Source organism: Dromiciops gliroides, chromosome 1 (genome assembly GCF_019393635.1).
Source record: "Dromiciops gliroides isolate mDroGli1 chromosome 1, mDroGli1.pri, whole genome shotgun sequence".
Classification (NCBI taxonomy): domain Eukaryota; kingdom Metazoa; phylum Chordata; class Mammalia; order Microbiotheria; family Microbiotheriidae; genus Dromiciops; species Dromiciops gliroides.
In genome coordinates, this window is record NC_057861.1 from 7,714,279 (window position 1) to 7,836,174 (window position 121,896).

At 45.6% G+C, this 121,896-nt stretch overlaps 2 protein-coding genes across 9 annotated transcripts; one reads left to right on the forward strand and one right to left on the reverse strand.

The window, feature by feature from the left end:
- Positions 1–45,019: 45,019 nt before the first annotated feature.
- On the forward strand, positions 45,020–107,619 carry PATZ1 (POZ/BTB and AT hook containing zinc finger 1). 6 transcript variants are annotated; one of them, XM_043977519.1, is made up of 5 exons: positions 45,020–46,846; positions 49,108–49,171; positions 61,112–61,283; positions 105,515–105,682; positions 105,890–107,619. In XM_043977519.1, exons 1-4 carry the CDS (start codon positions 45,504–45,506, stop codon positions 105,652–105,654), a joined length of 1,719 nt encoding a protein of 572 aa, XP_043833454.1. In that variant the 5' UTR covers positions 45,020–45,503; the 3' UTR covers positions 105,655–105,682; positions 105,890–107,619. The 6 variants fall into 6 exon arrangements, with proteins under 6 accessions (XP_043833454.1, XP_043833455.1, XP_043833452.1 ...); XM_043977520.1 differs by having other exon boundaries at positions 105,893–107,619; XM_043977517.1 differs by lacking the exons at positions 105,515–105,682; positions 105,890–107,619 and adding exons at positions 68,417–68,554; positions 70,134–71,590.
- A 6,983-nt stretch (positions 107,620–114,602) lies between these two features.
- Positions 114,603–116,596, reverse strand: LOC122734772 (RNA-binding protein EWS-like). Of its 3 annotated transcripts, none has more exons than XM_043975852.1 (2): positions 116,220–116,596; positions 114,603–116,051 (listed from the first exon to the last, which is right to left on the reverse strand). In XM_043975852.1, exons 1-2 carry the CDS (start codon positions 116,594–116,596, stop codon positions 114,704–114,706), a joined length of 1,725 nt encoding a protein of 574 aa, XP_043831787.1. In that variant the 3' UTR covers positions 114,603–114,703. The 3 variants fall into 3 exon arrangements, with proteins under 3 accessions (XP_043831787.1, XP_043831788.1, XP_043831786.1); XM_043975853.1 differs by having other exon boundaries at positions 114,603–114,939; positions 115,291–116,596; XM_043975851.1 differs by having other exon boundaries at positions 114,603–116,596.
- Positions 116,597–121,896: the final 5,300 nt, after the last annotated feature.

Here is a 121,896-nt window from a genome sequence, read left to right on the forward strand (position 1 = left end):
TTCATCTCAAACCTGACACCTGGCCCCTTCCTTCCTCCCTGGCCATCTTTTTCAATACTGGCCACTGGTCTTCTGTGGGGGTGGAGTTAGAATGACTCTTTGTTATGGACACTTCTCAACAGTTGCCCTCCCATCCTCACGGAGCATCTCTCCTCCAAATGTATCACCCCATTGAGATCTTGGTGGATGTTATTTAGAGGACCGCCCCCCTCCCAGGATGCTCTCCTTTCTTCCTTAATGAGTGCAGTTCCTGGTTTGTAGTCTTTCTCTCCATCCCAACAGCTGCCCTCATACCAGGGGGCTTCAACATATATCTTTTTTTTTTTTTTTAGTGAGGCAATTGGGGTTAAATGACTTGCCCAGGGTCACACAGCTAATAAGTGTTAAGTGTCTGAGGCCAGATTTGAACTCAGGTACTCCTGAATCCAGGGCCGGTGCTCTATCCACCAAACCACCTAGCTGCCCCCTCAACATATATCTTGATGTTCCTTCAACTGCCCTCTTCAATCTACTCATTTCCCATGCCCCTCTCCTCCATCCCCCACAGCTTCACACTGAGATGGTCATAGTCTTCCTCTTGCCAACACCCACAAATCCACCACTTCCGTGTTTATGAATTCTGAAATTCCTTTAGCGATCACAATCTATTGTCTGTTTTTGTTTTTTGGGTTTTTTTTTTTTTGGTTGGGCAATGAGGGTTCAGTGACTTGCCCAGGGTCACACAGCTAGTAAGTGTTAAGTGTCTGAGGCCAGATTTGAACTCAGGTCCTCCTGACTCCAGGGCCGGTGCTCTATCCACTGCGCCACCTAGCCGCCCCAATCACAATCTATTGTCATCCCAACTCTACCTCTGCCTCTTAACCCCAAACCCTGTTCTTGTCCTGACTATGAACTATATGAGGGGTCCCTTGACCCCTCAATTCTTCCCCCATCATCACCCCTGCTCTAACTTCTGTCTCCTCCCTTGCCCATCGTCACTCCTTGGTCCAGTTCGACTCAACACTGATGTCTTCTCTCAAGCCCCTTTCCCCCTCAGCCTCTTGAAGATCTTGCCCTACGAAGCTTCACCTTGGATTGCTCCCCTATCTAATTCCTTCCCTCCTATTCATGTGCTGCCGAATGAAGCTGCAGAAAATCACAGTTGTGATGCCTCAGTCCCCTACAAAGTTATATCACACAATCTCATCTGGACCCTTCTTGCAACAAGACATATACCTCCTTATTCAATTCCCTCATCACAGCAACTTTTCCACGTCTTTTTTAACCCTCCTCATGCCTCCTGGCATGCCCTCCCCACTTCCCTCTCAATTGAGAACTTCACTGATAAATTTTATTTATAAATATATATATATATATATATATATATGTGTATGTATTTGTACATATATTTGCATATATACACACATATACTTATATATGTATACATCATGGGGGTCCGGTACATGTGCAAACCCCATCAGCTTGCTCAGATGGAGTGTTTCCATGTGATGGATGCTGGGTAGATGGCTTCTGGGAGAATCATGATAATCCTAAGGGAAGCCATGGAGAGATTATGGAATATGTGTAGACACTCTAACTGGTTCTGGTTGGCTAACTCTGTGGTTACAAGGACCTTTTTTTTTTTTTTTTTACCTGGCTGTGTAAGATAGAATGGTTAGTCTTCAAAAAAGGCTCAAGTCAGCTTTGGCTGTCTTGTTAATCCAGACAAAGGTTCACATGTAATAAGTTTGCCTCTTTCAGGGCCAGGCTTGCTATATCACCCCTCAGAATCCCAGGGGGACACCCTGGGTGGTTCAGGGATCTCTTCTCTACTGACATCAATCATGCCCCCACTCCTGGCTGTGTTCCCTCTACTCTTTTTTTTTTTTTTTAGTGAGGCAATTGGGGTTAAGTGACTTGCCCAGGGTCACACAGCTAGTAAGTGTTAAGTGTCTGAGGCCGGATTTGAACTCAGGTACTCCTGACTCCAGGGCTGGTGCTCTATCCACTACGACACCTAGCTGCCCCTCCCTCTACTCTTAAGGGTCAGTAACTAGCACCTCAGTTTCATTCAAACATTACAAAGTGGGCAGCTGGGTGGTACAATGGATAGCATGCTGGGCCTGGAGTCAAAAAGTCCTGAGTTCTGGGGCAGCTAGGTGGTATAGTGGATAGAGCACCGGCCCTGGATTCAGGAGGACCTCAGTTCAAATCCTTGATAAAGACAAATCATACTAATTATTTATTTTATTAGTTTTAAAAAAAACAGGTCCTAGTTTTATTTATCAGTTCTTTTTTTTCTTTCAGTTTTGTGAATTTCTTTCTTTGATTTTGAGTATTTCTACTTTGGTGTTTAGTTGAGTTTTTGATTTGTTGCTTTTCTAGTTTTTTATTGGCACACCCAATTCAATGATTTATTCTTTCTTTTGTTGAAGAAAGCATTTAGTGATATAAATCTTCCCCTAAAGACAGCTTTGGCTACATCCCATAAGTTTTGGTTATTGTCTCAGCATGGTCATTTTCTTGGATAAAATTATCTATTGTTTCCATAATGTATTCTTTGACCAACCAATTGTTTTAAGTCTCTAATTAATTTAAAATTATTTTTTCAAAGGTCTTTTATTGAATAGAATTTTTATTGCATTGTGGTTAGTAAAGAATATGTTTAGTATATTCCCAGAGACATCTCGAATTCAACATGTCCAAAACTTCAACTTCAGTCCATTATAATGTTACTGCCAAAAAAAAAAATACTGACCATGTCATTCCTCCACTTAATAAATTCCAGAAGCTCCTTATTGCTCCCAGGATGAAATATAAACTCCTCTGTTTCATTTCTAAAGCCCTTCATAACCTGGCCCCAAACTCTGTGCCTTTGCTGGTCATGCTCCATGACTGGAATACACTCACTCCTCATGGAAACCTCACAGATTCCTTCTCTTCTCTCAAGACTTCTTTACTCTCAAGATGCCATTCAAGCACTATCCCTCAACATGACACCTTTCCTGATCCCCCTCTCAACTGCTGGAGCCCTCCCTCCCCGAATACCTTGTCTTTAACTACTGTGTACTTTGTATTTATTCTCTTCTTATGTATTTTCAATATACTAACATGTGATTGTTGTCTTTCCCACTAGAATATAAACTTTGAGGGGCAGCTAGGTGTCACAGTAGATAATGCACTGGCCCTGGATTCAGAAGGTCCTAAGTTCAAATCCAACCTCAGATACTTGCACTTACTAGCTGTGTGTGACCCTGGGCAAGTCACTTAACCCTCATTGATCTGCAACCAGAGAGAGAGAGAGAGAGAGAGAGAGAGAGAGAGAGAGAGAGAGAGAGAGAGAGAGAGAGAGAGAGAGAGAGAGAGAGAGAAAGGGAATAGAATGTAAGCTTTGTGAGAGGAGAGATTGTTTCACTAATTATTTTCATGTCCCCAGCACCTTCTACTGTGTGCCTGGCCCATAGGAGATGCTTAATGAATGATTGTTGATTGACCAGTTGATTAATATAGAAGCCACCTGATTTCTAGATCAAGGCTTAAATTGAAGGCATGATGGAATTGTGGATCAAGGATAGAGTACATTTTACACAGGTTGTTAAAAATGAAATAAACCGAACTCTTACAAATTTAATTAAAAGGACTTTTAATTCCAATGGAAGGGGGAAGCATATACCGATCCACATTCACCAAGCTAGAAGACATATCCCCTGAACTTGGCATCAGAAGAGAATTCCATTCTGCTTTTGAAACCAACTCATTCCTGGAGTTGCAGCTATTACTTCCATGATTGCAGAAGTCATCCTTCCAGGTTGATTTTCACCCATTAATGACTATTGTGGGGAGTACTCTGTCAAGGTCCTCCTGAAGCCTCCTGATTGCTGATGGGTATAATTCAGGCTAGTGAAATACAACATCTGGGCCAGTGTGGAATACAGTGGGTGCTTAATAAATCCTTGTTGACTACCAAGGTGGAAAGGCCATTGAGCGCTTTCCCAATGAAGAACCATGGGTCTGCTGTCTGATCACCAACCTGGCTAAATTTTGAATGTCTCATCAAGACAAAGTTGTTCATAACAGGATTAATGTTTTGGGCTATATTTTTACTTAAGTTTGAAAGGGTTAGGGTCTGCTCAGTGCTTACCCAATCTGTTCCATTCATCAATGTCTCTATTTTTTTTTTTCAGGGCAAAGAGGGTTAAGTGACTTGCCCAGGCTCACACAGCTAGTAAGTGTCAAGGGTCTGAGGCTGGATTTGAACTCTGGTCCTCCCGAATCCAAGGCCGGTGCTTTATCCTAGCTGCCCCCTCTCTATTTTTTTTAACCCAGTACCAGATACTTTTAATAAGCACTACTTTATAACATATTTTGAAATCTAGTAATGCTAAAGCTACTTCATTACTGTTATTTGAAAAAATTATTATAATTATTTTCCTCAAAGTTTTTGACCTTTTGCTTCTTTCACATCAGCTGATAAGCATTTATTAAGCACCTACTATGTGACAAACAGTATGCTAAATGTTAAAGATACAAAGAAAAACAAAACACTACTAATAAGGAGCTCATAGTCTATTGGGGGAGGCAAGATGAAAACAACTATGTGCAAATGACACATAGGCAGGATAAATTGGGGGCAATCTCAGAGGAAAGGCATTAAAATTAAGGAAGACTGAGAAAGGTTTCTTGAATTTTGTTGTTGATTCTCTAAGGATTTCTAAGTAAACCATCACATGATCTGCAAATATAATTTTGCTGCTGCTTTGCCAATGTTTATTTCTTCAAATTCTTTCTTTTTAAACTATAGTTAGAACTTGTTGTTGAGTCATTTCAGTCACATCTGAGTATATGTGACTCTATTTGCGGTTTTCTTGGCAAAGATACTAGAGTGGTTTGCCATTATTCATTTGAATGAATGAAAAGGAATTTATTAAGTGTTTACTGGAGATAAAAAGAAAAAATTAAGACAATCTTTATTCTCAAGAAGCACTCATTCCAATTGGGAAAATCAACACACATAGGAAGGTTTAGAGGCAGGGCAGATGGAAAGGACTGGTGGTCCATTATTTCTTCCCATTCTTCATTTCTTTCTCTTTAGTTCCCCCAGATAATTTAGTTTTTTTCAGTGCCCTTTTAAAGGGTCTTTCCCCTCAAATTCCTGGCCTTTCTTTTTTCAATGACTCATATATGCTATGCTATAAGCATAGCACCCCCTGTGGAATATTCCCTGATTTATACTCACAGTTTAGCCCCTGCCCTCCCCTGGGGGGGGGGGAGGAAGCCACCTTCAGATTGAAGGTACTTTGTGGGCCCAAACTCCTAAAAACTGTAATTCATCAGTTCACACCACTGTTGAGATCCAAACACCTTTAGTAGGGCAAACATCTTAGCTTAAAATGAATCAAACAAACTCAGCAAATCCAGAAGGAGGTATGGGGTTCCCCAAAAGGGAGTAATCAGTTGAGGTCTTGGAAACAAAAATATCATTTGCTTTGACAGGAAAGAATACTTGGAATATCTAGGCCAGCAGGTAAAACCATCCATGGACCTGTAGGCTGTAGGACCCTCAGACAAATTGTTTGAACCCATGTCACAATAAAGCAAATATTCTATCTCTGTCAAAAGTAAAATAAAAAAATAATGTGGATGAATTCCCACAATGCATTCTGGGCACTCGTGACACATGCTCTGAAGTCCTTCTCTCCCTGGAGAGAGCTGATGCAGAACCCTTTGTTGTGGTTGTAGTTCATCCTTCATTATGGCAGAGGACCAATGCCATCACAAGGGTGATGTCTTGACTTGAGTATGAATTGAATGTAAGTAAATGCATCTAGAATTTCATTATTGTTCATATCAGCCCTCATTTTCATAATGGGCACTGTAATACAATAGCTATCAGATCATTATCTCAAAGTAACTTATCTGACTTAGAAAGGAAACACACCAGAAAACATATTATAAAATTACAGTCTGAAACTATTCTCCAGGGGATCTCTGTGAAACTAGGGTATTCCAGAAGGAGATCTTGGTGGGGGTGGGGGTGGGGTGAATGTTCCTGCAAATATGTATAAGGGATCTCAAATATATCCCAGATGAGCTCCTACAGCATAATGTCACCCCCAGGACTACTCTCTAACCCACACTCACAAGTTGGGTCACCTGTGGCCTGACTAACCCAAATTTAGGGTATTCTGTGGTCATATACTCCTAAAACTATAGCTCATTAGCCCCCACTTTATTAGTCAGATACAATTACCTTAAAGCAAAAGCATTTACTGAGAAAGAGTAAGAACAGTAACTACAAAATATTCCCCTGATAAAACTGGGGCACATTCTCTTAAAAACAAGCCTGGCATGAGTGGGAAAAGTGTGCACATGCATGGAGTCAGGTAGTATATGTAGCCAAAGTGGCTCTGATCTCTGGCCCTGTAGGACCTGAAGTCTGTCCCCCTTTTAGAGTATCCTCATGACATTCCTCTTGTGAGTGACATCTCACAAGTGGCCTGCTGGGCAGTTCATTCACCTGGGCTCCCTAGGACTTCACTTTTTCATAGCTCAACTCTTGAGAAATGATCAATAAATCACAGAGCTCACACTCAGAGCTATCTCCTACCTTTATCTGCTGGGCCTGCTCCTGCCTGGGTGCGCTATCTCCCTCTACTATTTCAGGGTCTCTGCTGCAAGATGACGTATGTGTGGGAACGGGGGACAGGAAATAGAAATCCTCTCCCCCCAAGAAGCTTGGGAGAATTCCCTCTCAAAATCTGGGTTCCCCTACCATAGTTAGCTCTCTTCTCCCACCTCCTAAAGAAACAACAAAATATAGAGACTTGCCTACCCTTCATTTAAGACTTGAACTTAAATAGAGGGATCTCCTAATAGCATATTTACATTGAGTGTTTCTTTTCCTTTTATTTGCATTAAATTCTAGATTAATTCAAATCTAAATCTAGATGTAGTCACTTAAATCCAATTCATGCTCAAGTCAAGACATCACTCAAGTCATTGGTCCTCTTCAAGAACAAATAAGGAACAACAACCACAACAAAGGACTTTCAGAGCAGGTGTTGTCAGCTAAACCTTTGTCATGCATATTTCTTACACCTGTGCCTCACTACTATTACCGACTAACATTAAGTTTACTCCTCCCATGGATGCTGTGTGTATTCATGGGAAGGAGTGTATCATTTTTAGGAGAATGTTTGTATCAACCATCTTTACCATGTTATCTGAGTAAACATTTTTGGTAAAAACTAATTGAAGCTATTGGATAACTGTCACTGGGGCCTCAGGACCTATGGAAGGAGAAGCACAGTCTCTGAGAGTTATCTCTAGAAACTTGAGAGGTGTAGGAGCTGCCCTGTGGGAATTTCTCTTCCTCCCCTTCTCCTTCTCCCCTTCTCTTCCTTTCCTTTCCCCTCCCCCTTTCCCTCCTCCTCCTCCTCCTCCTTTTTCTTCCCTTGCCACCTGTTGACCCTTTCTCCACTTGGGGCACTATATCTACATGTGGGGGCTCTGTCCACAACAATATACATTTTGGTCACTTGTATTTTGTAAGATATTTTTGGATTTAGGGGGCTAGATTTTTAAAAATTTTATTTTCATTCATTATTTATTAATACTTTTTTTTTTACAGGGAGGACAATTTACTCTTTGTCCTGTGCAGTTTTCATTTATGATTTCTTGAAATATAGTTCTAAAAAAGTAGGCTTTTAAAAAGCCCGTTGAGTTTCCAAAGAAGCTACTACTGACTATGCCTTTAAACCCAAATCACTCCAGCTCTTAGTGATTGGCCAATAATAGCCCCCTGCTCAAGAATCTATGGCTTGGGGCAGCTAGGTGGCACAGTGGATAGAGCACCGGCCCTGGATTCAGGAGGACCTGAGTTCAAATCTGACCTCAGACACTTGCCACTTACTAGCTGTGTGACCCTGGGCAAGTCACTTAACCCCAATTGCCTCACCAAAAACCAAAAAAACCAAAACCAACAACAACAACAAGAATCTATGGCTCATTGTTTAGGTTTTGATGGTTGAGAATGTGTCAATAGCAATTGTTTTCTGTTCTGGCCAGAAATTCTGAGGGTCTTAGACTCTGATACTTTTAGATTTGAGACTTTTGTGATGGTAAATCAGACCATCTTTTATCTCCTTTCTTACTTAGCCCTTAACCATTGAATGGGTATTGCCTCAGACAAACTGAGTCCTGGGAAAGACCTTAATCTAGAAAGACAAAGGCTGCCCATTGCATCCTGGATCATCACCAGTCATCTTGACTCTTGTCTTACCAGGGGACTTTGATGACTCTGGAGGAGAGAGGGAGGCTGCTGTGTACAGCTTAGCCCCACTTAAATCCAATTCACAGGCAAGTCAAGCCATCATCCATGTGACCCTGACTAGTTCTGGATTTCTCATCAGTGGAAGAAAATAATGGGCTTTGCCAACTCCCAAAGGCCCAGCTGGGACTGATTTGGACTGACTGGATTGACTGACTTCGCTGATTAAGGTACTTGAAGTTGACTTGATTGAAACCACACCTGCCTGACCGTGAAGAGGGTGTGATCTCAGAGACTGTGGAGTTTAACCTCAACACGGGACCATCCTCAAGTCCAGTGAATCAATGGATTTGAATGCCACCAGCCAATTAGCTTGGAGCAGTGTGTAGGTACTGCCTCTCTTCCAACCTGCAGGTAGCTTCCATTCTGGCAGGCACAGGAACTTCCTCTTTTTGGCCTAAGATTCATAGGTGAAGGCTGCTCTTTTCTTCTCTCTCCTGTAGATCCTAGCTAGGGCTTTCCTATTTTACTGACCCATGTGTGTGTTCTCTCTCTCTCTGTCTCTGTCTCTCTGTCTCTCTGTCTGTCTCTCTCTCTGTCTCTCTCTTGGAGGACTTGGGTCCTCCTGAATCAACGGCCAGTGCTTTATCCATTGTGCCACCTAGCTTCCCCTCAGGTGTTCTCTTTTTACTAATACCTGGTATGCTTTAATAAATGCTTAATGCCCCAAACTGGCTCTAAAGCTTCTAATTTATGAGTAAACCCTGGCTAATTTTCCCTATGCTTGGGACAGAAATAGGCGACCACACATTGGATTTTAAACATCACATCAGGAAATAATCAAAGAAGATTGTAGACAAAAGTATGCTCACTGGTGGGTTATATACTTCATGCAGTCAGCATTGGCTCTCTTGCTCTTTTTCTCTTACCCTCACCCAGACTCCAATCATAGGTTCTTACCCTTTCTTTCCTTACTTTTAAGTTAAATGTGTGTTTTTCTTTCCTTTTAAAACCATTTTCATAACCCTATCTTCCCCTCTGACCTTAGGGTTGGTTTTGCTTATAACTGATCCCTCTGAATCTACCTACCCTCCCTCTTTCCCCCATCTCTGTTCCCCTATTCCTCTATTGAACTACTCATATTTCTTCACCAAATTCATCACGTGTGCATTTGGGGGCAGCTAGGTGGCACAGTGGATAGAGCATTGGCCTTGGATTCAGGAGGACCTGAGTTCAAATCCAGCCTCAGACACTTGACACTTAACTAGCTGTGTGACCCTGGGCAAGTCACTTAACCCTCAGTGCCCTGCCCAAAAAAAAAAAAAAAATCATGTGTGCATTTATGCGTTTGTGTTTCTAACCTCCTTTTCCTAGTTCACATTAAAATGAAGTTCAAATGCTGCTTGGTCCTCCATATCTCTTCCTCATTTTTGTAGACTTTTCCTTATGCACCCTAGATATGTGAGATAAGAAGTTGCTCTCCACCTTTTCTCCCTTTTTCTTACCCACAGTGCATGTGAGGAAATGGGGGGTCGTCTCCTCTCAAAGGCTAATTTAGACCAGTCTGGGAGAGTGCATTCACAGATGAGGGTTAAATCAAGAGAGAGAAATCTTTCCCATGGGAAAGTCGAAGCAGAGGGGTAAGGATGCTTGGTCTGACTAGCTACTTCTAGTTCTTGCTTCTTGGTAGCGATTGTAACCCTTGAAAAAGGGAGGGGCCATTTCACTTTAGGGATTAGGGGAAAAAAGGGGCTTTCGAGCCTCCATTTTTGGTCACCCACCAACTGCACACGGGGTTGACCCATTCTCACAAGAATGACAATAAATACGCCTTTGACACATCATGGCTGTCGAGTTCCAGAAAATTATTGAGTAAGAGTCATTTTCCTCACAGTGCATCATTTCTCTCTGTACTTTCTTTTTTTTAAGACCATCAAAACATAACAAAATCACTCCCAGTCCCATTCTTTTTTGTGTGTGTGAGGCAATTGGGGTTAAGTGACTTGCCCAGGGTCACACAGCTAGTAAGTGTTAAGTGTCTGAGGTTGAATTTGAACTCAGGTACTCCTGACTCCAGGGCCGGTGCTCTATCCACTGTGCCACCTAGCTGCCCCCAGTTCCATTCTTATGTGACCTCTTTTGTTATGAGGAAATTGGTGGGAGTGGGGTTGGGGTTATTGGGGTTTCTTAGGAATTCCTCTTTAAAGAATTACACCCTTTTGCACACAAATCCAATTAGAATAAAATAATATTTTATTTGGGCACTAGAGAAAGGAAAACCTTGAGACAAGTCCCAAGGGGAGCTAGCAGGACACAGAGACCTGGCACTCTGAGATACCTATCTCCTCAAGCAGGAGAAAGGCAAATACTTTTATAGAAGACCAATGGTGGAAGGACAGATGGGGTGATCATGTGACTGTGGAAAGTGCCCTTATTGGGGATGATCACCTGAGAGAGGACCTTCCCCCACTGTTGGTGGCTGGGGGAAGTTGGGTGAGAGGTGGCTCTGATCTCTCCAGCCATCTCCGTTCTCTGCGCCCCTCCCTGCCTTCTCCATGCCATTCAGACAGCAGCCAAGTCTAGGCTTATCTCTCTGAGGGGTGGGGAACACTGGAATGAAGGGCACTGGTCCTAGAGTTATCTCAGTCCCAATTGAGTGCTACTTCTTTCTTTCTTTTTTTCCCCCTTATTTAAAATTTTTTTTCTTTTTCTACGGGACAATGAGGGTTAAGTGACTTGCCCAGGGTCACACAGCTAGTAAGTGTCAAGTGTCTGAGGCCACATTTGAACTCGGGTCCTCCTGAATCCAAGGCTGGTGCTTTATCCACTGTGCCACCTAGCCGCCCCCTTATCCCCTCATTGAGAAGGGAAATGATTTGATATCAATTATATATGTGCAGTCATACAAAATGTATTTCCATATTAGTCATGTTGTAAGGAGAAAAACATAGACCAAAAAAAAAAAAAGGTAACGAAAGTAAAACAAAAAAAAGTGTGCATTCAGACTCCATCAATTCTTTCTCTGCAGCTGGATGGCATTTTTCATCATAAGTCCTTCCAAATTATCTTGGATCATTGTATTGCTGAGAATAGCTAAGTTAGTCATAATAGATCAATCATGCAATACTGCTGTTACTGTGTACAATCTTCTGGTTCTGCTCACTTCCACAGGTATGATTGCTGTGAATTTTCTCCCACCCTATTTCCCTGCCATGTTTATCCTTTTCTCTCTCTTTTCACTGTTTCTCCTCAAAAGTGTTTTGCTTCTGATCAATGCCTGCCTGCCCCAATCTGCCCTCCCTTATATTAGTGCCCCTTTCTCTTATCCCCTTCCCCTACTGCTTCCCTGTAGGGTAAGATAGATTTTTATACCCAAATGAGTGAATATGTTATTCTCTCTTTGAGACAATTCCAATGAGAGTAAGGTTCAAGCCTTGTTTGCCACTTCTCCCCATCTTCCCCTCCACTGTAAAAGCCCTTTCACATCTCTTTAATGTGAGATCAATTACTCCATTCAACCTCTCCCTTCCACATTCTCCCACTACATCCCTTTTCTCACCCCTTAACTCTCCATCAGAACGTGTTGCAGGAAAATCATCTTCATCTTCTACCACTTAGAAATGAAAATTCCCTTTTCTTTAGTTTTCTCACCCGGTAATTTTTTTTGGGGGGGTGGGGGGCAACAGGGGTTAAGTGACTTGCCCAGGGTCACACAGCTTAGGTGTGAAGTGTCTGAGGCTAGATTTGAACTCAGGTCCTCCTGAATCCAGGGCTGGTGCTCTATCCTCTGCGCCACCTAGCTGCCCCTCTTACCCCATAATTTTATTTTTTTAGATATCATCCCGTCATAGTCAATGCATACCTATTCCCTCTATGTATACTCCCTACAAATATCATCTTCCCCATTTAGGAGTATAAACAGTTTAACCTTTTTGAATGCCTTATGAGTTCTCTTTCCTGTTTACCTTTTTATGCTTCTCTTGAGTCTTGTAATTGAGAGGTAAGTCTATCACAGTTGATCATTGCACAATGTTACTACTGTTACTGTATATAATGTTTTCCTGGTTCTGCTCACTTTACTCAGCATCAGTTCATGTAAGTCTGTCCAGGTTTTTCTGAAATCCACCTGTTCATCATTTCTTATAGCACAATAGTACTTCATTACATTCCTATATCACAACTTGTTTAGCCATTTCTGGCATCCCCTCAATTTCCAATTTGTTACCGTCCTTGATAATTTATTATTAATTAATATTATATATGCCAATAAAGAATTGACCACATGGCAGTTAGCACAAGCAGGAGAAAAGCCCTAGAGACTTACAAAACCTACACTGTCCTAAGAGGAATAGTGAGCACCAAGAGACAGTATTCCAAGCCAAGGGAGCAGGGTCCAGGGAGGCAAGAGCGAGCGCAAAGAGGGGTGACCCTAGTGTGGCCAAAGGTTTTATCCTCTTTAGATAGAGGTGGGTCATTATATATTGATCAAAGCTAACTGGTTAGCATCGTTTAATTCCATTGGTTGACATGACTTGAGGGTGGTCCAAATTAAAATGAACTTTACCTGATGACATAATGGAAGAGACCACCCTCCCTGAGGGGCAAAGGGAAGTCCTGTATCTAGGTGTGGTTTAATCCATCTGATCACTGAGCTAGACAAAAGAGTCAATCACCATTTCTATTGTTCCCTTGGATTTATCCCAGACAAAATTTGCTGAAGTTCTTGAACTTTCTAGAGTTGGGGGGAGAAGGGCCTGAAACTGATCTCTGGGTTCCCCAAGAAATTCTTTTTTTAATAATTTTCCCACAACTTTTAATTTCTTTATCTTAAAGTTGGACTCTGCTCCTGGGGTCAAGGGGGCACTGTCCCAAGATTTAGGTCTTTCTTGCTGTTGCTTTCAGAGCTATCTCTGGAGGTCTGTCATTTTCCAGTGCTTCCAAGGGGGTGTATTTGAAGGGGAGGTGTGGTCACTGGTTTCCTGGCATGTGCTCTGGTCTTTACCCAGGAAGGGACCTTGTTTCCCTGTAGCCACCAATAGTGGTGCTCCTCCTGGCTCTGAGATTGTGACCCCATCCTGGGGTTGCAATTGCTAGTGCTCCTCTCTGTCTTGGAATTGAGATCAATGTCCTTATTCCCCCATGAGTGACCATAAGCACTGTTCTCCCAGCTGGAACTGTAACTAGAGCCTCTGTTTCCCTAAGGCCACAAGCAAGATCACTCTTTACCTAGAACTGCATGTGGGCAATGCAATAGGATCCTAAACCCAAGGCCAGCAAATCGTCATCTGCAATCTCCTTCCATTCAGTTGTCCGACCCTCCCACTATCTGTGGGCTGACAGCTCCGGAAGCTGCTCTTGCTGCCAATGCAGCTGTTCCCAGGGCACTGCCTGAGCTGAGCTCCCAGGCCTGCTTACCACCACCCAGCTGAGACAGACCTTTCCTGCTGACCTCCTAAGTTGTCTTGGGCTGGAAAATTGTTTCACCTAACCTTCTGTGGCTTCTGCCTCTCTAGAATTCAATTTGAGGTGTTATTTCACAATTGTTTGGAGGGGAACTTGGGTGGGTTTGCCACCTTGGTTCCACCTCCCTCTGACCTGTATTTTATACCTCACTATAGCCATAGATGATTTGGACAGTGCTGGTACAATGTGAGGGGGTTGCCTCTGCAGGAATCCCAGTCTGCTTTCCAGGGGAAGTCCAAGCCCCAGGGCAGCAGTGTGAATCCAAGAGGGACGGTGTAGGACTCTGCAGGAAAGCCAGGAATTTCACAAGTATATTAAAGTTCCCTTCTGAGGGGAGCTTAGGGGCTACTGTGTATGCTTTAGCCATTTAATGTATGGGCTTCTTCTGAAGAATCCTTTTCACCTTCTGCATTTTCTGTGGATTAAATAAAGGATGTTCTCTACCCAACATGAATTTGCTACCCTGAGCATTTGTATGGGATCTCAGGGCGGTGTTACCCATATTTGGGGAAAAATTAGAGAACAAATTCTATTCAAAGAGTTTTCTAGAATAAATGTTGGGTAAGAAAGGTAATGTAGTATGTAATGAATAGAGCTGATTTTGGAATCAACAAAGCCTGAGTTAAAATCCAGCCTCCAATACATCTGTCTCTGTTACCCAGAGAAGGTCATGCTTAGAAAGAGATGATAGAATGCTAGACTGGCAGTGAACAAGACCTGCATTCAAATCCTGTTTCAGACACTAGCTGCTTTACCTAGGGCAAGTAATTTTTACCTCTCTGCACCTCAGTTTCTTCATCTGTAAAATGGGGAAATACCACCTCATTGTGTGGTTAAGAGTCTCTTTTGAGACTAAATCCAAAAAATTTTAAAGAGCTAAAGCCAGGACCTGATCAGTGCCAATAAGTGGTTGAATTAATTTGAATTCACATTATTCAAAGTTAAAATTATGTAAAATATTAATTTTTTTTTTTTACGGGGCAATGGGGGTTAAGTGACTTGCCCAGGGTCACACAGCTAGTAAGTGTCAAGTGTCTGAGGCCGGATTTGAACTCAGGTACTCCTGAATCCAGGGCCGGTGCTTTATCCACTGCGCCACCTAGCCACCCCAAAATATTAATTTCAGTACAATGGAAATGTACAATATGAATTCAAATAATGTGAAAGGGGTTAGGGTGAAAGTAGGGGAAGATACATTATTCACAATAATCTGGACCTACTGCAAATAATGCTTTAATAAGAGGTAGAATCATATTTGGAAGTTAATCTTTTTTTTTTTCTTTAGTGAGGCAATTGGGGTTAAGTGTCTGAGACTGTATTTGAACTCAGGTCCTCCTGAATCCAGGGCCGGTGCTCTATCCACCTTGCCACCTAGCTGCCCCTTGGAAGGTAATCTTAATAGTTGTAACCAATGGACATTATTTGAAAGAAGAGACCAAACTTTATAAAAGAGTTCTGCATCTACCAATATGTAAGTGTGAATGAAGAACCAGTGGACAAAATTTTAAATCATAATAACCCTTTAAAGATCATTAGTAAGGGGCAGCTAGGTGGCACAGTGGATAGAGCACCGGCCCTGGATTCAGGAGTACCTGAGTTCAAATTCGACCTCAGACACTTGACACGTACTAGCTGTGTGACCCTGGGCAAGTCACTTAACCCCAATTGCCTCACCAAAAATATATATATATATAAAGATCATTAGTGTTAAAGTTCAATTTATTATGGTCTTGGGGTTGAAGCTAGGGAGAAAGTTCTATTCCAATTCTCATTGTGAGTATATTATTTACTCATACCTCTAATCTACCCATATATTTAAATGGGTAGTATTGTTTACTTACCTATCTAATAAGAGGCTTATTAAATTACCTTGTATAAAATTTTTTCTTGGTTACTAAAAGGCCAGAAATTTTAACTTTAAAAAAAAAGTAGAGTAGGTGTGAGGGAAAAATTCATCCTCTTCTGAATAATTCTCAGGAACTCAGCAGCAAAGTGACAAAGGCTTTATTTTCTTCTCATGAGAAGGAGGCACCCTAGTGTGCAGCTAGTGGGTGCCCAGGAAGGGGGCTCGCAGGCCCTGTTTTATACCCTAGTCCCTAATTCGAATGGACCTTCCCCTTTTTCATCACTGGTCAGGGTTACAATCTACACGCAAAAACTAGCTAATTGGAATGCAGTATTCCCACCCCTCTTCCTTGTATGGGCATGACTCAGGAGTGGACCTTAGACTTCCTTATATGGACAGAACTCTGGAGAGGACCTAATTGAGACTCCTTGAACCATGTGGCCTTACTAACCTGAGGGGGAGAAGGGGATCTGAGACCCCTGCCCTACAAACAGGTCAGGAGTATGACTGACTTGTTATATCCACATTGAGAGGAGACAATTACCCATTTCTCACAATAGAGTTTTGAGAGGAGAGTCATTTTTTTTTATTCCTGCTTTGAGCGAGGGTACATATGGTTCCAGATTGACCTGTGGAGAGAAAGAGAGGACAGATTTTGGAAGGTAGGTAAAGAAACATTTATGAATAGGGGGGCAGCTAGGTGGCACAGTGGATAAAGCACTGGCACTGGATTCAGGAGGACCTGAGTTCAAATCAGACTTCAGACACTTGACACTTACTAGCTGTGTGACCCTGGGCAAGTCACTCAACCCTCATTGCCCCAGAAAAAAAAACACAACCATTTATGAAGCTCCTACTGTGTGCCAAGCACTGGGAATACAAAGATAATTCCTGCTCTCAAGGAGTTTTCTGTCTAATGTGTCTGTCAAATGCTATAATTGTGTGTAAGATCTATGGAAATTTTTGGTTGTGATTCATAAAGCTGATTCTAAATCCAGTCACCTTCCGGAGCTCTGGCCAGGTTGGGAAAGTAGGAAGGCAGACTAACTGCAAGATATCTTTACATTGTGAACTACTCAGAGTTTGAATTTGGCATTGGAATGTAAATTCTCTGCTTGCCATTCATAGCCTAGATGAACCGTGTAAATGCGGTTTTGTTTTTTTTTAAGTAATTAATGCTGGCAAGGCTCTCTTAATGTAAATTAACCCTTCAAATCCTACAAGGTTGAGCTGCAAGACAACTAGAAGGGTGAGTTATTGTATAAAATCTTAAACAACTTGTGCTATTCAAATGGAGAATTATTTAACTCGTGAAATATGCCACTCCCTGTCAGCATTGAGGGTGACTGCAAAAGGGAAAAAAAACCCTGCACCCTTTAACCCCAATTTGTTCTGTGTAAACTATAGAACAAAAACACATGCAACTAAACTAAGACACCTGATTGGTAATAAATTGGTTTTGTTTCAAGTTTTCTTTTTTTTCTTTGCAGGGCAACAAGGGTTAAGTGACTTGCCCAGGGTCACACAGCTAGTAAGTGTTAAGTGTCTGAGGCCGGATTTGAAGTCAGGTCCTCCTGAATCCAGGGCCCATGCTTTATCCACTGAACCACCTAGCTGCCCCCAGTACTGGTCAATTTTTAAGTGACTTTTAAATTTGTGTGTGCGTTAAAATTAGAAACAACTGTACATCATATGAGACTCATATCCATAGGCTATGTTAATTATGAAATTCCTAAACAAAGAATGGTCTTACTGAGAATTTTGTTTGTTTATTATATAGAAGTAATTTCTAATGATTGATGTTTACACAAGGATAAATTTAAACTCAAGAAGAAGGGGAAAAGGGGCAGCCAGGTGGTGTAGTGGACAAAGCACTGGCCCTGGAGTCAGGAGTACCTGAGTTCAAATCCGGCCTCAGACACTTAACACCCTGGGCAAGTCACTTAACCCCAATTGCCTCACTAAAAAAACAAACAAACAAACAAACAAGAAGAAGGGGAAAAAATGAGTAAAAGATGTTAAGTGAAACTCTCACATGTGTGTGTCTCCTGGTATAATTTGACCTCAGACAATTGACAATTACTAGCTGTGTGACCCTGGGCAAGTCACTTAACCCCAATTGCCTCATCAAAAGACAAACAAACAAAAAAATTATCCCAGAGGGAATGTGCGCCATCTAGGGTAGGATCCTTCTGGCTTCTTTTTCCCATTGTGTTCCTACTAAAACAGGAAATGTTTGTTTCTCACCTGGTTGTTCCCGAGTCTGGCTTGGAGAATTATTTTTTTGTTTTGTTTTGTTTTTGTGAGGCAATTGGGGTTAAGTGACTTGCCCAGGGTCACACAGCTAGTAAGTATCAAGTGTCTGAGGTCAGATTTGAACTCAGGTCCTCCTGAATCCAGGGCTGATGCTCTATCCACTGCACCACCTAGCTGCCCCTGGCTTGGAGAATTATTACTGTATGACTGGTTGTCACTTGTGACTCTTAACTGAAATCAAACAGAGCTAAGGATGCTTTATCTTGGCTGTTATAATCATGTCCCTGCTTTTTTCTTTTATAGAAGATTTCTATAATCAGAGCGGTAGAAGATATGAGCACAATGCAAGTATGTAAGATCTTACTGTTGGGGGCAGTGGATAAAGCACTGGTCCTGGATTCAGGAGGACCTTAGTTCAAATCTAGCCTCAGACACTTGACACTTACTAGCTGTGTGACCCTGGGCAAGTCACTTAACTCTCATTGTCCACACCAAAAAAAAGAAAAAAAACCTTACTGTTTTCAGTCTAAATGTGTGGTCACTCAATATGGCAAAAAACTAGGTTTGCCATCTGCCTAATGTTTACATGGTATTAGGATAAAGCTAAATGAACTTGGTAACTTTCTTTTTGGTTTAGAAGAAATTGAAATTCCTCCCCATTGCAAACACATTTTGATGAAGGTGTGGGGAATGGTAACTAGGAGGACTTAAGTTAAAAATAATTATGCATTTCATGTTTTCCATTTGGAAAGAAAAAACTATTGATTTCAAAGAATTCTGTGAAACACTGGAAGGAGATTCTGGGCCTACTTGAGGGTGCTAGATCAGTTGTCAGGTCTGTTCACCTGTCCACCCTAGCCTGGGCCCCCAAGTTTTTCCCCTTCCTATACCAAGGAAGAGCCCAAACAGGCTAAAATTCAAAGTTTTGTTCCCAAGCATACAGGATGATGGTGCTTTCTTTCTGGTTTGCTGCTTTTCCCCAGGAATATGATATGGGAACTTGCAGTGGGCCTCCACAATTCCACTCACCTGGGCAGGGAAACTCTAACCACTTTAGTAAAGTCTCTCTTTATGGGCATGGACATCTCTAAGACCATCTGGGATGTTTGCAATTCCTGTGCCCAAAGTAATACCACTGGGGGCCTAAACTCTTCCCCCCCTTCCCTCTGAAGCCAATCCAAAGACAAGTCAACCCAAAGATGAGGGGAACTATCAGGGGAAGGTTGGCAGATAGATTTTACTCATCTACCACCTTGCAAAAGGTATAGGGTCCTTTTAGTCTTTGTAGATGTCTTTAGCCTTTCCCAGCAGAACAGAAAAAGTGCAAGATGTCAGAAAATCCCTTTTTTTTTTTTTTTTTTGGTGAGGCAATTGGGGTTAAGTGACTTGTCCAGGGTCACACAGATAGTAAGTGTTAAGTGTCTGAGCCCGGATTTGAACTCAGGTACTCTTGACTCCAGGGCCAGTGTTCTATCCACTGCGTCACCTAGCTGCCCTCCACCTTCGGTTTTATAAGTCCTTGTGTAACTCTGTACCAAAACCCTATGAGCCCTCTCTCTCCTGAGGAAAGACAATAGGGCAAAAAGGGGGTCTTGGGACAATTTCCTGTGGTGGATCCATGAAACTGAGGCCCTTGTCATTGATTTGGTGAGGTTCCTAGGACATGAAGAAGTCCTGACTAATCTGACTGTAGCAATTGAAAAGATTTCTAAGCCTTGAGGACCTCCAAGAGTCCCTAGATTATTTGGCCAGTGTAATGGGGGGAGGCTAAAAGGGTTAACAGATAACCTAGCAATAGTACCAAAAAGGGGTTAACAGAAAAACTAGATCTGAGCTCGAAGAGGGATTCAGACCCCAGTTAATGGAGAACGTAAGGCTCGAGTCTTCATTAGTACAAGTCAGGGCCTAGGTTTTCATTACCCACATTAATCAGCACTAAGAGGCAGGTCATAGACACCCTAACTATAACAATGATACACAGACAGGTCATAGAAATTTTAACTGATAGGGGCAGCTAGGTGGCGCAGTGGTTAGAGCACCAGCCCTGGATTCAGGAGGACCTGAGTTCAAATCCGACCTCAGACACTTGATACTGACTAGCTGTGTGACCCTGGGCAAGTCACTTAACCCCCATTGCCCTGCAAAACAAACAAACAAACAAACAAACAAAAAAGAAATTCTAACTGATAAATGAAAAAAAAAATTTTTTTTGCAGGGCAATGGGGGTTAAGTGACTTGCCCAGGGTCACACAGCTAGTAAGTGTCAAGTGTCTGAAGCCAGATCTGAACTCAGGTCCTCCTGAATCCAGGGCTGGTGCTTTATCCATTGTGCCACCTAGCTGCCCCCCACCAAACTTTTCACTCCCTGTCTCCTTAATCGACAGGAACATTTATACGCCCCATTTTTCAGCCTTGAAGGGGCTACAGAAGATGGACCCTTGCCCCTTTCTCCCCAGAAATAAGGAGAGGGGGGAATGTTATGGGAGTGCAGTGGGACCCCAAGAAACCTAAAGAATCCTTAAACTTTCCCAAGGAAAAAGCAGCACTGCCTGGCACTTCAGGAATGGGTGTTGCCAATACCAAGGTCTGCAAGATGATATGCAGGACATGGACGGATGCTGCACATCCTACTCAGCCCCCATTATTTACTAGTTATCTTGCTCTTCCCAGTTTTTGCATTTCCTCCTCTTTGTTTTGTAAACATACAAAAGGCCAGGTCTTCTCTCCCTAGAGTGGGACAGCTTTCCATAGGAATCTGTCCCTGGATCATTTAGTCCTCTCCTAATGTTGGGCCCATAACACTAATAAATCTCTTTATTTTACAAGATTCATGCTGAACTTCTAATTCTTTAGGTGGGGGGTAGCTAGGTGGCGCAGTGGATAAAGCACTGGCCCTGGATTCAGGAGTTCCTGAGTTCAAATCCAGCCTCAGACACTTGACACTTACTAGCTGTGTGACCCTGGGCAAGTCACTTAACCCCCATTGCCCTGCAAAAAAAAAAAAAAAAGAGCTGCTCTAATTCTTTAGGTGAGCTAGTCCCTCCCTCCCACCCAGGTTGCAAGTCCCTCCAACAAGACAACATGCAAATGACTGTACAAACACACAAAATCGAAAATGATCAACAGACGGAAGGCCCTAGAATTAAGGGAGAACAGGAGATTCTTCCTGCAGAAGGTGGGATCTTAGCTGAGACTTGAAGAAAGCCAAGAGGCAGAGATGAGGAAGGAGATGATCCAACACACTCCTGATTTCTAGCTCACCTTCTGCGAGGGAAAACAATCCTCTTGTCAATAATTCTCGGGAACTCAGCAGCCATGTGACGAAGGCTCTTTTATTTCCTTCTCCTGAGAAGGAGGCACCCTAGTGTGCAGCCAGTGGGTGCAAAGAAAGGGGGCTCGCAGGCCCTGTTTTATACCCTAGTCCCTAATGCAAATGGACCCTCCCCCTTTTTCATCATTGGTCTGATTACTCAGAGGTTACAATCTACATGCAAAAACTAGCTAATTGGAACACTGTATTCCCATCCCTCTTCCTTGTATGGGCATGACTCAGGAGTGAATTTTATTCTTTCTTATATGGACACAACTCCAAAGCGGACGTTATTGAGACCAGGGATCCTTGAACCATGTGATTTTGTTAGCCAGAGCGGGAGAAGGGGATCTGAGACTTTTGTCTGAAAAACAGGTCAGGAGGAGTATGATTGACTGTTATATCCTCATTGAGAGGAGACAACTACCAATTTTCTCACACCTCCCTAGAGACTTGGGAGAATTTACCTCTGGGGGAGACTGAGGCCTTTCTCTCTTGGTTCATCTTAGCTATCTCACTCTCAGCAGGAGAGCTCATTCACTCTCTATTTTCTGGTATCATTTAATTTGTACAACTTCTCCCATTTCTGCTTGGATAAATGGGTTTACTCTCTATTCACTCCTTGTGATGGTCTTTTATATAACTTGCACTGGATATAAATTTGGGGCACCCTTTCTCAATTAAGGAATAGTGAGCAGGAAAGTTTCTTGAACCTTAAAAAAAAAAACCACATTCCCTTAGAGCAGGGCTTCTTAAACTTTTTCCACTCTCGCCCCTTTTTTGCCCAAGAAATTTTTACATGACCCTGGGGAATATAGGTATATAAATAGGTGTACATAAAAAGGTATACGTAACCTTTTACTGTTTGCCATATTTTTCACGACCCCTAAATTCAGTTATGTGACCCACAGATTAAGAAGCTGCACCCTAGACCAGCACTGTTGAGGTGGGACTGGGGGAGATAGGATTCTAGTCCAGTACCCCCCCTCTCAAAGGAGAACAGTGTGACCTCCCAGAAGGGATCAAAGGGTTTTTTTTTTAGAGAATGGGTTAGATTCCAAAGATATCTGCTTATACCTCCCCAAAGGCTGCATGTAGACAACCCCCCCCACACACACACACATCCTACAAGATCTAAATGAACTGTATCCCTGGTTACTGAAAGAACTGGCAGAAATGATGGTTAAGTTTATATCTGTCGTTTTGTTGTTGTTGTTATTCAATTGTTTCAGTCATGCTCCCCTCTCCATGACCCCCATTTAAAAATGTTTTGTTTGTTTTTGCAAAGATATTGGAGGGGTTTGCCATCTACTTCTCCAGCTCATTTTACAGGTGAGGAAACTGAGGCAAACAGAGTAAAGTGACTGGTCCAGGGTCATACAGTTAGTGAGTGTCTGAGGCTAGATTTGAACTTATGAGAATGAGACTTGCTGATTCCAGGGCCAGTGCTCTATCCACTGTACCATAATGGATGATTATTTATACTTACGAAAGATGACAAAGACCAGGCTGGGGATAGGCAAATGTCTCAATTTCCAGAAGAAAAAGAAAGTGAATGGAGTCTGTTAACTATAGGCTGGTGAGCTTGACTTCAATCCCCAGGAAAACTCAAAGGCTTCTAGAGATCTACTTGCCTTCTTAGCTATTAGAGTTGTTTTTCCTGGGACTTGAGGTGGTGATCCAGAGAGAGACGGGGGCAGCTAGGTGGCTCTGCAGTGGATAAAGCACCGGCCCTGGATTCAGGAGGACCTGAGTTCAAATCAGGCCTCAGACACTTGACTAGCTGTGTGATCCTGGGCAAGTCATTTAACCCCCCATTGCCCCACAAACAAACAAACAAAAACAAAACAAAAACAAAAAACAGAGACTGGCAGTGTCTTCGATATACCTGGTACATAAATCATCAATATCAATAATCAATCAAGGGTATTGGTAGGTTCTAGATTGCTTTGTCACCCTCTTTTTTATTCTCTTTTTCTCTCTCTAGATTGCTTTGGAATAGGATCAGGGGGATCTTCCTTTCTTTCACTGCTCTGGACATTTTGACCTGGAAGCTTCCATGAGGAAAATGGGAATGGGAAACTCCCTTCCCCTCCTCAACAAGCTTATCCAGGGAGAGGGATGAGTTTTCCCACACATTAGCCCAGTAGAGTGGGAGAGAGAACCCATGGAGGGAGCATCCATAGAAAAAGCAAGCAAGCATGAAGATGGAAGCCCTGCCATTTTCTGGAAACTTAAAAATGATTGTCTGTGCGTTTGCTGGTTCTCTTAGCAGCAATCCTCGTCTCTCTTTATTTAGTACAGTTTTATAGAGCTTCCCTATTCATTCGTTTGTTTGGGCCCCACAGCCTTGTGACATAGGCATTATTATCCTCACTTTACTGGGTGGCACAGTGCAGAGAGTTCGAGATCTGGAGTTGTTGGGAAGAACCGAGTTCAGATCCTCCCTCAGATACTTAGTCGTGGGGCCACGGGTAAACCACGTAACCTTTCAGTGTCGTTTTCTCCATCTCAAAAATGAGGAATGAGAAGCGTGCCTGCTTCACAGGGTTTTGTTAAGGACTAAATGTCTGTATGTGTATATATATATATATGAAATGTATAGATGTATAATGTATGTGTGTGTGTGTGTGTGTGTGTGTGTAATGAAGGCTGTCCCTCAGTGTCTGGTGTGACAGAACAGACATTGCAATCCTCTCTCCCCCACCCCCTTCTTCAAGCTTTAAAGTGCTGTATAAATGTTAGCTATTAGTGTTATTATTATTTTTTGTGTGTGTATTGGGGGGGGCAATGAGGGTTAAGTGACTTGCCCAGGGGTCACACAGCTAGTAAGTGTCAAGTGTCTGAGGCTGGATTTGAACTCAGGTCCTCCTGAATCCAGGGCTGGTGCTTTATCCACTCTGCCACCTAGCTGCCCCTATTAATGTTATTATTGCATTAGCTAAAGACTGAGGGAATGAATGAATGAGTGGAAAAGCATTTGTGAAGTGCTTACTATGTGCCTGGCCAAGTGCTGGGGATACAAAGTTAAACTGAAAAAGGTCTTGCCCTCAGGGAACTTACAGTCTAGGGAGGGAGATGGAGTGGTAGCCACTAGAGGGAGGTTTGGTTGGAAGTGTCACCTGAGTGGTGAGTTGATCTATCCAGTCATCAGTTGTCAAGGGCCTTGTGATTTGAGTCTGAGGCAAAAGGCCTGGAGGACAGGTGTCCTTAAAGGAGAGTGGGGAGCTGGCCTGGGTAGGTGGCTGGAGGGGGTCTGCAGCAGGGTCCTGGTCACATGGTTGCCTGGGAAAAATGAGGGAAAGCAAAATCCTTCTGGGTTTGCCGCTGATTACAAAAAGGGATCTGAGCCAGCAGAGCCAATACCACAGGCCAGGGGGGACTCACCAGCCAAAGGGGCTCTCCTAGGGATGTAGGAAGACCCCAGAGGATCAGATGAGAAATCTGGGGGAAGCAGCTACCTCCCAGGGTTACTGTGAAGATCATTTAAGATATAAGATATGTCGGATGCTTAGGGGCGTAGCGGATAGAGGGCCTGACACACAGTCAGGAATCCAACAAGGCAACAGACATCTATTAAGCACTTACTGCATGCCAAGTATCGCGCCTGATGCTGGGGTACAAAGAGAAGGATAGTTTTTTTCCCTCAAGGAGATGACATTATGAGGGGGAAGATAAGACAGAGGGGAGCTGAAGAGGAGAAGGGGAACAGAGCAGGAAATGCGTCCAATGTGATGGTGAAGCACAGGCAGTGCCACACGGCTGGTGCGGGTACTTCCTCACAATGGAAGTTCTGGGAACAATTCAGCAGTGGGAGAAGGGGAAGAAGGCAGCCGGAGATGGGAAGACCTGAGTTCAAATTTAGCCTCAGACACTTGTTAGTTGTGTGATCTTGGGCAAGTCACTTCACCAGTCTCGGCCTCAGTTTCCTCAACTGTAAAATGGGGGTCCTAATAGGTTATATACATATATACATACACAATGCATATATGTGTATATAAAAACATACATATACATATATGTGTGTATATGCATATATGTATATATACATATATAACTGTACATATATATATATACACACATAGTTATTATTGCATTAGCTATTCCATTACAGAAGGAAAATCAAAGCTCATCAATTCATTAAAAAGCCAGTGGTCTTCCAGGCCCAAGCAGAGCTCTGCAAAACAGCTGAGCCCACTCCCTGCCCACAGGGATAGGAGTCGTCAGATGACCCATGGAAGTGGAGCATCCAGATAGAGAAAGGCCCCAGGTGGCATCCAAGCAGCCTGTTCTGGAGCTGAGCCCTCTGGGAAGTGGCCTGAGCCCAGGACTCAGAAGAGAGGAGCTGGAGACCCAGGACATTGCCAGGACCTGGGACCATCCGCAGGTCTGCAGGAAACAAGATAAGGGTTTTCACTGCCAAGCTTGCTGCCTCCCTGCTAGAAGGCCAGGGGCCACAGACATAAACAGGAGAGCGCTATTGACACTTGTTTCTGTGGTGGTTTTTAGCCCTACCAGGACACCAACCTGTGAAGTAGGCAGGCCACGGGTTCTTCTGAGCTCCCTTTCAAAGATGAGGAAGCCTCCACTTGAAAAGGTCAAATTCCTTGCCCAAAGCCACAAATCGAGAATCCCTGACCTTGGGGGACATCTAGGCCAAAGCTTCTTAAACTGTGGCTTGCAACCTCATGCGGGGGACATGTAACTGAATGTGGGGGCACCAGTAAAAGTTAGGTGGTGCAGTGGATAAAGCACTGGCCTTGGATTCAGGAGGACCTGAGTTCAAATCCAGCTTCAGACACTTGACACTTAACTAGCTGTGTGACCCTGGGCAAGTCGCTTAACCCTCATTGCCCTGCAAAAACCAAAACAAAAAACCCAAACAAAAAAGGTTATGTCTACCTATTTTATATACCCGTACACCCAGGAGCATGTAAGGGGTGAAAAGGAGTTGCAAGTGGAAAAAGTTTAAGAAGCTCTGGTGTAGGCTAAGCCAGACCTGGACCAGAATTCCCCAAGGGCTCATTCAGCCTTGACCTGAAGACTGGAGGCTGCCCATCCCACTTTGTGAGAGTTGTACAAGAAATGATTGTTATCTTTTTTCCCTGACCTTAAGCTTCCTTCAGGGCTCAGTTTAGGAGTCATTATGCTTGGGGGTGGGCTGGGGAGGGGAGAGCAGAGTTATCCCCAAGAGTCCTCTTCTGATCCTCCCAGTTGTTAAATTGTTGTTCAGTCCTTGCGTGTCAGACTCTTCCTGACCCCATTGGGGGTTTTCTTGGCAGAGATACTGGAGTGGTTTGTCATTTCCTTCTCTAGCTCATTTTACAGAGAAGGAAACTGAGACAAACAGGGTGAAATGACTTGCCCAGGGTCACACTGCTAGGAAGTATCTGAGTATGGATTTGAACTCAGGTATTCCTGACTCTATGCCCAGTGCTCTAACTGCCCCCAAATTACTTGACATTTATTTAATATTTTATACCTATTCATCTGTGTGCACATTATTTCCTCCCAATAGAATTTAAGCTCCTTGAGGACAGGAACTGTTTCATTTTTGTCTTTGTATCCCCAGTACCTAGCATAGTGCCTGGTATACCATCAGTGCCTAATAAATGTTTATTGAGTTGAACTAATGGTGGAGGCATCTAGGTGGCACAATGGATAAGGTATTAGACATGGAGTCAGGAAGATGTCCCTCTGATACCAATGGGGTGTCCCGGTCAAGTCACTTCACTTCTCTGCTTTCTCATCTATTGCATATATATGTGCAGTAATAGTATTTGTACCTCTCAGGGTGGTTGAGAGGATTAAATGAGATGATCTATATAAAGTGTTTTGCAAACTTTCAAGTGCTATATAAATGCCGGCTATGACAAAGACAAAACACTCAGAAATGGAAGCTGCCCATAGTAGAAAAGCGGCCTGTTTAATGCCTGCTGCCCTGAGGGGTCATGAGTAAGGATGTCAGCCATGTAGCTCACTCTCCTACTCTCCTTACCTAGCACAGGGTGAATCCTGGGCAAGATGCCAAGCAAATAACAGAGTGTGTATGAAGTTCACCCCACGTGGGTGTTTTATGTACAAGCCTTGTATGCTGCCTATCATCTTTTTTTTTTTTTTTTTTTTTGCAAGGCAATAAGGGTTAAGTGATTTACCCAGAGTCACACAGCTAGTAAGTGTCAAGTGTCTGAGGCTGGACTTGAACTCAGGTCCTCCTGAATCCAGGGCTGGTGCTTTATCCACTATGCCACCTAGTTGCCCTCACTGCCTATCATCTTTAGCAGCACATGATACATAGTATCTGTTACAGTTTGCAGGGGCACCATGTTTTTTGACTGGGGGAAGAAATGTCACGGAACTAGTAGGATCTTTCCCTCATCAACCTGCTCTTTCTGGTTTGAGAGACCAGATCTTGTTTTGGCCCCCATCTTGGACCATCACAATAGTCTCCTGTCTTTCTCCTTCCTGATCTATCCACACAGCTGCCAAAATAATCTTCCTGAAACATAGGCTCCTTCCTCAGGAAGCTTCAGTGGCTCTTCTGTCTTCTAGGATAAAAACTCTTTGGTTTGACACTTCAAACCCATCCCAGTCCAGCTGCAGCCTACCTTTGGATGTTTGTGGTAAATTTCTCCCCTTCTTGGATTCTAAACTCCAGTCAAACTGGCCCACTTGCTATCCCAGGTAGAGAACATTCCAACACCTCCCTTCCTTCCAGTGCCTTTCCCAGGCTGTCTGTGAGCTAGAATGTGTTCTTGCCTCACTTCCAGCAATGAGAATCCTATCTTTCTTCAAGGTTCAACTAAGATGCCAACTCTTCCAGGAAGACTTTCCCTAATTGTCAGTGTTCTCCCTCTCTCCTCAAATTAGATGTGTTTGTCTCTTTAGATTGTAGGACTATTTGAGGACAGGACCTTTAACATTTTTTCCTCTTATTTCCTGAAGTAGTCACAAAAATGCTTAATAAATCCTTGTTAAATGAATAAATGAATGAGAAGAAGTTATTTGGGCTGGAGGAGATGCTTAATGATGGGGAGCGCTGGCATTGATGGAGAATGGAGAAAGAGCCACTGAAGGAATGGGGGCACCTGGAGCTTGGAAGAGGGTTTGGAAAACTTTTTATCTTCATCTAATGCTCTTGTGGGAAAAGTCTTGGATGTGGAATTACAGGACCTGAGTTAGACTCCAGGCTTGGGCAGTTAGGACCTGCGGCACCTTGGGGAAAGCCAGGGCTGTGGTTAAGCCTCATTTTCCTTCTCTGCAAATTGAGGAAGTTGGACTATATTCTAGCTTTAAATTCTAGGATCTTCATGACCCTTGAATGGAGATATCATTGAAAGAACAAAGAACCCTCGAGACTAGTTCTAGCTTTGATTGAGAAATTGTGTGGATGATAGTGCTGGAAACATGGAAAAAAGTACCCTACATTGACCAGCACAATTGATTAAACACCTACCATGTTGGTAGCCTGCTTCTGGTGAATTTGAGGGAGGAAAGAAGGAGAGAAAGAACAAAGGAGGAGGAGGGGGGGGAAGGAACCAAGGAGGGAGGGATGGAAGAATGGAAGGAAGAATTAGAAAAGGGAATATGAAAGGAAGGAAGAATGGAAGAAAGGAAGGTGGGAGGGAGGGAAGGAGGAAAAGAAAGAAGGAAGGAAGGATTTATTACATGTTTACTATATGCCAGGCACTGTGCTAAGCACTTTGAAAATAAATCATTGTAGGATTCATTTTTGGATCTGGATTTAGGATTCATTGAGGATCATTCAATCCTCACAACAATCCTGGGAGGCAGGTGCTATTATCTTTAATGACTTTCCCAGGGTCACGTAGCTAGTAAGAGGATGGATTTGAACTCAAGTCCTGTGGATTCAGGCCCACCACTCTCTCCCTTTGGTTCCATCAGATAGAAAGATATAGACAAGAACTACAGAGAATGGATGGGTATGGATGTTGGCTGTAGATCCATTTGAGTCTTCCTAGACACCATCCTAGGGACTGAGAATACAGAGTTAAAACTAAAGTCCCTGATCTCAAGGAGCTCACATTCTGCCATTCTTCAAAGAGCAGAATCAGGGCAAAGTTAGGGTTTGTGGGGAAGGGAGCCTCTACGGGAGAAGTCTTCCTGTTGGGAACTATTAGTGACTCTCAGTATTTCCATGCATCTATGGGACACTCCTTCCAGGTTTCCATTTTGCATTCCTCAGGCAGAGCTTTGGGGTCATCAGAGTCTCTGACACAAAGGTTACCCATCCATTATCAAATCTGTGGGGACTGGTCTTTAAGCATGCTAGAATTTTCCCTTCTCAGTGACTGATATAGTACATGGGTAAGTATTCCCTGCCTGGGTCCAGTCTAACACATAGATTGTTAGTGGAGCTGATTTCTAGCAATGATTGACTGAGTAAGTAGTGGTGATATAAGTATGATGATAAAACATTTTTTTCATTAAAATTTTTATTTGCATTTTTTTTTTGCAGGGCAATGGGGGTTAAGTGACTTGCCCAGGGTCACACAACTAGTAAATGTCAAGTGTCTGAGCCTGGATTTGAACTCAGGTACTCCTGAATCCAGGGCCAGTGCTTTATCCACTGCGCCACCTAGCCGCCCCCTCATTAAAATTTTTAAACAGCAAAAACTTTCCTTTTTTCTTTCCTCTTCTCCCCTACTCCATTTGAGAATGAAGAAAACCCAAACATATAGACATGTATATTTGTAGATGATAGATTGATAGATGGGTAAATATAGATACAGATATCTCACAGGTTTCTCTGAAACCAATTCATCATTTCTTTTTTACATTTACTTTTAATTTAATTTTTCCTCTCAATTACATGAAAACACAAAATTCTAATCTTAATTTAAAAAAAATTTTGAGTTCCAAATTCTCTCCCTCCCTAACACCCTTTTTGAGAAGTCAAGCAATTTGATATAGACTATATATGTTCAGTCTTGCAAAACATTTCCACATTAGCCATGTTGTAAAAGGAAAGGCAAACCAAAAAGCACAAGAATAATAAAGTTTTTTTTTAAAGTATGCTGCAATATACGTTTATCAGTTCTTTCCATCATTCTATTTCTTAGGCAGTAACATGGTTTTGATGATTACCGATTTGTAATATAGTATGAGATCTGGTATAGCTAGGCCACCTTCTTTCACATTTTTAAACTCGATTCTCTTGATATTCTTGATCTTTTATTCTTCCAGATTATTTTTTTTTTTGAGCTCTAAAATTTGTGGTGCAGTTGATAAAGCACTGGCCCTGAATTCAGGAGGACCTGAGCTCAAATCTGGCCTCAGACACTTTACACTTACTGGCTGTGTGACCCTGGGCAAATCACTTAACCTTCATTGCCCCCCCCCAAAAAAAAGATAATTTCTTGAAAGATACTGTCTAGGCTCTTTTTTTGATCTTGGCTTTCAGGCAGTATAGCAATTCTTAAATCATGTCTCCTGGATCTATTTTCAAGGTCAGTTGTTTTTCCAATGAAATATTTCGCATTTTCTTCTATTTTTTCATTCTTTAGATTTTGTTTGATTGCTTTTCTTGATGTCTCATGGAGTTATTAGCTTCTATTTGCCCAATTCTTATTTTTATGGAATTATTTTCTTCAATAAACTTTTGCACCTCTTTTTCCATTTGGCCAATTCTATTTCTTACAAAGTTCTTTTCTTCAGTGAATTTTTGTTCCTTTTCCCCCATTTTTCCAGTTCTACTTTGTGAGGCTCTCTCTCTCTCTCTTTGGTTCATTATTTTATTATTTTTCAGTTATATTTAAGGATAGTTTTCCACATTTGTTTTCACAGGATTTTTAGTTCTAAATTTTTTTCTCCCACCCTCCCTTCCCTCCCTCTTCCCCTAGATGGAAAGCAGTCTGATATCGGTTGTATATGTACAATCACATTAAACATATTTCTACATTAGTCATCTTGTAAAAGAAGAATCAGAGCGGGCGGCTAGGTGGTACAGTGGATAAAGCACTGGCCCTGAATTCAGGAGAACCTGAGTTCAAATCTGGCCTCAGACATTTGACACTTACTAGCTGTGTGATCCTGGGCAAGTCACTTAACCCCCATTGCCCCGCAAAAAAGAAGAAGAAGAAGAATCAGAGCACAAGGGAAAAACCTCAAAAAAGAAGGGAAAAAAAAGTCCAAAAATGGAAACAGTATGGTTCAATCTGCATTCATAATTCACAGTTCTTTTTTCTGGATGTTGAGAACATTTTCTATCATGAGTTCTTTGAAACTGTTTTGGATCATTGAACTGCTGAGAAGAGCCAAGTCTATCACCATTGCTCATCATACAGTGTTCCTGTTACTTTGTACAATGTTCTCCTGGTTTTGCTCCTCTCAGTCAGCATTAGTTTATGTAAGTCCTTCCAGGTTTCTCTGAACTCCTCCTGCTCATTGTTTCTTACAGCACAATAGTATTTCATTACATTCATATACCACAACTTGTTTAGCCATTCCCCAATTGATGGGCATTTCCTTGATTTCCAATTCTTTGCCACCACAAAGAGAGCTGCTATAAATATTTTTGTACATGTGGGTCCTTTCCCCTTTTCTATGATCTCTTTGGGATACAGACCTAGCAGTGGTACCACTGGGTCAAAGGATATGAACAGTTCCATAGCTCTTTGGGCATAGTTCCAAATTGTTCTCCAGAATGGTTGGATCAGTTCACAGCTCCACCAACAATGCATTAATGTTCCAATTTTTCCACAGCTTCTCCAACATTTATTATTTTCCTTTTTTGTCATATTAGCCAATCTGATAGGTGTCAGGTGGTACTTCAGAGTTGTTTTAATTTGCATTTCTCTGATCAATAGTGATTTAGAGCATTTTTTCATATGACAATAAGTAGCTTTGACTTCTTCATCAGTAAACAGCCTGTTCAAATCCTTTGACCATTTCTCAATTGGGGAATGACTTAGATTCTTATAAATTAGATTTAGTTCCCTATATATTTTAGAAATGAGGCCTTTATCAGAAATGCTGGCTGTAAAAATTGTTTCCCAGTTTTCTGCCTCCCTTCTAATTTTGGCTGCATTGATTCTGTTTCTACAAAACCTTTTTAATTTAATGTAATCAAAGTCTTCCATTTTGAATTTCATAATATTCTCTATCTCTTGTTTGGACATAAATTGCTTTCCTCTCCATAGATCTTAGAGGTAAATCATTCCTTCCTCTCCTAATTTATCTATGGTATCACCCTGTAAGTCTAAATCTTGAACCCATTTTGACCTTATTTTTGTATAAGGTGTAAGATGTTGGTCTATGCCTAGTTTCTGCCATACTATCTTCCAGTTTTCCCAACAGTTTTTGTCAAATACTGAGTTCCTACCCCAGAAGCTGTAGTCTTTGGGTTTATCAAAACAGTAAATAACTACAGTCATTTACTACTGTGTCTCCTGTGCCTAACCTTTTCCATTGATCCACTACTCTATTTCTTAGCCAGTACCAAATAGTTTTGATGACTGTTGAGGCATTCTCTTGAGTGGATTTTTGTGCCTCTTTTACCATTTGGCCAATTCTATTTTTTAAGTTGTTATTTTCTTCAATTTTTTTGTGCCTCTTTTACCAAGCTGTTGATTTTCTTTTCTTTTTTTCTTTTTCTTTTTAGGGCAATGAGGGTTCAGTAACTTCCCCAAGGTCACACAGCTAGTAAGTATCAAGTGTCTGAGGCTGGATTTGATGTTGATTTTCTTTTATAATTCTTTGCATACCTCAAACTTCTCCCCCAACCCCTTTCTCTCTACCTCTCATTTGATTTTTTTTTAAAAATAATTTTGAGGTGTTTTGGGGGGGGTTAAGTGACTTGCCCAGGGTCACACAGCTAGCAAGTTTCAAGTGTCTGAGGCTGGATTTGAACTCAGGTCCTCCTGAATCCAGGGCTGGTGCTCTATCCACTGTGCCACCTAGCTGCCCCTTCCCTCATTTGATTTAAAAAATCCTTTTTGAGTTCTTTCGGTAATTCTTTTTGGGCCTGTGACCAAATTATATTTTTAATTGAGGCTCGGGATGCAGCAGTTTCGACTTTGTTGTCTTCTTCTGAGTTTGTGTTTTCATCTTTCCTGTCACCATAATAACTTTCCATGATCAGGTTCTTTTGTTGTTATTGTTATTTGCTCATCCTTCCAGACTATTTCTTGACTTTTTACTTTATGTTAAAATTGGACTCTGCTCTTGGGTGAAGGGAGACATTGTCCTAATCTTTAGGCCACTGTTGCTGCTGTTTTCAGAACTAGCTCTGGGGGCCTATCGTTTTCTGATGCTTCCAAGGTGGTGTGATCTAAGGAGAGGTGTGAACATGGCCTGTGCTCTGATTTTTACCCAGGAAGGGACTTTGTTTCTCTATACCCACCAGTGCTGGCACTCCTCCTGGCCCTGCAACTGTGACCCCATCCTGACTCTCCTGCAGCCACAATTGCTGGTGCTCCTCTCTGTATTGGAAATGAGACCAGGGTTCCTACCCCACCATGAGTGATGACAAACATTCCTTTCCCCACTGGAACTAGGACTAGGGTTCCTGATCCTGAGGCTGCAAGTGATATCACTCCTTATGCCTCTGGGCTTGTCATCCAGAACTGTGTATGGGCATCGCAACCCAGTGATAGCAAAGTACCCCCTTCACCCCACCCGGGTCAGTGGGCTGAGAGCCCTGGAAGCTGCTGCTACCACCAATGCAGCTGTCCCCAAGGCTTGCCTTGCACTGTTAGCACTGTGCTCTCTGGGTCTACCACCACCTAAGTAAGACAGACTTTTCTTGCTGACCTCCTAAGTTGTCTTGGGTTGGAAAATTGTTTCACCTGATCTTTTGTTGGTTCTGCCACTCCAGAATTCAACTTTAGGAATTATCTTAGGGGTTGTTTGGAGGGGACTTTGAGAGAGTTTAGCTTAGTGCTTCTCTATTCTGCCTTCTTGGCTCTCCTCTATTCATTTCATCATTTCTGATGGCACAATAGTATTCCATCACCTTCACATCCCATAGCTTGTTCAGCCATTCCTCAATGGATGAGTCCTTCAAATTCCAATTCTTTGACACCCAAAGACCTGTATTTTTGTATATCCTTGCTTAAGACTAATCTTTTTCTTATGCTATCCTCCTTCTAAGTCCCCCTTTTCTCCTCTCCCCTCTTCTGCCTATTTCCCAGTTGAGTGGAATGTATTTCTGTACCCATAGATGTATATGTATATTCTTTCCTCCTTTGATCCCTTCAAATGAGTGAAGGTTCATGTCAGCAGCTCCCCACCCCCATTCCCTTCCTCCTTTGCCTTCTTTCACACCCTGATTATGTGAGGTAATTTTTCCTAATCTTCCTTTCCCTTCCTACTTGGTATATTCTTCTTTCCTTCCATTCTTCTTCAGATAGAACTGCATGAGTCTTGTCTAATTAGGTTCTAAGACTCCTGGGGATGATAGAATTCAGAAGGAAGACTTTTGTCATCTCTCCATATTAGAATGTGAGCATTTTATATTCATTTAGTCCTTTATGATTCCTTGCCTCTTTTATGTGTTTCTCTTAATTTCTATGCTTGCACTTCAAAATTTCTGGGCAGCTCTGGTTTTTTTTTTTTATCAGACCTGCTTGGAAGTCCTCTATTTTATTTAAGGTCCATTTTACCCCCATAGGATTTTACTCAGTTTTGATGAATATAATTCTGATGAAAAGTCTTAAAATTGTCTGTGGAGAAGAACAGTTGACTCAGGTGTTGAGACAGAACTGGGTTTGAATGCAAAAGGAATGACTGGTCATCTTTCACTCTTTTTCTTCCAGGCAGCAAATGAAGCAAGGACTGGTGTGTCTGCTGGATAAGGGGAAGGGTAGATGACCCATCTCCCACCTGGCCACCAAGTGTCCATAAGGACATGGAGCTTCTGCTCCAAGTTCTCCCCTTATCATATGTGCCTGTATCTTTCAGAAATAGAATTGATCAGGTTGTAACCTTGTAAACTGACATTTAAAAACAATTTTAAATTTGTTTTGAGTTCTAAATTCTCTCCTGTCTTCCTGCCCCTCCCCCACCCCATTGAGAAGGAAAGCAGTATGATGTCAATTATACTTGTGAAATCATGCAAAACATATTCCCATATTAGCCATATTGCAAAAACCCCCAAAACAAACAAAAAAACCCAAGTCAACAATGAAAAGCAAGAAACAAAGAAAGTGAAAAAAGTATACTTCAATCTATACTCAGAGTTCATCAGTTCTCAGATGCATTTTTTCATCACAAGTCCTTTCGAATTGTTTTGGATCACTGTATTGATCAGAGTATCTAAGTCATTCCCAGTTAGTTGATCACTGTACAATACTGTTGTTACTGTGTACAATCTTCTCCTGGGCCTTCTCAATCCACTTTTGTATCAGTTTATATGTCTTAGGTTTTTCTGAGAGCATCCTATTCTTCATTACTTTTTTTTCTTCTTTTTTTTTAAAAAAATATTTATTTATTTATTTAAATTAATAAAGTATTTTTTTCCGTTACATGTAAAGATAGTTCTCAACCTTTGTTTATACAAGCTTTACAATTTCAGATTTTTCTCCCTCCCTCCCCTCCCTCCCCCCTCCCCTAGACAGCAGGTAATCTGATATAGGTTTTATATATATATATATATATATATATATATACACACACACACATAATAACATTAATCCTATTTCTGCATTAGTCACGTTATAAGAGAAAAAAATCAGAGCAATGATGGAAAACCTCAAAATAGAAAAAAAACCAACAGCATCAAAAACAAAAGAAATAGTATGGTTCATTTAGCATCTATACTCCGCAGTTCTTTTTTTTTTTTTTTTCCTGGATTTGGAGATCCTCTTCCATCACAGTTCCCTGGAACTCTTCTGTGCCATTGCATTGGTGAGAAGAATATAGTCCATCATAGTAGATTAACACTCAATGTTGATGTTACTGTGTACAATGTTCTTCTGGTTCTGCTCATCTCACTCATCATCAGCCCACGCAAGACCCTCCAGGTTTCTCTGAACTCCTCCTGTTCATCATTTCTTATAGCACAATAGTATTCCATTGTATTCATATACCACAACTTGTCCAGCCATTCCCCAATTGATGGGCACCCCCTCAACTTCCAATTCTTTGCCACCACGTAAAGAGCAGCTATAAATATTTTTGTACATGTGGGTCCCTTTCCCCCTTCCATGATCTCTTTGGGAAAAAGACCCAAAAGTGGTATTGCTGGGTCAAAGGATATGCACAGCTTTATCGCCCTTTGGGCATAATTCCAAATTGCTCTCCAGAATGGTTGGATCAGTTCACAGCTCCACCAACAATGGATTAGTGTTCCAATTTTCCCACAGCTTCTCCAACATTTATTATTTTCCTTTTTTGTCATTTTAGCCAATCTGATGGGTGTCAGGTGGTACCTCAGAGTTGTTTTTATTTGCATCTCTCTAATCATTAGAGATTTAGAGCATTTTTTCATATGGGCTATTCTTCATTTCTTATAGCACAATAATGTTACATCACAACTTGTTCAGCTATTTCCCAATTGATATGCATCCCCTAAATTTCCAATTCTTTGTCATCCCAAAAAGAACTGCTATCAGTATTTTTTTTTGTTTGTTTTTGTTTTTTTAGTGAGGCAATTGGGGTTAAGTGACTTGCCTAGGGTCACACAGCTAGTAAGTGTTAAGTGTCTGAGGCCAGATTTGAACTCAGGTACTCCTGAATCCAGGGCTGGTGCTCTATCCACTGCGCCATCTAGCTGCCCCGCTATCAGTATTTTTATACATATGTCTCTTTCTCTTTTCTTTGATCTCTTTGGGATACAGACCTAGTAGCGTTGTTGCTTGGTCAAAGGGTATGCATAGTTTTATAGCTCTTTGGGCATAGTTCCAGATTGATCTCCTGAATGGGTGGACCAATTCCCTTGTGGACTCTAAAAGATCAGAAAAGTCATAAGGGGTCCCATTAGCAAACAAGAGGTGCTAGCAGAGTCCACCAGAGGTAGTAATAATACCCAATCACAGAAGAAGTACCTATAGACACTGTGGAAAGACAGTCACCCTGTGAATGTAAATGGCTTTAGGGAGTGTGACTCCTCATGACAGAGAAAACCAGTTATGTACTCTTAGAAAGGCATTGACATGCAGAACCCAGAAGGGAGCTAGCTGTACCTATAGGCAACTCCAGTAACCAGGAGTTGGGAGGCAGCCCTTTGGCCTCACATATGCCTCATTACCCAATTGTACTTTAAATTTGCATCTGTATTTTTTTTTTCCGAGAGGGGCAATGGGGGTTAAGTGACTTGCCCAGGGTCACACAGCTAGTTAAGTGTCAAGTGTCTGAAGTCAGATTTGAACTCAGGTCTTCCTGACTCCAGGGCTGGTGCTCTATCCACTGTGCCACCTAGCTGCCCCTGCATCTGTATTTTGTAACTACCATTCTTGTTATAGCTTCTCAGTTAATATATAAAAGTTGTAAAAGATAATGGAATTCGGGGCAGCTAGGTGGCACAGTGGATAGAGCACCAGTTCTGAAGTCAGGAGGACCAGAGTTCAAATCCGACCTCAGACACTTAACACTTACTAGCTGTGTGACCCTAGGCAAGTCACTTAACCCCAATTGCCTCAAAAAAAAAAGATAATTGAATTCAACAGATTCTAATTACTAATGGGGATCAGGAACCATAATATTAGCAACCCAAACCCCTCAGGGTTATCCACAGAATCCTTATGAGAGTAGTAGTCAGTCCCCCAACCTGTCAGGGCGGGGGCGGGAGGAGCAAGCTGGGAGAACAAGCTAAGAGGGGGTGCTACCTAAGTGTCAGGAGCCCCATTTTCTAGATCAGAAAACTGAGGGGCTAAATGACTAAAGTCACATGGCTAGGCATCAGATCTCTGAGTTCACACGAGACACGTGGTACTTCAGCCAGTGGCATCCATGACAGTCTGTTTTGGCTTTTCCTGAGCTTTCCTCAGTTCAATACTCAAATTGTGGTATAGTGGTGACCAAGTGGCACCCTTCGTTACGTATGATAATGCAGACAGGAAACACAGCTGATAAGAGGCCAAGGTCAGAAAGGGGGCAGTCAGGGTCAGATCACAGGTTTATCTTATCATGGGAATTAGAGCTGGGAGGGGCCTTAGAGGTCATCTAATTGCCCCCACTTGCCTCAATTTACCCAGAAGACAACCCCAGAGAAATCAAGTGACTTGTTTGTGGTCACAGGGATAGTAAGTACTGAGATCTTTCAACTCAAAATCCCATGTTCTTTCCACTATAACTTTGAGAAGAGACAAGATACAGGGCATAGACACCTCCCCCCCTTTGGAGACAGAAGGCATTTAGAATGGTCACTCACTAAGTCATTAATTAAATTATGGAATCTTACAGTTAGTAAGGAAGTCAGCAGTCATTTTGTTCAGCCTATAGCAGAGACCTAATGTCCATTCAGTGGTCATTCTGCCCCTCCCCCCCCCACTTAAAAGCTTCCAGTGGGGGCAGCTAGGTGGCTCAGTGGATAAAGCACTGGCCCTGGATTCAGGAGGACCTGAGTTCAAATCTGGCCTCAGACACTTGACACTTACTAGCTGTGTGACCCCGCGCAAGTCACTTAACCCCCATTGCCCTGCAAAAAAAAAAAAAAAAGCTTCCAGTGATGCTTCAGTCACTATCCCATAGTCAACATTCTATATTTGGGCACTTACTTTGATTTACCATTCATTTGGGGGCAGTTAGGTGACACCATAGTGGATAGAGTACCAGGCCTGGAGTCAGAAGACATATTTTCCTGAGTTCAAATCTTGCCTCGGACACTTCCTAGCTGTGTGACCCTGGGCAAGTCACTTCACCCTGTTTACCTTAGTTTTCTCATCTGTAAAACAAGCTAGAGAAGGAAATGGCAAAAACCACCCCAGTACCTTTGCCAAGAAAAGCCCAAATGGGGGTCATTAAGAGCTGGACACAACTGAACACCACCTCCACCATTCATTCAAGAAATAGCTGTGTGGGGCGGCTAGGTGGTGCAGTGGATAGAGCACCAGCCCTGGAGTCAGGACCTGAGTTCAAATCTGTTCTCAGACACTTGACACTTACTAGCTGTGTGACCCTGGGCAAGTCACTTAACCCCAACTGCCTCACCAAAATAAATAAATGAATGAATAAATAAATAAATAGCTGTGTCCATTATAAAAGTAATGTAATAATTTGAATAATAGTATTATTAAGTTCATATAACATATAAATATAAAAACAAACATATACATGAAATATAACATATTGTATATATTTTAATATATTTATTACACATCAGTAATAATCATCTGAAATTGGTTAAGCGCTTTAAAGTTTGCAAGGCATTTGACATACATTATCTCATTTGCTCTTCACAACAATCCTAGAAGGTTCAATGTTAGGATTACTATTATTCCGCTCTTACAGAAAAGGAAACTGAAGATGCAAGAGGTTAAATGACAATACAGGGGTCACAAAGCTAGTAAGTTTTCAAGGCAGGATTCGAACTCAGGTTGGCCAGACACCATGTCCATGTTCTACCCATTTAAAAAAAAATTCCCAACATCTTGAATGGATGTAGAAATATTTCCCTCACTGTTCTGGGTTCTGCCTAGAAAAGAAAAACACTCTGTTGGACAGTTGCCTATGATTCTAGGGAAAGTTCCTAAGATTCCAGAGAAAAAAAATCAAGTGACCTGAAAAAAGGGTTCTTTATACCCTACCCTCAGAGAAAGCATTAATGGTATTTCTTAAGAATCTCTAAGGTGCTATATGGTAATAGGAATTCAAGTTGGCATCTACAGACATGGATGAGAGAACCAGCCCTATTACTTACTAGCTGTGTGACCTTGAAAATAAAAATAACTTAAACTTTCTGAGCAGAACAGAGCTCAGGGGTCAGCCAGTCTAATTGCTAATGAGTAGGGCTGTCCAGAAGTAGAAGAGGCTGCCATGGGAAATCGTGGGTTCCCTGTCATTATAAGTGTTCAAGCAAAGACCCTATGACCCCTTGTTGAGGATATTGTAGAAGAGATCTTCACTCAGACATAGATTAAGATAGTCTCCAGGTCCCTTCCTGTTTAGAATGTCCAATTCACACCTGAATAAGAATCTTTACCGCAGCATCTCCAACAAGTGGTCACTCAGCCTTCCCTTGAGGACCTCTACTTCTGGGGAACTTAAACTACACCCCCCCCCACTTTGGAACAGTTTTCATTATTGGGAAGTTTTTCCTGAACTATACCCTAAACGGCTTTTCTATAGCTTTCCACCATTATGCCGGATTTTGCACTCTGGGGCCAAGAAGAATGAATCATTCATTTCTGCTTTTCCATGACCATTCTTCAAATGCTTGAGGGCTTATTTTATTATCCTGCTGCTTACTGAAATGACTACCTCAAGTAGCTTCTTTTTTGAATCACTCATCAGTCAATAGGGATAGTTGTCTTGCCTTAGTCTATTTGTCTTGCATGTCTTGCTTTTGTTGCTTTCCATAGAATTTCTAAAACTGTCCAGCAGTAACAGAAGAAAGCTATGATTGCTTTTCCCCCTGTATTTTTTTGGGAAGGCTTCTAGTATGTGCTCACTGCAGATAATGCTAGCTTTTTATATTAAAAGTTCCCGTGCCTATACTTTATAGGATTTTTAGCATGCATTATACTTTGTCAAAGGCTTTCCCCCTTTATCTATGGATATAATTATGCAGTTTTGCACATTTTTGTTTTTAATATATGTTGTTTCCCTAATGTTGAACCATCTTTGCATCCCTGGAATAAACACTTTTAGTAAGGGAAAACCTGTTTTCTGGTGGTATTCACATATGAACCTAGGGACTATGACATGAGAGGAAGGTGATGGTCCTGACTATATTCTCTCCTGGTCATATTATATCTGTAGGATTGTGTTCAGTTCTATGTACTGTGGTTTAGGATTTTATTAAGATGGAAAGACTCCAGAGGAGAGCAACTAAAATATTGAGGGGTCTTGAGTCCATATCATATGAGGAGAAATGGAAAACCAGATAATTGTCTTCCAGTTTTTGAAGGGATGGAACATGGAAGAAAAATTTAGACTTGTTTTGCTTGTCTCCAGAGAGGAACTAGGAACAAAGTTTGGAAGTTGCTGAGTTGATGTTGTTTCAAGCAAACACTGGATGACCCCTTCTTGAGGCTATTCAAGCAGGAATCCTCACTAGGGTGCCTGAGATTAAGATAGCCTCAGGGGTCCCTTCCAGCTCTGAAAGTCTATTTATTTCTGATTCCATGTCATTCTAAGTCTAGACAGGAAACTAGATGGCCAGAGGGAACAAAGTGCTAGACTTGCAGTCTGGAAGATGTAAGTTCAAATCCTGCCTCAGATACTTCCTAGCTGTGTGGCTCTGGTTGAGTCACTTAACTGCTCTCAGCCTCGTTTCCTCATTTGTAAAACAAACAATAATAACATCTACTTCTCAGGGTTGTTCTGAGGATCAAATGAAATAGGCTTTTAAAGCCTTAAAATATTATATAAATGTTAGCTGTTATTATTAAACACACAGATTTAGGATCCTGGCCCTTAATACTAATTGACTTGGGGGGCAGCTAGGTGGCACAGTGGATAAAGCACCGGCCCTGGATTCAGGAGTACCTGAGTTCAAATCTGGCCTCAGACACTTGACACTTGCTAGCTGTGTGACCCTGGGCAAGTCACTTAACCCCCATTGCCATGCCAAAAAAGAAAGAAAGAATACTAATTGACTTGTTGCCTCAAACACTTGGTGTCACCGGGTAGAAATAGGGTGGATTCACAAAGTTCTGTATCTGGCTGCTTTGGAACTACTTTAGTTTCTAAGCCTAAAATCACAGCTGGACCAGGTCCAGCTGCTGGACAGAACTGGGGAAAGCCTAATACTTCTTGAGAACCGGAGACAGTCTGGTGGTTGCAGAAACATCTGGACCTAGTCCAGACAAGTTAGAGTGACCCAATGGGAAGGGCAGTGTGGTCCCCCGAATCCAAACCAGAATCCCCTCTAGGGCAGCTCAGCTTCAGCTTGGGGAGCCCCTCTAGGGAAGGGCACCAGCCAGAACTGGTGTTTTTCTTCAACTCAAACTGAAATCTGCTTTTCCTCAATTCCTTCCTAGCTCTGCCTTCGGAGCTCTAGCAGAACAAGCTTAAAGTCTCTGCCAAATGACAGTCTTCAAGATGCTTGGCTCCCTCGTCCCTTCTAAACATTCCCTTTAATAGATGAACCATCCCCATTTCTTCCAATTGGTTATTATATGGCAAGATCTTCAGTTTCATCAATCAACAATCATTTCTAAATCACCTACTGTGAGCCAGGTCCCAAGTCTGGCAGTGAGTTCTTATCACTGTGTCCTGCTGTGGGCTAAGTGGCACAAAGAAGGGAAACAATCCCTCAGGGAGTTTACAATCCAAGGAGAACACAAGCAAATGTGCCAAGTGCTAGGAATACAAGGGCAAAGGAAACAGTGCCGGGTCCTCGGGGAGTTTGCCTTCCACTGGGTGAGATTTAAAACCCTATGTAAATGTTTATTATTATTGTGGAAGCATATGTAAAACAAACTACAAGGTAATTTAGAAATGGCCAGCAGTAGCAGCTGGGAAGGGGTGCAGATCAGGAAAGGCCTTCGGGCAGAAGGTGCCCTGGGAGCCGGGCTTTGAAGGACGCCAGGGATTTTAAAGGTAAGGAGGGACCAGCCAGGTCTTGTCTGTGAAGCAGTCTCCTTATTTCTGAGAGCAGGCGTTCCTCGAACATAACAGGCTATAGACAAATGCTAGGTGAGTTGGAAAGTCAGCTTCAGCACTGCATCCTCAGCACCTAGGATAAGGACAGACGTGGAGGAAACCGGTGTTTTCATCGGGCTATCAGGACAGATCTGCAAGAGTTGTCTACACTGCCATTGAGAAGTCAGGAGATTTGCCCAGGTCACACAGCCAGTGGGTCAGAGATCCATCTTTCTTGACTTGACGGGTATCTCACTACCCATCACTCCCAGTGGCCTAGATGCGAGCTCACACAATAGGTGCTTAATGCTCTGGTCTCTCTCTCTGCTCTATCTCCTAAGGTCCCTTTCAGCTCTGAAATCGATATCGGGAATCTCTAAGGGCAGACAGAGCCAGAACTTTCCGCGAGGTGAAAGAGACCCCAGCCCCGGGGACCCAAGTGCTGGATGGTGCCCGAGGGGCCGGCTCACCCGGAGGTTCTCGGCTCCCCCTTTGTTCCAGGGCCCCACCCTCCCCCGCCAGGGCGGCCTCCCCACGCTGAGGTCACCCACCCAGGGTGTCCGTGGGATAGGAAGGAAGGGCTGGAGCCTCTGCACTGTGCGTGCAAACTGCAGGCGCAGGCCAATCGCAGTTGTGAGCGAGGATCCAGGGAACATGTGGCTTTTCAACGTTATAGTAAATTCAGCATTTGGGATCTGAAGCAAAGTTGGAAGCTGGCTCGGTTCATTTGCATGCTAATACCCAGAATGCCTTTCTAGCACCCCGCTTTTCTAATGGAAGTGTTTAGTTCGGAATCGTGCAAAAGTTTTGCAGCCGCGCGCATTTTGGGTCCTGGGGGCCTCCCTGACTGCAAAGCCATTGGCCTTGGGGCCGATCGCTGTTCCCAAGGGCAGGGTGGTGGCCATGGGGCTTCCTTCCCTTGCTCAACTGTCAAATTCCAGCTTTGGAGTTTTTCTTCCCACCCCCCCAAAAAAGAAAGAGAGGAGAGGGGGTCCCCCAGCAGCTCCCCGCCTCCAAGTCCGGCACGAGCGGGTTCTGCCTGCCGTCTCGGCAGCAGCCGAGCTTCCCACCCGCCCGTGGGGTGCCGTATCGCGGGTGGGGCGCCGCGGCGGGCAGGTTGCTGCGGCTGCTCGGCCCGGGCGGGGGGCTCGGGCTGGGGGGCGCCCCTCAAGCCCCTCGGCTCGGGCGCGCCGGGACTCGGGGGCAGGCCTTTCTTTTCTCGGTGGTGCCGCTGGTGGTTGGGGGGTCGGTCTTTCTCTGGCCGGGGCCCGAGCTGGGGCCGGGGGGCTGGGCGGCTGCAGCCCCCTCCCGGCCGAGCCCGCCTGGCTCCGGGGCCGGGGCCGGGCGGTGGGAGCCGAGCTGGCTCGCTGGTTCGCTGGCTCGGCGGCGGCTCGTTTGCATCGGCCCGGGGGGGCCGGGCTGCAGCCCCCCGCCCCCGCGCGGGGGGAGGGGTGGGGAGAGGGGAGGGGGGCTGGGCGGGGGCCGCCTGGCATTGGCGGAGGCGGCCGGGCGGGGGGGCAGGAAGCGGCGGCGGGGGGGGCGGCCCGGGGGGAGGGGAGGGGGGGCCGCGCATCCTCGGCGGCGGCGGCGGCAGCGGGGGCGGGGGGCCGGGGCCGCACAAAGAAAGTGCAAACTTTGCGGGCCCTGCTGCGGGTTGCGGGCGGCGGCGGCGGCCACGTGCGGGCGGCGGCGGCGGCGGCGGCGCGGCCGGGGCGCGGGGGGGCGGCGGCGGCGCGGGGCTGGGGGGGCCGGGCCGGCGGGCGGGGGGGGGTGTTGTTGGTATCGCCCCCTCCTTCTCCTCCCCCCCAGGGGTGAAAGTGCAAAAGGAAGTGCAGCCGCTGCCATCTTTCCTCCGCCGCGGCGGCTCCAAACACACCGCGAGCCGGAGCCCGAGCCGCAGCCCGAGCGGGAGCCGGACTGAGCCGAGGCGGGCCGGGCCAGGCTAGGCCGCAGCGCCCCGCGCCCCGCCGAGCCGCCGCGCCCGGCCGCCCGCACTCAGGCCTCGGCCGCCGACCGGCGCTGCAGCGCCCGCCCACCCGCCCGGCCGCCTCAGCCTCGCGGCCCCGCGCCCCCGCCGGCCTCGGCCGCAGCCCCCGGGCTCCGGGCCGGCCTCCGCGCCGCGCGCCCGCCCGCTCCGCCCGCCGGGGCTCCAGCTCCTCCAGCTCCGCGGCCGCCTTTTGTTCCCGCCTCCTCCGCCCCCTCCCCCCCAGCCCGACCCATCTCGGGCTTTGCCGCAGCAGCAGCCGCCGGAGCAGCAGCAGCAGGAGCAGCAGCAGTAGCCGCCGCCGCGGCCCCAGCACCAGCCCAGGCGGCGCGCGCCCCCAGCGGGCCCGGGAAAAGGCGCGCGCGCTCGCTCCCCAGTTGGCGCGCGCCGGCGCCCCCTGGCGGCCGGAGGGGGCAGCGCGGAGCCCGGCGGAGGCGAGCTCGCAAGGAGGGAGGGCTTCGTCACCGGGTCCTCCGGGAGCCCAGCTAGCCAGCCCAGAGGCGCAGCCAGGCAGCCCGGCGGCCAGGCGGGCATGTGGGCGGGAGAGGCGGCCGGCCAGGTGTAGACGCGCCCGCCCGCCTGCCGCCCGCCGCCCACGCAGCCGCCGCAGCCCCAGCCGCGCGGCGGCGGCGCGCCCGCTCCGCCAGCCAGCCTTGCCCTACCTGCCCGCCCGTGCCCACCTGCAGCCATGGAGCGGGTCGGCGACGCGGCGGCCGCGTCCTGCGGCGGCGGCGGTGGCGGGCCTGGGCCCGGGGCCCCGGGGCCCTCGGCCGGCTGCTACACGTACCAGGTGAGCCGGCACAGCACGGACATGCTGCACAACCTGAACCAGCAGCGCAAGAACGGCGGCCGCTTCTGCGACGTGCTGCTGCGCGTGGGCGACGAGAGCTTCCCGGCCCACCGCGCCGTGCTGGCGGCCTGCAGCGAGTACTTCGAGTCCGTGTTCAGCGCCCAGCCGGCGGACGGCGGCGCGCCCGGGGGCCCCGACGGCCCGCAGGAGGCGGCGGGCGGCGGCGCGGGCGGCGCGCCGGGGGCGGCGGGCGGCGGCGGCCCCAGCCGCGAGCTGGAGATGCACACCATCAGCTCCAAGGTCTTCGGGGACATCCTGGACTTCGCCTACACGTCGCGCATCGTGGTGCGCCTCGAGAGCTTCCCCGAGCTCATGACGGCCGCCAAGTTCCTGCTCATGCGCTCCGTCATCGAGATCTGCCAGGAGGTCATCAAGCAGTCCAACGTGCAGATCCTGGTGCCTCCTGCCCGCGCTGACCTCATGCTCTTCCGGCCCCCGGGGGCCGCCGACCTGGGCTTCCCCCTGGACATGACCAACGGGGCCGGCTTGGGGCCTGGTGGCAGCGGCATCGCGGGCAGCGTGCCGCCCGACGACGAGGCGGCCCGGGCCGCAGGTGCCGCCGCCGCGGCCGGCCAGGCCGCACTGCCCGTGCTTCCGGGCGTGGACCGCCTGCCCATGGTGGCCGGGCCCCTGTCCCCACAGCTGCTGGCCTCGCCCTTCCAGAACGTGGGTGGCGCTGCCCCACCCCTGAGCGGCAAGCGAGGCCGTGGCCGCCCGCGCAAGGCCAACCTGCTGGACTCGATGATGTTCGGGGCCCCCGGGGGCCTCCGCGAAGCCGGCATCCTCCCGTGCGGCCTCTGCGGGAAGGTGTTCACCGACGCCGGCCGCCTACGGCAGCACGAGGCCCAGCACGGCGTCACCAGCCTGCAGCTGGGCTACATAGACATCCCCCCGCCACGCGTGGGCGAGAACGGGCTGCCCGTCCCCGAGGACCCCGACGGGCCGCGCAAGAGGAGCCGCACCCGCAAGCAGGTGGCCTGCGAGATCTGCGGCAAGATCTTCCGAGACGTGTACCACCTGAACCGGCACAAGCTCTCCCACTCTGGGGAGAAGCCCTACTCCTGCCCCGTGTGCGGCCTGCGCTTCAAGCGCAAAGACAGGATGTCCTACCACGTCCGCTCCCACGACGGCTCCGTGGGCAAGCCCTACATCTGCCAGAGCTGCGGCAAAGGCTTCTCCAGGTGAGAGGGGCCGCCCCCCCCCCTGCAGCCCTCCAGGGGCCAGCTTCCCTCATGCACCCCCCCCCCAGCTTCCCTGATGCCCACCCTGTTCTGGCCTCTCCTGAAGGGGCTGCTCCCCAGGAGGGGCTTCCCCGGGCTCAGGGGGCCCCCTTCTACTCCGCAGCCTCTGGGAGGAGGGGGGCAGGGGAGCAAGGCCCCTTCATGCCTCTCTCTGGAAGCCCTTTGTCTCCGGCGCCAGGCTTGGGGCCCTTCCGGGGGGAGGGGCTGCAGCCGGGTGCTAGGGCAGCCCATTCAGGCCCAGGCTGGGGTCTGCAGAGAGTTTATGCTTGGGGAGGGTGTGTGCAAGGGGGGAAGGGGCCCTGTCTGCACTCTGCTGGGCTTCCCCCCTCCCCCAGTTATCATAGAGGCACCCCTACACATGCCCCTACCACATGTGTGTACACACCACACACACATACATCACACAAGTACACACGTACACAATACACCTCACAATAGACATACCACACGTCTACACGCATGATGTTCACATAGACACATACCTCCGTATATCTACACACCTCTCACGCATAAACACCCCCCATACACACCCCCCTACATACATATATGTACCCCACTCATATACACACTCCCCTGCATACACACATACACCTCTCACACCCACGTATACATATACAAACACCCCGCATACATACACAACCCTCATATGCACACCTCTCACTCACTCTCTTACACACATTTTCTCTTATACACGTATCCACATTCTTTCACATACATTCTCACATTCTCTCTCTTACACACACACACATCCTCTCTCTCACATACACATTCTCTCACACACCTTCTCTTACACACACATTCTCTCTTACACACATATCCATATTCTTTCACATACATTCTCACTCACATTCTCTCTTACATACACATTCACACACACATTCTCTCTCTCACATATACATTCATACACATTCTCTCAGACACACATATTCTCTCTTACACACATATCCACATTCTTTCACATGCATTCTCACATTCTCTCTCTTACACACATACACATTCACACACACATTCTCTCTCTCACACACACATTCTCTCTCTCAGACACACACACACATTCTCTCTTATACACATATCCACATTCTTTCACATACATTCTCACATTCTCTCTTACACACACACATTCTCTCTCTCACATACACATTCTCTCTTACACACACATTCTCTCTCACACACACATTCTCTCACACATTTTCTCTCTTACACATTCACACACATTCTCTCACACACATTCTCTCTCAGACACACACACATTCTCTCTCAGACACACACACACACACACACACACACACAGCTGCTCTGATACCCTGTTCTGCTAGGTTTGGGAGTCTGAGCCCCCACAAAGCTGAGCTTATTCTTCACGCTAAAACCTTGGCCTGAATTCACAAGCTCTGCTGGCCAGCCTTGGCCCCCCCAGCTCCCCTGGTACCCTCCCCACAAAGAAGGTCTCTTGGGCCAGCCCACCCAAGGCATCCATCCCATCCCTTTTTAGTGGTGGGGATGAGGGACCAGACACTTGGGTGGAAGTCTGGCTGGTGGTGTTTTCTCCTTAGTGCTGAATGTTTAGCAAATATTTAAGCAGAGTGGAAGGTGGGGAGGGGGCTGTGTTCCTGGAGGCGAGAGACAGAGCCTCTGGGGCCCCGGGGGGGCCTGGGAGAGGGGCCCATGTAGGGGTGGCAGGAAATGCTGCTGCTGCTCCCGCTGCCCTGGAACCAGTCTTACCGGTTGGGAGGCCCCTGCCCACCTGCCTCACCAGACAGCAGGTTTAGCAGCCCAGCTGTGCCATCAGCCTCCCTGGTCTGGTCGGCCATTCTCCAGGGATCACATTCCAACCCGCGCCCGGGGATTGGCTGCAGACTAGAGAAGCAGGGGGAGGGGAGACCCAAGTTACCAAGCTGCTTTGCCCTGGGATGGTGAAAAGATTTTTTCCCCTACCAGGAGAAAATTAGAGCCAGTGGGCCCTGCCTCTTTGCAAAGCCGTCTTCCCCTGTGGGTTTCTGGCTGGAGGGAGGAGGAAGTGGTGTCAGGGAAGCCCACCTCCTCTTCTCCCCTTGTGTCCAGGCCGCAGGGGCTGGCAGGGCTGTCCTCTGGGGGTACTGGGAAGTGGGGTGGCTCGAGCCCTCGCCTGCTCGCCATCCCTGCCACTTCTTCCCTCCCTCCCAAGGGTCCTCTTTGAAAGTCTTTGTTTCTCCCTTTCTTTTCAGGCCAGATCATCTGAATGGACACATCAAGCAGGTGCACACGTCTGAGAGGCCTCACAAGTGTCAGGTAGGGGCGGCCGTTGGAGGGGGTCGAAGGGCTGGGGCTGGGGTGGGAGAGGGGGGCGAGACCGGTGGTACATTGTCTAGAGTGTCCGGCCGAGCAGAAGCCCGGGCTGCGAGCCAGGAGCGAGCCGTTATGTGTGTGTGTGTGTGTGTGTGTGCGTGCGCGTTGGGTGGGGGGCCGGAGGGCGCAGCCATCCATCCAGCTGCCAGATGCTTTGCACGTCTCTCTTCTCTCCCTCGTGACCTTTCTCTTGCTGCTGTGACCTTTGAGGCTCCGCCTCCCCCAGCCCTGCCCCAGCTGCTTGGTCCTGGGGCCCATCCCAGCCCTTCTCTCTGTCGCTTGGGCCCCCTTTTCTAGTATTGCTGGTCTCTGTCCTGGTAAACTGCTGCCTTTGCCGGGGCCCTGTCTGCCAGGGGTGGGGGTGGGGGTGGCGCTCCCTGCTCCTGGCCTATGGTCCCCAAAGACAGCCAACTCTCAGTCATCCAAGGGGCCAGGGATGGCTTGAAAGAATGGGTCCCTGAAGGTCAACCCAAGTCCCTCAGCTCCGTGTCACCAATTTGTTTTGATCTCTTCCCGTCCTTCCCCCACCGTGGGCTCTCATTTCCCCTGCCCAGCCGAATGAATCTTGGCCGTAAAATGGAGAGAGAGATGGGGCTGGATAACCTACCCTGGACCTTGGGTGACCGAGAGTTAGCTGTATTGTGGTGAAGAGCTCCTTTCATTCATCCTCCTTAGAGCTTTGTGAGTCTTTGCTGGCTTTTCTCAAGGAAAAAAGAAGGGGTCCCCCCCCCGTCCTAAGTCTCTTCTCTGAAGTGCTTTTAGGTTGATAGGACCCTCTTCTCCACAGCCTGGACAGGTAGGTTGCTGGAGTGTTGTTAGCTCCATCTCATACTTGAAGAAACTGAGGCCCAGAGATGGAAGTGACTTGGCTGTGGCCACCTGGTTACTAAAGTGTCTGAGCCAAGATTGACACCGGGTCTCTTGACCCCGACTCCGGTGTTTGTTGCCCTCTGTCATTGTGCCTCCCCGGAGCACAGCCGGGGCCGGAGCCGGCTCGAGGTTTCCTAGTCAGTGTGGACACTTCCATTGTGAGCCTGCCGTCCTCCGGGGAAGTTGGGGCTCTGGGGGCTCTGAACCCATAGGCAAGTTCAGCCTCTCTCCTCTTTCCCGCGGGCCATCTCCTCCCTTCCCCCTTGACTGTCACTCTCACAGGATCCGAGGAGGAGAAATAAGGCCCAGTTGGTAACTCCACCACTTACTCTTATCCATCTTCTTTCATTGATTGCCATTGTCATCTTCAGAAGGGTAGAAGTCCTTCAGGGTTTCTTCAGGTCTAGCACCCCCTAGTGGGAGCTCCAGCCCTTCATGCCTACTCGTCCAGGAGGAGAACTCTGAGATGTGTGCTAAGTTAAATCTCAAACAGCAGGAGGCTTGGGAAGCCATCGAATCCATCCCCTTGATTTTGGGCCCAGAGATGGGAGAAACCTTCCAGGCCCAGTCCTTGCAGATTAGGTGGCCAGTGAGCTCCCTAGCCCCAAGGTCACCCGTGGGGAACAAGGAGCAGAGGTGGGGCTCGCAGCCAGCCCAAGTGGAGTGTTCTTTGGATGTAACCTGTTTCCCTAAGAGACCCCCTCTGGGTCTCTTAGCTCAGTCTTCTCACAGCTCTGTGTGCCTGAAGGGGCAGTGATGAGATGTGAAGACAGGAGACGGTGACCCCAATGTGGCACCTGCATATCCTGCTGCCTCCCTCCCCTGCTTTGACCCTGGCTCGCTAGTGCCCCGCAGCTGTGTCTCCCAAGGGAGGCTTGGGGCTCCTGGCCCAAGGAGGATGCACCCCAGAGGGCAAAGGGGCACTGCGCCTGGTGGCCGGGAGGTAACCTGCGCTTTCTGCCCTTTTCCAGGTGTGGGGAGGGAGCAGCAGCGGCCTGCCGCCCCTGGAAACTCTGCCTAGCGACCTGGCCTCATGGGACTTTGCCCAGCCTGCTTTGTGGAGGTCGGCCCACCCTGTTCCTGATACCGCCTTTTCCCTTTCTTTAAAAAAATCCTTCCAGGCCCTTGATAATCTGGGCCCAACACACTCCGGCAGCCACCTCTTCTGCTCTGCTCCACCTGCCTACTTGAGGCAGGGCTGGACCACCCCAGAGGGCAATCGGGCATTTGCCCAGTGGCCTGTGGGATAGCCTGCCCTGACTTTGGGGCATTTTTCCTGGGGTGGGGAGGGAAGCCCCTCGGAGAGTCAGCCTAGCGCCTCACTTCTGCCTGCCTACCCCAGGAGAGCCACCCTGCCCCAGTTCTCCATCCTCCACCTCTTCCTGTGTGGGACGGGCTCTCCCCCATCTCGGGGCTTCTTGTTTTGTGGAGAGGCTCCCCGCCTGGCCCCTGGAGGAGGTTCCTCCTTTCCAATGTCAGGGAGAGGCTTCTGGGCCCAGGGCAGAGAATTGTCCTTTAGGTTGGTCCATTGCCTTTTCCTCCTCCTTGGGACTCTTGGCCACTTTTGTTGGGGACTGATGGTCCCCTCAGCATCCGGCCCCATGTCTCAGCTCCCTGGGCAGCGTTAGCTGCTCTGGAGGTCAGCACTCCCACAGGACCAACTCCAGGAGGCAGCCCCACAAGCCGCCTCCTTCAGGGCAGCAGCCGCCCGCTGCCACCCACGGGGTCTCTGGGAGCTCAGCCACCTCCCGGCAGTTCCTGACTTTCCCCCGGTTAGGGGCCCTGTGGTGTCCCTCCCTTCAGGTGGTTTCCCCCTTTTATCTCTCGCTTAATTAGACCCTTGGGGTCTTTAGGTTTATTCTGACAGGAAGTAGATTAACAGTCTTCAGATTGTGGCCGACTTGGCTTCAGGAAAATGATAAAACAGAAATGTAGGATTCCGTGCTCTGCCTGCTCTTCCTGGTGGCTTCCGTGCCAATGAATCCTCCCATGATAAAGTTTGCATTCTAACCTTGACGCCTTTGTGTGTTTTGTCTCCGGTCTTGGTGGTCGCATTGATGGGCCTTGGTATCCCCATCCCCTTTACTCCAAGGTGCACATGCTTGTGCACATACACGAGCACACACGCGCACACACACGCACACGCACACGCACATACACATACACACATCCTTCCTGATGTGCCAGGGTCCAATCAGGCCTAGGGTTGACTGAAGCTGCAGATGGACAGCGTGGATCATAGTATAGACGGGAGTTGTCCTGTGTTTTGTCAGGTGTGCCCTTGTCAGAGCAGACAACAGCCGGCTCTGACATCTGCCTCAGAGGCTCAGGATCCAAGATTGAGAGCCGAAGCCTTGGGACCCGGGAGGTCAGAGGTGTAAATTGAGGCCCATGGCTGTGTCCTCTGATGGTCCTGAGACCGCAGGCTCGAGGAGACCCCCCCCCCCCCAAAAACCCATCCTTGTCACGGGCGCAGTGGAAAGATTGTTCCACCTGGACTCAGAAAGACCTGGGTTCAAATGTTACCTCTGAAACCTACCAGCTACATTACCTTGGGCAAGTCCCATGACCAGGCAACCTCATCTATATAATACGACCCCAGCCCCTTCCTCACCTCACAGGACTGTTGTGAGGTAGGGTCCATAGTGTTGTAGGAACATCCAAAGCTATGAGTTTGCTGCGGAAAGTCCTGAAGCTCAGAGAGAGGTGAGGGAGGGAGAAGAGTCAGGGACAGAAGGAGAGAGGAGACAGATGGGGAGGAGAGATAAGGGAGAGACGGCCAGTTGGTGGCTCCTGGGGCGACTCGGCAGCTGTGCCAGGCTCTGACCTGCAGTGCCAGAGCCCTGCCCCTCTTCCCTCAGGCCTCTGGCTGGGCTGGGGCCAGGCCATGCGTCTGCTGCCCACAATGCATTTCTGTACGTTCACGAGCCCAGTTCAATAGGCTTACACCAGGGCTTTATTTAAAAGGGCCCACTGGCGCAGGGGGAGGAAAGCGAATCCAGGCAGCTAAGCCTCGGCTCTGGCCCTGACCCATCTCACTTGTACATTTGCCCTGCTTCTCTGAATGGGCGTGTCTAGACCTCCCGGGCCTGGGATGGAAGGGCACAGTCCTGCCCTTGCTTGTGTTGGCTTGGTCGTATCAGCACCTTTGGTGGTATACAAGGAGGAGCCCCGTCTGTCCCCTACTGCCTGTGAGGCCGGGAGGGATTGTCTCCCCTCTCTGGGGTTCACGTTCCTTCTCTGTAAAATCGGGGGCTTGGCCTGATGCTTTCCCTGGTTTATGGGGGAGAGTACTCCTTCAGGTGGGCATGTCCATTCCCCCCCACTCCCCCTTATTGCAGCAGCTTGGCCGGCCCAGAGTAGAGGAAAGGGAGGAACTGGGGGTGGGGTGGGCACTGTACCAGCTCTGTGGCCTATAGACTCAGCCGCCATCTTGGACTGGAGAAGACTGGGCACACTCACTGAGGCTTCTAGGGCAAGGGAGGACTGGAGAGGTGTGGGGGCCTTTGGGACAAACCTGGCAGTCAGAGCTGGCTCCTGGTGACCTGGGATTTCTGCCTGCGGGGGTGGTTGGACACCCACTTCCTAGCTATGTGACTTTGTAAAGGAGGCCTGGCACCTGTGTCCCAGGGCTGTTGTGAGGATCAAATGGGATCCTGTTTGTACAGCTTGTTTCACACTAGAAGGTCCTCTAGAAATGCTAGCGATGGTTATGTTGGCAAGGTTGGGGGTCATTGAGGGCCCTGCCCGCCTTCCTGTGCTGTGCTTCTGCCCCTCCTGTGGTCCTGGGTGCATCCCACCCTCGTCCCCGCCTGCCTCAGGTCTCCTCGCTTCTTTCCCACCCCAGGGATGTGGGCATGATGGCGCTGGCCCCAGGGCTGCACTGCCATACTCTCCCCTTGGCAGGGGCCCTGGGAAGGCCATGTGGGGGTGGGGGGACATGGACAGTAAAGATGGGGCAGACCCCTCCCGAGGAGCCGAGAAAGGAAGCAGTTCTTCCTTGGATACATCTGCCCTCGACTCAGACCCCGAGGTTCTCTCCCTGCCTCTAAAAGCCTGTTTGGTTTCCTTCCGGTCCTTGGCGTTCTGAACCTGCCTGGGTCAGGGGCCTTTCTCCTGGCCTACTCAGGCACTGACTGACTTCCCAGACTTGGCGATCCCTGCTTCTTCAGAGTGCGGCTCCTGTCCCTGTCCCTCAGCCTCTTTTCTTCTCCCTCCTTCTCTCCCGCCATCTTTCTTTTCTCTTGGATCAGGCCACCAATGGCTTTCTCTTGGAGCTATCACCACTATCCAGGCCTCTGGGTACTCAGAGCGAGACCCCTGATTCTTCTCCTTGCCTTGGTCTCCTCCTCCGAGTTCCTGTCTGGAGCTAGGACTCTGAATCTGTGATCTCCAAGGGCCGATGACCCTCGATTCATTTTTTGGTGAAATTCTCCCCAGCCTGTGCTGATGTGGAAGGGAGGTTGGGCATGGCTGCTGGGGAGCCAAAGCACTGTGTTTCGCTGAAAGGTCAGTCAGATTGGCTGGTCTCCCTGGAGAAGACAAGACTTGGGAGGAGAGAGCAGCTCCCTTCAAGTGTCTTCAAGTGGGAGAAGAAGGAATAGACTTGTTTGGGCCCCAGCACCAGGGACGATGGGGGGGTGTGAGGGAGGGGGCTCGGTATCAGGAATGGCTTCCTAACAGGGAGAGCCATCCATCTTGGGAGGTGACGAGCTCCTGTCTTCGAAGGTTTTCAGACTGAGGGGACGTGTCTAAGTTGGATGGGATTGGGGACCCCTTGGGGTCCTTCCAGTTGGGAGATCCTGTGATCCTGTGATGTCCATAGAGGTTGGTTTCCAAATTATGTTTGGTTTGGTTTACTTCCCCCGAGTACACAGCGATGGATGAGTAGATAGGGAGAAAAGGGTGTGGTCCAGAAGGCATTAGTGCCAAGGGAGTGAAGCCAGGCCAGTTTGGGATTAAGATTCTGGCCTTGTAGTTAATCCACCATCAAGGGTCGGTGGAGAGTTGAGCAACTCTTTAAATAATTACGAGAGATCCCAATAATCAAGTGGCCGTGGCCTTGCCAGGGTGGTTAGCAGCCCCAGCAAGGAGGCTGTGCATTTCAGGAAGGCCCTCAGTGACTCAGGACCTAGATGAGCTGCCGCAGCCCGAGCAAAGCAGTGACTCATTGCTTTCTCAGGAGCCTCATTTGGCTTTTGTTTGCTTCCTGTCGTTCCTCGAAGGTCTCCCTTCCCAGCTCCTGCCGTCCTTGCTGGGGGAGAGCTCTGCCACAGGGTGAGGGAAACTCCAGGGGTGGCTGCCTGCCAGAGATTTTGTGGGCGCTGCTCCCCCCGTGGTCAGGCTGACTAGAGGGGCTGAATATTTCCAGGTCTCCTTCCCTCTGGGCTCTTCACACGTTTTCAAATGCATCTTGGAATGTGACCTAAGTGGCTTTTAGTCCAAAGGCACTTTCTAGCTCGGTGACCCTAGTCAAGTCATTTCCCTGGCATTGGCCAAGTCCTGCTTCAGACACTTCTAGCTGGATGACCTTGGGCAAGTCCCTTCCCAGCGCTGGGCTTCAGCTTCCTCGTATGTCAAATGAAGGGGTTGAACTCAGTGGCCTCTAAGATCTCTTCCAACTCTGGGTCTGTGATCCCATGACCCTGAGTTTCTCCAGGGCCCTTTTGGAGGACCTCACCTCTCAACTGTGGCCACACAGCCTGGGTCTCTTCACTCTTCTGGGTCTCCAGAGGGCTGCTGCAACTGGCCCAGTTGTATTAGCACAGAAAATTGGGACGGCTAGGTGGCGCAGTGGATAGAGCACCGGCCCTGGAGTCAGGAGTACCTGAGTTCAAATCTGGCCTCAGACACATAACACTTACTAGCTGTGTGACCCTGGGCAAGTCACTTAACCCTAATTGCCTCACTAAAAAAAAAAAAAAGAAAATAATAGCAGTTTTTCATTCTCAATACTGTCTTTGCTCAGTATTGAGTAAGACAGGGAAGGAGTAAGAAGTAGGAGATGGTAAGAATGTCTTTCTTATAGGCAACTGTCTATCACCTCTGCTTCCTCTTGATGGGCCTCGATTTCCTCATCTGTGCAGAGGGGATTGGGCTAACCCGTCCTCAGGGACCCTTCTGGCTCTGAGGGGGTGTCTTAAGACACGGCAGAGGTGAGGTGTTGGTGACTGTTTGCCCGCCCCCTCCAAGGTAGTGGGGGGAACAGCCCAGTAAGGTTGCTTAGCCTTCAGACTGAAGTAGAAGTCTGGACTCCTGAGTTCTGGGCTCAGCTCTTAGTAGCCTTGTGATCTTGGGTGAGGGTCTCAGCCTCAGTTCCTCAGCTATAAAATTTGGGTGACACCTGCCCTGAGTGCCTCATGAGGGCTGAGGAGAATCCAATAAGAGTGTGGTTGGGAAAGTGTTTGGGGACCTAATACTCATGTCAAAGATAATGATTTATTTGGACGCTGGTTCCCCTTTTTGTTCTGATCAAATGAAAGACTGAAGTCGAGCCTCCCCCCTTAAGAACATAATTAAGGGGGGCAGCTGGGTGGCGCAGTGGATAAAGCACCGGCCCTGGATTCAGGAAGACCTGAGTTCAAATCCGACCTCAGACATTTGACACTTATTAGCTGTGTGAACCTAGGAAAGTCACTTAACCCCCGATGCCCTGCAAAAAAAACAACAAAAAACAACATAACTAAGGCTACAGCTGTGGATATAGCTCCATAATTTGCTGGTTTGGGGGCTATAAACTCTTGACTCTGGCATTCAAAGACCCTTGATCCAGTGCTTTTTATTCATTCATTCATTTTTTTTTTTTTAGTGAGGCAATTGGGGTTAAGTGACTTGCCCAGGGTCACACCGCTAGTAAGTGTTAAGTGTCTGAGGCCACATTTGAACTCAGGTACTCCTGACTCCAAGGCCAGTGCTCTATCCACTGCGCCACCTAGCTGCCCCTATTCATTCATTTTTTTTTTTAAGGCAATGGGGGTTAAGTGACTTGCCCAGGGTCACATAGCTAGTAAGTGTCAAGTGTCTGAGGCCGGATTTGAACTCAGGTACTCCTGAATCCAGGGCCGGTGCTTTAACCACTGCGCCATCTAGCTGCCCCTCATTCATTTTTAATATTTCATTTTTTAAAAATTTGAGTTACAAATTCTCTCCCTCCCTCCCCTTCCCCCATCTGTTGAGAAGGCAAGCGATATGATATACGCGTGAAGTCATTCCATTCCACATTAGCCATGTTGCGTGCACACCCCCACACAAAGGGCAAGAAAAGGGAAGTGAAAAAAGTTGGCTTTGGTCAGAGTTCATCACTTCTCTCTCTGGAGGTGGACGGCATTTTTCATTATGGGTCCTTTGGCATTGTCTTGATCGGAGTAGCTAAGTCATTCACAGTTGATCATCATATAATATTGTTTCTGTGTACAGTGTTCTGGTTCTGCTCATTTCACTCAGCATTAGTTCATGTACGTCTTCCCAGGTTTTTCTGAAATCTGCCTGCTCATCCTTTCTTATGGCACAATAATATTCCATCACCATCATATACCACAGTTTATTTGGCCATTCCCCAATGGATGGGCATTCCTTTGATTTCCAATTCTTAGCCACCACAAAAAGAGCTGCTAGAAATATTTTGTACAAATAGGTCCTTTTCAGGGGGCAGTCAGATGGCACAGTGGTTAAAGCAATGGCCCTGGATATAGGAGGACCTGAGTTCAAATTCAACCTCAGACACTTGACGTTTACTAGCTGTGTGACCCTGGGCAAGTCACTTAACCCTCATTGCCCTGCAAAAACAAACAAACAAAAAATACAAAAACCAAGACAAATAGGTCCTTTTCTTTGTGATCTATTTAGGATACAGCCCTAATAGTGATATTGTTGGATCAAAGAGCATGCCGTTTTATAGCTCTTTGAGTATACTTCCAAATTGCTCTCCAGAATGGTTGGACCAGTGGTGATTTAGAGCATTTTTTCATGTGACTATTGATAGTTTTTATTTCTTTTTTTCTGAAAACTGCCTCTTCATATCTTTTGACCATTTATCAATTGGGGAATGGCTCTTAGTTTTGTAAATTTAACTCAGTTTCCTATGTATTTGAGAAATGAGACCTTTAACAGAGAAACTTGCTGCAAATATTTTTTTCCTAGTTACCTGTTTTCCTTTTAATTTTTACTGCATTGGTTTTGTTTGTGCAAAACCTTTTAAATGTCATGTTATGAAAATTATCCATTTTATTTCCTGTGATCCTCTAGGTCTGGCTCTAGCTGTCTTTTCAGCCTGATTTCATATTCCCCCTCATGCTATGGAGGAACTAACTGAAGCCCAGAGAGGTTCATTTACTTGACTTATCCAAGGGCATTCAGGTGGCAAGGGATCCGGGGCAGGGATCCAAAACCAGGCCTTCTGACTCCAAATTCAGTTTTTCCATTGTACCCTTTGGCATCAGCGGCTCCCACTAAGCTTGTCCTCTTCTTCCCCAAACCTTCCCCCTGCCCTTGTTCATGTTCTCCTTCCTTCCTCTCCTCTCCAGCTGCTGATGCCATCTCTCCTCCTTCAGAGCCCGGCCCAAATGCCAGGAAGTCTCCCTTCCCTCCTTAGATTTCTAGAACATTGTGCTCAGACTTCATCCCCATCACTGTCAGTGGCAGCCAAGGGTTGGGCTTGGGCAAGCCATTTTAATCTTTGTCTGCCTCAGTTTCCTCAAATGGGGATTAAAAACAGCACCTCCCTTGCAGGGTTATTGTAGGGAACAAATGAGATCATATTTGTAAGGGGCTTGGCAGAGCACATGGCACACAGTAGATGCTATATAAATGTTTATTCCCATCCCCATCATGTATTTTTATTTCACGCTCTCTGGTATTACGGTTATTTGTTTTCCTGCCTTTTTCCCCCATTAGATTTTATGAACAAGGCCTATGCCTGATCTCTCTTTGTGTTTCACTCAGGTGCCCATCATAGCGCCTTGTATCAGTGGGTGCTTAATAATTGCTCTGTTGGATGAGTTGGTGAATATTTGGTAGATGACTTTGGGGAAGGAGGTCTTCACCAGCTCACCTTCAAATGGCCTTGAAATACCCAAACCCATCCTCCCTCCCCAGTTTGGTAATTCCCATGTAATCAGAAGTCAGTTCATGGGCTTCAGTTATACTGTGACCTCGAGTTGTAGTCAAGGTCCATCCTCTGGCACCCTCCCTTTTCCTGGTTTCCCTTTTGGCTGTACCATGGAGTCCACTGTTTGATTTCTACTTCTTTGTTTTGTTTTGTGTTTTTGTTTTTGTTTCTACTTCTGAAGACTGTTAAATATGAAGCAGGCTGAGAGAGGGGGGCTGGGAGTACAGGCCTACACTAGGCTGAAAAACCACTTCCCCTCAAATTCACTTAGATTTGACACGACTGAGCTGCTTAATATGATAATGAGAGACAGCTAGGTGGCTCCGCCATTAGAGCAATGGGCCTGGAGTCACGAAGATATGAGTTCAAATCTAGCCTTAGACACTTACTAGCTGGGTGACCTTGGGAAAGTCAGTTTCCCTATGTCTGCCTCAGTTTCCCTACCCATAAAATGGGGATAATAATAGCCCCTACCTCCCAGGGTAACTGTGAGGACCAAATGGGGTAATATTTGTAAAGCACGATGTTAAGCACATAGCAGGTGCTTCATTAAGGTTAGGTGACTGACCCAACGTTTGCTGTTTAGAGGAGGTTGGGATTCCCTTAAGTCACTTCTGGTTCATAGTTTACCTCAGGATTGGGAAGAATTTGACAACCACTGGACCTGTGAGTGAGCGTATAGAAACTCCCTTTGCTGGTGCAGATGGGCACCTTAAGAGGTTAAGTGACTTGCCCAGAGTCACACAGCTTGGATGTGTCAGGGATGGGACTTGAACCCAGGTCTTTCTGACTCCTCGGGTGGCTCTTTACACACTGTGCTGTGCTCCCTCTCACGAGCATCGCAACAGCAATAATATCTGGCCAGCCCTTTAAACAAAGCGCTTCACAGGGATCTCATTGAATTCTCCCAACAGCCCTGGGAGGTAGATGAGGAAACTGAGTCTGTGAGCAGTGAAGTGACTCGAGCCATCCAAAAATGGATCAGCCCCCATCCCCATTCTTGGCAGGGATCCACAGAGGTGGACCTGGATGCCCCGAGGTCCTTCCCAACCCGCTGTAGATGGACTTGGGGGACAGCTTGGGGGCTGCTTTGAGATGGAAATCCCCTCCTGTTGGTGTGGCTCTGGGCATCTTCTCTGGTGTCTCCAGGCCTGGATGCTCTCCCTCCTCACTCCAATCCTTTAAGCCCTTGCTAAAATCCCACCTCCTACAGGAAGCCTTCCCCTGTTAATGATTTCCTTTTCATCCCTTGCTTGGAGATATTTGTCTGCCCTCCCTCCCATTAGGTTGTGGGCTCCTCAAGGGTAGGACTTTTCTTTTACCTCTTTTTTTTATCACCTTGCACTTTGAATTGTGCTGGGCACTTAGTAGGTGCTTAATAAATGCTGATTGGTTAATTGATTGATTAGCATCACAATTTAACAGGTGCCAGGGGGCACCTAGTGGGAGGTACTGCCCAGGGTCACTCAGTGGTTCTGGGTCTCTGGAGAGACTTGAATGGGAGGCTTCTCAAGCCTTTGAGAATACAGGCTCTTTGCCAGTGGGCATTGTTTCCTTCTTTGTATTCTTATGCCCAGTGCCTCGCACAATGCCTGGCACACAGAAAATATAACTACTCCTTGATTTGAGTGAGTGACTGGTTGATTCCTGACTGTAAGTATGGTTCTATTCACTCTCCTACACTGCCTCTTACTGGTGTAAGCGAGAAGTTTTCTGTCAAACAAGCGAGGAATTATCGAGTCTCATGGGAACAGCTACCCAACCTTTGGGTCAGCCACCCTCATCTGGGTCACAGCCAAGCTATATGTAAACACTCCCTAAAGTCCAGTGTCTCCCTGGGAATAAGGAACCCTGTCCCTCGGGGAGATGAAGCGGGCACTCACCCTGACTCTCTTTCCCACCTACAGACCTGTAACGCTTCCTTTGCCACCCGTGACCGCCTGCGCTCCCACCTGGCCTGCCACGAAGACAAGGTACCCTGCCAGGTGTGCGGGAAGTACTTGCGGGCGGCATACATGGCAGATCACCTGAAGAAACACAGCGAAGGACCAAGCAACTTCTGCAGTATCTGTAATCGAGGTAATCTTCCTGTTGTCTGGCATCCTAGCGGGGGGTGGTAAGCATGGGTGTTTGAAATGGAGTTCATGTCGCCAGCAGCTCACCACATCCCCAGCTTCCCCACGTGCTGCTCTTCCTTCCCAGCGAACAGTAAACAAACAGCTCCAGACCTCGGAGGCACGGCCTGGCTTTTGCTTCCTGCTGACTGCTTGCTCAGTTGTGTTGGGGTGGGGAGGGAGCTGCGTCTCTCCCCAGATTTGGTTCGTTATGTCTTTTTTGGGGGTGCTGGGGAACTGAGCAGATGAAATCAAAGTTATAAAGATGCCAGTCCATTTGTATGCTCTAGGTGGCAGGGTACATGCATTTTATAGGTGCCATTGAAATAGCACGTGGTGGGGAAGCAATATCTGTTCCCAGATCACACAGTCCCCCGGTGATGGTAGACTTGAGTTTCTTTTAGCTGACTTGCTGGCACCAGAGGGCCTATCAGCCAGAGTTCTAGGGAGAGTTTGGGACGGCAAAGACTTTGGGGCCTGAATAGATGAGGAACCCACTGAGGTCTTTGATGAGAGCACATGTATCTCAGTCACAGTGATTTCTTAGTTGTGCTAAAAAGCCATTTGAGTTGATTTCATTTCCATCTCTCTGGATGGCTAGCTACCTACAGAATTCTGATAGAAGTATGCTCAGAGTGGGCAAGAACACTTTGCGAGTTGGGGGGAAGAAGAGGATAGAGGGCATATGGCTGACTTGGGTCGGGAGGTTCAATTTCCCAGCTGTCTCTCTTGGTTGTTGAATGGGTTGGGAGAGGAGGGATGTGGACCTCAGATACCCAGAGACCCTGAAGGAATCCAGAGGGACCGTGTGGGGACCAGTTGTGTTGAAGGATGGTCAAAGGACAGTGCCTTGTGCTGGTCATGGCATTGTTGAGGGATTTGTTTGGAGCCCCTGAAGATAAAAGGGACAGATATTTTCATCGAGACACGTCCGAAGGCTCCCCCAGCATTTAAGAGTGGTCGGCTTGGCAGGGTCATGTCAGGTGGGAAGCGCATGGGTCTGTGGGGTCAGAAGATCTGGGTTCTCACATTGGCTCCGCCATTTACTTGACACATGATTCGGGCAAGTCACTTCTCTGAAACTCAGTTTCTTCCTCTATGAAATGGGAATACTAATACCTGCATGGCCTACCTCACAGGGATGTTGTGAGGGTCAAAGAATAGTATGGATCTGAAAGCAGACTTGGCATACGCAGGGCTCTACAAATCATGTAGCATTATCATTATTATAACGTATTCTGATGACGTATCATTATTACTATTACCATTACCATTCCTATGGGAGAGGACATGACTTTTTGCAGTCTCTTAGGTAAGCCATCCTCGTGATCCTTAGAATAAATATCTCAGAAGTTTCTGGAGATTTAACAGGTGTGCAGAGATGTCACTGTAGCGTGTGGCCTGATGACTCACAGACAGAGGTCACAGTGGCATTCTTCAGGTGTCTCTAGCAGGAGAAACTGCGTAGAGCTGATTGCTAATCCATCATTTCCAGAAAGCTAGGAAACCCTCAAGTTCTCAGGTGCTTTGTCAAGGAGGGAGCGGTGCTTACAGCAGAGTGTTTAGTTAGGCCGGCTGAGCTGTGTGTGGGGACCGTATGGAACTGGCTTAGAGTCTGTGACTTGGGGCACAGGGGAGCCAATGGGATTTCCTCCCTCCCTTCAGTCACATTTAGCTTTCAGATGGTGCCTGAGCATCCCTTCAAACCCAGACAGGCCAACTGTCGTCTCCAGCGTGAAGGGATCCCACGGAGCCTCATTAATGAACTCGGGCAGGGACCGGGAAGTGAAGACCAGAAAATGGAGACCACGGACTATGATAGAACAAGGAAAAAACCAAGAGATTGTAAACAGACCTTGAGTGAAGAGGCAGCTAATGGAAACAGTTGGCATTTTACAAGATTTATGTGGTTTTCTCTCCTAGAGCTGGTGAAGAGGGTGACGTAGCTGCAGGAACACAGACTTAGTCATTGGGATAAATGGTTCAGAAAAAATGAAATCAAATACCGCCCTTCCTCAGAAGGGCCACATTTGGGTCTAGGCCCTGGAGGGCACCAGAAGAAAAGTCGACTTGAGGCTGACCTATCCTGGGAAGTTGGAGGGAGAAGAAAAAAGCCTTTGTTTTAATGTTTGAACTTAAAGATTTGCAAAGTACTTTACCTAGAACTCTGACTCTAGGCTGGTTCCTTGTACAGAAGTAGAGAAAGAATCAAGCAGAGTTCACTTGGTAGAGAGTAGAAGATCGGACTCTTTCTGGAGATCAGAGACGTCTGTTATCCGTCTATGTAGACATGGGATCTTAAAACGTTGTTATTCCTCCTCTGCTGGAGACAATTGTCATAGGCTTCACTTAAGAAGATGCCCTGGGGGCAGCTAGGTGGCACAGTAGATAAAGCACCGCCCTGGAGTCAGGAGGACCTGAGTTCAAACCTGGCCTCAGACACTTGACACTCAACAAGCTGAGTGACCCTGGGCAAGTCACTTAACCCTCATTGCCCTGCAAAAACAAACAAAAAAACTTAAAAAAAAAAAGATACCTTGACCCTAGCCATTCTAGACAGCCCTATAAGTGCATTTATCAAGCACCTGTTGTGTACCAGGCACCGTGTTATGTTCTGGGGATACAAAGAATGCCAAAGATAGCTTTGGGCCATCTTCATGCCCCGCCTTGCCAGTGGTGTGCTGTAGTGACAGTTTCTACAGCATTTGTTCTGGGGATTTGTGTACATTGGATCACACCCACCAGCTCTGCTCATCGGGCGGGGGTGAGATACATAAGCATTGTCCTCCGAGGATGTTTTCTGGGGGCTCGAGTCTGTCTGCCTCTCTGGCTTGGGGAGGAGATGCCGCTCACATTGGGAGGGAGCTTGGACCAGATGACCCCCAGGCCCTTTCAAGTGAATCCTGGGAACCTCCAACATCCCTTCAGGCCTGTGGCGCACAGGCACGAGACGGGGTTGGGCCGGAAGTGGTTATGCTGGAGCCAGCTCGTGCCAGCTGCTGAGCCAGAAATCAGCAGACGCTGCCGATCAGGACTTGATTTGTCTGATTGACTGTCTAGACTTTAAAAAATCACAGAGATCTTGTGAATGGTGCAGATTAAACAGAAAAGTGTGGGTCTGTCTTTTTCTTGTTTTTTGAGAGCTGCTTGTTAATAGACACGAACGCCCCAGTTTTAGTTGAAAGCAAGTGGTCAAGAATGATGGCGGAGAAGGCGCAGGGCGGGGGGCTGCGGCGCTGTGATGGAGCGTCCTGTTTGTACAGGAAGATGGGAGCTGAGTGAGTGGAGGGGCCCAGACCAGCTCATCTTCAGCATTGAAGGAAAGGAGTGGAGTTTGAAAGCAGGAGAGGTTTGGGGAGTAGGTGTTCATTGTATATGCGCGTGCGTGTGTATGCGTGTGTGCATGCGTGTGCATGCATATGTACATGTGCACGTGTGTGTGCGTATGTGTGTATTTGTGTATGTAGGGGCAGAAACCAAAATCCCCTTGGGACAAAGGATGCTCTACTCTAGCCCAGCCACAGTAGGACTAGATAATGGAAAACGTCTTATCCCAGGGATCAAAGGTAGCCAGAGAAACTTCCCCGGTCCTCGCTTGCTGGCTGCCATGGTCAGGGTGCCGGTGCCTGGCCCTCTGAAGCATCCCATCCCAGGGAGTCAGGAGTGTTGAAGGGCACTGGCCATCTCTTGGTGGCGGGGAGGTGTCGTAACCTGACTTGGTGGCCAGGCTCTTTCCATCCAGCGTTTGGATGTCCCCCTCCCCATTTCATGGGCTCCCTCCCTGTGCCGAGGCCTTCCTTCCCTTTGGGCCAATCTGCAGAGAGTGGGCCGAAGGTGCCAGGATTCTGATCGAAGGCACTTAGCTTCCAAGATGCTTCCGCCCCAGAGCTCCAGTTGGGGTCGTCTTTGCCTTTGTCCCCATTTTTCCACATCCCTTGTAGACCAGCTTAGTTCCGTGTTCTCCAGGAAGTCGTGTAAGCTCGTGTTGGGGTTTTCCTAATGTTCAGAAGAACTCGGATTGGGAAAAGAAGGAAGGAGAACCTCTCCCCACGGGCGTTCTAGTGGGCTCCCGGGGGCTCTGTGTCTTGTCTAGGGAAGGAGGGAGGGTTTGCCAGCATCCCCTGCAGCCTCACTCTTACCTGGTTGGATGCACCTGCTCCTCAGGGGCCAGTCACAAAATAAGAAGGGGCAGACACTCAGGATGCAGCTGCCTTCAGGGAAGCAATGGGGGGTCTGTGCAGCCCGACGCATGGGCTTGTCTGTTACGTTCCTGCCCTCCCCTCCGCTCAGTTACCAGGCGCTCAGCGACACTGCCCGAGGGTCTGGGGCCTTGCAGAGCTGTACTGTGGATGCTCCTTCCAGTCCAGTAACGATTCATTTATTGAGTGCTGACTTCATGCAAGGAACTGGAGATAGGAGATACAAAGACAGAATAAAAACCCGATCTTACCCTCAGAGGACTTCCACTCTGAGCAGTTATGTACTGATTTATCACCCAGGTCCCTAAAGCAGTGAGTGGATAGCATTCAAACCCCATTCAGTTTCTGTTTGAGAGCTAGTTTTATCAAATGGGGACCAGAAACTGGGGAAGATTTAGTTCAGCTCTCGAAGCAACAATTTCTAGAGCCCCATCTGTCCGTCCGTCCATCCATCCATAATCCATCCATCATCTATCCGTTGACAAAGATTGTGGAGCACCCACTGCATGCCTTGTTGGGGATACAGGTACAAAGAATGAAACAGTTCCTAGGTGTGATAACAGCAACAACTTTAAGCTCCTTACAACTTATCTTCCCCTTCCATCATCATCCTTCTTCCTCTTCCATTATCATCCTCTTCCTCATCATTTGGGAGTGCCTATTGAGCCTTTCTGTGTCAAGGATGCTGTAGACTAAAGGACCTTAGCTACCTCTTCTCTTCCTCCCTCCATTTCATTTCAGCCCATTTACTGAGCATTACTATCTTTTCACCCCTGGGCTAGGCACTGTACTCAGAGATGCCCTGCTTTCAGAGAGCTTCCATGCTAACCCATCAGCACAGCACAGACACAAGGTTACGTTTGGCATACAAAGAGAGGGGAAGATTCTGTTAGGGTCCAGGGACCAGGTAGCAGAATAAATAGAATTTCCCTTCAAACTTATGAGTGAGGAAGGCAGGAGGACAGGAATCTCCTCCTCCCATTCCTATAGCACTTCCAGCCCTGACCTGTGCCCATTTCTCAGTGGAGGAGCCTGAGGCCCGGGGAGAAAAATCATTCACCTGACCACACAGCCAGGAAGTATCTGTGTTGGGACCCCAACCCCAGTGGGGTTCATCAGGATATGACCGTCAAAATTAAGAGCAGAGCATTGAATTTTTTTTCTTTTTTTCCCTTTTTTTGGTGAGGCAATTGGGGTTAAGTGACTTGCCCAGGGTCACACAGCTAGTTAAGTGTCAAGTGTCTGAGGCCGGATTTGAACTCGGGTCCTCCTGAATCCAGGGCCGGTGCTCTATCCACTGCGCCACCTAGCTGCCCCTTGAATTTTCTAAGAATTTCTTTGGCCATCTCTCAGAACCTTTTGGGCCTATACAAGGGGTCTGGTTGTTGTCGTGTCTTTAAAAACAATTCATGAAAGTAATACAGTGTATGCAAGGTGAATTCTTTTTACTGGGTTAAAGAGACACAGTCTGTCTACCCATCTCCACACGCTCTGCCAAAAAAATAGTTTTTGAATCTTTTAAAAATGACTAGACTTTGATAACATTCCAATGTGGAGAAATGCATACTGAAGCAGGGCCATTCTCCTGAGCTGCTGCTCCCTGGCTGCCCCGACTAGTAATCAGACTGTCATTGGGCTCTTCTCATTAGATGCCCCAGACAAATGGAGAGAGCAGCATTAGCTTGAGAAACCACAGAAATCACACTCCTGAGTACTGCACGTGGATAAAGATTAGCCACCTAGGGGGCAGCTAAATGGCGCAGTGGATAAAGCACCGGCCCTGGATTCAGGAGTACCTGAGTTCAAATCTGGCCTTAGACACTTGCCACTTACTAGCTGTGTGACCCTGGGCAAGTCACTTAACCCCCATTGCCCCGCAAAAAAAAAAAAAAAAAAAAAATTAGCCACCTAGGGGCCATCTTCATTTCACACCCTCTAAGAGGATCAGAGTGGACCTCTGAAGCCTCTTGGCTCTGAAAATGAGATAACTGTGTCCCTTTAATATAACCTCCCAATTTAAAAAATTCTTTGGCAATATCAGCAGTTAATTCATAGTTATTTCCTGAGGTTGCAATTTAAAAAAACCAAAACACTTCACCGCAAAGAAACAAAATTAAAATCTGACGGTGTCACAGGAGGGGGCAGGGTGGGCGCCCAGGGGAGCTTTGCCCTTAAGGTCTGCTCTCCTTCAGTTTCTCTGGACACCAAAGAGGGGGGTTGCTTTGTTTCTTTTTCTTAAAACCCCCAAGACTCACAGGGAGGTTCTTTGTTGGTTCCTAGAGACACCAGATCCTGGCTGAGTCAGATGAAGCTCCCGCCTTCCAACCCTGCCCCTCTGGGTTCTGGTCTAACCCTCTCCATCTCCCCATGGAGATTTTTGCCCTGTTAAAGGAGGACGAGGCCAGCTCCATCTAGGCAGAATCTGCCTCTTGTCCCACCAGGAGAATCTCAGCTGGTTTTGTTCTGAGTTTTGACGGCCTAGGCAGCCCATGATATAGTCAGGGAAGTTGGTTATTCGTTTGAGGGACAGAGGAAGGACGGAGATGTTTTGGCAGCTGGTTTCTTTCCACACCAGACACTTACTAAGCCCTTTGTTCAGACCTGGGAGCCTTAGCTCTGCTCTCCAGAAGTTTACCCATCTTGCCAAGGGGCAAAGTCCCTGCCCAGATATTAGAGTGGCCGGGATGGCCGGAATCTTGCGGGAGTTTGCAGGGCCCTCTCCGTCCCTGGGAAGCCTCTGGACAGACACAGTGCCCCAGCCTCGCCCAGCTAGATGGAGCTGGGGCCCCCTCGCGGTAGCTGGGCCCCCGCTAGCGCCAGCCCCGGTGGCCAGGAGCAGGCGGGGAAACAGGTCTCTTGGTGCCGGCGGCAGGATCTCATCTCCTTTTGTCTCGTTTAGGTTTCTCCTCTGCCTCCTACTTAAAGGTCCATGTTAAAACCCACCACGGTGTTCCCCTTCCCCAGGTCTCCAGGCACCAGGAGCCCGTCCCGAGTGGGGGAGCAGCGTTCCACTGCGTCAGGACCTATGGCATCAAAGGCAAGCGACTCCCTGCTCTGCACGCTGCTTGTCTGCGCAGACCGTGCGGTGGGCGCTGGGCGCTGGGCGGGGCGTGGGGAGGCGGCGGGCCGGCGCCACTGAGGGCGGGCACCAGGTGGTCTCAGGCTGGGCCCTGGTGCTCGGCCCTCTGGGGGGTGTGAGTGAGGCTACTTGGGTCCCCCGGCCAGGCCCCACACACCTCCCGGCCCTTGCCTGCACTCTGCTGCCGCCAACCCTCCCCTGACCCACGGCCCTGCGCCCCTCCTTGCATGATCAGTCAGAGGATGTGTCCAGGGTCACTGCCGCAGGGGGTGTGGAAGCATCGAGGCCGAGCCTTCCAACCCGCCCGTGGCCGTGAGGCAGGCTCCTGTGAGGTCAGAAATGTGGGCTGCAGAAACCTCCTCCTTCCCTGGGGCCTCCTGGGGAGCCTCGGGTCCCCCAGGGAGAAGGAGAACCGCCCCTTGCTTGTGGAGAGACGCAGTGTGTTGATGAGCCCAGGGGCTCAGCCGGCTAGTCCCTCTCTCCTGACCCGGTCGATGGCATGCTCCGCGCTCCCATCGGGAGGTCGAGAGGTCCACGGCAAGAGCCCTTGGACGGGGGACTGGGGAGGGGCCTTCTGCAGCCCCCTTCCGATCTTGGGGCTAGTCAGCAGAGGCTGTCGGGCCTCGGCACAACCGGCCCCAGAGCTGGAGTCTTTTAGGAAGTGGCTCAAAGAGCCTGGGAGGACGAGCTGGGAGCTTGTGGGTAGCGATGGTGAGAGAGGAGTCGGTCTGGCCTCGTCTCTCTCCCAGACTTCCCTGGGGGGAGGCGCAGGCAGGTAGGGTCTGCCCAGGTCGTGCGGGCAGGAAGGCGGGCGTCTCTTATTTGGAACAAGAAGACTTGGAGTCAGAAGTGTGCCAAGGGCCTGGGTGCGAATCTTGTTTCTGCTCCGCACCAGCTCGGTGACCTTGGGCGAGTTACTCCAGCTCCTCCTCTGTAAAATGAGGGAGGGGCTTGGACGAGATGACCGCCAAGGTCCTAGCATCCTCTGGGCTCGGCTCTCTCGGGGTAACTAGTGCTTCCTCTTCCTGGAGCCTCGGGGCCAGCTCAAGACCAAGGTGTGGGCGAGACGAGCTTGGCAGGTCATCCAGGATGTTCCTGTCCCGCTAGCAAGTTGTGGTCCAGGGGGACCGAGAGGCTCTGGGGGACTCCGTGAATGGCGTTTCTTGATTGATTACCTTCCTCTGTGTCCTTGAGCTGCTGCGAGCGGGCAGGCCGGGGCTCGAGGCTTGGCCCAGACTTGGCTTTGGACAGGTGTCGAGGGCTTGTAGATTTGTCTCCTCTGCTCTCCCTGGCGTCCTCAGGCTGAGGTGGGGACGAGGCAGAGGGCAGTGGGCGGAGAAGGCCCTAGCGAGGAAGGCGGCATCTCGGGGGTCTCTCGATCCCTCCTCTCACAGGTGCCTGGCCCACGCACTGAGCACCCCCCTCCCCCGCCCTAGGCCCCAGCCCATGCTTGCTAGTCTGAGCCTCCCCTGCCCCCAGGAAGGGGCCTTTCCCAAGCCTGGCCTCATCTGTGTGTTTTGTCTTGTTCTGTTTATAGAAGGCCAGAAATGCTCACATCAGGACCCGATGGAGAGCTCTGATTCCTACGGCGACCTCTCGGATGCCAGCGACCTCAAGACCCCCGAGAAACAGAGCGCCAACGGTTCCTTCCCTTGTGACATGGCCGTCCCCAAAAACAAGATGGAGCCCGACGGGGAGAAGAAGTACCCCTGCCCCGAGTGCGGGAGCTTCTTCCGATCCAAGGCCTACTTGAATAAACACATACAGAAGGTGCATGTCCGGGCCCTCGGGGGGCCCCTGGGGGACCTGGGCCCCGCGCTGGGCTCCCCCTTCTCCCCCCAACAGAACATGTCCCTCTTGGAATCCTTCGGCTTTCAGATCGTGCAGTCTGCCTTCGCCTCGTCGCTCGTAGACCCAGAGGTCGACCAGCAGCCCATGGGGCCAGAGGGAAAGTGAGGCAGGCTTGCCTCGTTAGCAGCAGCGGTCTGCCCGAGCCGGAGAGACGAGGAAGCAGATGATGTCATTGGGTTCTGTAGCTGAGAGAGTTTTCTTCATTTTTAATTCCCCAGACTCCCCCTCCACCCCCCACCCCATCCTCAATGCTCTTTAGAGGTAGCTTCTCAGACCGAAGCCGAACAGGGAAGTCTCTGTGACCGGCCGAGGACAGAGGGTCAGGACGCGGGCAGCCGCCAACACTACAGACGTCTCGCCGGGAGCCGCTTCTTCCCCGGTGGGGACTCCCCGAGGGACCCCGCCCCTGCGCCGTCTCGGGGCCCTCTCCCCCGTCCTTCCCTCCATCTTTCCCTCCCCGACCTCCTTCCTCCCACCTGAGAAACCGCAGTAAGTTTTCCACCCACCTGCAAACACTGATCAATTCCCAGCTGTTCGGAAGGAATCCGGAAGCCTGTAGCATCTAGCCGACCATGGTGCCGTGATCCTCCTCGGAGACTCTCAGATGATCTGCTGGGCTGGGGGCTCCGAGATTGCAGAGCCGCCCACGTCCCCGCCCCACCCCAGGCAGGGAGGCCCCAGCTGCCGAGGACACCCAACATCCCAAGCCAGTTCTTTTGGTATTTTGACCATTCAACTTGCTGTCGGGTTTTAATTCTCTAATTATTATTATTGTTATTATTTTTAGGACCTGTTGTAGTGAATTGCTACTGAAAGCCAGTCCAGGTGATATACAGAGAACTCTTTTTAAGAAGCAGTCACATTAGGGTTAGTATTAAAATTTTTTTAGGCGTATCATAAATAATAACTTGGCTAGTTGATGGTTTTAAGTCTATGGAAGAAATAGTTTTATGCAAAATTTAAAAAAATGCCAGTCTGGTTGGGGTGGCAGAAGTTGGGTTCCTATCTGGGTACCCCAGAGATGGGAGAAGCCGGGAGCTGGGGATGCCGTGTACCACTCGTATGTTGCGCTGAAATAAACCCAGTTTTGCTGAGTGATGTGATTTGATCTAATCAGACTGTATTAAAAAAGTTAGTATGTTACTTATCCGTTTTGTCTGGTTATTGAATTGGGTAGTGGAGCTCGGGCTGAGGTGAGGAGCCGCCGGCGCTGCGAGTCAGAGGGATGCGGTGGGTTAGGCTGCTGGACTGGGACCCCGGAATCTCGGCTTTGAGTTCCACCTTTGCTGTTTATTACTTGTGTTGTCTGTAGGTGATCCTGGCAGCCCCATGAGCCTCTAGGCTGGGGCTTCTTGGGGTCTGGGGGGTCCGGGGGCTGATCTTGAGGGATCTGTGAACTTGGGTGGGAAAAAAGCACGTCTGTGTGTTCACTAACCTTTCATTTCCTTTGTGATCCTGTTATTTTATGGAGCCGTTATTCTGAGAAGGGGCCCGTAGGGGCCCCTGCCCCCCCCCAAAGGTTAAAAAGCCCTGGTTGAGAGGGGTATCAAGAACATAGAATTTGACCGTGAAATACTTGGGCCAAAGGCTTTCTCTGGCTGACCGTGTGCTTAGTACACAGGCCCTGCTCTTACAGACCGAGGAACGTCTGGAGTCATGAGGGGAACCCCAGTAACTGGGATATGTGGGAAGGCCAAGATAAGTCCAAAGGAGAGAGTTGGGTCTTCACTATGAGGAGCTGGACTTTCTCTCTAGAGCCCGAGGCTCCAGTAGGATTCTCCAAAGGGCCCCAAACCCCTGCCCCCCAACTCCAGTGTTCCCCATTATCTCCAGGACCTAAATAAAAATGGGGCGGGGCATTTCAAGCCCTTCACAACCCTCTCTGCACCAGCCCCTCTGGCCTGTGCCATCAACCCTCGGAGTGTCTCTGTCTCCCCATGGTGACGTGCCTGGCCACTGTGCCTGGGATGCCCACCTTCACCTTGTAGGCGCCATAGGCCATTCGGATCTTGTTTTCAGCAGGAGACCCTTCCCAGAGGTTCATCCCTGCTCTCTGTCTTGTGTGTTCTTAATTATTTCCACGTTATCTCCCCTATTAGGACGTGAGGTCCAAGAAGACTGGGGAAGTACCCCCTCTGCATCCCCAATGCTTAGGAGAGCAAAGTGCATGGTATACAGTAAGCACTTAATAAATGTTAGTGGCCAGTCAGGGACCCACTTGTGTCTGCTTCTCCCTCTCACTGGATTGTGGATCGCATGGGAGTTTCCTCTTCTGCCTTTTCTTTCCTTTCTCCCTCCAGTCTCCCTTCAGATCACAGCCTGCCCACCTGATTGGTGTCCATGAGCAGCCCCAGGGCTGGCCTGGGGCCTGGGGGCTCCCCCATCCCATCCACCCCAACCATCTGTCTGGTTCGTCTGCCCACTGACCTGGGGTGGTCCTGGATGGACGGCTGGCTGTGGCCTCTTCCCTTGTGGTGACAGCCAGCCAACACCCCTCCCCCATATCCACCACCCTGTGGCTCAGGCTGAGGGGACAGGTTGGTCTCATTGCCAGAGCCTTGTGCTGACCATGTACCAGAGCATGGCAGCCAAGGGCCCTTCCTGGCCACTGGGCCCTGGGCATAGGTGATGAGTCTGACATTGCTCTGCGTCTGGTCATCCCAGTTCTGCTTCTTGGAAACCTGTTAGCGCCAAGGATGGAAGAGGCTCAACCTTGTGGGTGGGAGAAGGGGGGAGGGCCGCTTCCTGTGGAAGAAAGGGATTTTTTTTTTCTGGAGCAATGAGGGTTAAGTGACTTGTCCAGGGTCACACAGCTAGTAAGTGTGAAGTGTCTGAGGTTGTATTTGAACTCAGGTCCTCCTGAATCCAGGGCCGGTGCTTTATCTACTGTACCACCTAGCTGCCCCCTGTCCCCACATTTTCAAAAAGAAACTTTGAATCCACTTTAAAAGTTAAAGTGTTTCATGGAAAATGGAAAGGAAGGAATGTGTCCTGGACTAAAAGAATGATTGAATCTGGCACCTTGGCCCAGAAGCTGGGGATGGGGCCTCCCTGAGGCAAGACTGTGCCCCTGCCCCCTATCATAGATCAGGCCCCTCCCTCTGGCACCCAAGGCTTCTACTCAGTGTCCTCAAGGCCAGTGGACAGACCATGGACAGAGGCAGGACTAGAAGAATTTATCTTTGAGCTCTGTGTGTCTATGTTCTGTTTCCCTCCCAGCCCTGACATCCCCTGCTCTAAGGCCCCTCCCAGCCCTGACATCCCCTGCTCTAAGGCCCCTCCCATCCCTGACATCCCCTGCTCTAAGACCCCTCCCAGCCCTGACATCCCCTGCTCTAAGGCCCCTCCTAGCCCTGACATCCCCAGCTCTATCATGCCCTTACCTCCCCCATCAGTTCTGTGTTTCTATGTATACCCAAACAGAATACATCCTTCATGGTAGAATTTCAGGCCTCAGCAGCAGGCTAATGGAGGTGAGGAATTGCACCATGTGAACAACTGCTGACTGCCTCCTTGTATGCCCAGTGCTGCCTGCTAGTCTCTGCCACAGACCCCTGGGGGAAGGGGGCCCAGCCTGGGCCCTGGAAGCACCAAGGGCTTTGGAGTCCCGGGTTGGGCTGGTCTCCAGCTCTGTCTCTTCTGACCTTGGTGACCTTTAACAGGTCATATAACCTTTTGGGGACTTTCCTCCTGTGTAAAATGAGGAGGTTGGATTAGATGGCTCCAGACCTCCCATAGTCCTAAATGGTGACCTCAGAGCGGAGCCTCCCACAGCTGGGCTTCTGCCCAGGGAGCGGGCGGGGCTCAGGGCTGGGATCATCTTTTCAAAACTAGAGTTACTCAGGCCTTTCACTGGGGGGTGGGGGTGGGGGGTCTGCGGGGCTGAAAAGAGCCCCCGGGCAGCACAGAGGCCCAGACCCCACCCACCCAATGGGATTGTCCTGCTACTGTCCCTGATGGGGAGACTTGAGTTATCCTTGAGTTATATTGGGAGATAAAGCCAGGAAGCTAGAGCTGGGGAGGTCCCCATGTGTGGAATTCACACGTATGGGAGGGGAAGCAGCTAGAGGGGGCTTTCTTTGTCCCTCCCTAGCAACCTATTAGTCCATCACCAGCCTCCTATGTGCCAGGCTCTGTGCTCTGCAGCCACAACTCTGTCTGTCCCTGTCTGTCTGTTTCTCTGTCTTTGTCTCTCTCCCTTCTTCCCCCCCCCCTCCTGTCTCTCTGTCTCTCTTTCCCCTCTGTCCACCCTCTCTCCTCTCTCCCTAAATTCAACAAGAAGCTTATCTCTGCACAAGGTCTTCCCCTTGGGGCCAGTGTCCTAGCAGGAGCTGTGTTTCTGGCCCGTGTCTCTTTGTGCCAATCTCGGCCTGCCCAGCCCTGATACCTTTGCCCTTCTGTTCCTTCTCCATAAGGACCTTTGTCTTGGCCCTCCCTCATCTACACCTTATGTGGCACAATCATGCCCCAGAGGGTGTCATGAAAGGAGCCTTGGATTTGGATTCATTTCCCTCCTGGGTGAGCGTTTCACCTCCTGTGTCTTAGTTTTCCCATCTGTAAAATGGGGGAATCATACCTACCCTCCTTACTTCATGGGGTGATTGTGAAGAAAGTGTTCAGTTAACCTCAGAATGCAATAAATACTGTCCGACACTGGGCAAGTCATTTAGTCTGTCGGGGCTTCAGTTTCCTAATTCACAAAATCTGAGTATCAGATGACTGATCTCCAAAGGCTGTAAATTTTGTCATCCTATAAAGCCGACCCCTGGTGGTGGCTCCTTGGGGTCTTCCTTCCAGTTCTCCCCCCAAGTCAAGTCGCTTCCTTCCCTGAGTTTGCCTACATTAGCCAGTGCCCGTCCCCGTCGTCCCCTGAGGGCAGGGACTGGTCACCTTGCTTAATTTTTTTTTGTTTGTTTGTTTTTTTTCGGGGCAATGGGGGTTAAGTGACTTGCCCAGGGTCACACAGCTAGTTAAGTGTCAAGTGTCTGAGGTCGGATTTGAACTCAGGCACTCCTGAATCCAGGGCCGGTGCTTTATCCACTGTGCTATCTAGCCACCCCACCTTGCTTCATTTTGATGGCTGAATGCCCTAACACACACTTGGATTTTTTTTTTTTTAGTGAGGTAATTGGGGTTAAGTGACTTGCCCAGGGTCACACAGCTAGTAAGTGTTATGTGTCTGAGGCCGGATTTGAACTCAGGTACTCCTGACTCCAGGGCCGGTGCTCTATCCACTGTGCCACCTAGCTGCCCCCACACTTGGATTTTTAACAAGCGGTGAGGACAGCCTGGCTCCACAGAGAGAAGCTGAGGGAAGAGGAGGGAAGGATGCTGACCAATGCCAGTGCCGGTCCTCCTGGTCCTCAGAGTCTAAGGCCTCTTGCCTTCACTGGTCATCAGCCCAGAGGGGAGCCAGGATTTTCCAGAAGCTGTCCTGAAAAGGAGACAGACAGGCTCTGCCAAGGAGCGCTGACAAAGTGCAGGCCTCCCCCCCCCCCAACCCAGCCTCTTTCTGTAGGCCCAGTGAAAACCAGATGCCAAAGAGCTGCCGCTGGCCGGTGGTCTGGTTGCCATTCACCTCTCTCCTGGCCAAGGAAATTACCCCCTCCCCCTCTGGATGCGGCTTGGGAGAAAAGCAGCTGGGCCTCAGGCCTGTGCAACAGAGCTATGATCTGAGCATCCTGCCCTGCTCTAGCCTGGGGAGGGAGCCTGGACAGAGACATTGAGATGAAAACGCCGGCAGAGCCAAGGAAGAGATGGGGCCAGCCCCAGGAGAGAAGAGCCAGCCTGGAGGAAGGTGGTCCTTCCTAAGAGGCCAGTTTTCTGAAGCCCAGGGCGGCATTCAGGGCCTCAGGTTTAGAAGGCACATTAGAGGCTGGCTAGTCCATTTTGCAGATAAGGAAACTGAGGCCCGGGCAATGAAGTAATTTTTTCAAGGGAGATAGGCAAATAATGGCTTTACTGGCAAATTGATATATAGGTAGACAGACAGAGATATAGAGATAGAGATGAGTAGATATACACATAAATATGTGCATAAATACATATACACTTATGTAGGAAATCTTATTATCCCTGCAAGATTGAATGCCTGGTCCTCACTTCTCAGTCCCCTCTGCCCCTCTGAGTGAATCCTCTGACTGGGCTTCAGGACTTCTATTTAAAGAGGGGGTTCACATTCCCCAATTGATCAAAGGATGTGAACTAGCAGTTTTCAGATGAAGAAATTAAAACCATCTATAGTCATATAAAAATGCTTTAAATTGTTCTAGATTAGAGAAGTGCAAATTAAAACAACTTTGAGGTACCACCTCCCACCCAGCAGATTGGTTAATGTAACAGAAAAGGAAAATGATAAATGTTGGCGAAGATGTGGGAAAATTGGGACACTGATGCATTGTTGGTGGAGTTGTGAACTGATCCAACCATTCTGGAGAGCAATTTGGAACTATGCCTAAAGGGCTATAAAACTGTGTATACCCTTTGATTCAGCAATATGACTGCTGGGTCTATATCTCAAAGAGATCCCCAAAAAGAGAAAAAGACCCATTTGTACAAAAATATAGTAGCTCTTTTTGTGGTGGCTAAGAATTGGAAATTGAGGGGATGCCCATCCATAGGGGAATGGCTGAACAAGTTGTGGTATATGAATGTTGGGAATACTATTGTGCTGTAAGAAATGATGAGCAAGAGGATTTCAGAGAAACCTGGACAGACTTATGTGAACTGATGCTGAACGTAGTGAGCAGAACCAGGGGAACATCGTACACAGTATCAACAACATTGTGTGATGATCAACTGTGATAGACTTAGCTCTTCTCAGCAATACAGTGACTGAAGACAATTTGAAATGACTCATGATGGAAAATGCTCTCCACATCCAGAGAAAGATCTATGGAGTCTGAATGCAGATTGAAGCAGACTATTTTCACCTTTTTTTGTTTTTTTGTTTCTTGTGGTTTTTCTCTTTCGTTCCAATTGTATCACAATATGACTAATGTGGAAATATGTTTAACATGATTGCAAATGTATAACTTATGTCAGATTGCTTATGATCCTGAGGAAGGGGAAGGGGAAGCAAGGAGAAAAATTTGGAATTCAAAATCTTTCAAAAAATGAATGTTGAAAATGATCTTTACAAGTAATTGGAAAAAATAAAATACTATTTACCAAAAAAGTTAAAGAGGGGGTTCAGCACAGGCTTCTCCCCATTTCTCACTAGCTCTACTGACACTTCTTTGGACTTCTCCATCATATCCACAGTAAGATACCTTCTCCCTCCCACCTCCCTTGTGTGTGTTGTCTTCCTGCATTAGATTATAAGCTTCTTGAGGGCTCAGACTATCTTTTTCTTTTTAAACTTGTATTTGTATTCCCAGCACTTAGCACAGTGCTTAATAAATGTTTATTGACTGACTGACTGATCTATGTGTATAGATTTGCAAAGTGTTTTACAAATATTATCTCATTTTAATTTCAAAATAACTGGGGGGGGGAGTAGGTGTTATTATTATTTCTGTTTTATGTAGGAGGAAACTGAGGCAGGCAGAGGTGAAGTGATTTGTCCAGAGTCACACAGTTAGTAAGTGTGTGGGGCTGGATATGAACTTGGATCTTCCTGACTCCAGGCCCAGAGCTGACCAGGACAAAGTACCACAGACAAGCTGCTGGGAAATTCTCCATTTGGGCTGCCAGATCACATTGCTGACTCATATGAGCTTGCTTCCTGGGACCCGAGCATGGCAAACCTCCGCTCATTTTGCCTGTGGGCTATAGAGGGGACAGCATTCCCTTCTCACAATCCTCTTCTTTTCAGAAGTAAGGCCCAGCTCTGGCTCTGATGGGGGTGGGGGGAGCTAGCCAGGCTGCCTTGTTATGATACATTAACCATCCTGGCCTTCTGTTTACTGACCTGACTACAATGAAGGCAGGTTCCTTTGGGGGACTCAATCTTTTGGGGGCTCAGTCTTGTGATTTAAAGCCTAGATGTGGAGAGGTGCTGGCCAGATGGAATAGGTGAGGTAACACTGGTGCTCTCCAGCGGGTAGGGTCTCGGGCAGACCCAACCGTCCTGATGGTGACTCTGCCAATCCCAGGTGACCTCGGGCTCCCTTAACCAAGACGGCCACTTAGAACATCTCCTTACACTTGTGTCTCCATCATCCTTTTGGGTACAGAATGGTCCCTGCTCGGATCACTCAAGTCTTCTCCAAAGATCTTTGCCTACAGGGTAACTCACCCAGGGAGTAAATAACAGAAGGGAACGTCAAATGCAGTAAGAGTTAGAGAAAGAATGAATTAATCAGTGAGCATTTATTTATCTATCTATCTATCCATTTATTTGGGCAATGAGAGTTAAGTGACCTGCCCAGGGTCACACAGCTAGTGTCAAGTGTATGAGGCCAGATTTGAACTCAGGTCCTCCTGAATTCAGGACCGGTTCTTTATCCACTGCTCCACCTAGCTGCCCAGTGAGCATTTATTAAGTGCCGACCATGTACTAGGCACTGTGCTAACTGCTGCTTATATGAACAAAGTCACAAAAAGGTGATTCTTGCCCCTGAGGAGCTCAAATTCTGATGAGTGAGACGGCATGTAAGTAACTAGATCTATAGAAGAGTTAGAATGAATGAAAGGTAGCCTTAGAAAGGCTAAGGCATGCTACAAAAGGTGGGCTTTAGAGGGAGTCCCGAAGGAAGCCAGGGGTCTAAGAGGCAACAGTAAGGAGATGTTCCAGAGGCCAGGGTTTTATATGACAAGTAGAGGATCTTATATTTAAAAATAATTATTTAACTTAATTCTAATGGAATATCATAATTATATAGTATAATAAAATGCAAATTGTCTGTATTTATATTAAAATAGAATAAAATATGATTAAATTATTATAATAATAGGATTATATAATCAATCCTTTCTCCTTCCTACCTCCCCCTCCCCGAGGGGGAAAAACAAAACCCCTAAAACAAATACACAAAGTCAAGCAAAACGGATTTCCACAAATGCATGTCTCACTTTACAAATCTATTCCAACAGTGGATAGAGCACTGGGCCCAGAGTCAGGGTTGTGTTCAAATCTAGACTCAGACACTTATTTAACTATATGACCCTGGACAAGTCACTTAATTTCTGTCTGCCTCAGTTTCTTTATCCATAAAATAAGGTTAATATCATCTATCTTTCAGGTAGATGTTGTGAGGATCAAATGGGCTTTGCAAACAAATCTTAAAACTCTGTGTAAATGCTGGTTTTGACGATGATGACGACGATAACAATGAGAACAACGATGATGACTTTTCTGTCAAAGAGTAAGCAGCTTTTGAAATCATCAGTCACAAAAACAAACGAACAAAAACTCCTAAAAAACAAACAAAAGAGCAGCTAGGTGTGGCAGTGGATAAAGCACCAGCCCTGGATTCAGGAAGACCTGAGTTCAAATCTGGCCTCAGACACTTGACACTTACTAGCTGTGTGACCCTGGGCAAGTCACTTAACCCTCATTGCCCCACAAATAAATAAATAAATAAAATTAATTATTTTTCTTTTAAAAAAAAAAAGATCTAAAAAAACACCCAAACAAAATAAATCACCCATTCTCTGGAATCATGGTTGGTTATTACATTGACCGGAGTTTAAGTCTTTCAAAATTGTATGTTTTTACAAGGTTGTTGTCACAGAATCGGTTGCTCTCCTGGTTCTGTTCACTTTGCATCAGTTCAAAGTGATATTTCAAGGGATGCCCACTCTCTGTACCCTTTCCCTTTCTGTAGAAGTCTCTTCTAATTCTTACTGTGTTGATTTTGTTTGTGTACAAACTTTTTCATTTTATGTAATAAAATTATCTATTTTGCCTCCTGTGAACCTCTTTATCTCATATTTGGTCCTGCACCTTCCCCTATTCATAAATCTAATAGGTTTTTTCTTCCATGGACCATTAATTTGCTTGTGATTCACTCTTTATATCTATAAAATGCACCAATTTTGAGCTTACCTTGGTATATGGTGTGAGATGTTGGTTAGTTTCTGCAAGACTACTTTCTAGTTTTCCCAGCAGTTTTTATTGAATAGTGAGTCCTTATCCCAATAGCTGATATCTTTGGCTTTTTCCAAGATTAGATCATTTACATCTGTTTATTCTATACTTAATCTGTTCCTCTGATCCACCTCTCTCTTTCTTACCTAATACCAACTTGTTTGGACGACCACAACTTGACAGTGTGGTGTGGGATCTGATACTGCTCAGCTCTTTTCTTTCCATTTTTTCACTGATTCCCTTGATATTCTTGACCTTTTGTTCCTCCAGATGAATTTTATTATTTTTTCTAGCTCTATAAAGTAATTATTTGATAATTGGATTGGTATGGTACTGAATAAGTAAATTAATTTGGTGATATTGTCATTTTATTATATTGGCTGAGTCTACCCATGAGCAATTACTATTTCTCCAACTATTTCGATCTATCTTTATTTATGTGAAATGTTTTGAAATTGTGTTCATACAGTTTCTGTGTGTGTGTTGGGAGGTAGACTGCCAGATATTTTATATTGCCTCTAATTATTTTATTTTATTTTATTTTTTTGAGGGGAAATGAGGGTTAAGTGATTTGTCCAGGGTCACACAGCTAGTAAGTGTCAAGTGTCTGAGGCCAAATTTGAACTCAGGTCCTCCTGAATCCAGGACTGGTGCTTTATCCACTGCGCCACCTAGCTGCCCCCCGATTATGGGTGTTTGTGTCCCTCCCTCCCCCCCACCCAGGTGCTGCGTCCCACAAATTTTGGAATGTTGTCTTATTACCTTCAGTAAAATTATTTATTGTTTCTATGACTTGTTCTTTAACACCCATTATTTAAAATTAAGTTATATAGTTTCCAATTAATTTTTCTTTCAATTTATTTATTTATTTTTATTTATTTTTCCTTTTGTGGGGCAATAAGGGTTAAGTGGCTTATTCAGGGTCATATAGCTTGTAAGTGTCTAAGGCCAGATTTGAACTCTGGTCCTTCTGAATCCAGGACCAGTGCTTTATCCACTGTGCCACCTAGCTATCCCCCAATTAAATTTTTTTTTAAGTGAGGCTATTGGGGTTAAGTGACTTGCCCAGGGTCATATAGCTAGTAAGTGTTAAGTGTCTGAGGCCAGATTTGAACTCAGGTACTCCTGACTGCAGGGCTGGTGCTCTATCCACTGCACCACCTAGCCGCACCCCCCACCCCCAATTAATTTTTAATCTATGCTTCAGAGGCCCTTTAGTCAATTATTACTCCAATTTTTATTGCATTATGGTCAGAAAATGATGTATTTAAAATTTCTGGTTTTCTGTGTTTGTTTCTAAGGTTTTTATGCCCTAATAGTCAATTTTTGTGAATGTACGAACTACATGTGAGAAATAGATATGCTCCTTTATATTCCCATTCAGTATTCTCCAGAAGGCTATCGTATCTAACTTGTCTAAAATTCTATTCATCTCCTTACCTTGTTTCTTGTTTATTTTATGGTTAGATTTATCTTGGTCTGAGTGAGGTAAATTGAGATCCCCCACTATTATAGTTTTAGTGTCTATTTCCTCCTATAATTCATTTAACTTTTCCTTTAAGAATGTAGATGATATGTAGCCTATATCAGATTACTTGCTGTCTTGGGGAGGGGGGAGGAAGGGGAGGGAGGGAGAAAAATTTGAAACTAGAAATCTTTTAAAAAATGTTGAAAACTATCTCTAAATGTAACTGGAAAATAATAAAATATTTATATGGGGGAAAAAAAGAGTAGATGCAGGGGCAGCTAGGTGGTGCAGTGGATAAAGCACCAGCCCTGGATTCAGGAGGACCTGAATTCACATCCAGCCTCAGACACTTGACACTTACTAGCTGTGTGACCCTGGGCAAGTCACTTAACTCTCATTGCCCCACAAAAGAAAGAAAGAAAAGAAAAGAAAAAGAATGTATATGCTATGCCATTTGGTGCATATATGTTTAGTATTAATATTAATTTATTGTCTATGGCGCCTTTTAGCAAAATATAGTTTCCTTGTTTATCTCTTTTAATTAAATTAATTTTTACTTTTGCTTTGTCTGAGGTCATGATTGCCATCCCATGATTGCCATGTGCTTTTTTTTCAAAAGCATAGTTGATTCTGTTCCAGCCCCCTTTTAAAAAAATTCTATGTGTATCTTTCTGTTTCAAGTGTACTTCTTGTAAACAACATATTCTTAGATTCTGGTTTCTAATCCATCCTCTTCTATTTTATGAGTGACTACCTCCCATTCACATTCTCAGATATGATTGCTAGCTGTGTATTTTCCTCCAACTTATTCTCTTATACTTCCCCTTCTCTTTTTTCACCCTGTCCCCTTTTTGAGACTGTTTTGCTTCTGAATACTGCCTCATTTAATTGACCTTCCCTTTTATGCCCCCTGCCTGTCCCCTTAACCTCTTTCCTTCCCACTTCCCTTTGGATAAGATGAATTTCTGTATCCTAATGTGTATTCTTCCCTCCTTTAACCTGTTCAGATGAGAACGAAGTTCAGATGTTATCCACTCCCTGCCATGGCTCCCTCTACCATATGAACTTTTTCTATGTGTTCCATTTATGTGAGATAATTTCCCCCATTCCTCCTTTCTATTACTCTCTGCCCAGTACATTCCTCCTCCCACTAATCCATTATTTTTTTTTGAGATCATCCAAACAAAATAGAATCACACCTACATCCTCTGTGTAATTGAACTCCCTCTAAGACCTCTGGTGATGATAATGTTCTGAAGGATTACATGTATCATTTCCCCATATAAGAATGGAAACAGTTTAACGTTGTTTAGTCCCTAATGATTTCTCATTCTTTTATTTATTTATTTTTTTGGCTGGGGCAATAGGGGTTAAGTGACTTACCCAGGGTCACACAGCTAGTAAGTGTCAAGTGTCTGAGGCTGGATTTGAATTTAGGTACTCTTGACTCCAGGGCCGGTGCTCTATCCAGTGCGCCACCTAGCTGCCCCTCCCTCATTCATTTTTTTTTTTTTTGCCGGGGCAATGGAGGTTAAGTGACTTGCCCAGGGTCATACAGCTACTAAGTGTCAGGTGTCTGAGGCCGGATTTGAACTCAGGTACTCCTGACTCCAGGGCCAGTGCTCTTATCCACTGCGCCACCTAGCTGTCCCCCTCATTCTTTTTAAAAATTTTTTTTATTTTTAGTGAGGCAATTGGGGTTAAGTGACCTGCCCAGGGTCACACAGCCAGTAAGTGTCAAGTGTCGGAGGCCGGATCTGAACTCAGTTACTCCTGAGTCCGGGGCCGGTGCTTTATCCACTGCGCCACCTAGCCGCCCCCCCTCATTCATTTTTAATAAATGTTCCTCTTAAGTTTTATGTTTGAATGTCAAATTTACTACCTTTATCTAATCTTTTCATTAGGAATGCTTGAAAGTTCTTTATTCCTTTAAAAATTCATTTTTCTCTCTATAGGATTTATTCAGTTTTTCTGAATAAATTATTCCTGGTTGTAAAACTAGGTCCCTTGCCCATCTGTGATATACTATTCCAAGCTTTCCTTTCATTTACATTGGTTAGTGACTATGGGCACTTGAATTCTTTCTGGTTACTTGTAGTATTTTCCCCTTAATCTGGGATCTCTGGATTTTGGCTATAATATTCCTGGGAGTTTTCATTTTGAGGTTTCTTTTAGGAGGTAACCTTTCAGTTCTTTTCATTTCTACTTTGCCCTCTGGTTCTAAGATATCTGAGTAGTTTTCTTTTATTCTTTCTTGAAATATGATATCTGGGTTCTTTTTTGTTATTGTTGTTCATGGCTTCCAGGTATTCCAATGATTCTCAAATTTTCTCTCTTTGATCTGTTTTCCATTTAGTTTTTTTCTATGAGATATTTTCCATTTTCTTTTCTTTTTTGTTTTTTGACATTGTTTTATTATTTCTTGATGTCTAATGAAGTTAATTTCTATTTAACTAATTCTACCTTTTAAGGCGTTATATTTTTTTAGTACCTCTTTTTTTAAGCTGTGAATCCTCATTTTATATTTTTCTTTATTAGTTCTTACATGTTTTCCCATTCTTTCTTCTAATGCTGTCATTTGATTTTTTTTTAATGTATGAGGTATTTTATTTTTTCCGTTACATGTAAAGATAGTTCTCAACTTTTGTTTATACATGCTTTACAATTTCAGATTTTTCTCCCTCCCTCCCCTCCCTCCCCCCTCCCCTAGACAGCAGGTAATCTGATATAGGTTATATCTATATATCTCTATACATATACATATAGATATATATATATACACACACACATATATATATATACACACATGATAACATTAATCCTATTTCTGCATTAATCCTGTTACAAGAGAAAGAATCAGAGCAGTGATGCAAAACCTCAAAATAGAAAAAAAAACACCAACAGCACCCAAAACAAAAGAAATAATATGGTTCAATCAGCATCTATACTCCACAGTTCTTTCTTTCTTTTTTTTCTTGGATTTGGAGATCCTCTTCTATCATGAGTTCCCTGGAACTCTTCTGTACCATTGCATTGGTGAGAAGAATATAGTCCATCACAGTAGGTCAACACTCAGTGTTGATGATACAGTGTACAATGTTCTTCTGGTTCTGCTCATCTCACTCATCATCAGCTCACGTAAGACCCTCCAGGTTTCTCTGAACTCTTCCTGTTCATCATTTCTTATAGCACAATAGTATTCCATTGTATTCATATACCACAACTTGTCCAGCCATTCCCCAATGGATGGGCACCCCCTCAACTTCCAATTCCTTGCTACCACGTAAAGAGCAGCTATAAATATTTTTGTACATGTGGGTCCCTTTCCCCCTGTTGTCATTTGATTTTTAAAATCACTTTTTAGCTCCTCCTCTAACTTTTATAGGAATTCTTGTTGGACTTGTGTCCAAGCTGCATTTGTCTTTGAGACTTTGTTTGTGGATGCTTTCAAGACATTTGCTTCTTCTGTGTTTGTGTTGAGGGTTTTTTTTTTGTTTCCTCATTCTTCCAAACTTGATACTTAAGTTAATATTAAAGCTAATATTATGTTAATCTAACATTAATGGTAGTGTTGGGCTCTGCACACTTCTGGGAGGATGTCCTCTTAATGTACTTCTGATACTTTTATTGCTGCAACTGGGGGCCTGCAAGCTTTCAGTATCCCCAAAGTGGTGTGATTTGTTCACTGACCTCCTGATCTGAGTGCTGCAAGTTCCTTTACAGGGTTTGGGCTTATTGGATTGTTTAATTGTTTAATTAAGTGTTTATTTACTGCTAGGTGATACAATGAATAGACTGCTGAGCTTGGAATCATAAAGATCTAAGTTCAAATCTGGCCTCAGATACTTACTAGCTGTGTGACTCTGGGCAAGTCACTTCACCTCTGTTTGCCTCGAGTTTCTCATCTGTAAAATGGGGGTAATAATAGTACCTACCTCTCAGGGTTGTTGTGAGTATCAAATAAGAGAATAATTGTAAAATTCTTAGCACAGTGCCTGGCACATAATAAGCATTATATAAATGTTAATTCATTTTTCTTATTCTTATTTCTGGTTGAGAGTTTCAGGAGAGTGCTACTTGACTCGTTCACTATTGGCCTACTGGGAGGCTCTCAAGATTCAGAGCAGCTGCACTGCCAGCTCCGCTTTGGTCTGGGTCACTGTTCTTTGCTCCTGGGATCAAAGCCACCCAATCCCCATTTCCTTCTGGAACTAGTTCCTTGTTCTATACACAGCAAGGGACAATGCTCACAACCACTCCTTTCCTCCCTGGATCCGTGATCTGGCACTCATTGGTGGATGACAGAGCTGCCAGATGGCACCTGTTCCTCCATCCAGAACTTGCTCAGGGATACCCTGGGATCTCTCTCTGGTGTTCCTTCTCATCTCTCTCTCTCTCTCTCTCTCTCTCTCTCTCAATCTCTGGGCACTAGAATGCTTCCCACCATATGTTCCTGCCTGTCCTCCTTCCCAGTATCCACAGTCCTCTCTGTCCAAGCTTTTTCATGCTGGAAAAATCACTCACTCTGACTTCTTCTTGGCTTTCCAATTAGAATTCAATCTTTGTGCATTCTCTAGATCTTTGTCAGGGAGGTGTGGGAGGAGATCTAGACTCTATTGCTTCCTTTCACTCTACCATCTTGACTTAGTCCCCTGTTGAATTTTATTATATTAGATTTAGCCTGTCAGAATCCTTTAGGATCCCAATCCTGCCATTCACTTTGTTAGCTAAAAATATTTGTAAAGTGCTTAGCACGATGCTCGGCACATAGTAGGTGCTTAATAAATGTTTATTGTATTATATTGTATATACAATAATTTGTGTTTCCATTCCCCAATTAATGGGCATCTCCTCAGTTTCCAGTTGCTATAAATATTTTGTATATGTAGATTTTTTTCCTCTTTCTTGGATACAGACTTCTGATATATTGACCCAGGGGTAGTATTGCCGGGTCAAAGAGTATGCACAGTTTAATGATTTTTTTGCACAGATCCAAATTGCTTTTCAGAATGGCCAGACCAATTCACACTCCACCAACTGCCCCAAGAGTGACTGTTTCCCTGTAGCCCTTCCAGTATGTAATGATTGGAATGACGCCACCTACTGGAGACTTGCTGTGGAGAGCTCCACCATGAGGAAAATGCCTCAGAGGCATTGTGGCTTTTCCTTGGCGTCAGGAAATGACGTTTGCTCATGGGTGCTGTCTATCAAGTCTACCAGCCAATCAACTGGAGGAGCCTCCTATGGTCTGGGAGGAGACAGGAAGGAGGAAAGGGAGCCTGCGCAGAGAGCGCTGGCCTTTTTGGCTTCCTGACTTGATGGTGGTGGCGGCAGAGGACTTCACAGGAAATTTGAGGAAAGATAGGAATGCCAGGCTGTTAGAATTCTGTTCTCAATCTTTTTCTTTCTATTTTCCAATAAACCCTTAAAAACCTAAACTCGTTTTATCAGTGATTTTTAGTCAGTTTCCCCCAAACTGGGGGAACACATTAGAATCCACATTTAGAATCTTAAATTACACAAGTACTTATCAGAGTTGCTTGAATTTAGACTTCTCTGATTATTAGTGATTTGGAACATCTCTTTATATGCTTGGATTTCTTTATATCATAATAATAATAATACCTAGCATTTCTGTAGTACCTACTATGTGACAGGCACTGTGTTAAGTGCTTTCCAATTTATTATCTCATTTGATCCTCACAACAACCCTGCGAGGTAGGGTTTTTATTTTACAGATGAAGAAACTAAGATAAGCAGAGGTGAAATGACTTGTCCAGGGTCACATAGCTAGTAAGTGTCTGAGGCTAGATCTGAACTCAGGTCTCCCAGATTCCAGGCCTGTTGCTCTATCCATTGTACTACCCAGCTTGATTTGAGAACTGCCTGTTCATATCCTTTGATCACTTATCTAATGGAGAATGGCTCTTGCTCTTATAATTTTGAATCAGTTCATTAAATATCTTAGATAAAAGACTTTTTGTGACTATTTTTTCTATTGAATTTTTAATTTCTTCCCAATTAGATATGACATTATTACAGAGAAATTGCTACAAAGATTTTCCCTCAGTTTCTATTTTCTAATTTTAACTTCATTGCTTTTGTTTATACAAAACCATTTCAATTTTATGTCACTAAAATTATCCATTTTATCATTTGTGAGCCTTTCTATCCCTTGTTTGATAAAACAACAACAACAAACTCATTCCTTAGCCATAGCTAAAAATAGTATAGTCTTCCTTGTTCCTCTGACTTGTTTATGATGTGATCTTTTATAGTGAAGTCATTTATCTTTTTGGGTCTTATCTTGGTATGTGGCATGAAATGCTGATCCAGATTTAGTTTCTGGCAAATTGCTTTCCAGTTTTCCCACCAGTTTTTATCAAATAGTGAGCTATTACCCCCAGTAGATGGGTTGTTTGTGCTAATTAAACATTATTCTACTATGTTCATTTGCTTATGTTGTGTGCATAATCTATTTTATTGCTCAACCTCCTAATTTTTTAACTTGTACCAAATTTTTTTTTGGTGAGGCAATTGGGGTTAAGTGACTTGCCCAGGGTCACACAGCTAGTAAGTGTTAAGTGTCTGAGGCCAGATTTGAACGCAGGTCCTCCTGAATCCAGGGCCAGTACTCTCTCCACTGCTCCCCCTAGCTGCCCCCCCAAATTGTTTTTGATGATTATAGATCTGTAGTATAGTTTGAGATCTGGGACTGGTAGGCCCCATTTCTTTTCACCTTTTAAAAATTATTTCACATGTGATCCTTGACCTTTTTGTTCCTCCATATGAATTTCATTATTCTTTTTTCTAGCTCAAAAAAATAATCCTTGGGTAATGTACTGAATAAGTAAATTAATTTTTATTGACACTTTTTTAATATTGGCAAGGCCTATCCATGATCAATGAACATCTCTCCAATTATTTAAGTTAGGCTTTATTTCTATGTGTTATATTTTATTCATCCTGTAGTTATTTTGAGTGGAATTTCCCTATCTTTTCCTGTCAGGTTTTGTTGATAATATATCAAAATATTGATGATTTATGTGAATTTATTTTATATCATACAACTTTGCTGAAGTGATTCATTTTTTTTTTTTCATTTCATTTTGGTTGACTTTTGTGTTCTATAGATAAATCATCGTATTATTTGCAAAAGGTGATAGTTTTGTTTCCTCTTTGCCTCTGCTTATTCCTTTCATTTCTTTTATTTTCTTATTGTTACAACTAGCAATTCTAGCACTGTGTTAGATAATAGTGGTGATAATAGAGATCTTTGCTTTATCTTACTGGCAAGATCTTCAGCCTTTCTACATTGCATATAATGTCAACTCTTTAAATAAATACTATTTACCACATTAGTCCATTTATTACTATGCTTTATATATATGTATATGTATATATATATATATATCATTATTATTATTTTATTTTATTTTATTGGTGGGGCAATGAGGGTTAAGTGATTTGTCCAGGGTCACACAGCTAGTAAGTGTCAAATGACTGAGGCTGGATTTGAACTCAGGTCCTCCTGAATTGAGGGTTGGTGCTTTATCTACTGCACCACCTAGCTGCCCTTTTCTAGTGTTTTTTAACAAAAAATGGTATTGTATTGTGTCGAAAGCTTTTTCAGTATCTATTGATATATTCATGTGGTTTTTATTATTTTTATTATTGATATGGTTCAACAATTTATAATTTTCCTTATATTGAACCAACTTTGTATTCCTGATAAAAATCAAATATTTGACCCTCGTCTTGTATAATCTTTTTCAAAATTTTTATATGATTTCTAATTTCAAATTTTTCTCCCTCCCTCCCCTCCCTCCCCCCTTAATCTTTTTGATATAATGTAGCATCTTTGCTAATAATTTACTTAATATTTTTGCATAAATGTTTCTTAGGGTTATTGGTGTACTGTTTCTTTCTCTGCTTTGGTTTGTGTATCAAGGTCTTATTTTTATCATGAAAAGAGTTTGGAGGTTCCTCCACCTTTCGAAGGATACAATTCTCATTAAAACAAGATTAGAAGGTAATAGCTGCTCTGCTTTTGACAGAGACAGAGCACCAAGAGATGTCTGGCTAATTGAAGTTCCTTGTCAATACCATATCATGCTTCTGTATCTTATTTCTCACTTGTTTCTTCTTGTGGCACGGACTCTGAGATGATTACCCCAGCTTCCACTCACACTACTGGGTTGTGTCCCCAGAACTACATGCCTCTAGGGCTCTAGAGTTAGATCTGAGGGGTTAGAGGTTGCCTTTCAATAGCTCACGAGCCCCAACCAGTGTGCTTCATGCCATAATGATTCTTTGATATGTTAGTCAGCCTTAGTTAGTTTTTAGAAAGTTTTTTACTAACATGTTACAATAAGAAAAGCTCATTTAAAAACATTCTCCCCCTCCAAAAAAGAGTCTTTGACACACTTTCCCAGAAATGTATACAAAGCCCAGGGGAAAGTCGGTTAAAACTTAGAAAACACATGTGGCAAATGAGCAGCTTATAGTTATTGGAAGTCGTTCTGCAGGAGTCTTCAGGACCCCTCAGGTGATCTCAGGGCACCACTCCTTAGGTGTGGTGTGTTTCTTTTTCTGGATTCTTTGTAGAGCTTTGAATCTGATTATAATCTCTCCTTGATTGCTGATACATCAGCTAACATAGGTATGCTGCTAAGACACCTGTGGGAAGATGGGAAGTTCTCCAGACCTCCGAATTTCATGAGGTTCTTCTTTAGTTAGTTGATGGTGAAGGAGACCGAGGCCTGTTCATCTCTTTCCCTCTCTTCCCGAAGATTCTTTCTCAAGAGTTTGCCCAGAATGGCTCTCACCACTAACCTGACAGATGCTATAATATAGAAGATTCAAGGGTCTGACCAAGCCCTTTACCTGATCCAAATAGACTTTCTATCTGGTGAAATTTCGCTTTATCCGATGGCTTTCAAAGATAAAGTTCATCAAAGATTTTGTTGTTGTTGTTGTTGTTTTTGGTGAGGCAATTGAGATTAAGTGACTTGCCCAGGGTCACACAGCTATTAAGTGTTAAGTGTTTGAGGCTGGATTTGAACTCAGGTCCTCCTGAATCCAGGGCTGGTGCTCTATCCACCGCACCACCTAGCTGCCCCCATAAAAAAAAATTTTTTTTAATGGTTATCACAGTCTTTCATTGCTTGGGTAATCAATTGAAACATCACACCTTATTAAGGTAGCCAGGCTAAGCATCATATCATTTATTTCAAGTAGGGTGGGATAATTAATGTAGGACTCAATTTTTTGCCACTATCCCTCGCCCATACTCTTTTTGTTGAGATTAGCTGTAAGATACCCCAAGGGCGAAGTCAATTCTATCTCTCCCTCCACCAAACTTCACCCAACTATTCTCTGTCCTACTTCCCTTCTCTGGTTCCTAGCTTTCCTCATATGAGAATGACTTCTTAATATATAGTGCGAGCTCCTCCCCCTTATGCTTATCATGTTTCATTTGAATAAGATATAAGCATCCGGGGCCATGATCTAGTCATGGATTTCACCCTACCAAATCTGTGATACCTGTAGAGTCAGTTTTGCCTCTTTGGGTCTGTCACAAGTCTGTTGTAATAGGCAGAGGTGATGAGGTAATCGTGGAAGTGATGAGGGCCTGGATGAGGGTGATAGTTATATGACCAGGATGCGTACAAATTAGGGTGTAAAGGCTGAATTGACAGTACTTCGAAACTGATTGGATGGAGGTGGGGTGAGGAAAAGGGAAGAGGCAACGACACTTTTTCGGTTTCATTTTCACAAAACTGACTGAGAAGATTGTACCCATAACACAAGCAGGAAGGTTTGGAGGAAAGGGGACCAGAGAGTGAATTCTAGTGTTGACATTTTGAGTGTCTGATGCCTATGGGACATCTGGGTGGAATTATCCAACATGTGATTAGGGTATGGGAGTGGAACTCGAGGGAGAGATTAGATCAATATCTTGTTGCCATCTGTATAGAGATGATAATTGAGCCCGTGGGAATGAATGACATCACCAGGAGATGAGTGCAGGGAGAGAAGAAGGCATAGGGCACGACCTTGGGGAATGCCCCCCATCAGGGGAGGACACAACTGATCATCTAACAAAGGAGACTGGAAAGAAGAAGTCAGGGAGGAGGAGAGCCGGGAAGAAGCAAGGGGGAGAGGGTCTATCCAGGACAAAAGTGGCAAATGCTGCAGAGAGGTCAAGTAAGATGAGGGATGAGGACAGAGTTTGACAGTGAATAGATCTTTGATAATGAATTCCAGAAAGCACTTGAAGGGGGTAAAGCCAACAAGAAGAAAAGAAGTAGCAGCAATGGGGGCTTGTGTTTGTTTGCCTAGGAGTTTGGTAAGGGAGGAAAGCTATGAGTTAAAAACTAGAATGGAAGGTAGAGTCAAATAGATGATTTGTTTTTCTTTTAAAGGATGGAGACTTGAGGGTGTTTGTAGGCATCAATAGCAGGGGAAGAACCAGTATAAAGGGAGAGATTGAAGATTGAGGCTAGGGTTGATAGAAGGGATAAGTCAGATAAGAAAGGATGGAGTTAGGGGCACAAATAGAGAGGTAAAACTTAATGATGCCACCTGGAAAAATCATATATAAGGGGGGGGGTCCCACATACACACACACCCTTTCATTGGCTGATATAACCTCTCTACATGGAGGGTGCTGGGAAGCTTAGCCCAGTGTCTGGTACATGGTAGGTGCTTAATAAATGCTTGTTGACTTGCCTAACAGTGGAGGGGACTCCTCTTATGTGTCTTGGCATACACATGTTTGTGAGGTGTTCTGGAGCTGCTCCTCCTGCCTCCCATCCAAAGCCTTTGGAAAAGCTGTAGCGTGCCCCATAGTGACAGAAATGGGACAGCTATTTTCTGAGAGCCAACCCATGTGCTTGCAGTTTCCCTCACTTGTTTGTAACCTGCCACCTGTGCTCTCTCATGTCTTCCATCAGCTGGCATAGAGAGGATTTTGCCACTAGCCAGTAGCCTCTTTTTAAGTCCTCCCTGCTCTTGCAATTCAGCCTTTGTTGTGCTGCCAAAACAATCTTCCTTCTGCAGCAGGGAGCTCTCTGCTTAGATAGCTTTACTGGCTCTCTGTTGCCCAATTTTGAGTAAATGTGTCTGGCACACGGGTCTATTTTTCTCATTCTTCTCCTCTTCACACGTGCCACACTCCCCTCAGACCGTTCTCTGACTTCTGGATATCACATCTGCCCCTGTGCCTGCACCCGGAAATGTCCTCCTTCTCCTTCTTTGCCTTCCTTCTTTTTCATTCATTTATTCATCCACTGAACATTTCTCTAGTATGTGTCAGGGGCTCTTTGAGGCATTGGAGATGGAAAAGCAAAAATGAACTAATCCGTGCCCTGTCTTGTTCTTTAAAATCCAGCTCAGCTGCCACCTCCCTCTCTCATGATCTCTTTTTTGATCCCCTCCTGGTAAAGACTTTCACTTGCAGACCTCACCTTAGGGGCAGCTAGGTGATGCAGTGGATAAAATGTGGGCCTGGAGTCAGGAAAACCTGAATTCAAATTCAGTCTTAGGCATTTATTTGTTCTGGGCAAGTCACTTAACCTCTGTTTGCCTCAGTTTCCTCATTTGTAAAATGGGGTTAATAATAGCACCTACTTCCTAAGGTTGTGAATCTCAAATGAGATATTTGTAAAGCATTTCTCACAATGCCTGGTATATAGTAAGCAAGCACTATATAAATGTTAGCAATTACTATTGTCAGTATCTCTAGTATTTTCTATGGCCTTTGCTGTGTATTATGGTTATCTGAGTTATCTGATCTGCCTGTTGAACTGTAAGTGCCACATGAGGTTAAGGGAGAGAGTTTTAGCAAAACTTTGTCTCTCCTGAAAACATATACAGAGGAGACTGTATACCATAGGGGCTTAATAAATGTGTTGGTGTTACTGTAGCGCACATTCTCGGCAGGTTGATTACAGATAGGACAATTGCGCCTGGTAGAAAAAAGTGATTCCCCATCAAACAGACCATAGTAATTCATCCAAGAAATTATTCATCTCCAAGTTGGGTTTGTACCGGGCATATGAGGATTGTTTAACAATGGGAAAACAGTCAACACAAATTAATCATATTAAGAACAGAAGCATCCTGAACCACATGATTATCTCAATAGAGGAGTATGGTCCCGGTCCCGGTCCTGGGTGCCAGGTCCTGGCAGGCATCTGGACTTGGCTTCACTGGGCTGCAGAGGGTGGAGACAGGAGATCCTGTGCTGGATCTCCACCCAGAGTGCCTTGGACTTTCTTATTGTTCTTAGCAGTTTTGAAGGGAGGGGAGAGACCCGGACATGTCTCCACCCAAGGAGTCTCCACCTGGGTTTGCTTATTTTTTTTTTTTTATAGTGAGGCAATTGGGGTTAAGTGACTTGCCCAGGGTCACATAGCTAGTAAGTGTTAAGTGTCTGAGGCCGGATTTGAACTCAGGTACTCCTGACTCCAGGGCTGGTGCTCTATCCACTGCGCCACCTAGCTGCCCCAATGAGATTTTGTATTTGATCTTTTTTTTTTTTTAAGTGAGGAGGCAATTGGGGTTAAGTTACTTGCCCAGGGTCACACAGCTAGTAAGTGTTAAGTGTCTGAGGCCAGATTTGAACTCAGGTAGTCCTGACTCCAGGGCCAGTGCTCTATCCACTGTGCCATCTAGCTGCCCCTGGGTTTGCTTATTACAAGGAAGCTCCTGCTCTCTTTAGAGCTGTGTAACCTTGAGCCTGGCATTGACTGTACTAAGCCTCAGTTTCCCCAGGTGTAAAAGGAGGCAGGTGACTGAATGAACTCTAAGGTCCCTTCCGGCTGTGAATGGGGCCGTGAGGTGTCTCAGAGGGCCCCAGAGTCAGAAAGACTCATCTTTCTGTGTTCAAATCTGACCTCAGACACTACTTGTGTGACCCCGAGCAAATCACTTCACCCTGGCGTGTCTCCATTTCTTCATCTGTAAAATGATCTGGAGAAGGAAATGGCAAAAACTCCAGTATCTCCACCAATAAAACCCCAAATGGGGTCATGGAGAATCAGAAACGACTGAACAACATTTAGCTGTAAATCCTAGAACCCCCTGAGTGGCTCCATTGGGCTCTTTCTTCCTTGGGGAGGGGACTGGGAGGGAAGGAGAAGAAGGCTCAGAATGGCTGTTGTCTGTTTAAGGTCCGATGCTATGGGGTAGGCTTTGGCCCAGCATAGCAGAGAATGGTGGTGGGGCCAGGTGTGAGGCTGAAACTTGGGCGTTATCCCCTGTGGTCTTTCTGTGAGCTCCTTCCTCTGGGCAGGGTGCTCTCCAACCTGGATGAACCTGCTTAGGCCTTCAGGAGCTTTGAAAAACAACGTTGTCACCAGCCCTGGAGTCAGGAGTACCTGAGTTCAAATCCAACCTCAGACACTTGACACTAGCTGTGTGACCCTGGGCAAGTCACTTAACCCCAATTGCCTCACTGAAAGAAAGAAAGAAAGAAAGAAAGAAAGAAAGAAAGAAAGAAAGAAAGAAAGAAAGAAAGAAAGAAAGAAAGAAAGAAAAGAAAAACAGTGTTGTGCTTTCTGGTGTGGACGTCTGCGAAAAGGGAAACCAGAGTCTCACAGGCTTAGAGGGAGCCAACAACATACTTCAGCTGCTGGCCAGTTCTCAAAAGGAGCCTGAGGGGTGATGCTAAGGTAGCAGGGCTCACACCAAGAAAGAAGAGCTGGGGTCTTCAGAAGGTTTAGTACTTATAATCTGTAAACTCAGAAGACCATAGGCCTAGACTTGGGAGGGACCTCGGCACATAGGATCACAAATATAGAACTGGAAAGGACCCAAGAGGTCATCATTTTACAGAAGAGGAAACTGAGGCATGGGAGTTAAAACAATCTCCCTACAGTCATACAGCTGACATGTGTCTGTGGCTGGATTTGAACTCAGACTTTCTTTTTTTTTATTTTTGCAGGGCAGTGGGGATTAAGTGACTTGCCCAGGGTCACACAGCTAGTAAGTGTCAAGTGTCTGAGGTTGGATTTGAACTCAGGGACTCCTGAATCCAGGGCTGGTGCTTTATACACTGCGCCACCTAGCTGCCCCATGAACTCGGACTTTCTTGACTCAATATTCAATACTCTATCCATTATACCATACTTTAACAAGCATTTTTTTTTGTACTAACCTCGCTATTCCCCTAGGAAAAAAAAACAAAACAGAAAAACCAAACCCTTGTAACAAATATACTCAGGCAAGAAAAATGAATCTGCCCATCTGTGTTCACCACCAAATGCCTCTTTCTGCATCCCAAGCCCATCCCCTCTGTGTCTGGAGGTGTGTAGCAGGCTTCATTATTGGTCTCCTGGTCTAACTAATTTCCTTCAGCGAGGTATACCTCCGGTAGCTCCACCATATCCAGAGGCCCCTGGGATTCCTTTATGTAGGTAGATTGAAGGAAGTGGCCCATTCAGTGTTGGCTGCAATTTTGGTGCCAGTCAGTTCAACCCGAGCCTGCATAAGCAGCCCCTCCTGGAAGCCCTCCAGGGACAGAGACCTCACCAGCTCTGTTCTGTGCCCCGGACCCAAGTCATATGATTTAACCTCCCTGCTCTCATTGAGGCAGCCTAATAGGCACAGTAGGAGAAGAACTGAACTGGGACTCAGGATGGATCAGAATTCAAAGCTTGCCTCACTTCCTAACTGTGTGACCTTGGACAAGTCACCCACATCAGCTTCATCCTCTGAAATGGGCATAATGACAGTCCCTATACCTCACAGCTTGCTGTGAAAATCAAATGAGGTAATATATGTAAAACACCACATTATGCCAGCTACTATTAGGATAAAACTAAATTTCCGGAGGGATTTCCCCCATGCAAGGCAAGCCATTCTGCTAATCATTCTGTCAATTGACTTTAATGAAGGAGACCCAGCAGATTACTGGGCTGTGGACTAGCCAATTTTGCTTAAACAACCAGCAGCCCTGCCCCACCCCCACCCCAGTCCTGGGCCTAATGAGAACCAGAGCCAAAGTGACATTCTGCTAATCATTCTGTCAATTGACATTAATGAAGGAGACCAAACTGGACCAACCATCAGCCCTGCCCCTTACCCCACCCCACCCCCAAGATCCTGGGGCCCTCAGCTGATGGAGAGAGGAGAAGATTGGGGGGCAGGAGGTCTGTGGCCCCCTCCCAACAGGACTGCCAGTTCCCTGGGTGACCTTGAGAGACCCTTCTCCTTTCTAAAGCCGGGGTGATGGCAGTTGGCAGAGTGCTCATGTGTCCCAGGGATAGACTGAAGCGCCCCCACCTCCCGCCCGTGTAAAACCCAGTTGGGTGACTGAGCCCCAGCGCTCTTCTCTGTTGTTCTGAGCTGAGATATCTGTCCCTGACTCGAAGCCCCGGGTTCTGCCGCTCGCTGGTTTGTGGCTCTGTCTCTGGGCCTCAGTTTCTTCATTGGTACCATGAGAGAGCTGGACTAAATGACCTTTAAAATCCGTTCCAGCTCTGTGAGGCTGCTTCCTGGTTCTGTCTTTGTACATTGAAATGTTTGGCTTGTTGATGGTGATCAGGTTTACAATTTTAAAAACCACATGATTTTTTTGTTGTTGTTTGTTTTTTTGCAGGGCAATGAGGGTTAAGTGACTTGCCCAGGGTCACACGGCTAGTAAGTGTCAAGTGTCTGAGGATGGATTTGAACTCAGGTCCTCCTGAATCCAGGGCCAGTGCTTTATCCACTGAGCCACCTAGCTGCCCCTCCACATGATTTTTTTTTTTTTAGTGAGGCAATTGGGGTTAAGTGACTTGCCCAGGGTCACACAGCTAGTAAGTGTCAAGTGTCTGAGGCTGGATTTGAACTCAGGTCCTCCTGAATCCAGGGCCGGTGCTTTATCCATTGCGCCACCTAGCTGCCCCTCCACATGATTTTTTAAAAGAAGGATTCACGGGGCTTGCAGAGCCCCTGCACCCAAGCCCAGAATTGGCAGGGAGAATTTGGTTCAAAAAAAATGAAAAGGCAATGGCCCATAGTCCTCAGTGGCTGGGGTGTAGGGAGTTCTGAGGGAGACAGACCCCAAAGGCCACCCTACAAAGGGGACATGGTCCTGAACATGGAGGATAGTCATCCCTCCCAGCAGCTGGGTGGGGGGCCAAGGATCTCTGCTGCTGTTTACAGTTTGGGGAGGTGTGGTAGGAATGGCCCTGGGTTTGGAATCCGGAGGACTGAGTTAAAATCTCATTTCTCACCCATGCTAGCTGCATGGCCCATAGACAGTCACTTAAACTTTCTGGGCCTCAGTTTGAACTGATGCTGACTGAGAGGAGCAGAACCAGGAGAACATTATACACCGTAACAGCAACACTATGTGATGAACAATGGTGATAGACTTGGTTCTTCTCAGCAGTGCGATGATCCAAAATAATTTCAAAGAACTCATGATAGAATATACTCTCAACATCCAGAAAAAAGAACTGTGGATTATGAATGCGGATTGAACCATACTGTTTCTACTTTTGGACCATTTTTTCCCTTCTTTTGTGAGGTTTTCCCCTTGTGCTCTGATTCTTCTTTCACAATATGACTAATGCAGAAATATGTTTAATGTGATTGTATATATATAAACTATATCAGATTGCTTTCCATCTTGGGGAGAAGGGAGGGAAGGGAGGGTGGGAGAAAAATTTGGAACTAAAAATCCTATGAAAACAAATGTTGAAAACTATCCTTATATGTAACTGGAAAATAATAAAATGCTTTAAAAAAAAAACCAATCGTATGCCACAACTTGTTTAGCCATTCCCCAATTGATGGGCATCCCCTCAATTTCCAATTCTTTGCCACCATAAAAAGAGCTACTATGAATATTTTTCTACAAATAGGTCCTTTTCCCTTTTCTTTGATCTCTTTGGGATACAGTCCTAGTAGTGGTATGGCTGGGTCAAAAGGTATGCACAAGTTTATAGCCCTTTGGACATAGTTACTGATTGTTCTCCAGAATGGTTGGATCCATTCACAACTCCACCAATAGTGCATTAGTGTCCCAATTTTTCCACATCTTCTCCAACATTTGTCATTTTCCATTTAAAAAAAAATTCCTGGGCAGCTAGGTGGCACAGTGGATAGAGCACCAGCCCTAGAGTCAGGAGGACCTGAGTTCAAATCTGGCCTCAGGCATTGAACACTTACTAGCTGTGTGACCCTGGGCAAGTCACTTAACCCCAATTGCCTCACCAAAAAATAAAAAAAAATCCCTTATTACCCAATCTGATGGGTGTGAGATGGTCTAAAGGTCTTTTCTAAAGATGAATCAACTGCAAATGTAAATATGATTGGTTTTGTTATTTTTTATCAAATATGTCGGGCCTTTCTTGACCCCCTGAATTCTTATGTCCCTCTTGAAACTGGTGTTGTGGAAAGAGCGCTGAACTCGGATCCATAGAAGCCAAGGCCCAACTCTGACTCTACTACTTAATGCTTGCGTAGCCTTTGGCCTGTCACTTCTCTTTGGGTCTCAGTTTCCTCATTTGTAAAATGAGGGAGTTGGAAGCAATGACTTCTGAGCCCCTTCCCAGGTCTAGATATATGGTTCTATGATCCTATATTGTTTTATTTCATATATACATATATATGCACCATATATGTATGTGTGTAAATGTATATATGCACTGTATATATGTGTGTGTTTGTCTTGTATTTCTCATACATGCTTTGTAGACTTACTTGTCCCCATGTTATAGCACATAAGTTTTTGGAGGGCAGGTATTGCTTCATCCTTTTGCCTTTGTGCCTTCAAGCACAGTGGCTTGCACTTAATAGGCATTTCATGCATCTTTATTGAATTGAATTGAAGGTTTATAATGAAGTACCTATAAAAATAAGAGGGGGAGCCAAAATTCTAATGATCAAAACCACAATAACACGAATTCTTTGCCCACCTATAGACTTTTTTTTTTTCTGGGCAATGGGGGTTAAGTGACTTGCCCAGAGTCACACAGCTAGTAAGTGTCAACTGTCTGAGGTCGGATTTGAACTCAGGTACTCCTGAATCCAAGGCCGGTGCTTTATCCACTGTGCCACCTAGCTGCCCCACCTATAGACTTTTTATTTTGAAGACCACAGGTCTTAAATGTCCATCATTGTTTACATGTTATTTCCTCAATTAAAAGGCAAGCACTTAGGGGGCAGCTAGGTGTCGTAGTAGATAAAGCACTGGCCCTGGATTCAGGAGGACCTGAGTTCAAATCCAGCCTCAGACACTTGACACTTACTATCTGTGTGACCCTGGGCAAGTCACTTAACCCTTATTACCCCACAAAACAAAACAAAACAAAAGATGGGCACTTGGAAAGTAAATACTATCATTTACCTTCCTCTGTAATCTTAGCACAGCCTGGCACATAATAGGTACTTTTTAAATTTTTTTTTTTTTTGGTGAGGCAATTGGGGTTAAGTGACTTGCCCAGGGTCACACAGCTAGTAAGTGTTAAGTGTCTGAGGCCGGATTTGAACTCAGGTACCTGAATCCAGGGCCGGTGCTTTATCCACTGTGCCATCTAGCTGCCCCCACATAATAGGTACTTTAATAAATGTTTGTTAAATGAATGACTGTCACAAAATAGTCTCTAAACCAAATATTGTCATTCTAACTTGCTCATAAGAGCTGGGTCAGCCAAGGAGACCTAATGGGTACAGGTATCAAGACTGGGCTCTGGGTCTCAATCCCTGTAACCAAGGGGACAAGGAAGGAGCCAAAGCCTTTGCCACTAAAGTCCTTTCAGGGATAGGTGGATGGATCATTGAGGTGACAAAAGTTTGGGCTGGACAGAATCCTGGAGAGTGGGAAGGAAGAGCTTCTTCATCTGACATCAGGACAATTAGCCACTACCTCTGGAAGCTTGCTCACACTCATCTTTGATGGCTGGTTTCCCACGGAGCCATTAACGATGACAAATTTGGAAGGAAGCTGTGGGTAGAAATGGCCTCGGGATCTCTGAGCCACCAGTAAGGGTCAGAAGAGGGTCATTAACTTTCCCTTCCATAACTTGGGGTCTTGCCAAGCAGATGCCCATCTGGGTCCACTCCTGACCCCTGACCCCCTGGCATGGGCTGCCACTCATTTCCTTTGACAGCTACTTGCAGGGGGTGCCGCCAGGCTGCCACATTCCTATCTAGAAGCCTCTTCCAGCCTCTGTGATTCCATAGTTAGGAATTCTTTGAAGAACTGAGTTTAAAAAATATATTTTTCAGCATTTGGCTGGTAATAAGCATTTCTCCATCTCTGAATTCTTCTAAAGTCACTTACTGTGAGGGCTTGGGTGGAGAAAGCTGGTTGGAGACATGGAAATTATAAATGGGGGTAGAGAAGGGGAAAGGCCCTTTATAGGGAAGAATACAATGGGAAAGGGGGGGTGGCAAGGGGACGTTTGGGAATTTTCACAGCTGTCCTGATATTCCCTACTCCTTGTCTGGAGGAAACAGCTATCTGATTAAAAAATAATTCACCTAGAATTGAATTACTCACATTTCGTTCATAAAAAGATTTGAAGGTCACCCAGTGAGCAATGGAAAGGTGGACATGAATAGGCAGTAATATATTACCAATTCAAGGAAAGTTCAGCAGTTGGGTGGTGGGGTGGGTAAAGGCCCTGGGCCTGGAGTCAGAAAGATCTGAGTTCAAATCCAGCAGTAGACACTAGCTGTGTGATCCTGGGCAAATCACTTAACCACTTTTTGCCTCAGTTTCCTCATCTGTACAATGGAGATAATAGCATCTACCTCTCAGGATTGTTGTGAGGATCAAATGAGATAATAAGTATAATGTGCTTAGCACAGTGCCTGAAATTTTTTTTTAAAATCCTTCCTCAGATACTGGCTGGGTGACCCTGGGCAAGTCATTTAACTTCTCTGAGTCTCAGTTTCCTAATTTGTAAAGTGAGGAGGTAGAAGGCTGGGACTCCATTGCCTCTAAGGTCCCTTCCAGCTGTGTATCTATAATCCTTTGAAGTGGCACAAAGAATTTCATCAGAGAGACTCATGACTGCATAATAATATATGCTAATAATAATAATAATAGCTTCTGCTTTAACATTTGCAAAGTGATTTCCATATGTCATCTCATTTGATCCTCCCAACAATAACAGCAAATAGGTGCTATCATTATCCCCATTTTATAGATGAGGAAACTGAAGCAAAAAGGAGTTAAGTGACTTGCCCAGGGCCACACAAGTAGTACATGTCAAAAGGAAGGATCATGCCTGGGCAGTCCATCTCATTCTTTTGATCTCCATGAAATGTCCAAGGACCTAGATCAAGGGCCCCAAGCCTGTTGGATGGATTCCCTGTGGAGAATTCATGAGAGGACATGGACAAGAGCTGCATAGGATGAGAGGGTACAGGTGGTTGTGATCTGCCTCATTAAAGGGTACACCCACGTCAATGAGTTGGAGAGCTATACAAGCCTCACAGCATCCTGTCCATATTAAAAATGCTAACTCCAACGCTATGCTTACTTGATTACTTTGAAGATTTTTATTTCATTTGGAACTAAAAATCTTGTGAAAACAAATGTTGAAAACTATCCTTATATGTAACTGGAAAATAATAAAATACTTAAGAAATATTTTTTTTATTTCATCAGTGCAGGCATTCCCTCTGCTGACCCAAATCCCATCCCCTCTATGTCTTTTTTTTTTTGTAGGTAGATACTGTTTATTATTTTTTATGAGATATTTTATTTTTTCCGTTACATGTAAAGATAGTTCTCAACTTTTGTTTATACATGTTTTACAATTTCAGATTTTTCTCCCTCCCTCCCCTCCCTCCCCCCTCCCCTAGACAGCAGGTAATCTGATATAGGTTATATCTATATATCTCTATACATATACATATAGATATAGATATATATATACACACACATATATACACATAATAACATTAATCCTATTTCTGCATTAATCCTGTTACAAGAGAAAGAATCAGAGCAGTGATGCAAAACCTCAAAATAGAAAAAAAAAAAAACAGCACCCAAAACAAAAGAAATAATATGGTTCAATCAGCATCTATACTCCACAGTTCTTTCTTTCTTTTTTTTTCTTGGATTTGGAGATCCTCTTCTATCATGAGTTCCCTGGAACTCTTCTGTACCATTGCATTGGTGAGAAGAATATAGTCCATCACAGTAGGTCAACACTCAATGTTGATGATACTGTGTACACTGTTCTTCTGGTTCTGCTCATCTCACTCATCATCAGCTCACATAAGACCCTCCAGGTTTCTCTGAACTCTTCCTGCTCATCATTTCTTACAGCACAATAGTATTCCATTGTATTCATATACCACAACTTGTCCAGCCATTCCCCAATTGATGGGCACCCCCCTCTATGTCTTAGTAAATGTTCTTTGAGAGTTGCTGTGACCACATCAATTTCCCATCTTGTGGCCAACTTTTTGCTAATGAACCTCTCTGGGTTTAGCTAGGCTGTCTCTCAAATGGAAACCAATCAAGTAATTATAATTTTGTATGTAATGGAAATTAAAATTTATTTATTTAGGAACATATGATTTCATAGGAAGAAGAAATTCCAATGAGGAAGCTCCCTCTGTCAGGGGGGGATCAACACTTGCAAATCTCCTCTCAAAGAATAGCCTGGAGCACAGAGGGATTAAGCAATTTGCCCAGGTTCACATGGTCTCTAAGAGGCTAGATTTGAACCCAGGTCTTTCTACTTCTGAGGCCACCTCTCTATTCACTATCCCACACTTTTTTTTTTGGTCAACTAAAATTAATGAATTAAAACAACCCAATATTGAGGCTTGACACATTTGAAATCATAGTGGCTAACACTGATGCAGCACTTTAAGGTTAACAAAGCTAACTTAGTTCTAAAACAATCATGAAGAGACCAGCAAAGATGGCAGAGTCCAGCTCTCTCCTATAAATACTCAAACAAAGATGGCGGAAGAGATGAGAGGGAGGTGGAAGGACAAACTTCATTAGGGTCATTTTTTCCAGCCTAAGTCAACATAGGGAGACAGGTAGAGCAACACAATCCTCCCAAGTCCTCAGGTTCCCAATCTAAAAGTCCTCACTATGTTTCACCCCCCCATATCCAATATGGCTCCAAGGCTGTCCATTTCATCTCTGCAGCATCTCTCATCAATTTCACCTCTGCAGCACCTTTTGTCCATTTCACCTTTGCCCATATCTTATCAATCTTATAAGATAAATTTATAAATTTATAAGATAAAGCCTATTAGCCTACTCAGCCTGTTCCCTCCTCCCTTGTAGATATGTTGTTGTTGCTGTTCAGTCTTGCCCAATTTTTTGTGAGCTCGTTTGGGATTTTCTTGGCAAAGATACTGAAATGGTTTGCCATTTCCTTCTCCAGCCCATCTTACAGACGAGGAAACTGAGGCAAACAGGATTAAACAGTTTGCCCAGGATCACACAGCTAGGAAGTGTTTGAGACCAGATTTGAACTCATGAAGATGAATATTCCTGATTCCAAGCAACGAGTGGTGCTGTAATGAACAGAGTGCCAGGCCTGGAGTCAGGAAGACCTGAGTTCAATCTCTGGTCCAATCTCATTTTTAAGATGAGTAAACTGAGGCCCAGGGAGGGTAAGGGGCTTGGCATCATTCTGAGGGACCCCAGGGGCCATGTAGCCCCACCTCCTCCTTTTACACAGAAAGCTCAAAGACTTCATTCCTCTCCCTGTCCCCCTACCCCCACCCCAGCCTCTCCCATCCTCCCTGTCCCTGCCCATCACATCATCTTTCTAGTTACTCATCCCGGAATCATCTCCCTCTTTTATCCCTTACATTCGATCAGTGTCAAATCCCATCAGTCCCTCTATCCATGATGTATTCTGGGACATCTCTCTCTTCACGGCTGATACAGAGCAGCCCTTGATCATAATTGTCAGTTGCTTTAAGGTTCACATAAGGAGGATCATTATGCCCACTTTATAGATGAGACTGACCCCAGGTAACTCACCCATGAATGACGGCACAGAGGGGATCTGGATCCTGGGGATTGTGGGACATTCATGCCCTTCGTGCAGGATTAGTATTTGGGGATACCTGCAGCCTGGCCATGGAGAATTCAGGTCTTGGGGGCCCCTCTGTCCCCCTCCTCCTCACTCACCAGTGACCTCGGGTCCCTTTGATTCTTTTATGCTGAGTCCCAGACAGGCTCACTTCTGCTCCAGCCTTCCTGAAGACCCTGCTTTTGAATGAGCAGGAAGCTGGGATGGGGAGGCTTTGACTCAGACTTTGCATCCAAGGTCTGGCTAATAAGCAGGACTTGTCCTTTCTGGAATTTCTAGGGTTACTTATTCATCTTCAGAACCTCCTTAACCTGGCCCCGTGCCTTTCTTCCTCCCCTCAGCACATACCTTGCTCTTCAGGAAGCCCAGTCTCCTCCCCATCCTTCCTGCTCTTGGCCTTAGACTGGTGCTGTTCACCCTATTCAAGAAAAGTCCCCTTATTCCTGGTTCTATGGCCCTGAACATAAAAGAGGTGCTATCTATTTCGTCAAAAGAGGTTTCTGCATCGATTGACACAATCATCTTGTTTTTCTTTGTAGTGAAGGTTGAGTTGACCACTAAGAGTGAGAGTGAGCCCAGAGATCCTCTGAAAACTTCTGTGGACATCAGGGACAGTGCGACTCAGCATTTGGAGGCACTGGACATGAAGAATTCCCTGGCTGTTCCGACCATGTGGTGACCCAGCCCTGGAAGGACTTGGCACCTTGGTATGTACAGTAAAACCCAAGCAATTTCTTGGGTCTCCCAGGCCCCATGACATTGAAAAGAAGAGACAGTTTCTGGCTTGGTCTCTTTGCTTGGAATTGCCCAGTGTCCAGTAGATTGTCCATGACAGGGGCAAGGGAAAATGGACTGATTTTTCCACTTCAGGGCAAGCTTGGCTGCCTTTGCAGAGAAACATTTCCTTTCTTTAGCAGGTGACCAAGTATCAGCCTCGAGGAGGATGTGTCCAGGCTGGGAGCTCTGGAGGTCCTGGCCCATGGACGGAAGCTGACTCACAGCAAGAGGGGTTTCTTCATTGAAGAAAAGGACCACAACAAAATATCGGTCCAAACTTGGCCCATTTCCCAATAGATAGGTGTTTAGATAGTTACAGGGCTGAGGTGAAATGTGAAATGCCTACTCAGAGGTCGATCCTGTAAAGGGCTTTGTGTTCGAATGAGATGTAAGTATCAGCGCCCCAGCAGATTATAACAATAGCGATTAGTTAACCGATCTTATTTTAACTTTGTTCTTGTCAAATGTGGGTTTGTGACTGCTCTGTGTTTAGCATTCATCCCTTCTATGTGTAGGAGGTAAATACCTGTCCCATACCTGATTCGTATTTGTAACTCTCCCCTTTTGAGGAAGCCCTAGACATAAAAATAAGCTTTAAATAATATATCCCTTGGGATCCTAGGGTGGGAGGATTAATAAAACAAGAAGGATTAGAAATGGGAGCCTAACCCCTCTCATTAGAAGTCAGGCTCTTCCAGGCCTGTACTTAGGCCAAATCTCATGTCTGTTTTCAGAATAAAGGGGTCCCTTATGAGGGAAAAATGAGAATCCCCCAAACCCTGTGGGCCCAGCAGGGGTTCCTGAATGTTAGATGTTGTTTTAGTAATTAATATGTGTATATTTCCCCCAATATTGAACCAACTCTTCATTCCTGGTATAAATCCAACCTGGTCATAGTTTATAATCTTTTTAATCTATTGCTATAGCTTCTGCTAATATTTTGTGCTCTATTAGTTTTGAGTAGATATTCATTAGAAATATTGATCTATGATTTTATTTCTCGGACATCTCTTCCTGTTTGAGGTATCAGGATTGTCTCTTAGAAGGAATTTGGTAGGGTGCTGTCTTTCACTCTTTTTTTGAAGTTTTGAGTTCTAAATTCTCCCTCCCTGTTTTTGGCAATTTGTGCAGAATTTGAATGAATTATTCTTTGAATATTTGATATAATTTACTTCTAAATCCATCTGGTCCTAGGGTGTTTTTCCTTTGGGAGTTGATTGATAGCTTATTCAATTTCTCTTTTCTGAGATTGGTTTATTTAATCTCTATTTCTTATTCTAATCATCTGAGTGCTTTATATTTTTTGTAAATATTTCTCCATTTAATTTTAGATATTTTTCCTGACCTATAATTCAGAAAAGTTGTTTCTAATAATTTTCATTATTTCTTTATCATTTGTTGTGAGTTCTCCTTTCTTATCTTAGATACTGGCAATTTGATTTCTCTCTCACACTCTCTCTTTCATCAGATTAACTAAAGGTTTGTCTGTTTTATTAATTGCCCCCCCAAAAAAATCCCATATAGATTTATTTGACCATTTCAGTAGTTTGTTTGTGTGTTCAATTTTATCTCATCTTTGATTTTAAGTATTTCTATTTTTGTATTTAGTTGGGGTGTTACGATTTTTTGCTTTTCTGGTTTATTTAGTTGCATGTGCAATTCATTGATCTGATCTTTCTCTCTTTTGTTAGTGAAAGCATTTAGTAACATAATTTTTTCTTTAAGGACTGCTTTGGCTGCATCCCAAAAGTCTTAGCATGATGTCTCTTTGTTACCCTTTAATTAATGAAATTAATCTATTGTTTTTATGGTTTGTTAGTTAACCCACCAATTCTTTAAAATTAAATAATTTACTTCCCATTTTCAGTTTTAGTGCTTCCTTCAGAAGCCCTTTGTTGATTATAATTTTTATTATATTGTTGTCAATAAAGGATGTGTTTAATCTTTCAGCTTTTCTGATTTTGCTTATTGGGTTTTTATGTCCTATCATATGGTTACTTTTGAAAGGTTCCACACAAAACTGAGATATGTATAATCCTTTATATTCCCATCTAGGAATCACCAAAGATTCATCACATCTAACTTCTCTAAAAATCCTATCCAGATCCTTAACTCTTTTTTTGGTGGGGCAATGAGGGTTAAGTGACTTGCCCAGGGTCACATAGCTAGTAAGTGTCAAGTGTCTGAGGCCAGATTTGAACTCAGGTCCTCCTGAACCCAGAACCTGTGCTTTATCCACTGTGCCACCTACCTGCCCCCAACTCTTTCTTATTTATCTTTTCTATTAAAGTTGTCTAGGTCTAAAATAGGAACTTTGAGGTCTCCAAATTAATATTGGAGTTTTTCTGCTTATTTCTCTCTGTAATTCAATCCTAAAATGGAACGCCCAAAACAGAATATATTCCTCTATCTGACCCGGTGAGAGTACAGTGTGATTATCATTTCCCAATTCCTATGTCTCTCAATGTAGCCTAGAATCATATTAACTTTTTTATCATCATATAAATAAGTAAAAGAATGAAAAACAGTTATTTAGCCCTTACTGTTTGCCAAATGAAGCTAGGTGGCTCAGTAGATAGAGCACCAGGCCTGGAGTTAGGAGAATCTGAGTTCAAATCCAGCCTTAGACACTTACTGGCTGTGTCACCCTGGGCAAGTCACTTAACCCTCATTGCCCTGAAAAAACACCAAAAACAAAAAACCAAAACAAATATGATCTCATTTGATCCTCGTCACAATCCTGGGAGGTAAGGGCTATCATTATTCTCATTTTACAATTGAGGAAGTCTAAGAGAAATTAAGTGACTTGCTCAGAGTCACACAGATTGTAAATGTCTGAGGACGGATTTGAACTCAGGTCTTCCTGAGTACAAATGAAGCTCTCTGAACCACCTAAGGAGTGATGGCCAGGTAAGGGTGTTTTGGTTTGGTAAGTCACAGGAGTGGTGAGTAGAATCCTAGGAGAGACAAATGACCTACCTTTTCCAGAAGCAGTGGTAGTGTTGAAGTAATTACTAAGTGTGGTAGGGAAGAATTGACATATTGAGCTTGTGGTCCATCATTCCCCCAAGATCTTTTTCAGATGAATTGTTATATAACCACATGGCCCCCAACCTTCCTTGTGAAGGTGAGTTTTGGGGTCAGTCTTTATATTTATTCCTATTGAATGTCACCTTATCAGATTTGACCCATTATTCTAACTCTTCATCCCTCTCAGCTTTGTTTCACTTGTACATTTGAGAAGTGAGGAGCAGCTAGGTGGCTCAGTGGATAAAGCACCAGCCCTGGATTCAGGAGGACCTGAGTTCAAATCCGGCCTCAGCCACTTGACACTTACCAGCTGTGTGACCCTGGGCAAGTCACTTAACCCTCATTGCCCTGCAAAAACCAAAATCATTTGAGAAATGGACTTTCAGTGTCTTTATTCAAACCATGGAAATGTTAAACAGCACAAACTCAAGCTCTCTACTAGAAACCTCTTTCTCAGTGGACATGGAACCATCATCTCTGTGGGTCTGATCAAGTCTGAATCATCCCTAAGAAACAGGCTTCCTGAAGATCAAGATGAGATATTTAGTCATTTTTCAATTGTGTCTGATTTTCTGTGACCCCATTTGGGGTTTTCTTAGCGAAGATACTGGAGTGGTTGCCCATTTCCTTCTCCAGCTCATTTTATAGATGAGGAAACGGAGCCAGAGTGAAGTGACTTTCCCAGGGTCACACAACTAGGAAGTGTCTGAAGTCAGATTTGAACTCAGGAAGATGAGTCTTCCTGACTCCAGGCCTAGTGCTGCCCAAATTTTGGCACTGATAGCTGGGTGGGGAGCTCAACAAAGGCTTCATGGAGAAAGTGTCCCATGATCTCACCTTTGAAGGAGACCAGAAATTCTAAGAGATGGAGCTCAGGAGAGAGGTCACTGTAGGCATGGAGGACAGCCTGTTTAAAGACCCAAAGAGAGGAAGTGGGATGTATGTGAGAGACAGTGACTAGGCTGATTTAATTCCACAGAGGAGTGGAGGCAAGCAATGCATAAAAAAATCTGGAAAGGAGCCAGACTGTGAAAGGAGACTGATGCCAACAGCAGGAATGTGCATTTGACCCTAAAGGAAATAAGGAACCACTGATGCTTTTTTGTTCCTGGATTTTCTCACGAGTATAACTTATCCATGCGATGCCTGCTTGGGGAAAGCTGCAGGTGTTTTCCTCATTGTGTTTGTTGGGTGCCAAAGAGGCAGCTGTGGGGCTAGAAGACCTTGGGCTAAGGTAAAGGACCAGACCAGAGAGTCCCAGCCAGCTACCAGTGGATCTTTTAGAAGGGGATGAGACCCAGTGATTCATGCCCTTCTCTCCTGGTTATTCTTAGGTTTCGGTGGACAGTGTGAGAGCTGCCACAAAGCCATGGCCAACTAGATATGGAAAAACCAAACAGAAAACACAACATGGGCAAGGAAATTGCACCAGGACTTTGTAGAGATTCTAGACTGGGGTGGGGACAGCACAGAGGGATGTTGAGTAAATCATAGAGAGTCCCTGATGATCAGGTTTTTCCTGGTAATTGACCAGGAAATCGTGGCTGTAATAGATGTAATAGGGGCAGCTGGGTGGCACAGGGGATAGAGCACCAGCCCTGGATTCAGGAGGACCTGAACTCAAATCCGGCCTCAGATACTTAACACTTACTAGGTGCGTGACCCTGGGCAAGTCACTTAACCCTATTGGTCTCAGTTTCTTCATCTGTAAAATGAGCTGGAGAAGGAAATGGCAAACCAGTATAGTATCTTTGCCAAAAAAAAAAAAAAAAACAACAAAAATACCTAAATGGGGTCATGAAGAGTTGGACATGACTGAGACTGAGCAACAATAAATTTGTCAGGCACTGTGCTAAGTGCTGGGATACAAAAAGAGGCAAAAGACTTCTCTACTCACCATCCCTGGATTTTCTCAGATCAAATCACCCCTCCCTGGCTGCCCCTTCCCTTTATAATTTAAGTTCCTGGAGGAATTGTTTCATTTTTGCATTTGTAACTCCTAGATTTAGCACTGTGCCTAGCATATAGTAGGTGCTTAATAAATGTTTTTTTTAATTCAACTGTGATTTTCATGAATTCTATAAACCAAAATGTATAAGCTAATCTGCCATCCAGGTTGTGATCAATCATAGTCCAGAAATTCCTTCTCATTTTATTTCTAGAGACCAGTCATATTGATTCCTTAAAAAATATTCTATAGGTTCACCATCTTTGCCCTCCTGTACCTCAGATTGCTGATTTGTCTCCTCACCAGCAAATGGTATTTGCCATTTCAGAGGATCTAGGAAATAACTTGGTTACGTGTTAAAGCCCAATATAAAGGTGTGGTCACTACTATTCTGGCCTTTAACATGGGGCAGCTGGGAATTTACTCAACTTTCCTCAAAGCCAAAGAATTGATCCTATGACATCACAAGAGCATACTGTCCCAGCACAGGTGTAGCCGGGGCTCCTCAGGCTTCATTCTCCATCTAGATGGAAATACCAGCCACACTCTTGTGGGGAAATGAGGAGGGGGACCTCAAGGGGCATGGCATGCAACCCGGACCCCACTTTCTCTATTTTCTGAGCCTCCTTTCCATGCTGTTGTGGAGTAACCTTCTCTCGTTAAATGTTAGACAAGTCTACCAAGGGTCTCATTTCATTCTAGTATTGCTTCTGAACCACTGGCCTGGCCCTAGACACAATGTGAGTAATTATTGCCACACTAGACTCTAAAAATGATGTCTTTCTATATGCTCTGCTGGTTATTTACTCCACATGGTTATTGATGTCTTTCTCCCAAGCCACAGATTCTTCACTCAGGGACCATGAAATTTGTAAGGGGCTAAAATTCTAGCTGTACTGTCTAAAAATCTAATGAGAGGTCGCCAATAAATTAGAAGCTTTAGCAAGAGTTTAGACATTTTAAGCATTTATTAAGGAGCATAAGAATTTGGTGAAGAGAGAAAGAGGCCTAGATTCAGCTATTTATCTCAGGGAGCCAGTGTCCAGGGCCAGTGCTCAAATCCAGCCTCAGACCCTTAACAATTACTAGCTGTGTGACCCTGGGCAAGTCACTTAACCCCAATTGCCTCACCAAAATAACCCCAACAAAAAACCAAAAAAAAACCCCAAACATTTATTAAAGCATACAGGTATTCACATGGAGTTCAGAAAGTTAAGAAAAGGCCTATCTAGCCTAGAGTTCCAGCCTGGTCTGGTTCTTCCTCAAGTCCTCCACCAGGAGCCTGCTTCAATCAGGAACTCTCCAGCAAGCTGTTTGTGGAAGCTTTTTATAGGTCTGGAACAGAGGCGGTCCTTACACACTGCTTCAAGCTAATTGGTTGGCATCATCCAAATCCATTGGTTTTGAAGGTGTTCTCAAGTTGAGTTCACAGTCTAGCTTCTAAAGCCAGGTGTGATTACAATCTAGTTAACTTGAAGTAGGCTAATCAGCAGTCAATCACTCTCACTTAATTCAATCAGTTTAGATTAATCTCCAGGTGGGCCTTTGAGAATCTGCTAAATCCCATTATTTTATCACATTCCCCCTCTTTTCCATAAGAAACACGGGGTGTTTCCTTGATGAAACAGTAAAAAAATAATTAAGTCTTTGGAAGTCTTTTCTCAGATGATTCTTGGGATGTCCTCTGGGTGTAGTTGTGGAATGGAAGTCTTTTCAGGTGTTTCAAATGTGTAGATGCTGGTAATCAGCCAGGAAAAGTTTCCTACAAAATTGAGCTTAACACAACTTTAAATAGCTTTGCCAGTAATCAAATCAAACAATGAGAGTTCTCAAAAACATGTCTAAAGGAATTCAGAATCTTAGTTGTTATATATGAAACATATAATAAAACAAAAATTGAAACATTCTCTAAAACTTAATGTTACTACACTTCTCTAAAACTTAATATTACTACAGTCCCCCCCCCCCCCCCGGGTAAATCGAGAAGACAATTGTGATATTAAGAAAATAATTTTTATCTTTGTTTCATCACTTTTTGTATCATCTGCCTAATTATCCTCATGCCATTATGAGAAATTATAGAATCTAATATAATTGGTAACAGATGTCAAGGCCAAATCCAACACTGTATTTATCATGACATCTGAGATAATTCTGGGGATTACCATAAAAGAACAGAGAAATGATGGGATATGAGCATTCCCACACTTGAACAATATATAAAGCCCATGCAGTATGCCAGGCTTAAAATAGGTAGATGGAATATATGTCCATGCCACCAAACATATTGGAGGAAACTGAGTCAGGCTTAATCAGATGCATGGGATTGAGACATCCATGGCATCAGGCATATTGGAGGGGGAATAGAAGCCAGGCGTAGAATGAGATGGGTGGGATGAAAACTTCCAGCCATCTGTACAATATTGTGGGGAAATGGAGCCAAAAGAAACCAACCTCAGCTCTTGCCAATAGCCATTCTTTCGGCCTTTCCCAAGTCGGTGCAGTACCTGGACTTCATATGTGTCTCCCCTTCTGTGAGAGTTCGGTGCCTGCTCTTGTATGTATTCCTCTCATGAGTGAAGGCAATTAATGTCTTAAATGGTAAGTTCCCATAATGCAAGTCTCATATGGATTTAAAATTTGAGGATAATAATGATCGCAAAAAATGTGAACTTGCTTTGACTCAGAATATAAGTTACAATATACAATAATTCCAAATAATATTTTTTTGTAAAAATAGTATTTCTATAATTAATTTACACTTGTCATGGTAATCAATTTACCAAAGAAATACTTTATATAATTTGATCAAATAATCAGTTGGAAAACCAAAACACAATCTTAAAAGAATGAAAATCTCTATGAAAACAAACTTATACTATTAATGTCTTTTTTTTTTTTTTAAGTGAGGCAATTGGGGTTAAGTGACTTGCCCAGGGTCACACAGCTAGTGTTAAGTGTCTGAGGCCGGATTTGAACTCAGGTACTCCAGGGCCGGTGCTCTATCCACTGCGCCACTTAGCTGCCCCGTTATTAATTTCAAAATGTAGATACAATGGCATAAAAAGGAAACCTTTATGTAACATTTGAACTGACATTATTTCTCTGAGTGAATTTAGAGCATTTTTGATTTTGATATCTAAAATCTCCAGATCTCATATTAATATATTGCTGTCTACTTCTGCATTTTGGCAAAATATGTCCCAGTTTATGGCAATAGAAGCAGATTCTTGAAATATGATGATGATAAAGTTTCTCTTGTTTTTCTTCAACCTCTTTATTTTCTCTTTTATAATGCCAATGCTTTATAAAGTTATTAATTAAAGGCAAAAGCAGGTAAAGATAAACCAAAATAGAAAATCCACTAAAATGAAGCATTAACATGATCTTATCCCCTGTTTGTCTGATTAACCAGAGAAAAGCAGGTACTTAGGAGATACTTAGGTACTTAGTGGGTAGAAGAAACCCAATTGAAAATTTACCCAATGTGAAGATCAGAAGGTTGAGGGGTTCAGCAGTCCCTTTGTGGTTGCCAAACTGTGATGTTTAAAATCTAAATTGTGTGATCGCCTTAAATTAGAAGCTTTAGCACCAGTATTTTTTTTTACGTTTATAAACATTTGGAATTTTATTTAAAAAACAAAACAAAACATCACAACCATTAACATTGTTACAGTTAGTTCTCCTGGGTTGCCACACAATGATATTTGAGCATGCTCACAACAATGGTTTCTCATTAGTTTATTAGTCTTCATTAAACAACCATCTTTAAAAGAAAGAAAAGAAACTCAGGGCACTACCATTTAACTTGTTTTGAATGTTTCTCCACAAATGGTGAAAAATACTAAAGTACAGACAAGGAATAATCATAATGTTGTGGCCAACATTATAAATATGGGATTATAAATTTAAAACATTTTCTGGTTTAAAAAATAAATCTGGTAGTAAATGCAGCTCTGCGGGGTTTCTGCGTCTAGTAGGGCCGGTCTCTGTGCTCCTGACGGTGCTCACGTTTATCCATTTTTCCAGGTCTTCCACAGCCTCCTCTTCTGCCTCCCATTTGCTCCATGAGGGGTCCTCCTCTCCTTCTTCCACCAAAGCCTCCTCGACCCATTCCTCGGCCTCCCCGAAAGCCGCCTCTGTCTCCACCTCGGCCTCCTCTGAACATACTGCCAGGCCCTCCGTGGTCCATGAGGCCACCTCTCCCACCTCTCATGCCGCCAGGGCCACCTCTGCCCCAATCACTGCCTGGAGGTGGGAAGGGTGGTGGGAGAAATCCCTCTGGCTTGGGGGCCTTACACCGATTACACTCTGTTCTCCAGGCAAAATTCTGGTTTCCACAGCCTGGATTAGGGCACTGCCAATCGCCTGCTCTGTGTTGGACATTTCCTCCTCCTGAAGGGTTTCCTCGGGAACCCCTGGGTCCTCTTGGTGGAAAACCTCCCCTGTCTCCTCCTCTGCCTCCCATTCGACCCATGGGACCTCCTGGCCCGCCTGGCCCTCCAGGACCTCCTCGGAGTGGGGGAGGCATCCCTCTGCCTTCACGGGGTGGCATGCCGCCTCGCACGCTGTTCATTGGAGGTTTCTTCCGAGCAAGAGACACTTTGAGTTTGCTGCCTTGGAAGTCTTTCCCACCAAACCATTCTACTGCAGCCTTTGCAGTAGGTGGGTCGTCATAGGATGCTGTGGCATCTCCTTTGGGTTTTCCGGTTTCCTTGTCTAAGTAAATGTTTATCATCGGCTGCCCAGTCCTTTTGTTCATCTTGACAACCCCACATTGTTTGAAAAAGTCTGCCAGCTCGTCAGCAGTCACGTTTTCATTCAGTCCCTGTTCATAAATTGCACTGTTTTCGGAGTCTTCATCTGGATCTACAGGTGGGCCTAAGTCAAGGTCTGGTCCTTCTTCCATAGGTCCACCAGGCTTATTGCAGCCACCTGGCTCTCCAGCGCTGCCCATTCCACCGAGTCCTCCTCCTCCCCGCCCACCTCTGCTCATGCCTCCATGATCAAATCCCCCTCTTCCCCTGCCCCGGTTATCAGGGCCACTCATGCTCTGGTTTTCTCCAGGTCCAGAAAAGCCTCCAGACTCCTGCCCATATACACCCATGCTACTGGGATGGTCCTGCCGGAACACACTCTGCTGCCCGTAGCTGCTGCTCTGTTGGCTATATTGACTTGGAGCCAGGCTGTAGGATCCAGTTTGGGGGGGATAACTAGTGGGGGGCTGCTGCCCATAGCTGCTCTGCTGCCCGTAGGTATTCTGCTGGGAGTAACTGCCCTGATTGTAACTAGTTGGCTGGGTAGAAGAATAGCTGGTTGGAAGATAGGACGGAGGTGCAGTGACTGGTTGCATGGGATAGCTGCTGGGCACCTGTGGGTAACTGTAGTTGCTCTGTCTGTACCCTAGGCTGGGCTGGCTGTAGCCTGCTGTACTAGATTGAGGCTGACTAGTCTCAGCGGGCTTGCTACCATCCTGGGGTCTTGAAGGCGAGGCAGTTGCTGGCTGCTGCCCGTAGGTAGGGCAAGCAGGCTGGGTGCCATATGCAGACTGGGCTGCATATGATGCCTGGGTAGTTGTAACTGTAGTGGTGGTGGCATCGTAGGCCCCTGTCCCATATCCTTGGACAGGCTGACTGTAAGCTTGAGGTACAGTTGGTATAGTATAACCTGTTGGAGGCTGTCCGTAAAAGGTGGCATATGCAGTCTGCCAGTATGTTGCAGGTGTTTGAGCCTGTGTATAGCTGACATCAGTAGGTTGTCCATAGGTTCCATAACTTTGTTGCCCATATGCCTGGGTGGTCTCTGCATATCCTTGAGCTGGCTGGGCTTCAGCTTGACTGTAGGTACTATAGTCTGTGGACATCATTTTCTCTCCTTCCTCGTTCTCGTTCTCTCAACGTCTGTCTCTTTTAGCACCAGTCTTTATGCATTAAATATTTATTAAAGCATACAGGTATTCACACGGTGTTAAGAAAAGGCCTATCTAGCCTAGAGTTCTGGTCTGGTCTGGTCTGGTCTGGTCTGGTCTGGTCTGGTCTGGTCTGGTCTGCTCCTTCCTCAAGTCCTCCGCCATAAGCCTGCTTCAATCAGGAACTCTCCAGCAAACTGATTGTGGAAGCTTTTTATAAGTCTGGAGCATGGGTGGTCCTTGGTTAGCGTCATCGAAATCCATTGGTCACTGGCCTTGAAGGTGTTCTCAAGTTGAATTCACAGTCTAGCTTCAGAGAACAATACTTTCTTAAGGGCTTAAAGCCAGGTGTGATTACAATCTAGTTAACTTGAAGTAGGCTAATCAGCAGTCAATCACTCTCACTTAATTCAATCAGTTTAGATTAATCTCCAGGTGGGCCCTTGAGAATCTGCTAAATCCCATTATTTTATCACAATATGAAGTCATGCAAAACATATTTCCACTTTATCCATGTTGCAAAAAAAGGCAAGAAAAATAAAGTATAAGAAATTATGAAAAAAAGAAAAAGAAAACAACAAAAAAGAAATTATGTTTCATTCTGCACTCTGAGTTCATCAGTTCTCCCTCTGGACAAGAATAGTATTTATCATCATGGATCCTTTTTTGTCTTGGATCATTGTGTTAATCAGGATAGCTCAGTCTAGAACACCTAGTAGTAGTATTCCTGGGTCAAAGGGTATGCAGTTTTATCAACCTTTGGGAGTGCTTTCAGATTGTTCTCCAGAATGGCTGGAGAAATTTGCAACCCCACCAACAGTGCATTAGTGTTCCCATTTTTCTGCATCTTCTCTAGCATTTATCATTCTCTTACATGTTAGCCAGTCTGAAAAGTGTGAGGTGGGGACCATTAAATGACTGGTTCATTTGCCTCCAAATGGTGCAGCTTGGAATGTTAGCCAATATTTGGAACTTCTAAATCACAGCTCCTCTTCTAATTTGCCCAGAGTTTCCCAGCTACTAGGAGTTTGAGTCAGGTCTTCTTAATTATAGGCCCTGGGCTCTACTCACTGTACTGCCTAGATGCCCAATTCTAAAATGAATATCCAGAAAAGGACGTGAGAAATGCACAGAACCAGGCTGGCTTCATCAAGGATAGATTACACTCAGCTGATTTCATTTCCCTTTTTTTTGGGGGGGGGGTGGGGTGGGGCAATGAGGGTTAAGTGACTTGCCCAGGGTCACACAGCTAGTAAGTGTCAAGTGTCTGAGGCTGGATTTGAACTCAGGTCCTCCTGAATCCAGAGCCAGTGCTCTATCCACTGTGCCACCTAGCTGCCCTCATTTCCTTTTCTAACAAAGTTATTAGACTGACAGAATGAGAATTCATGGACATGATTTTAGCATAATTTTTCAAAGAGGCTCTCATGAAATTTTTTGGAAAAGATGGAGATGGGGGAGCTAGGCAGGGGTGCAGTTAAGTGGGCTTGGAACTGGTTGAGTGGCCAAGCCCTGAGTTATCCACAATGGTCAACGTGGCAGGAGATCTCCAATTGAGGGCCCCAGGGCTCTGTCTGATTACCAGTTCAATCAAGAACCTGAATGAAGGCACATGGGGGAAGCTTTCCACACCTGCTGAGCACACAAAGCAAGGCAGGATACCAAAACCACTGGACAACAGAATCAGAATCCAAAGAGATTGTGGTAGGTTAAACCATTGGTTGTGGTTGTCCAGTCATTGCAGTCGTATCTGACTCTTTGTGCCCCCATTTGGGGTTTTCTTGGCAGAGATACTGGAGGGGTTTGCCATTTCCTTCTCTGGCTCATTTTACAGATGGGGAAACTGAGGAAAATGGGGTGATGTGACTTGCCCAGGGTCACACAGTTAGTAAGTATCTGAGGCTGGATTTGAGCTCAGGAAGATGAGTCTTCCTGACTCTGGATACTGATACTGGCGCTTGATCCACTGCCAATTAGCTGAATCTTATTGTGTTTTTTTTTTTAGGGGTTAGAGTTAGGATAAAATATGGAATAGGAATAAATGTAAAGTTAAAAAGCAACAATACTTGGGGCAGCTAGATGGCACAGTGGTTAAAGCACCAGCCCTGGATTCAGGAGTACCTGAGTTCAAATCCAGCCTCAGACACTTGACACTAGCTGTGTGACCGTGGGCAAGTCACTTAACCCCCATTGCCTAAAAAAAAAAAAAAAAAAAAAAAGCAACAATACCCCAGTATAAGATGAGCAGGTGTGGCTAAACAGCAGGTCTGAAAAAAAATCTAGGGGGTTTAATAGACTGCAAATTCAAGAGAAGTCAGCCAGGAGGCTGATGGGAGCTGGGAGGCATCCGGAGAGGCATAATATCACAGCCCAGAAAGGGGGTGGTCGTCCCCTTGTGTGCCGCTCTCATGCATGAGCCTGTCTGTCCAGCTTCAGCTGGAATAGATTTGCTTCTAAGCACCTCATGTTAGGAGGGACCCCGAGAGTGATCTTCCAGTATTTGGAAACTGTCACCGGGAATTTCTGCTTGGCCCTGGAGGGCAAAACCCAGAGCATGATGGGGGTGGGGAGGAGGGTACATGCGCTGGCGAACTCAGACTGCTCTTCTAGTGGGACCACAGGGGTTTATAACCTAGTTGAATTAAAAACACCTGACCATGAACCGGAGGTACTGAGCCCTCTAATCCAAGGAATAATGTTACCTTGGTTATGGGGAGAGATCAGAGACGCTAGAAATGACTAAGTCGAAAAAAATTTCCTTCCAGTCTCTTCCCAATGTCCAGGAAAGCCTGTTCTTGATGAGATTAACGTTTGGCTGCCGATTTCCAGGCAGAGCTGTAGAGTAGTGGGGGCTAAGTGATGTGGATAGATATCAGGGTAGATATCAAGCATTTGTCAAGCATCTCCTCAAAGTACTTTCCTATCTAAGCACTGGGCACCTAGGTTGCACAGTGGATAGAGCACTGAGTCTCAGATTCAGGAAGACTTGTATTCAAATCCAGCCTCAGACACTTACTTGCTATGTGACCCTGCACAAGTCACTTAGCCCTATTTGCCTCAGTTTCCTCATCTGTAAAATGAGCCGGAGAAGGAAATGGCAAAGCACTCCTGGTCACAAAGATTGGACATGACAAAAACAACTAAGCAACATTTGAAGACTTCATTAATGACAAGGTGAGGCCAATAAGCAAGAGCATGGAGCTTCAAAGCTTGAAAAGACCGGCAAGTATTCACCCCTTAAGCTGCTTAAGCAAAAATGCCTGCTGGCCATTGGGGCAGCTAGATGGCGCAGTGGTTAAAGCACCGGCCCTGAATTCAGGAGTACCTGAGTTCAAATCCGACCTCAGACACTTGACACTTACTAGCTGTGTGACCCTGGGCAAGTCACTTAACCCCCATTGCCTGCGGGGGGAAAAAAAAATGCCTGCTGGCCAAACGTGGACCCAGCAAGGGATCTGAAAAGTCGAGGTGTCGGCACCCAAAAGGACCAAGGATTAAATGAATGCAATATAATCCAGCGAACATTTATTAAGTGCCTATGATGTACACACAAAAGGACCAAGGACTATAATGTGACAGATACTGTATTGGGGATACAGTTAATAAAGAGAAAGATAGTCCCTAAGCTTTGGGAAATCATGACAGGATCTCTCCAATGTGTTAGGATAATGGATTTAGCAGATATTCAGGGACCCACCTGGAGATTCAAACTGATTGAATTCGATAAGGCGACTGACTGTTGACCACTTACTAGAGTGTAAGCACATCTGGCTGGTACTTAAGGGTACTTAAGAAAGTAATTGTTCTCAGAAGCTGACAACTTTGAACTTTGACCACCTTCGGGCCCAGTGAACCAATCAGCTTGCAGACCCTCCCATTTCTGGGAGGGAAACAGGAAGGAGGGAGCGGAGGCTGCGCAGAGAGTGCACTCTCTTTTGGCTGCTAGAGATGGTGGTGGCGGCAGAGGACTTCAGAAGTGGAAGCTAGGGTTGTCAGGTTATAGGAACTCTGTGCTCAATCCTTCTCTTTCTTTTACTATCTTTCAATAAACGCTTAAAAAAACCCCTAAATTTATTTATCAGTGATTTTAGTCAGTTTCCCCCAAAACTGGGGGGACAGATTAGAACCCACATTTAGAATTTTAAATTACACACCAAAAAACCTCCAAATAATGCCATAGGATAATTCCTGGAGCTGCAGAACTCACAAAAGAATGGCCTGAGATAATTTTCTAGCCAAAGACGGCTTAGAAGGTTGGCAGGAGGGGGCCTCTGTGCCAGGGTGGGAGTGGAGCCCAACCCTGTGGTCACACTGACACAGATCCAGTCCCAGGCAGGCCTCACCAGAGAAAGAGACCCCTGGATCTTCTGAGTCAGCTGCAGCGCCAGTGTCATCTAGAACCAAGCTCAAGGTCTGGTGAGAGGGCTGAGTGGTTGTCTGAGGGGAGATTACAAGGGTCTCTGTTGGCGCTGAGGCAGAACTTGGTGTTTCACCCTTGCTGGGAACCAGGAAGTAGGCTTGAGTGGAAGTGGCCCAGGTTGGGGAGGGGCACAGGCTCCTCGGTGCTAACAATCACAGGACACAAAGTTTTGCTGCCTGGTTGATTAGCAAGTTGGCCTGGGGTTATCTACAGACCAGAACACAGGCCAGGCAAGTGAAGAACCTTCCCCTCCTTAAATCCTACCATCTGGGACCCCCTGAAGCTTCAGATAGTGCAGCCTGGAATAGTGCCCCACTTTAAGAAGAAATTAAAAGTCAGATAAAAGACAGGAAAGATGAGCAAACAGGGAAAGATGCAGGCTATAGAAAGTTTCTTTAGTGACAAGGAAGACTGAGGTGCACCCTCCGAAGAGGATAGCAAGGTCAGGGATCCTACATCCAAAACTTCCAAGAAAAATATGAATTGTTCTCAGGCCATAGAGGTGCTCGAGGTTCATGGGAAAAAAAAAGTCAACAGCTTGAAAAGCCAAATTCACCAAATGGAAAAGGAGGTACAAAAGTTCTCTGAAGAAAATCATTGCTTAAAAATTAGGATTGAGCAAATATAAGCTAATGACTTTATGAGAAATCAAGACACAATAAAGCAAATCCAAATGAATAAAAAAATAAAGGGCAATGTGAAATATCTCCTTGGAAAAAATGCTGACCTAGAAAATAGATCGAGGAGAGATAACTTGAAAATTATTGGACTACCTGAAAACCATGATGAAGGAAAGAGCTTAGACATCATTTTCCAGGAAATTGTCAGGGAAAATTGC

Coding starts and splice junctions, on each gene's coding strand:
- PATZ1 (XM_043977517.1), top strand. CDS start 45,504: ATGGAGCGGGTCGGCGACGCGGCGGCCGCGTCCTGCGGCGGCGGCGGT. Junction 49,172..61,111: donor AGAGGCCTCACAAGTGTCAG/GTAGGGGCGGCC, acceptor TCCCACCTACAG/ACCTGTAACGCTTCCTTTGC. Junction 68,555..70,133: donor CAGGACCTATGGCATCAAAG/GCAAGCGACTCC, acceptor TTCTGTTTATAG/AAGGCCAGAAATGCTCACAT.
- LOC122734772 (XM_043975851.1), bottom strand. CDS start 116,596: ATGATGTCCACAGACTATAGTACCTACAGTCAAGCTGAAGCCCAGCCA.